Source organism: Tachypleus tridentatus, chromosome 11 (assembly GCF_004210375.1).
Source record: "Tachypleus tridentatus isolate NWPU-2018 chromosome 11, ASM421037v1, whole genome shotgun sequence".
In the NCBI taxonomy this organism is placed as follows: domain Eukaryota; kingdom Metazoa; phylum Arthropoda; class Merostomata; order Xiphosura; family Limulidae; genus Tachypleus; species Tachypleus tridentatus.
The window spans coordinates 90,351,404-90,495,582 of record NC_134835.1 but is presented as its reverse complement, the minus strand read 5'-3'; the positions used below and the strand labels follow the sequence as shown (position 1 = coordinate 90,495,582).

Sequence of the window (144,179 nt, the reverse complement as noted above, 5' to 3'; positions counted from 1 at the left end):
ACATTGGAGAATTATTTTTTCAAATGACTTCTTTAAAAGGTAGAAAGAATTGAAAGTGCAATATATTTTTATATCATAACAATTATGTTACTTTTTAAACATGATATTTCACATTTAGAAGAAGTAAATGTTAGTGTAGTAATATTTATAAGATACCACTGAGTAGTGTATTTAGTTTTCAAAAACAAAAGTTTTATAACCATTAGAATATTTGTTTGTAAATATAGCTGTACTTTCAAAAAACTATAGTAAGTTCAGTTGGAAACATGTTTCTTTAATTTAAAAATTGATATACATAATGACAGTCTAAGACCTAGAATAACAGAATCACCATTCATCAACTCAGCCAAATGGATAATTTTATTAAAGAGGTTGTTTTTTAGTGTTAATATAACTTAAACTGAACAACTGTTCTTTGGTAGTTTATCACAGTAATTTGAAGAGAAAGAAACTAAATGAGAGTTGTGTATAAAGCCAGTAAAGTAGAACTTAAGGAGGTATAAAAAATTTGTGATAATGAAGAACAATTATTTTCATAGAAAAATTAAGTGGAGGTATTCAAAATATGTATTGTCTGTAGTGAGTTTGTCATTTGTAGAGTTACAACAAAAGTCCTAGGCCTGTGTTTGGTCATACTTTGTAAGTGGCACATTTTTAGCTATCATACTGATAAAAAAATAATTGTTTTTTGTTTCACTGTTTCAGAAATAATTTATTGGTTAACTTTTCTGAGATTCAGTTTGAAATATTTGGAAAACTAAATAGAAAGCTATGTTCTCCATAGACTCATAGTAATTGATAAAAATGGTTGATATTGAAACAATATTTGGAGACTAGTTGGAGATCTGGAAGAAGTGAAACATATGATGTATATTAAAAAATAATTAAAATGCAACATTTTTGCTGAATACAAAATTTGTTTACTGAAGCCATCAATGGCTTCCACTTGGAAAACACACCACATGTTTGATGTATTCTTGTCATTATCAGAAGTAATGTACAAGACTAAGGTTATGACATTGATGCAGTTACATTCTGCATTATTTTTCTTACCTACTGTAGGTTATTTCCTGTATTTCTACAATAATTAGTTGAATTTTCATATTTGTTTAATACTATTTATTCCTTTTTTAATGTTACTGTTTCTAGCTATTCTTGGATATCATATAAGTCATATTGTGAGATTGAGCTGGAATTATAAATTTATGCAATAAAATTTTATGAACTGTTGTTTTTGCTTGTTCTGCTATAGGTGAATATTCAGTGTTATTTCTTTGGTAACCTTAATGTTCTTTTAATATGTATTTTAATTTTCTTTTAGTTTGACTGTAATAAATACTACTACATTCACTTTCTATTTCATGTATACTCAGTCCTATCTTTTATCTCTATTTTATCTTTGCTTTTCCTAAATATTTGTTTAATTTGAAGGTGAGATAACGTGTGTTTCTTAAATTCATTAAATAATTACCTATTTGTATTGAAATATAAGGTAAACTTCAAGTTTAGTTTTTAGCTGTTTCTTGAACATATTTTATTGACATATTATGGTAATAAATATCTTTTAATTATGTATAATAAAATGTTATATTTTAATTATTTTATTTTAAATTACACAAGTTCCAGTCATTGGTTCTAATGTACTATCTTTTGCGTTTTATTATAAAACTGAACATAGTATGATAAACAATTAATAACCAAATTTGTATGGTATTTATTTGAAGTATTGAATTGATAGTTTGAAAATGCAATAAAGAATTAATTAAAAAATATGCCTTCAGAATTCTATTTGTGGTTAGAACTTCGAGAGATGAAACCAATTCTACTGTCAATTATCTAATCTTAAAACTTTTGTCAGTCCACGTTTTTTTTTTATAACAGGCTTTCACGAATTTCATGAGACAGCCAATAAATGATTACAGTTGTTTTGCAATGGCGTTTGTTCATAAACGTTTGCTCAGAAATAAATTCCGAGATATTTTGAGTAGAAAGGAAAGAATTATAAGATGTAACAATTCTTGTGGTGATCGAAGTCAGGGACGTTTATAATTATTGTTTAATTAAACGCGTCTGTGAAGGAAAATTATGTGGCATTTAGCTACTAAGATGACTAGAATTAACGTTTTAATCTTCAAAAAGGTTAAATTACTTCAGTTTCTTAACTTCGTGTATTTCAGAAATACATTAGATTTGTAGGTAAGATGTTGAGATCTTTTTTTTTTAATCTAATTTGGAAGAAATAAATAAAGTATATATATATATATATATATATATATATATATTGGTTTTTATTCAAAACTAAACTTCAAACTCAAATACGTTGAGTAGTTTTAGGATAAGTAGATTGCGGTAGAAATGAATCTCCCTTGACCTGCATCGTGGAATTCAGAAGTGGATTAAGTTTCGATCTTTGTGCTGAGGCCTTTACTTTGCTGTTGTGATTTCATAAATACTCTTGTAAGTCCATGCATGCAGAATTTTTTATTCGATGTTTGAACTGGACGACTTGGCGTCTGAACCTTTGTTTATAAGATTCCATTCTAAGAACAAATTGCAGGTGTCATGAGTAATTAATTATACAGTTTGCTTTATTTGGATGCAAACCTATGTCTACCGTCACGTTTCGTTGTTCTACGACATTAGTTTTAAAATAAGACAATATTAGTATCTCTGAGCCAGGAAAATATTCTTAATGGAGTTAGTGGTTGAGGCATTTGTCAAGCAATCTGAAGATCGTTTGATCAAAATCTGTTGCTGATCATGCTTGCCCTTCCAGCTGTGGTGTCATAATGGTACGACCAATCTCTATATTCGTTGGTAAAGAATAGCACAAGAGATGGTGATGAGTGGTCTTTATTAGCTTCCTTCCCTCTAGGACAGCTAGCGCAAATAGCCTTCGGATACCTTTGCGCGAAACTTAGTTAATGTGGGTAATTAAAGACATCTTCGAAATTTCACGTCAGTTTGGGACCATTTTCAGTTGAATTGAACCAATATAATTTAATGTTAAAAGTCGCGTATTTAATGCTATTGTGTGACTTACTCAAAGTTGCCATGCCTACAGTGCGAAGGTACTGTGACGGTATAGTGTTAATTGTTGGAGGTTTAAAGTGACCGTGACGTCTCGAAGCGGTTACACCTACTGACCCATTGTGTTTACATATAGATAACACAGGTACGCTTAACGTTTAAAGCCATTTGTTCTACGCCTGGTAAACCGTGTGATTTTAAAGAGTTGAATCTATTTTGGTAGTGTCCTCCTTTGAACGAGTGCCTGTGACTTGACAGTAGATAATCAAAATTAGCTAATCGCTTTACTTTAAATAATTATTGCCAGATGGGCATTGTACTTTGGAATAGGTGCTTAGTTTAGTGATATCGACAGTTTAAAGAACGTGATTTCATTCATCAACATTACGACTACGGTGGTTAGAGCACTCTATTCGCAATCTGGGTCGTGGGTTCGAATCCTGTTCTCGAATATGCTCGCTTTTTCAGCTGTGACGATGAATCCCACTATCGTTGCCATGTAGTAGCCCAAGAGTCAATTAGTTGCCTTCTTTCTAGTCTATCACTTTAAAATTAGGAATAGTTAGCGGAAATAATTTTGCTTGAAATTCGAAACAAACAACGATATTCATTGACCTTTTAATTTTTAAAAATAAATGCCATTTTCTTACAAAATGTTTTATATGAATAGTTATATAATAAAAACTACCGGGACAATTAGTAGCAACTATTTTTCTAAATTATGAATTATCGTCAACTTGTTATTAAACGACGCGCTATAAAAACCTTTGTTTCCCTAGAAGTTGTATCTAATGCATGAAATTTGTGCCCCTGTTCTTGAATGATTTTATTAAAGATAAGACTAAAATTAAAAGTAATTTTATTCACAAGCTAGTCTGCATGAAGTATCTCTGACACATTGTACTGCTGTTGAAGTGTCAACAGAGTCTTAGGGGAAAAAAAAAGCCAAATGACTATACAATTTTCAGGTTAACTTTTATGGGAAATGTGCTGTCATACATCTTTTAGAAGAAGGTCCCTCGAGCCATTAATGTTATGAATTCTAAACTTGTTAAGACATGAGAAATTGAGGATGTGTTGTTACTTTGTTCTGATTACATGGTCTTCGGAATGACAGTTTACCTCGTTTGGCAAGATAGATGTACCAAAGGTGGATTTCTCCTTACTTTAGGAAAAGCATAGTTTATAACAATTAAAATAAACATTGTTCCCTTGCTTACCATAGAAGCGTACTTGTTTGTTCACAATAAATCTAGTGAAAGTAGATTGTAGTGTATTTGTAAAATAAAATGTACAATAAATCAATCGTTTAGACTTATGGAATATTTCCAAACTTTCCATTTTTGTATGGTTCCTGAGGATTAAGAATTGCCTAGTCGCAAAAGGGTTAATAATTATGTTATTTTTATGGTCCATGAGGTTTTTAAATCGGCTTTGTACTAGTTAATGGTAAGTTTAGTATTGGTAAATGTTTATAATGGATCATTCAGATGAACATCTTAACACACTAATAATCGTTCCCCGCTGGTACAGCGATAAGTATATGGATTTACAACGCTAAAATAAGAGGTTCGATTTCCCTTGGTGGACTCAGCAGATAACCTGATGTGGCTTTGCTATAAGAAAACACACACATGCTTATAAGCATTCACAAGTAAATTTTATACTTCACACAATATCTTTATTGGAACAAGGCTTCAGACAATAAATTTACAAATAGATCCGAATTTGAAATCCGAAAGGAATTTATATTATCTAAAATGTTACGGCAACTTAAAAATCTGGATTATAAAACACGTTTGTATTAAACATTTTAGTTTTATGGACATTGGAACCAAAGCTTTGTTTTTGAAATATTATATAGTAAACATTGAATATGTATCAGTAAAAGAAAGGTTAACAATAACGTGAAAAGTGTTGGCATCACGACTAGTGTTTACTACATTCTTGGAAACAGATATGGAATTATCAAATACATGTTCTGTAAAATGTAGATAGGGCACTAAATTCATCTGTCTTTAATAAATCATTATTAATAACAATTTTGACATATAATGTAAAATTACTCGTTCTTGAAACGTATTGAAGGTAGAGCATTAATAGAAACGCTTGTCATTTCTTTACATTTAATGAAATACCAAGCAGTGACGAATCCAGGCCTTTCCACGGAGGTGGGGAGTGAAATGAAATTCTACAAAATGAAAGATACTATAATCTAATTACAAATTTACAATGAAATCTTTATTGGTTATGATATTTAAATATAATTTTATAAATTTGCAAAAAGAAAAAATACGTTCATACAATTCACAAATGCCTCTTGGTTTTGTTTTTCTCCATGCATACAAGTCGATAACCCTTGACAACAAGGTGTCTGAAAGTGTATTAGGCCCTTGATGATAACCTTTATGCAGTTTTGAGGTATGTGTCGTCCTATCTGGTTTCTCAGCTGTTACGTGTGAACGATTTCAAATAGCCCGACACAGTGTTAAATGTTAATTTAGAAGTTAATTAAATGTCGAGATATATCAAATTTATATTTGCCAACAAGACTGATACACACAGTTTTTTCTTAATATAAATATATTTTTATATACGTACAATAATGCAATTTATAATAACAGTTATTACAAATAATGATTTACATACGAAAGTTTTACAAACAGTATTGAGTCTTCTCTCTAGTCTGGAACTGAATGTTTTCTTGACACCTCTTGATGAGCGAATTAATTTCGAGTGAGTTAGTTACAATTTAATTCACGGGGATCTAGCTGGCTCTTCATAAGTGAATTTTTCACAGTTGAAGTTATACAATGTCTTCATAGAAACAGTAACGCCCGAAATTAATCCGTTGAAATTAAATGATTTGTAATGTTCGAAATCTACAAACGATTTAATAAGCGTTTATCACAGTTATAGCTTTCGAGGTTTATAGTGTACCAGGTGTAGTAAACCAACAATATAAACTATCTTAGCGCGTCGGTTTGTAAACTTTAAGGCGAGGTTCTAGAAATTTTAGTTGACCAAACAATACGCTAGAGCTTTCATAAAACATATATTGTTGATTCTTACGATCGAGAATCTTCTACAAATTTAGGAAATAGATGGGAATTTCGCACATTTAATAGTATAAATTGCATGCATTTCTAAATATACGTTTATCTTACTCAAACGTCAATATTAAAATAAATACATAATAGTAAATCCATTACACAGCTTATTTAAAATGCAGTCCACACCGCTGCAAGAACGCTCAACTCCAGCAATAGAAACCGGCACCACCGTCAAACTTTTAAGATTCTCGTAATCAATGTTTGTTTTCATAAATAATGTACATTTTAAACTTGGGTCTTCTTGTTTCCTTGTAAAGTACTTGAAGAAGTTCAAGCCAGTCCATACAATATCAGCATTCAGTCCATCAAAGCAGCTACATCCTCTGTATAGAACAGAGAATAAGAGAAGAGTTTAGATGGACTATGCACTGCTTGTTCTATTAACTTTCATTGTTCTTCTAATTGCATCTCTAGTTGCTAGGCATGATGATGTTTGTTAATGTTTGGAGGCTGCTGCTGGTGACATGTTATGTTACTGATTACCCAGAGGCTCATATAAGTGTTAGGGTTACGAAGTGTTATGACAACCCGATGTCATAAATGAATAAAATATGAGTAACTACTTGGAAAAAAAAATTCCAGATGAAAGTTTTCCCACAGAACTTGATACGAACTGTAAAGATCGCAAGTAGGAAGATATCCTTTCACCCATTCATTTATCTATGTTGTCAAAAATGTATCATGTAATGTAGTAAAGGGTCTCTAAAATTCTTTATTGTAATTATTTGTTTATTTTAATTTTCTATTTAGAATGACTTTCTCATGCTGTGAGCAGTAATGAACGCGCAATTGCATAGTGAAAAACTAATGATTCTATAATGACGTCTGGACAACCACGGCCGATGTAATATTGCGGTGGAACGGTATGTATCACGACTACATTTTGATATTATTTGGTGTTTTGGTAGGTACTGTTTGCCACCTGAAAATTTATATTTTTCTTTAAATAACAGAAATACCTGCCCTCTCAGTTCCTGCGGAAAGCTATTAGACCTGCAGTCTTTTCTGCAATTGTCTGACAGTTCTACAACGATGTACTAAAACTTGACGATAATGTTCACCATCCATAAGAAAAAGGATTTTATTGAAATTTTAGTTTAAAAATGAACTGTCATCACAGCATTGCATCACAGAGTATATTTTATTAAAATATGTCTTTGTAGACGCACTTATCAATGAAAGTACCTTGCTTTTCTGTTGCAACACTCATGAGATTTTTTAACTTTGGTTTTTGATTGTTTTATATTTTAAACTTATTTTCGTTTATAATTTTTATTGTTTAAAAATAAAACATATCATTTGTGTTTATTTCAATTATTGTATTTATTGCTCAGCTATAAAAATACTGTCTAGATGTAAAAATATTACCCAGTTATGATTGGTGACGATCAGTGTGGTAGTTTCTGAGTTCCATGTTTTGGATGTATAAATCGCAAGCTTTATTATAATAAGATTGCAGATTTAACTTTGTATTAATCGAGATGTAACGTGATGATGGAAATTATGGTACCTATGTTTTAATTTAACTTCAGTTTAACTGGAGACCCAGTACAAATAAAGTAATTTTTCTTTACAATTTGTGAAAACCTGTATGTATTGAGTATTCATGACTCAAGAGTTTCAACATTCAGTATAAGTTTATCGTAAGAAAGTAGTTTTATCGTTGTGTCTTATTCAGTCCTGTGAAAGCTGTGTATGTGATCTCAATCTGTTGGATTCAGGTGGAGAACAAGTAAGGCATTTAGCTTATAGTATAAGTAACATCTCATGCTAGACATTGTTACACGTCACTTGTTTAGAAATATTAATGCTTTATGGCACAGAAAAGGAAGTTACAGGTTCGCGATTGAGGTTACTTTACTCATGAAATGAATTTGTGATTACGAGAAACCCACTTGAAGTAAAAATGTATTTTCAAGGCAGCTGGTATGGGTTTTAAAACTTTAATTGAAATACATTAGAGAATAACGTATTTAAATTATAATAATGTATCCACATTATACTTTCGTTATGTTCCTATCTTATTGACCTATTGGAAAAGAAGGTAACGCTCATCATATTTACAGTTACTTATACTATATAAACTAAAGGAACACCTATATATGCAAAAACGGCTCGTTTGGGTTGAGAAAATATTTTACATATAAGAGCGAACAACGTTTCGACCTTCTTTTCGACGATGACCAAAGAAGGTCGAAACGTTGTTCGCTCTTCTATGTAAAATATTTTATCAACCCAAACGAGCCGTTTTTGCATACATATTTCTCTACAAGTGGGTTTTCTCGACATCACTGATTAAAGGAACACCTGCATGAAGGTCACCTGACTTTTACTATACAGGTTTTAAACATCCATTCCAGACAAGCTGTTATGTATGTTAATACCATGTATTCTTTTGTATTCAACCGGAAAAATATGTTTTTCTTTGTGATACTGTGCATAGGAGTTGTGGACAATGAAACTATTATGTCTTCCCAACTATCACCGGTGATAATGTTCTTTATTTTTCTGTTTTTAATAACAGTATTATGTTGATAACGTATATACATATATATATATATACATACATACTTAAAATTAAGGTTATACAAATGTATTACAAACATGAGAATTTGAAACACAATAGAAATTGTGTTTTGCCTATTAACATGTTTGTTCAATTATATGCATTATGTTATATGTTAAATGTTCAAAATTGTGAATGTTTTCACGATGTCTGTATGTTAAGTACACCACGTTCATTAGTAATAACCGTTTTACATGTAACCTCGACCATTAGGTGTCCTTGGCACACGTGGGGTATGAGGAATGAACCTAGTGTTCTCTCTCGTTTTCCCACATATGTTACACACAGTAAAACTGGGCGTAATTCACAGTTAGAGACGTAATCGTATAACTTTGTAACTCAGTTCTATTAGTTTCATCTATTGCCCCCAAAACAAATGAAAGATGGTGTCAAAGTAATTGTATCTTCTGTGTTGAGATTTCTTATCGTCATTAGTTTTTTGTTTTGTTTTTTATTAGTTTTTCATTCTGAATCTTCATATTCTCCCAGGTTTCTTCACATTTACCCTCAACCACTAACACGCAAATACATTCACCTTTAGTCTTGGTATTCATCCGCCATATTTGTTAACGTATTTTCTTCATTCAACTGTATGATGTCAGTTGTAAATATAACAAAGTGATTCTATTTATTTTATCAAAGAGAATTGTTCATGTATTACTCAATGTTCGAGTATCTGAATTATTCTGGTTTGTTTTGTCTAAAATATGTAAATATCCACACCTTAGAATATCACAAATGTTACAGTTTTTCAGGAAGGTGAATAATACTAGTTATATTGTATTAGAGAGCCGAGTTTTATTCTGTAAAAATATGATATGGGGCACGCTCAAAACTTTTTACCTATGTAATTCTCATATTACATCAGCTATCAAATTTAGCCAAAGAGAATTTTATTTAATAAAATTAGAAAACTATAGACTTATTGATTAACTTACTCCATTCCAAGATTTGCCGAGATAATTCCATGTTTTAAAAGTATTTTCTCGAGTTAATTCGAGCAAATCATTTTCGTCATACATTTCTAAAAACATCAAAATGAGAATTCTTTGATAGATTGAAGACGAAAGGCGGAAGACTTTCGAAACGTCGTCCTCTACACTTGTGTCTCCACAGCAGGCAGTTGCCGTCCATTCTACAAATTTTCAACAAAGTGAGAAGGAAGGTATCTCTAATATAGGTACTCGGTAGTGATGAAATAGGTTTCAAAGTCATTGTCTAATCATCAATCCCATAACGGTAGATATCGTATTCTAAAAATGAATAAACCACTAACAGTAGGCTTAACCGTTTCTTTATAGAACCATTCACTAAAAATAATTTTAATATTGTTTCGCCAAACAAAATCCTTGAAAATCTGTCACTGTTTTCAGTGGCGCATTTAGGCAGGGAATCGAAAAATCTCAGCTCAAGGGCCTATAGTCTTAATGGGGGCCCATTGATAATTTTATTCTACTTAAAATTAAAGGGGATGTAGGTCTTACAAAAATTATTAGCCCCTGGGCTCACACAACCTTAAATTCGCCACTGCCTGTTTTTAGAAATTGGTGAAAATAGGCCACTGAGGCAATAGTATTCCAGTCTTGTTATCATTCGTCTTTGGAAGGATAGAGGAATCAAATACACAACCAACGAGCTGTAATTTTGGTCAGAAAAATATTAGAGCAAAAAAAAAATAATTAAAGTCCAATTTCTTAGAAAAGAACGCTGTTTCAACAAAAAGTAGAGATACACTGCGTTTTAAAACTCTTCATCGGATGACTTGTCTGAAAAACAAATCGATGAATAGAATCGAAATTTAAAATTCCACCAGTGGTTCAGCGGTAAGTCAGTAAGCTTAGAACGTCAGTAAGCTTAAAACTAAGGTTCAGATACATACGGTTAGCACAGTACATATAGCCTATTGTGTAACTTTGACCTTAACAACAAGCAAACCGAAATTTCATTACTGGTGGTGGTCAAAGCACAAATAGCCCGTTGTGTAGCTTGGTACTTAACTAAAAACAACAACAAACGAAATTTAAACAAAAACTTCTGGGTCTGGCATGATCAGGTGGTTAAGGCACTCGACTCTTAATCCTAGGGTCGCGGGTTCGAATCTCTGTCACACCAAACATGCTTGCCCTTTCAGCCGTGGAGACGTTATAACGCGACGGTCAACCCCACTCCCTATTCGTTGGTAAAAGAGTAGCCCAACAGTTCGCGGTGGATGGTGATGACTAGCTTCCTTCTCTCTAGTCTTACACTGCTAAATTAGTGATGGCTAGCACAGATCGCCCTCGTACAGCTTTGCGCGAAATTGAAAAAAAAACTTCTAAACGAAGAAGAATTTTTATTGTACGTATTGTCAGTTAATCTTATCGTCCATGAATGGGACATGGTCTTGTGGTAAGTGAACACGGACAGCGAATCTAAATATATCTGGCTCATGTGCCGACGCAGCAAAAACGCGCTCCGTCCGATGCATTCGTCAAATCCTACTATTCAGTATAATAAAATAGTTGACAGTGGGTGGTGTTGACTAGCTGTTTTCCCTCTAATCTTACACTACTAAATTAGGGACGGATAGAGTAAATAGCCCTCGTGTAGCTTTGCGAGAAATTCAAAACAAACAGCTTTAATATTCACAAAGGCTTTAGTGTACAGAAATAAAAATCTCAAATTCTTTGTTTCTTAAATTAGAAATATGACTAAAATAAGCTTTGCCATTGTAACTAATTTTAAAACCGTTTATACGTCAATATGAAACGTTAATTCAATCTGTTTAACGTCAATAGACGTATAAACAGTAAATTTTATTTAGATAGTATTTACACGACGTTGTTCCTACTTTTAATCTTATTTATTGAATAAGGAAAAAAAATGAACATATAATTAAATTTCACAATGCGCAACAGAAACAAAGCTTTGAGGAACAATGAAATAACCGAGCAACATTTGAGGGAGGTGTTACTTTGATTTTCTCCGGTAAGGGTTTGACTCTGTGCTATATAGTAATTTCCAATAAGTGTTTTGATTGTACGGTTTATAATAGTCTCGATGATATTTAGAAATGTTCGAATGACGAGGTTATATTGAAATATCTTGTCTGTAATTTTACGACTATTTCTAACTATATCGGAAGATAGGGGGCAACAGAGTTCTTATATAATAATTAGCTAATATGCCATTAACTTAATCTTATACAGGCTTGACCTATCTGTACCCGTTCTCCAATATTTAGGGCATTTAACTCAGGGGTTTATGTTTTGGTTTTCAAAACAAAGCTACAGATGTTACCAATTTGACGTGCGCTGCTAATATGTTTAAATCAAGTTTCATACAGTAATCAGAACTATTACAGTGCACAAGAAGACCTCGTTGTTCCTCAACACAAATCGTGAGAAAGAAATTACAGGTGGATTTAATTTTTACTTAAAACTTTCTGAATTATATAGTATTAATTTGCCACATTACTAATGATTTTATTATATTAAGTCCCTAACAGTCACTACTGTTCTGAATGGAGCTAAAACGAAGTGTTATGAATACAAAAAAAACACGTAAAATTTCGATAATGAACACACGAGTAGATTTTCTATCGTGTTTGTTAAATTTTTTATTTTTTAACTAAAGTAATTGGCCTGGTGGTTAGAGCGCTCGACTTGTAATCCGTGGGTCATGGGATCGAAATCCGTCATCGAACGTTCTTTTATCAGTCATGAAGGCGTTATAATGTGAAAGTCAATAATTTTGTTTCATTGTTTAAGAGTAGACCAGGGTTGTTGGTGGGTGACGTTGATAAATTGCCTTCCTGCTAGCTTATTACTTAAAATCAGGAATGACAAAGCACAGAAAGCTTAGATTTACACGAAATTCAACAAGACAAACAAGCAAAATATAATTGCTTTCCGGTGACTTGGAGGAGGTTCTGTTGGCTTATAACTTTAAAAATCAGGATTTGATACCCGTAGTGAGAAGAGCACAGATAGTCGATTGTGTATCTTTGTGCTTAAAAACAAACATGTGAGAATGGTGAATGTAAACATGCGTTATATATTTAAAGCAAGCTTCTTTCAAACTGATTTATTTACTTTGCTTTAGGATCAGTGGTACGCCACTGTGTGTACCACCTGCTGAACGAATACTTGCAACACTATTGACTGACTTCTAACGTTGCAAGTACTGTTAAGGCCTTGGTTTTCTGTGGAATTTCATTTCGTTGAATAACTCAGAACACTACAGTTTATTTTTACATTTGAGTTTTGGAAACTGCATTTTGGAACCTGACCTGCCTACTGCCTTTACATCTTTCATATATATTAAAAACAAAATTTAATAATTGCTTTTAAGCTATACATTATCAAGTGTTTTATATTTTCGCGAAGTATTTTTATTTTAACAGAACGAGGCTTGATTACTTTTTTTCGTAAATTTATACTCTCATGTCTTCTAAATATATTAATTATTAGAAATCAAGAAAACCTGGTTGATAAGGTTTTCGAGTCATAGGTTTACGTATTACTCATTGACTCAGCAGGAATATGGACTTTTTAATGTTATATTCGGTTTCAGTCTGGGAATAAACAGTTTTTTTAAGTACGTTTTTGCTAAACGATATAATAGATACACTGCTGGCAAAAATCTTAAGACCTATGAACATAAAGAAAAAATATGCATTTTGCGTTATTAGACTCAACCACTTATTTGAGTAGAGCTTCGAAAGATGAAAATTAGAAAAGGAAAAATTAAACTAAAAAAACTTTTTTAGCATTTAATAGGGAAAATGTGAACACTATGAAATTAGCCTAAATACTAGCTGGTCAAAAGTTTAAGATCATACTGAAACGAAGCGTTAATCCGTAAACACGTAACAAAATTTAGTCATTTGTGTTCAAGCATTAGCGTTGTTAATATCTCCCACTGACATCCCCTGTGTTACATTGGATAAAAACATGGCAAAGGCTAAAAAGTTGACAGAGTTTTAACGTGGCAGAATTGTCGAGCTGCAAAAGCAAGATCTCTCTCAACGTGCCATCGTTGGTGAGATTGGGTGTAGTAAAACTGCTGTTACAAATTTCTTAAGACTCTGAGGGATACGAAACAAAAATTTGATGTGGTCGGCCCAAGAATATTTCGCCGGCGTTGAGCAGGATGATTCGACGGGTTGTCCGGCAAAACACCAGCCGATCGTCCAACCAGATTAAGGCCCTTACGGACGCAGAATGCAGCTCAAGAACAATAAGACAGTATCTACGAGAGAAAGGCTTTAAAAACCGTAAACGTCTTCAAAGGTCATGCCCTGGGCCCGGCATGGCCAAGCGTGTTAAGGCGTGCGACTCGTAATCTGAGGATCGCGGGTTCGCATCCCGGTCGCGCCAAACATGCTCGCCCTTTCAGCCGTGGGGGCGTTATAATGTGACGGTCAATCCCACTATTCGTTGGTAAAAGAGTAGCCCAAGAGTTGGCGGTGGGTGGTGATGACTAGCTGTCTTCCCTCTAGTCTTACACTGCTAAATTAGGGACGACTAGCACAGTAACTCGAGTAGCTTTGTGCGAAATTAAAAAAACACAGGTCATGCCCTCCTTCCACACCACGAAACAGCTCGGTTAAACTTTGCTGAGAAGCACCAAACATGGGACGTAGAAAAGTAGAAGAAGGTTTTGTTCTCTGATGAGACAAAATTTAACCTGGATGGTTCAGATGGCATCCAATGTTACTGGCACGATAAGGATATCCCACCGGAGACATTTTTTATACGACACAGTGAAGGAGATTTCATTGTGATCTGGGTGCTTTCTCCTTCCATGGAACAATGAAGCTTCTGGTTATACAGGGGCGTCAAACAGCAGCTGGCTACATTGGCATGTTGGAGAGAGCATCCTTATTGACTGAAGGTCCTCGCTTGTGTGGAAATGACTGGATCTTTCAGCAGGACAATGCTGCAATCCACAATGCCCGCAGGACAGAGGACTTTTTCATGGCGAATAACGTGATTCTTTTGGATCATCCAGCGTGTTCACCTGAAATGAACCCAATTGAAAATGTTTGGGGGTGGATGGCAAGGGAAGTGTATAGAAATGGACGTCAGTTCCAAACAGTGCATGATCTTCGTGAAGCCATCTTCACCACTTGGAATAACATTCCAGCCAGTCTTCTCCAAACACTTATATCGACCATGCCAAAGCGAATGTTTGCAGTTATTTGCAATGACGGCCGTGCAACTCACTACTGAGATCTCTTGTTGGGCATTTCCTACCCTCTTTAGGACTTCTTTTTGGTATGGTCTTGAACTTTTGACCAGCTAGTATTTAGGCTAATTTCATAGTGTTCACATTTTCCCTATTAAATGCTAATTTTTTTTTAAATTTTAATTTTCCCTTTTCTTATTTTCATCTTTCGAAGCTCTACTCAAATAAGTGGTTGAGTCTAACAATGCAAAATGCATATTTTTTCTTTATGTTCATTGGCCTTTTGGCCAGCAGTGTATCTGATTTGGTCACTCTTTGTTTGCTCGGACGTTTGGGCGTCCGATCAATACCACTATTCGTTGGTAAAAGGTGGCGGGAAGGTAGTGATGACTAAATTTTTTCCTTCTAGTCTTTCACTGCTAAATTAGGGATGTCTTTGCACGAAATTGGAAACAAATATTCCTTGTTGATATATTTTAATTTACCATCAACTAATGAATTAATTTGTTTGTTTATTTAAGAATTTCGCTTAAAACCACACTATAACTATATGTACCATCCATCTCTAATTTTAAACTGTTAGACAAGAGGGAAGATACCAGCACTCGCTGCCAACGGTGGGATTTCACTATTTCTCTCACAGCTTACCCAATGTCTGAATGCACGAGCATGAATTTGTAACGTTTAGTCAATGTCCATTTTTTTATCATTGTATTATAGTTTTTCATAAAATATTTATTACATGTTGGAAATTGAATGTTATGTTGGGTTAGCTTCACTGTGGTGCTACCGTGGTGAATGAAGTTGCACTCTAGGCACCAAAATTAACTCAACGCTTGGGACGTTTGTAGCACAGAAATATAATTTTTCACTTCAGAAAGAGTCGCTCATTGTTTCTGAACACAATTTTCAGTTGAACCATCAAATGTCGAATTATGATAAATTTAGATTCTTTGTTTAATGTCCTGAAAGTTTGGTTGTTTTTTGAATTTCGCGCAAAGCTACTCGAGGGCTATCTGTGTTAGACGTCCCTAATGTAGCAGTGTAAGAATAGAGGAAAGTCATCACCACCCACCGCCAACTCTTGGGCTACTCTTTTACCAACGAATAGTTGGATTGATTGTCACATTATAATGCCCCCACAGCTGAAAGAGTGAGCATGTTTGGTGTGATGGGGATTCGAACCCCCGCCCCTCAGATTACGATTCGAGTGCCTTAACCACCTGGCCATGCTGGGCCCCTGAAAGTATGAAAGTTCAGTATAATTTGGGAACGATATCGTTACTATTTACATATAGCATTAATTTAGTGTTTATTGACACGATACGTATACTGATTATATGAGTGTTAATTCCTTCCAGGAATCTGCAGATTACTGCATTAAAAGATTATACTCGTAAAAATTAATATTAATATTTAACGTATACATTTCATCTCAGTTTAAAACTTTGCTTGTTGCTTGTTATATATAATTATCAAGCACAACACACAAGAACTAACATAAGATTTTCGATTTATTCAGACGATACAAAATTGGTTTTCACTGTACAATCCTAACACGTAGGCTTACGGAATGTACGAAGAAAACGACAATATTCTTTTTTCCCATAGTGACGAAGACAATTTTAAATTAATTCCATTTTCTGCAGTGAATTTAATACTATTGTGAATTCTTTAATAAAATTCATTTGCTTAAAACAGAAAAGGTATTACTAACATAATGTATAAAGCGAATTAATCTCGCCATTGTTTTTCAATAACACACATACATACACTAAACCACTTAAAAACGGTTAGCGAAATTAAGAGTCACTGAGGAAATAATTGTAATTCTGTTTACTTGATTATGAATCAGCTTATTAAAATGAACTAAAACGATATCAACTTTAATTAGTTTCTTAAAAATAACTTTTCTAAAGTATTGATACATGAATAACCTTAAAAGATAAATTCTGAATAACAATAATTATTTCTTGATATAGGATTTATATCAGGATTTAACTATCCAGTATTCAAATCAACACAGAAACCATTTCATTATAATTAAAGTTGCTAATGGATTGTGGACTGTACAAATGCAAAGGTTAAAAATTGAATGTCAATCGAGACCGTCTGAAATTTGTGATCAAGGTATCCAAGAGTGCGAAACAGATGTAACACGTCATGTTTATACCGCCGGGTCAGTACGAAACAAACATAACATCATTTTTATATGCAAAAACGGCTCGTTTGGGTTGAGAAAATATTTTACATATAAGAGCGAACAACGTTTCGACCTTCTTCGGTCATCGTCAGGTTCACAAAGAAAGAGGTAACTGACCGGAAGCTGACCACATGTTTGAAAGGGGTTGTGTAACTGTGTGTCGAAATGTAGAGGGCGGTATTAGATGTTTGAATATATAATTTTATTATATTAATATAGGTATAAAGGCGTTCCTTTATATTGGTTTATTTTGGGTTTAAGTTGTTGTATAAGTAAGGCTTCTTTAATTTTGCGTTTGTTTATGTTTGTTTCTTTATTTAGTATTTGAGTGTTTTCCATGGTTATGTTGTGTTTATTTGACTTGCAGTGTTCGAAAACGTGTGAAGGTGACTTTTTATGTTCTTTGAATCTGGTTTTCATTTTTCTACTTGTTTCTCCAATATAGAAGTCGTGGCAATTATCACATTGTATTTTATAAATAATGTTGGTGTGGTGTTTGTCAGTGTAGTTTTTACATAGTATAGACCTCAGTTGTGTGCCGGGTTTTTGAATAAAAGTTAATACCAAATTTATTCAAAAATAAAAAAAATAAATAAAGTTTTTGAATAAATTTGGTATTAACTTTTATTCAAAAACCCGGCACACAACTGAGGTCTATACTATGTAAAAACTACACTGACAAACACCACACCAACATTATTTATAAAATACAATGTGATAATTGCCACGACTTCTATATTGGAGAAACAAGTAGAAAAATGGAAACCAGATTCAAAGAACATAAAAAGTCACCTTCACACGTTTTCGAACACTGCAAGTCAAATAAACACAACATAACCATGGAAAACACTCAAATACTAAATAAAGAAACAAACATAAACAAACGCAAAATTAAAGAAGCCTTACTTATACAACAACTTAAACCCAAAATAAACCAATATAAAGGAACGCCTTTATACCTATATTAATATAATAAAATTATATATTCAAACATCTAATACCGCCCTCTACATTTCGACACACAGTTACACAACCCCTTTCAAACATGTTGTCAGCTTCCGGTCAGTTACCTCTTTCTTTGTGAACCTGACGATGACCGAAGAAGGTCGAAACGTTGTTCGCTCTTCTATGTAAAATATTTTCTCAACCCAAACGAGCCCTTTTTGCATATAAATTTCTCAACAAGTGGGTTTCTCGACATCACTGAAACATAACATCATTTTCATTCACCCGTATAAGGGTATTTTTTATATCGATTTTTGGCAAATGACTTAGGAAATCGACATTTATTAGAACTACAAGTGTTTTTTTTATATGCAATGCCGTATTTAGGTAAGGACTAGAGGGGGATCAGTTCTAGGGTCCTAGGCTGCTAATCACGAAAATCGCATCCAAATTTGCTCATCACGTACCGTTTCATCGAAATCTTCAGTTTTGTCATGTTTTTTCTTATATTTGTGTCGAAAAATTTTCGTTTCTGTAAGAGACCTATGAACAGTGTTTTGTGCAGTCTGGGCATGTCCAGGCATGAAATCAGGCCAGGTTGGAAGCTGTTCTGTGGAAGTATGCAGCCCGGGCATGCCTGGGCAGGCCGGAGCCAGTTTGGCACTGTATCAGCAGGCTATAAAAGTGGCTTGCATACACAGATGCTGTTCATTGGATTAATATAGACCTTATAGTGTGTACGTATTGTTTCAGAATATAGTATTGCCTCAGTAGCACTGTAACAAGTAAGTTAGATGTTATAGACGTTTTACAGGACGATTGGTGTCGGTCAATATGTCTCGTCAATGTCGTAACAGCCGCGATACATTCTGATATATTTGTGGCGAATATACGCTTGTTCATCAGAGACGCTTAATGACTGCTCTTGTGAAGAAAGCATATCATCTATACTTCGGATTAAAATTGGTGATCAAGACCAGGAATGGGCGCCTCACATTTGTTGTGCGACATGTGCTGTCTGTCTGAGAGCTAGGCTTAGAGGCACTCGAAAGACAATGCCGTTTGCTGTCCCGATGATATGGCGAGAACAGAAAGACCATGTGACGGACTGTTACTTCTGTTTGACTAATGTGTCTGGTTTTTCTGCCAAAAACAAGAAGTCAATTGAATACCCTAATCTGCCTTCAGAAATGAGACCCGTGCCACATGACGACAGTCTTCCAATTCCGAAACCACCAGAGGAATGGACCTTAGACGAACCAGATGAAGAAACTGCAATGCAGGGAACTGACAGTGACATTGATCCGGATTTTGAGCCGTGTTCCTCAGGCGATCCACATCTCATAACATAGTCAGAATTAAACGATCTGGTCAGAGATTTGGGTCTGTCAAAAGCAAAAGCCGAATTGCTGGGTTCGAAACTGCAGGAATGGTGTTTGCTGTCACCAGGTGCGAAAATTTCTGTTTTTCGAAGCCGCCAAGATGATATAACCAAATTCTTTTCCACAAGTTGACAGTCTCTGTTTCTGTGTTGACATCGAAGGATTTTTCTCTGCTTTGGGTTGTGACCATGACCCGCAAGAGTGGTATCTCTTTATTGATTCATCAATGTTAAACCTCAAAGCTGTTCTGTTAAACAATGACAACGTTCATCCTTCAATACCTGTTGGCTATGCAGCACACATGAAAGAAACCTACGAGAACATGGAAATGTTACTGAAGCACATCCAGTAGAGCAAGTACAACTGGAATATCTGTGGAGATTTGAAAGTCGTTGCTCTGTTACTGGGACTGCAGCTCGGCTATACAAAGTACTGTTGTTTCATCTGTGAATTGGACAGTCGTGCCAAAGAGTCACATTATTATAGACAGAGCTGGTCACTCCGTAAAACGTTAGTTCCAGGACAGAAAAATGTGGCGCATGAACCACTTGTCGACCCGGCAAAGATTTTTTTGCCTCCTCTTCACATAAAATTGGGACTTATGAAGAATTTCGTGAAAGCAATGAACAAAGAAGGCGAAGGTTTTCGTTATTTAAAACAGATGTTCCCAAGAATAACTGAGGCCAAGATCAAAGAGGGCATTTTTGTTGGCCCTCAGATCAGACATGTATGAGTGACAAGCGGTTCTAAGATCTGTTAGTTGGGCCGGAAAAGATTGCCTGGAAAGCCTTCAAAGACGTTGTTGACAATTTTCTTGGCAATTACAGAGCCCCACATTACATTCAGCTGATAGACAAACTTCTTAAAGCATACAAAACAATGAAGTGCAACATGTCACTTAAGATTCATTTCCTCCACTCACACTTGGACTTCTTCCCCGCAAATCTCGGTGCTGTCAGTGACGAATACGGTGAAAGATTTCACCATGCCATTGCTACAATGGAAAAACGATATCAGGGCAACTGGAATCCGTCAATGCTTGCTCACTACTGTTGGACACTGCAACGTGATGCACCGGATATTGAATACAAACGAAAATCAGGAGCAAAACACTTTTAATTATGTTAACTTAGTAGCGTATTATATATGCAAAAACGGCTCGTTTTTGCATATATATTTCTCTACAAGTGGGTTTTCTCGACATCACTAATTAGTAGCGTATTAGAAACATAAACGCAATTAAATACGTTATTGCCCGTAAAGAGTTAACTGTCTATTTCTCAGAATTCCTACGTGATGAAGCAAAACCAAAACTGTATTTGTGCATACCAACCAAGTACCTGTCATAATCAGCAAAAACTTTTCAGGAAGTAAAACTTTTTAAAAAAATTGTTGTGCAGTGCTATCTTTGTTCTAGCCAGCTGTTCAAAATTAGATACGGCTTTACTTGAACTCTTAAGTGAAAGTTTTCTTGCGATATGTGGACGTAGAAAAATCACTATTAGGGTCAAGATTTACAAAGATGTCTGAAAAGGGGAGACTATAGTTTTTCTCAGTTTCTGAAAGTATATTAATGTTGACGTGACAACATAGATTAATGATCTTTGAGCAAACTCTTACAAAAATATCAGCAACATACTTCATATAGTTAATCCGTTAAGCCATGGCTGCTCTTGGTGACAAAAAGACGTTAGCTAAGGACGGGCCGAGGAGATGACCCCATATCTATCCGGTCAGAAAGTCAATAACTGAATAAATAATAAGTATTGATGATAGAGAGTTCGTGGTGTTGATTAAGTGGTTAAGAATTAAAACCATTTACTACCTGCAAGTAACTTCTGAAAGAAGTAGAAAAGTAATGTTGATAGTGTTATTAACGAGAATGTTGGTAAAAAAATTAAGTTATGCCAAAGTTAACCATAAATTACTCTTCGGGGATGTGAGGTGAGATGATTTCAAGAATATGTTGTTAAATGTAAAGATGCTGGAGTAATTGGGCTAGAATTACTAGCCGAAATACGTAGAGAAAGAAGGTATAGGTCTAGTCGGTAGGTATGAATTGTGTACTGTAGGGAGGCCATTGGACTGAGAGCCACAGGAGAAAAGTTTATCAAAAGTAGTTTGGAAGATTGTGTTTGACATTTTCTTTAGGTTTCTAAGGACGATTGAGCTTTTTCTTCTCGCTTAAGGATGAAACTGAACACATATGTGTTAAGTGTCCTAAATTTGGTGGAATTCAAAAAGACAAAGTTCATCCTGTTAATGTTATATTTTCTATCCAGGGAGACAACTCACGAGTACGAGCAACAATAATATTAGCATTATTTCCAAATTCCTTTGAAGCAGAGAGTTCTTAGGAGTAGAGAGCAGATATAGGTTTGTAGGATTTATAGTTGTAGAATGTTGATAAGACTGAGATTCGTAAAGATTGGAGACTCAAGATTAGGATAGTTGTAAATAGAAAAATTCTTAAGCGTCTTATAAGCTTGTTCAAAAGAGACAAAATACTCAGCATGAGTGTTCGGTCGGAGGTAAACAGACTTCCGACATGTCTCAATAAGGGAAACAGAACTGTGATGAAAAAAGATTTTATAAATTTCAAAATCAATAGAAACACCTGAGATACTGAGCCTTCTTTCTTAGTTTGTTGTTCTGGATATATTTATGTAGTCCAGTCTCCTTATTATCAAATCGTGTAATGAGAAAGGATAGATGAAAAGAGTCCAGATAGGATATTCTGTGTTGTAACTCAGACACAAGGGAGTCTATTCTATTGGCAAAAGAGTCGTTTATGGAGAATGTTTAAGTATAATTTCTTGGTGAAATAGACGTTATCAGTAGCAGAAGTAGGTGGGGGCTTCTTTGGAGGTGACGGTTTGTAACTTTAAATGGCAGACATTTGGGAATGATCTTGTGGATGATATATTTACTAAAGTTGCATACGATTTAATTGATTAAAACGTTGCCCCTGTGAATCCTATTTACGTGTGTACTTAATCGATATAGAGGAGAAGCTATTTTAAATCACGGATCAAAGCTGAAAATGTACTGTGATTTGAACTAATTGGTAGCTGTCTCGTATATCAAACGTAAGCACAATAGAATTTATTAATGTTAAGACAAATATTGTGAGACCTAATTTATGAGGAAGATCATAAATGTTTAAAAATATTTCATAACTTCAAGAAAGTTATTGCTTTAAAGTTTCTAAGTTATGCAACTTTGATTTTGTTTCTGTAAATGTCTGAGTAAAACTGTTTAGCTGTATAAGACAGCTTAAATAATTTGTCATTGTTTAAAAAAGTCCTGAACCAACAATTTTTGAGTGTTTTTTTTGTCTTGTTTTTAACTGAAAATCAGTATCCTGGACATAATTACTCATTTTCACTCAAAGAGGCAGCGAGATTAATCTCAAACTCACGTATCTTGATAAGCTTTCTGCAGTGCCTCCCTCTACTAAATGTGTTATTTTGTTTCTCACGGTACCTTTCAGCAAAACAGAGCTACAAACGTCCATTAAAGCCGCGTTAAAGGTTTTGATAGATGTGTGGTCGAATGTGATTTTTTTTTGTGATTGTTGTTTCTTTGGCCATCTTTCTCATAAAAACAGAGATCCATTTCTAAATGTTTATAAAATTTTAGCTAAGGAACCTTATTAAACACGAACTCATCTCATTATCTGCTTAAGGCACCATAAGATATGCCTAGATTTACCACGATGTTTCTTATGTTGTTGTCTGAAAGTTCTCTTTCATAACCATGACCCCCGTAGCACAGCGGTGCGTTTGAGGACTCATAACGGGTTTCGATATCCATGGTGGGTAGAGCACAGATAGCTCATTTTGCAGTTTTAGGCTTAATTATAAAAACAAACAAACGATTCATAACCAAAGTCTTCATCTTGCGAATGAGGATAGTGTTTTTGAATGGCTGATTGCGTGGTATCAGAACTTATTGCTGTCCTAAATGCTTTATTGTACAAGTTTTCCAGCTTCCATGTACATATAGACGTCTCCATTCTTTGGAATATTGTTTCGTACATGTGGATATTCCTGTTTGGAAAGGATGGTATTTCGCAGCGAACCAAAAATGAAGATACGTGCTAAACATACTGGCCGTAGCGCATGACTCGAATATACAGCAACACCAAAGAGCAACTAACCATGGTTTGAGGTACCTTGTGCGGCGTTACATGAGAAGTTAAATATACTTTAAAGTTATCCTTAAAATCTATATTCTAATAAATGTAGTAAGTATGTTACTGATATATTTAGGTAATTGTATTAATTAAATTGTATATCGTTTAATTAATTTTACGTTAATCTCCTTGATGTTAGATCGAAGTGTGAAAACATGTTACAGACAATTGCGTTGTTTTTAATGTAAATAAATACAGTCGTTGCGCAGATGTTCTGTTCACCTAACATGCACTTTAGATAATAAGTTGTTTTTATTTTGCTTTTAGACTAGAATTCATGAAATGGTCTGATCGAGTGAAAGGTAAGGTGTGCTTGAGGCTCGTTCCAAGAACGTAAACATTCGCACACGTCTATCTATTGCGGCTTGAACAATAGCTTGCTATTTTACCACTTTGGTTGCTAACATGGGGACATTATTTAACCAACATTTAATATTCCATGGTATAAGCATACCATCTAAGTATTTAAATATTTCACAAACACTTAGATGAATTATAATTCACTTACTCTCTGAAAAGGTGCCAAAACAATAATAAGATAATGGTATAATATCAGAATTGAAACGTTAAGACACAGAAGAATTGCATCTCATAAATAGTTTTACAAATTCCTATTATTGGCTTCGTAATGTGTAGTATATCTAACTAGACTTTGTTAATTTTATGTATTGACACGTGAAATTCAACTCTATATCAGTGAATATTTTGTTGAACTTTAAAACAATAGGCATATTCTTATTAGTGAGTAAAATATGATACAGTGTGATTATAAAGTCTTTTTATCGTGTTGAGAAGAAAATAGCTCAGACATCACAGCGCGGAATGAATTGAAATTTACAGGTATACCAGTTACGGCATACAGGACGCAAAGAAGAATTGTCGCCAAGGGGTCCAACACTGCTATAATATTTCTATATTATTCTTGGTTGGGAACAGAACTTCGCTAAGATGGTTCCTCCTACGGGTTCTTGCTTCTTTTCCAGCTATGCGTGAAATTCAATGGCGTTTGCAAATTCCGCTTTTACACGAGCTCTCGAGAAAGCCCATCGCCACCAGGTGGAGAACTTTTTCTGATGTTTGTTAATACTCCTAGCTGCTTAATCAACTACATCGTAATGATAAACTGTGATCAGGTATCAAAAGAGTATGCAAATGTGATAGATACAGGCTAATGGCAGAGACGTAGCTAGCAATGGCACACTGAGCCCGTGCCACGATTCCAGTTGACAGAGTCTCGAATTCTCAGTTCGTGTATTGAAAATTCAAAAAAGAAAATCACGATCGATATCATACTGAAACGCCGAAAATTCCCACGCTTGGGTGCCCGATCCCCAAATTTTTAGAGCACCGAGAGACACCTCTAGCAGACAGTGATCGAAACAAAACAAAATGTGGATGCATTCAAGCTGTTGTTTTCATTTATCAAAAGTATAGCTATACAGTTTACATTCTTTTATTGCTTGCCATTCATACTACCTCTTGCTATCGTGGTAATTCGTGGCTAAACAAAGCATACTAATATCTGCAAGGATTACCAGATTTTCACAATCAATAAATATTCAAGAGCTTAGTATGTGGAAGGATTACAAAATTTCCAGGACATGTGAATATTCGAGGGCCTAGTGTGTTGAAGAATAGGTACAGTAATTCGCTTTAGCTAGCGTAGCTGGAACAAAGGAGACACGATATTAAAGTTAAAACTTAACTCAAAAATGAAAATAGAAGAAAACTCGATTTAGTCAGTATCGTTGCATTGTGACTCAAAGTGAAAATGTAATAATAAAAGAAAACATGAAAATGTATTTGAATTAAAAATAAATAAAAGACAAATGGGCAGAATTGAAATTGGACAAAATACTGTAGTAGAAATGAGGTTGAAGTATAAATCATCATGATACTGGAAGAAACAATATTTGTTTGTTTGTTTGTTTGGAATTTCGCGCAAAGCTACTCGAGAACTATCTGCACTAGTCGTCCCTAATTTAGCAGTGTAAGACAAGAGGGAAGACAGCTAGTCATTACCACCCACCGCCAACTCTTGGGCTACTCTTTTACCAACGAATAGTGGGATTGACCATAACTTTATAACGCCCCCACGGCTGAAAGGGCGAGCATGTTTGGTGCGACCGGGATGCGAACCCTCGACCCTCAGATTACGAGTCGAACGCCTTAACACGCTTGGCCATGCCGGGCCAAAGAAACAATGAAAAACGAAGATAGGGTTTGTGTTGACCAATAACAATACTCTTATATTGCCCGCTACCAGTGGCACAGTGGTATGTGTGTTTCGATACTCATGACGAGCTTTGTGCTTAACATCAAACAAACAAATAAGTATTCTTATATTGCATCCCACGGCTCTAATGAATTGAAAATGTGTGTGTTTTCTTATAGCAAAGCCACAACGAGCTATCTGCTGAGTCCACCGAGGGAAATCGAATCCCTGACTTTAGCGTTGTAAATCCGTAGATTTACCGCTCTACCATTGGGGAACTGATCGGAAAGAGATTTTGTGAACCATAAAGAATGGATTCACAGTTCTAGCACGCATACCACCAGGCCACGCGAAGACATTACAAAGTTCCCTTTATACGATGTTGAATGAATCGTATTAGGTGAAAATTCCTGTTGAATCTTGCTATTGGGTAAAAGTTACTGTTGAATCTTGTCATTGGATAAATGTTACTGTTGATTTTTGCTATTAGGTAAATGTTACTGTTGAATTTTGCTATTAGGTAAAAGTTACTGTTGATTGTTGCTATTAGGTAAAAGTTACTGTTGAATCTCATTATTAGGTAAAAGTACTGTTGAATCTTGTTATTAGGTAAAAGTTACTGTTGAATCTTGTTATTAGGTAAATGTTACTGTTGAATCTTGCTACTTCGATCAGACTATACTACTAAAGCTTAGTCTATTTCTCTACAAGAGATATACCCAGTAAATCCACGTAAAACTGTGAACAATTTTTAATATTTAAATAAAGTTTTTATACCTAAGAAGCAACTCTACATTTGTAGCCAAGCTCGATTTCGCTTCATTTTCTGAATGTATTTATTTGACGAATGTTTCGCGACCTGAATATTGTTTTAACGTAATTTTATTAATTTGTCTGTGTTGGCGAACGCTCCTAGGAACATCATGATATAACCTAAAACCTTCATTATCTACGATCTTATGCCTAATTAGAGAATTAATCTCTGTAGAAAATATGGATTACGACAGTTAAGTTCAGATACGTTTCGAACTAAGATTAGTTTGGAAAGTTAGGTTAAAAACCGCTGAAGTTTTGTCATTTTCCATGTTTTTATCAACATCCGCACTACCCGTCAGAAATTCGGTGTGCATTATATACATAATTCACAAAACTCAAAATTCCGTATAGTTAGAGAGTAAAATAATGTGAAAGTGTTTATAAATATGTAGTTTTATTGTGTAACACCACTACATTGTTCAACACACAATAGGGATCTGTTACTTACATCAGCTAGATATGTCAGCAATCTAGCTCACTTCTCAGATCATTAATGCGCATGACTGTTGCGCCAATATTTACTTGCCAAGAAGTACCTAGTACTGGAAATGTTGCTGTCAGATAGTGGCGCCGCCGAGCGTTTGTCCGTCGACAATTGGCCTCTAACACTAGCACGCAACTAAACTGGCTTCGGCAGGTTTGGGCTAGCGCCGGTGAATATATACGAGTTGAAAAAGACAGTTTTCTAATAGACAAAATTACAGTTTTTCTCTGTTTAGATTTTCTACAATTGTTTCGTAAAGAACACAGGAATAACTATCGTTGGATCTCTCTCCGTACCGATGAAGTATTACTTTAAAACATTGATATATTGTACATTGTTATCTGAAAAAAAGAGAGAGAGAGAGAGAAATGTCAGCATTGTAGTGTATGACGATTGCATGTTTTAAAAAATTCATTTGTTCGATAGAAAGGTGATTTTTTTAATGTGAGCTCAAAAAGTTGGCAGTTTTTCCTGTAGGAAAACGTTCTAAACGACAGGAGTAGAAACAACCCATTTTACGCGTCTACAAATTCTATTCTTTCGAGGAACTTGTCTATGCCTGAAGACACTGATGTAGTTATGTCAAAATTCAAGGTATTGTAGCTCATAAGCTGTGGATGCAGTTAGAAAAAGGTAAGGTATTTTATCATGTTCCTCAAGAACTACGAATTCCTGTTAATATTATCTTCAATTTTGCAAATATACTCAAAAATCATTTGATTTTAATGTCCTCTAATTTTCATATAAATATGAAGGCGTCTTTGATTCGGTGACTATTTCTCCACATTTGAAATCACCGAACAAACTGTCGACAGCAAGCTGTACAACAAAATCTGTTATACAGAGTATCAGTACCATTTTCACTGTCAGTTCTCAGGTGACTGGTAAACGTGCATCACGAACTGAAAAGTTTCCTCTTTCGTATAAAAGCACAGAATTTACTTAAACACCATAATAATTTACCCACTGAATGTTTTTCTCATTTCTATTTCTAAAAAATATTAATTTTAAGTTTATAATTAATAAAAATGTCAATGGATCATGTTCATGTTTTGTTACTGAAACGCTTTTTACGTTTCAATTATTAGACCCACGCTAAAATCTTCAGTACTTCTCTATTTTCTTATAATACGCTTGTAATTAAACTTCGTTTTATTTTGTATTTATCACAGGTAAACTAAGTACATTTTATTTTTATATTACCTTGATTTCAAGCAATTTATGATCATAGGATGATAGTACTTACCTTTTTTGTATGGTATAAAAAAGATTATTTACATGTCCGGCTAACTGCATTAACTTCGTCATCATTAAACCTTGTTACAGAATGTGGGGAGACTAAAAATAGTTTTCAGAACTGACAATAAACCTTTGTAGAAAATCGCGACGTAAACATGACAGGTCGCCATAATGAAATTTATACTTTATTATGCTTTTCACCATCTTCTGGGATCCGGCATGACCAGGTGGTTAAAGTGCTTGACTCATAATCTGAGCGTCGCGGGCTGATGAGAGAAAACGCTATTCAAAACAATTTTGTTTTCCTTTTAGTGTGAGAGAGATTGTTTTCTAGTTTTCTTAATAAGCAAAATATTTAATTATTTTATCGGAAAGGTTTATGGTTATCTAGTGCTTTAGCTTTTTACTTGGGTTTCTCTCGTATACAGTGGCTACGTTCAGTTACATTTAACACTCAGGTTTTCCTCACCTTACAGTGATTTAGAATGGGTTAGATTTAATACTTTTTTCTACCTTAAAGTGATATACAAACATTAAGATTGAATACTTTATATAAATTATGTTTGCTAAAGAACTAAGTAGTGCTTAAAATTATTTCGCCATGAAAGAGCAGCTAGCCGTGTGTTTTAAAAAAATACATACCATAAACACTTCGTATGTATAGTTGAAAAAAAAGATCGCTAGATTTAGATTTCATAAATTCAGTAGAACATTAAACTTAATTTGATGGTAATTACAACGTGAAACGTTCTCTGCCATTTCCGTTATTTTTTAAGCGCATGTAGTTTTTTGTTTTTTTTGTAAACGCAATTAAGTTGTTAACGGTAAGTACCCATTTTCATCTCTAAATGATGACAGATAAGAATCCATCTTCCCTTCTAACTGATGAAAGGTAACAGTTCATTGTCTTTTCAAGGTAGAAGCGAAAAACATTAATTTTAAAATAATTTCCCAATGTTTCACTTACTTTGTCTGTGCGTTTAATTAATTTGCCTTTCTTAAAATTTACAGGACGATTTTAGTCGTTTGAGGCAAGAAGGACTTCTTTATGGAAAAAAAATGAAATTATATCCAGTATTAACTTCTCGCTATCGTCTCTCAGAAGATAGCCTGATGTGGCTTTGCTATAAGAAAACACACATACGATATCTTCTGGATCATTACCGGATTTCACTTTCTAGCGTCATCATCATATACAAACCCCCAAATCTTGTCAAATTAAAATGAATATCAAATAACACCATGACAATAGAATACATGAAACATCCGTCTTATATTAACTTTTGTTTTAGATAAGAAAGCTGTTTTTGTTTTATACAATATGGTTACCTATTGAGTTTCAAAATAAATAGCTGGTGTCGAACTGTTTTAAATAATCAAAGACCTCATAGCTATGTATAACATCAGTATCGTAGTAAGATCCAGAGATACTTTTATATAATTTTAGAATTCATCAGTAAAGCTGGCAAAACAGACGGAGTTGAATTTCTATCCGTCTCAATGTGAGGGTAAATATATTTTAATCGTTTATTAGTTCACTAATTATTGGTTGTTTATGGTATAAAACACTTCCATTACCAATGATTGCCAGTCATGTTTACACATCTACATTTACCTCCACAAAGCAAGAATCAACAGACAAGTTAAATGTATTGTATAGCACTAAACCACACATTCAATACAAACATGTATTCTATCGACTGTGAGAAATCGAACCTCAGGGTTTAATGGTATAAGGAGGCAAACTTACTGTTGACCTATCTGGGGATCAAACAAAGGTAATAACTCGAAATTACTAAAATATTTAGGCATTCACTAATCTTGTGAGACTATTTCAATACAAACAAGTGTAAGGTACATTACACGAACAATCGGCAGACATAGATATATAGAAATATTGGATGTGATACAAAATTTTCGTAGTTCTGTAACAATACCACTAGTCCGTTTCATATAACATTATGAAAAATATATATCAACAAGTAACTGGAAAAGTCAAACTGCTTTTATTGATGTATAAATAATTAAACACTTAACGAATTCATCAACTACGTACTACTAATAATTAAACACAGTCAAAAAATTTGCACACACATGTGATTGTCGCTATGGTTTGGTGGTTTTTTGTTTTGAATTTCGCGCAAAGCTACACGAGGGCTATCTGCGCTAGCCGTCCCTAATTGAGCAGTGTAAGACTAGAGGGAAGGCAACTAGTCATCACCACCCACCGCCAACTCTTTTACCAACAAATAGTGGAATTGATTGTTACGTTATAACGCCCCCACGGCTGAAAGGGCGAGCAGGTTTGGTGCGACCGGGATTTTAACCCGCGACCCTCGGATTACGAGTCGAACGCCTTAACCCGCTTGGCCATGCCGGGCCGTTTGTCTTTCTGAGAAAGAACATGTTTAATAATTAAGTAAATGATTAACTAATATTTCATCTACAAAACCGTGGCATATTTTACCAACAAGCAGATTTCACTTAACCTCCTCTAGGTGGATTAACGGTACACATGAGGACTTATAACACTAGAACTTGGAGTTCGATCCTTTCGTTAGTCACAGTACATACAGTCCATTGTACGGCTTTGCACTTGACAACAAATGCAGCTTGAAACAAATTAATTTTAGATATGTTAACAAAGCTTTATTCAACTCTATAAAACATTTTAAACTTTATCTGTCTACTTCGTTTTCGGCGTCATAAAAAATATTTTTTTAAAATGTGGTTTAAAATAATTATGCAAACGACATGCCACCTTACTGTTTTAAAATACTTTAGGACTGTTATAAATTTTTGCCCAGAATAAAACTTTTAATCAATATTCAAATTAATTTCATATTACCGCTTTATGATGATTAACAAAACCGATATAAATATTTACAAATGTGAAAATAATAGTTTTGTGTTCAATGATCATTATTAATACATGGTACTTCTTGGTGAGAAGATGAACATTCTTTGTGCATAATATAATTGCAGAAACTCCTTCAGAAAATGTAATTATCCAGAACAAAATATTGTTTTTCATTTTTGGTTACAAATTAAAGCTAATGAGCTACTTCAATAAATCACCTTAATATTTTGATGTTATAATCTTTATGATGTAGTTTAGACATTGCTTAATGGGTAGAATTAATAATTTACTAAAGGTTTTGAATGTACCATGAAGGTGGTAACGCTGCCTATGTAGGGATGATTTGTTTTGAATTTCGTGCAAAGCTACACGGGGCCTATCTGCGCTAGACGTCCCTAACGTAGAAGTGTAAGAATAGAGAGAAGATAGCGAGTCATCACAACCCATCGCCAACTTTTGGGCTACTCTTTTACTAAAGAATAGTGGGACTGACCGTCACATTATAACGTACCATGGTTGAAAGAGTGAGAATGTTTGGTGTGACGGGGATTCGAACCCATGGATGATGAGTCGAGTACCTTAACCATCTGACCATGCCGGGCCATGTAGGGATGGATTGAAGTGTTCATCAAAATGGTATTTTAAATATCTTCTGAATGGATTATCAGAACTAGGAATTTTTGTAAATATTAGAGCTAACGTTTGAATTTTTGTTCTTTTTCTTCTGTCTTTTGTTTGCTACCAACAAAAACCAAAACAGTTGTGTCAACCAATATCACTGAGGTGACTTAAGTTGAAACGGAGTATCCGAATGTTGTCAATAAACTAAGAGTAATTTTTTTAAAAAATCACAATTCTAGTGTAAACTATATTATCATTAACCCCTCTGAACTAGCTTTCTTACAGAAATGTGATGTTACTTTAAAAATTTAAATACAGGATGAAACGAGAATTTCCACCCAATAAGGATTGATATTAGTCATCCCTACGTTTACTTCCTGTTTTTGAAAAGACATTTCTTTACTTACTTACATTAACATACAATCTACAAGTCACGTTTGGTCGGTCGATTCTCAAACAAATCTTTTCGGTAAGCTCTATGTCGTTGCCTTATTGTTTGCTTGTATGCTTTAGAGCGAAATCACAATAGACTTTCTGCTGTGTCCACCGCGGGCTAGCGAGTCCTGGATTTTAGCGTTGTTACATTCGTAAAATTACCGTTGTCCCACCGAGAGATTTTTTTTTTTCTGAATAGAGATTTGAACTCATTACAATCAAATTCTGCAATCTGAATTATTCACCAGTTTGGCAAAACTGGCACTTATTCAATCCTGGTTGTTCCAGTCTCACGTGACATAAATTGAAACATTCATTTTCTATGTAAAATAAAGAGGATACCACAACACTAATAACTGGGATTAATTACAATGACGATTCTTGTTGTTCTTTGCTTTGTGTGACGTATTATTGTGTGATTCATGTATTTCTAGATATCATGGACTCAACAAAATTATGGGGACCTATAAACACTTTGACATTAATAAAATGATTGTTTATTGTTAAGCACAAAACTACACAGTGAACTATCTGTACTATGCCCACTGAGGGTACTGAACCCCGGTTTTTAGCTTTACAAATCTTCAGACTTGGTGCTGAGCCACTGAGGGAGGAGACACAAATCAACTGATCCATTAAAGTAAAATGTTTCATATAGGGTTGAATGAACACATACGTGTGCATTTACGAGAAAATAGTTAAGAAAGCCTATCTCTGGTTGTATTTGTTCATGTTATTAAGAGTTTCTATGATCTATACATATATTTAGTTGAATGATTGTCATGCTACGATGCCAGTAATTAACGAATTTAAGAAAATATATGTATAAACACTAATTTTAATTTCTGTGAGATCAACGAGTGATTACTTTGATCATTTTATGTTATTATCTTCGAAAATGAATTTTGTTTGTTTATATTTTCAAAACGCAAACAGATTAAATACAAGTCCTTGCCAAACTACCTTTAATGTGCTACTAGAGTGTATAATTACATGACAGTGAAGTTATGAGGGTATTAACGTTTTTCTCAATTTCTAGAAATTTAATTTTCTAGTCGGATTTAAACCTCAAACTTTACCCTTAATTACTATTCCATACTTATTGTTTCATACGCTCAGTATTTGATGCAAGATTTGATAAATAAACCTCTGATAACGTGGGTATTGGTGGAATAAAGCAATATTTTTATTTGTTTGGAATCAACACAATAAGGTATCTGTGCTCTGCCCAACACGAGTATCGAAACCCGGTTTATAGAGGTGTGAATCCCTCAAACATACCACTGTGCCACTGAAAGGTCTCCCGCTAGTACAGCGGTATGTCTACGGATTTACAATGCTAAAATCAGGGGTTTGATTCTTCTCGGTGGACTCAGCGGATAGCTTGATGTGGCTTTGCTATAAGAAAACACACACACGCCACTGAAGGACAAGAACAAGAAAGAGATGTGTATAATAATATATTATAATAGGTATCATGTTACAAATAAAAAAGTTATTAAAATTTCAAAAAATATAATTCATTATACAACCGAAAAGAAAATCATACTGTGCTGCAGATGACTACAAAGTTGTTACACTATCTACACCCCGTCACACCAAACGTACTGCCCTTTCAGCTGTGCGGGCGTTGTATTGTGACGGTCAATCCCACTATTCGTTGGTAAAAGAGTAGCCCAAGAGTTGGTGGTGGGTAGTGATGACTGCCTTCCATCTATTCTTACACTGCTAAATTAAGGACGGCTAGCACAGATAGCCCTCGTGTAGCTTTGCGCGAAATTAAAAAACAAACAAACAGACACTATCTACATGACGTAATTGTAAGTTGCACCAATCGCCGTTATTGTACAAGTTTCGCATGTTGTAGTTGTTTTCTTAGAAGTAGTATTGGTTCACCAGTAATGGAGAATATAATATAATAAATAGAAAGTTTAATGCTTTCAGTTCGAATTTTAAGACTTGACCTATCATGAAATAATCAAAATACTTAATAATTGCGTCTTTTATATTTCCTTCATTTCTTCAGTTATTTTTTTTCTATAAAATACTTTATTCTAAAGGTTTTCGCACAAGTTTCTGTATAATTTTCCAATTGGTTGGGTAATAAACGTTAAATTACTTTAGATGCAAAACAGTATTTTATTGCCTAAGTTGTTTTACCAGTTTTTTCTAACATAAGGGCTCGTGCTTTTGAATCAACCAGAATGGTTCACTCTGAAGGCTCATAACACTAAAAATCGGGTTTCAGTACCTGTTATTGGGACACTACAAAAAAAACCTGTCTTGTAGCTTTGTGCTTAACAACAAACAAACGAAAGCTTCTTAGTTGATGAAATAATTCGAAATATAGGCCTAACAGCAAGAATACTTTCCTTCCACAAAATTATCTATAAGTCATGATATATGAAAGATATATTTTAAGACAAGATGTACAATTACCATTATGTTCGGTTTTCTAAAACGTAACATATACAGTGCAGCTAACTGTTAAAACCAGTATTTGCGTGACTGCTTTCTTACTGTAAGCTTTCAATATTCTGTCACATGTGATTAAGTAATTGTCAACTACGTTGTTACTATTTTCTGTCAATATTGATAAAATACAAGTATTAACGTATTTACATTCACTGGTATTTGGTATTATAATTTAACAAATGCTCATCGCAGATCGAAAAAAAAAATTAGTTATACGTCAGCATAAAGTCTAATCGATAAAGCTAATTCTGGTTGCGTGTAGTCCAAAACAATCCATTGGTAACAGCAAATGATCACCACAAGAACTCATGAATAAATTTAGCATTAGTGTTCCTACTCAAACTTGGTATTTTAGTTACCCTAGCAACGCCATTTTCTATAATCTTACGACACATTTGTTTCGATCGTTTACACAATGAAATTCGTTATTTTTGTTCGCTGCGGAATGTCGCCGTCTTTCGTAATTTAAATAAGCTAGATGACATCTTAAAATGAAGTCCACTAGGTGACAGAGAACATTTGAAACTCTTCCAGAATGTTGTGTCTATAATACGACTACCATCTCGGTAATGTCTTGAAGAACGAAGTTTGTGAGTGATCTGCATCTGATTAACCTATATTATAAACACACACACACACAAAACCTGGACTTAGGGTTATGTATTATAATATATTTTGGACAAGACTCCGATTTATTATATTACGTATTAAGGTTTTCGAATAGCTGGAAATTTTATTTGAATTTAGAAGTTAATTAAATGCCAATATGTGTTAAATTTATGATATTTGCGAACGAGATTGATACATATTTTTCTTTCTTAACATAAATACATTTTAATATATACTCTTCAAAAAAAGAAACGCAAAAGGGATATTTTTGTTATTTTAAAGAGAAATATATGTAATAACGTTACAAGCTCAGAGTATGTGATGTTACACGTGTTAAGGCACTGATTGTCAGACAAAAAGGCCAATAAAAGTTGTGCACTGTAAAAATGGAGGAAAACATCGGATTATTCGCCAAAACTCATGCATGTCCAATAAATTTGTTTGAGAGATCTGCATGTTCTGCAAGTGCAACATGTGCAAAATCCCTATAAAAGTGACGGGTTCTCGGTTTCCATAGCTCAGTGTTAAGCCACCGACACGCAATACAGTTACGCCAAGACTGACTGAAGCACAGCGCAACAACGCCATTGGTCGCTTGGAAGCAGGCGAATCTCGATCAGATGTTGCCAGAGCTGTGAATGTCCACCCAAGCACCATCGCAAGGCTATGGAATCGTCACCAACAACATGGATCAACTCGTGACTGTCCACGATCTGGCAGACCTCGTGTGACCACGCCCGCACAAGATCGCAACATCCGGTTACGTCACCTTCGGGATAGGACCACCACTGCGACGTCTACTGCTTCAACCATACCAGGGCTGCGTAGGATTTCCGATCAGACCGTACGCAACCGTCTACGAGATTCTTAGGCCCCATGGTGAACGTCAACGACGTTTTTCAACATGACAACGCCCGTCCTTACACAGCCCGACTCACCACTGTCTTCTTGAGACACCACAACATCAACGTTCTTCCCTGGCCCTCCAGATCACCAGATTTAAACCCCATCGAACATCTTTGGGACGAGTTGGACCGACGTCTGCGACGGCGACAACCTCAACCGCAGACTCTACCTCACCTTGCAGCAGCTTTGCAGGCTGAGTGGACAGCCATTCCACAGGATGTGATTCGTCATCTCATCGCTTCCATGGGCAGGAGATGCCAAGCAGTTATTGATGCTCACGGGGGCATACTGGTTATTGACGTTGAGTGACTTAAACTTCACCTAGTGAGCGTGGACTTCGCCTTTGCAAACTTTGGATGTTCAGCAGTGAATGTGCAAAGTTTCACACGTCATACAGAACAACCCGGAATAAACTTGTTAACAATTTGTCTCATATTTTGCCTTTTGCATTTCTTTTTTTGAAGAGTATATAAACATCAATACAATTTATAATAACGGTTATTACAAATAATGACTTATATACAAAAATTTTAGAAACTCACAAACAATCTAGTCTGGAAGCGAATATTTTATCGACAGCCCAAGTTTGCGAGATGCAAGTTACTTTTATGTTGACACACAGATACACTTCACTTGACGGGAATGCCAGCAAGTTCTATTCTTCACATCTGAGTTTTTTCTGCTTGAAGTTATGCGATGGTTTCGCAGAAATTCTAACGTCCGACGTTAATTGACCGAAGTTTGTAATGTTCGAAATCTATGAACGTTCCTGGTCCAGTTCCATAGTTTTTCCGATTAATAAGCGTTACTCACAATTATAGCTTCTGAGGCTTATAGTATACTGACTGTAGCTGGCCGACAATATTCTGTCACTGTCTCCTGACGTCTAGTGATGGCTTACTTTTATATACTCATTAGGCGAGATTCTCGAAAGTTCAGTAATGTTCAAAGATACGCTAGTGTTTTTGTAAAACATATATTGTTGATACTTATGCTCTAGCATCTTCTACAAAGTTAGAGAACAGGCGGAACTTGCGCAATGCATATCCAATAATATACATGACATATATAAAAGAAATGTATAACAGTTAATCCATTACAAGACAACCACATAATCTGGTGTTCTTACATTTCTATATGTAAAACCTGGAAAATATAGATATGCAAAACTTAAACAACCCATCTTTCAACTTAAAAAAACGACCAGTTTAGAAAAAAAAGATCTTTCTATAAAAGACAAAAGTGAAAGGTATTTCTCTGTAATCAAAATGTCTTTGTGATTATTGTAATTATTTAATACATACTAAAACTTGGTGCTTTCTACGTTTTTTATAACTGTTAATTGCAGAGCCGGATAAAGGGCAAAGGAAAAGGCCCTAAGCACAGCCCAACAATGGTCCCCCCCTCGGGCCCTCCACTGCTTAACTGAGAAGACATTAAGATTCAACAAGTGCTGAAAGTGAAATACAAGTTTGAAAATTTATAACCCTTCTTCAGTTTTCTTCCAGGCCAGACCCCACAACTATATTAAATTAAAGCTTTTTCATTTATTTAACAAATTGAGTATAGATCAAAATCAAGCAAGGACTGAGGCCTTTCATTTAGAAATGATGAGAGAAGTCACTTCTTTGATTAATGATAATTAAAAAAATTATTCTTACTGTATATTTGTTTTCACTCTGAGTTAACAATTCTCATTTTGATGTTAACAAAAATGAAAAATTTACTCAAAACGCTTTTATTAAAAAAATTCTTACTTTGATGTTAACAATTTCTCACTTTGAACTTAAAACCCTGTAAGCAAATTATTTACTTATACCTTAATATTTATTTAAATTTAGAAAGTTTTCTTCTAGATTTTTTTAATTGTAAAGTCTTTGATCAAATACACAAAACTAATTTGGCGTAACAAATCTGCTTCTATCTTTAGCAGAGACAAGGCATCCAGCCTGTCTTGTCGCATAGTTGTTTTGTTGGAATTCTTAATATGCTTGAGTTGAGAAAATGAACGCTCACCTGTGCAATTTTTGACCATGTTAAAATATACGCAATGCAATGTTTACGGATGGAAACGCACACTCAATTTTGTCTTCTGAAATTATTTTATAAAGTTCAGCATGACTGAATCTGATTTTTACAGTTTTTGTTGCACTGAACTCATGGCGCACATATGAATGAAACTGCTGAAGCTTGGCAGAGAAATTAGTGTTCAAGGCCTCTGGGTAAGCATCAATTAGCTTTGGGGAACACTGAGAGTACCTTTCAGTTACAGCAGGTGAAGTGGTGTCATCTAGTACATCACTTAGGAAAGAAAATTAGTTTGCTATTTCTTTGTACACCTCTCCTCTTCTTCTCATCTGTGTTTCTAGTTTGTCAACAATTGTGTAGAAGATGGTGATACGAAATTTATCTCTTGCATTCAGATCTACTTCTTGTGCATCTCCGTCATTGAGTACCTTCTTTCTGACACATTTGCGAGTTTGAGCTGCATTGTAATCAACGTCTGGTAGTATTGCCTTTGCAACTGCTTCAAATATTTCAAAGTCATCCCTTAAAGAGCGTAGTTGGCCAGTTAATGTGTTTTTAATTTCACATCCTCATTTTGCAGAACTTGACTTGCTTTATGAAACTTTAAAAAATCTCGTCTCACATGATCAACATAAATCAAATTATAGCTCTTGCATCTTATTTGCAATATTGTCTGTTTCTTTTCCAGTGTCTCCGTTTTTGACTAGATATTCTAAAGCTTACAAAATCTTAAAGAAAGATTTCAAAACTGCTGTTATTGCCATAGCATGTGTCTCCTATCTGGTATCAGAGAGAGCAGTCAACAGCACTTCGATCTACCAGATTTGGTGAATGGGTTATAAAGAGCACATATGTGGCAAACTTATTTTCTTCTAAAATCTTTTGCTGCATCCCCTTATAACGACCAGACATGTTAGCAGAATTGTCGTAAGACTGACTCCTACATTTTGAAAAAAAGAAGTTTGGAAACTTCACGTAAGTACTGAAATACCTGGTTTGCCATTTCCTCACCGGTATGGCTTTTCAGTTTTAGAATGGTTAAAAGCGTTCAAGAGGCTTCCCATCTTTTAAGTATCGAAGTACAACACTTAACTGACCTATATGTGATAGATCTGGCGTCGAGCCAACTGGCAAGCTAAAAGAACTAGAAGAATTTACTTCACCAACAATGAACGCATGGACTTTTTGAGCTATTGGTTCAATGAGTTCTTCACAGATGTACAAGTAAGAAGGATTTCCTTTTCCAGAATTTCCATATTTCGAAATGTGCTCTGCTAAAAATGGTTAAAATTGACTTAAGAGCTCAAGCAGCCCTAAAAAATTCGCATTCTGCAGTGAACCAAATTTTTCATCTGTTCCTCAAAAAGCTAAGTCACGTTCAGCTAACGTACGAATAGCAGCTATTATATGCTCCAAGACATGTTACCAGTAATTGCACTCTTCTTTAATTTGCTTTTCAAACTCTTGTCGCAAGATTTAACCTTGTCTGCGAGTGAAGTATGTCAGCACAGAGTCTCGGTGAGCAGTGCTTCTTTCATGATGATCAATTACAATAGTATTTCACCAGTCACTGAACTCTTCTCTTTCAACAAAACGCGAGGACAATTTAAGGACAAAACGTTTACAAGCAAAGCAGTAAACTGACCCTGTTGATGGTGAATACAATAACCACTTCCTCTTGTATTACTCACTATTGGCTTTTACCCTCAAAAACGTTTTTGCGAACATTATCGCGTTGGTTTGCCACGATTGAAAGTCTGGCAAGATTTGCCAAATGGCCCATTGGCGTGTTGACAGTCAATGGGTAAACAAGCAATCCAATAAGCCACATTATCAGCAGAGAAATCAAGCCACAACCGTGGATCTTTTGCTTTAGTTTCTTCATCTTTTATAGACTAAACATTTTATCGTAGTTCAGTAGATTTTCAGCAATTATTTCAACTTCAGACTGTCATAAGAGCAACTTGCATCAATATTAACACTAGATATGTTAGGAGAATTTACAGGCAAAAGGAAATCAGTTGTGAGACTTGTGCCAGTTGAACCAGGCTGTGACACCTCAACGTCATCATGATGTTCTGATCTAGAAGTGAACAAAATGATACTTGTAGGTGTAGAGCTTGGTTCAACTTCAATCTTGTCAGAGTCAGATGCAGTCCAAGTGACTTGTGATGCGGAGATGGGTTTTGATTTGGAATATCATGTGTGTAAGTTGGGTGAAAAAATTAGTCAGCTTTCCAGTTTTGGATAGTAAATCCAGAGCCTTTTGTTGGTTCTTTTTTGCTAATTTTCTCTTCTGTGCAACACTTAATTGAACACGATTCATCTTGCAGTCTGAAAAATACAAAAATAAAAATAATAAAAACACAAAAGAATATGGATCATATATAGTTATAATGATTAGAAAAACGCTGAAATTTATAAAGGAAAATGTTGGTAAGACAGTCAAACATACTAAACTCTAGGTCTGCATTCAACAAAGATTGTAAAAAAGTTATCTTTGGACCTAGGTCCATCAGCACAAAAACAAGAATTCATAAATACCTTTACTGATTTGCTGCGTTCTGATTGGTTGAAAACCATTGGAGATTGGCTTCAATCCATCTTAGGAGAATTAGTTTTCAATCATTGCAAAAGTTTCATTTAGGTTGTTGCATGGAAGAAACAATGTCAATGGTAATATGCAAATCCATTGTGAGTCAAAACGTATCCCCAAACAATTTGTGACCAACAACACATACTGTAGTAGCCTATATACACTCTGATCATTCTGTACTGGTACACATACGTAACATATAATTAGTTGTAAACTGTACTGCATACTGAAATACTAAATACTGGGTTAGGCCTAGGCTAGAGTACTTTAATTCTAATCAAATACTCTATCTGAAGAATGAGTTGTAACCTCAACTCTGAGCTTAGTTTTGACCTAGGGACTTTAGATGAGCCAACAAACAATACATCAACAAAATAGGCATGTGTCTGAAACTTTATCTGCATGCCTCGATGTGAAGGCAAATTCAAACGACGGTCTTAAATTATGAATAGTCCACTTCATTATTCCAGGCTACAATTGCGTTTCCAGTGTAATTACACGAAACTAGTAACAGTATTTAGGCCTAACGTTATTGTCACTCAGTTCACAGATAACAACAACACTAACGTTAGGCCTAATGCTAATACATTGCAACTGAGACCACTAACGTTAAGCCTAGTACTTAGCAGCACTAACCTTGCTCGCGTGAACTTGTTCAATTTATCAGACATTCTTAAATTGATATTGTTGATTTGTCGGTTTTTGACACTATCTTTGTATGACCACGGTGTCACAGTACTGTACTAGAAGTATACTGTATACACAACAACGTTAAGAATCTTGTTGTCGTTCATGTCGAAGTCTTACGCAATTTTACCTGAAAAGTCGAATTATTGCCTTTAGACTGCTCCGATCAGTCGATTATTTTTCCAGCTTTGCAGAATTGTAAGAGAACACATACTGATTTGAATTTATAGTCGCAAAATAGCTGAATTACACCTAAGAGTCTGTCGTCGTTATCTCTATGTTTCTGTCTCGGATTGTTCGTTCGTCTCATAAAAAATATCACCAGACGGTCGGGACGGGTCGGAGCATTATGACCCCAGGATAGGACCAAGAAAGAATTAAGGAGAATTTAATTGTGATCTCGATTTTTGGGTCTACAAAATGTCATATTTGACAAACGTTTGTTGGCTATTTATGAATGAGGATAAAAACAAGGCTGCCCTGTCTTAAATCACATTTAATACCGGGCACCTTTGTATTTATCCCCTAAGTAAATCTGAGCTTCAGATCTGTTTATATCATTGCATAATCACAAGAGAATACATACATGCCCAAATACTCTTATAGATTACATGTAATCTATGAGCAGTGACATTGCTACAGTGACATTCCTTTCTAAATTTTATCATGGTATGATAAATTTCGAAACATGTACTCACACACAAAGGAGGTTTCATTTTTTACAGCAAGTTGTTTGAAGCCAAACAAATTACTGCTCAGAAAAGCTTCAGTGAGAAATACACTTACACAAATATTACAAAACAATATGAATAACGCAATACTAACGCAAATAAAACTAAAACAAACGAGACAATAACCCAAAAATAACGTACGCAAACAGAAGCTGAAGAAAACGTAAAACTAGTTAGTTACGTTTCTGTACACATTTGTCACTATTTCGTTTGACTTATGTTTCTGTGGTATCATGCTTTTATTTTTCTGTAGATGTGACTGAATAAAGCAGTAAAAGATAAAATAAATCAGTTCCACTGCCTATAATTTCTTATAAACAGCCACAAGAGAAGGAATGATTGAGAAAAATATTTCATTTCACGGTCAGACATCATAACATACGATCATATTTTACCTGAAGTTTTATCAACATTTTTTACTGCTCTTTACAGTAATCTTTCGTAAATCAATGACTTCTCGCTTCAGATTCAGAGTTTAGTAGTTTCTCGAAACGTTATTCACTCACCCAGCCAAAGAAAATGTTTTTGTTAAGAATGCAGAGTAAAGTCAAACACGGCACATGAGGATAATTAAAAAAAATGAACTGAAGTTGAGTGTGGCAGTGAAAGAGTTACGGGCATGATAGTTAGGGAAAAAACTCTGTGGTACCCCCCTCTCTTCCCTTGGTGCCCTACGTTCGTGCCTATTTTGCTTAATGGTTAATCCAAGGTTGGTTAGCTGTTATTTTTAAGACTTAAACCTTACTGCTTGCTACCTATCATTGATATTTAATTGTTGTTTCTTGTAAGACTTTTCAAACATTAAGATTCATTCACTGATTTGGCCTGGCATGGCCATAAGGTTAAGGCACTTGACTCGTAATCTGAGGGTCGCGGCTTCGAATCCTCGTCGCACCAAACATGCTCCCCCTTTCAGCCGTGGGGACGTAATAATGATACTGTCAATCCCATTATTGTTTGATAAAAGAGTAGCCCAAGAGTTGGCGGTGGGTGGTGATGACTAGCTGCCTTCCCTCTAGTCTTACACCGCTAAATTACGAACGGCTAGCGCAGATAGCCCTCGTGTAGCTTTACGCGAAATTCAAAACAAAGCAAACCATTCATTGATTCATCTGACCGTATATGTTATACTCCTGACGCCCTCTTTAACCAGTAGTCACTAATCCTACATTACACACACAGAGACACAGTTACACAACTAGAAAAGTTACTCGGTTTATAATTATTTTTTCAGTCAGTTAATTTTATTTAATCAACGTTTTTACAATAATCATGCTCTTTAATACAGAAAGGAAGGCAACTCTCTGATTTCAATCACCTACTAAATGTCTAAATAATCATATAAACATATTGAAGAGGAAGAAAGCAATGATTATATACTCACGAATGAAAAAAATCTATTCTACTATTTCCTTTGATATAAGTACAACAGTGTTATAGTTCTAGTGAATATAGTCTATTCATTTCTCTGTCTTTTAACAACCCCCGATTGTCCGCAGTGTTTCATATACATGGATTTTAACGATCTACATCAGTTAAACAAAAATATATTTATTATATAAAAAACAGATAATCAAATTAAAGTAAGAGCGTTTGTAAAAATGTGATTTGTCGTGTTTTTCATTTCGACGTTTTTTTAAAACGAGAAACTCCCATTACTATTATCAGTGTTTATATGTATAATTAAATGTACAAACAAAAAACTTCCAAATTAAGCTATTTACAAGGCTTAAAGACAAGCAGAAGATTTTATAAAATGTTAGTTTATTGTGCACATTTAGGATATTATTACGTAAATACGAACGCACCAAAGCTGTTTTCATGAGAAATTAAAGCGACTTTTATACAAACAACTAAGTGAAAACACATTAACACAACCTGTTAATACACGCGAGCTGCTCGTTAATTTTAATTACATTGCACAACAAAACCTCCTAGAAAAGGATATACTCTGGAACACAAGCTTGGTATTATATTGTTGTATTATATTGTTATCATTTTAGGATTTTGTTCACTAGAAGGATTTTTAAAATGATGTAATGGAAGTCTCATGAAAATTTGTAGTATGTAGAAAACTACTACAGTATAAAAGTACTAAACTGGGAGAATTAAATTTAAGTAATAAATTAAGTATTAATTAAGTAGTTTTACTGAATTAGACAGTGAGAGTTGATAAATCTATTCGTCGGTGGTTCAGTTAGTAAATTAGCCAACGTGTTTGTTTTGATTGATTAAAAAGCAAATGTTTGGAAGATAATAGGCGTACATTGGTTTCGGAATTTCTGTTCAACCATTGGCTGAGTTAAGCTAACCAGTGAATGAAGCTTGCATCAAACGTTATTAAAGATGCAAACCGATTCTCTTTCAATAAATAAACTGGACATCGTATTAATTTGATCAAGAAGTCCAAAAGAGTCAGCCCAACAATGGAACACGTTACAACAATACGAATATACAATTTTCTACAATCGTTTTCATTCCACAAATGAAAATTGTTTGATCTTTAGTAATGTACTCCTGTCAACTTATTTAATAGAGCCTACAACTGATTTGATACAATATTGTCTACCTTAATCTTGAGCCAGAACATAAAATTTAAATCATGATGAGAAAATAAGAAGTAGGTAATCCCTGTTCCTCTATAAGAAGGGTAAAATCACAAAAGATTATACGTGTTTCAAAGGAGAAACAGGGAGTTAAAGTCGTATAAGTATTGTAAATCCAAGTCAGCCAGTACAATAAAATGTAATAATATTACAGAAATGTAACGTAATTACATGCTCGAGAAACACCCAATATTATTATCAATGATTATATAGTTAAAACTGTTAAATCTACAAACAGAAACGTTCTACCCGAAACTTTGTTCTCAATGAAAAAAAAGTTACATTTTAGAACAGTCATCTATTCTTTGGTGTAAGGGGCTGTAATAAGATATTCTACGAAAACAAACCCATGTCTGAAAGTGGCTCTTCCAATTTAGTGACAGGTATTCAAACAGCTTCACTGATATAGCATTAACGACAACCTGTATCTAAGGGAACTTTACACTTGCGAGGGAAATACAGTAACGCCAAATTTTCTGGTAAATATTCTCTATTTGTAAGACATAAAATAACATTTGGTGTTACTAACAAGGTATTTGGCTTTCTCAGAAATTCTACGTATATATATTATATATACAATGACATTCATTGTATTTTTGTTTTTTTTGCAAGAATACAGCATTACACTTATCGTTACTGGTTGGTTCTTCAATTATAAATTGTTTACCGATCTTATAATCGATGGGACTGTAAAATTAATTTTGGAGTATGTAGTGCTTTGAATTTTGGTGCTGCTGTTTTTGTTGGTTTTAAACACAGTAGCAGTTAAAGCCAAATAGACAGTAAAGCTAAGTCTATAGCCTGAGACATAATTTGTCAAGCCTATATTCATTTGTTGTGTTCAGAAGATTTTAATGCTGTTTACTTAAACAGTCGTCCTCCGCTAGTACAGCGGTCAGTCTACGGATTTACAACGTTAAAATCAGGGGGTCGATTCCTCTAGACGGGCTCAGCAGATAGCTCGATGTGGGTTTGTTATAAGAAAAACACACACACTCAGTTTTATTTTCGTATGTGTTTTCTATAGATTTGTACTTCATTTTCTTCAACCCAAACATAAATTAATTTTATCTTGTCTTTCAGCTTTGACGTATTTGAACAATACACGCATCTAATATATTTACGTTTACAGAAACCAGTTTTTTCGTCATCTCTCTCTTTTATTATCATCACAAAGAGGCTAACCAGTTCCAAACTCTCATAAAATGTCATTACAGTTATCTTCCAGTTGATTGCAAGTATTAATTAATAATAAACCAAGCCAAGCATAATTTCCGAGAAAGACCAATTAATCTTCACGTACCAGTTCAAAACTGAGAACGTGTATCTGTTTTTCATTAGAAGTGGGATATACCGTCAAAGACGCTGCCCTACTTTGAGTAGCTAAATTTTGAAAAAAAAGAGATAAACATAAGAATAAGGTTGGAGCACTTCCACCAATCAAGATGTTTCATGAATTGTTTAGTGACTTACAGTACGTAAATCTTCTTGCCCACTTTTCATGTTTTTTTTTTTTACTTAAATGCTTGTCATATCTGCCTTTGAAAGTTTACACTTGTATTACCACTGCAGTACCTGTATTATTGCCAGTAATAACGGTATTCTAAGCCTGAGGAATTAAAAAGATTACAGGTATTACCGCACCATATGTACGGTGACCTGTTCTTGTTTATTTATTTGTTGTTTAATACTAAGTAACTTATACACTTCATTCTGGGTCATGTAGAGGGGCTTGGATTACTGTCTATTATTGAAATACTTCCTCTAGGCTTAGGTTTAGGCCTGTGAGCAACGTAACCTTCGGCCTAGAAGATGTAGGGTAAATTTTTGAGACTTATTTTGGGGGAAAAATAGCATCTTCGAAGCTGAGAAATATGGCACTTAAACACTTTGTGTTTATTATGACATACGCTGTGATAATAGTGCTTAATAAACTGCAGAGTCTCCTTCGTTTCTGTGATATAAGGAAGAAAAGAAAATCATGATATGGGTATATAAACTATTGTGTGTGATTTTAAGATGTTTATTTAATCAAATACAATGTACGTTTCTCGGTGACATAATACGAGGTTTTAGATACCTTGTCTTAGTTTTTGGAGTCTCCTTTCCTTAATGCGATTGAAGATGAAACGTTCAAAACATGGTTGGTAAGACAAGTTATACAAGTTTGCTTATATTAAAACTAATTACAAAAGCAACGCTGGTTAACATATACAAGTTTATTTATTAATATTAGAACCCCTTATAACACAATAATCACTCCCACACTGGTCATAGAAGTACCTTTCTCCCCTAATTTTAGGTATTACCCAAACATAGTAACATAATTCTTATTTCAATATCTTTTTCACCTGACAGTTTACTACATAACTATAAACAAAATTGCTAGCTAAGGCTGTACTCGGCACCTTACTTCGATCCAATTTCCGCAGCCAAAACACAGTTGCGAGTTTCTTTAATTTAATCCTATATTTACAAAACACGTCTTACACAAAAAAACGTGTCGAATCAAGAATGTATAATATATATCCTTGGAGAATCAGGGTAATCCGGTTAATTCTGCTTTTACGTGCCTATAAAAAAAAAAAGGAACAAAATGTCTACCTATTTATCATCACATTGTTGAAAACCTACATAACTAACAATAATACATACACGTATACTGTCTTCCCGGCAAGACTATTTTTAGAAACCTGCAGATGCCGTTCTCCATGGAACGTAATGGCGCCTTTATAGTCGTGGAACTGGCGTTGTTCCACAAAATTACTGGTGTACTATTACCCCAGCCCGGCATGGCCAAGCGTGTTAAGGCGTGCGACTCGTAATCTGACGGTCGCGGGTTCGCATCCCCGTTGCGCTAAACATGCTCGCCCTCCCAGCCGTGGGGGCGTTATAATGTGACGGTCAATCCCACTATTCGTTGGTAAAAGAGTAACCCAAGAGTTGGCGGTGGGTGGTGATGACTAACTGCTTTCCCTCTAGTCTTACACTGCTAAATTAGGGACGGCTAGCACAGATAGCCCTCGAGTAGCTTTGTGCGAAATTCCAAAACAAACAAACAAACAAACCCCTATAACATGCATACAACATGATGTTGCTACTCGCCAAACCACTATAACTTACAGTCATGTGAAATAATTAGGACACCGTATTAAAGCCTGTGTATTTTTGTAAAATTTTTGGATATATAGATATTTAATCTCAATTTCAACAATACTGAGATATTATAGGAATATAACTGAACAATTAAAACTGAAGAAAAGACTTTTCAAGATCTTCTGTAAATGTAATTCCTTAAACTATTTCCGTTATCACGTTATAGTTTTTTAAAAAGCCTTATTTTATAAGTCAAACGTTGAAGAGAAACAATGTACAGCGGGTGGTTATTAACTGTAGTTTTTCTTGTATTCTTGCCAGAAACCAGAGGAAACATAAAGCGGAATCTTTACAGTTGAGATGACGTCAACTATTAACGTTCTTACGCAGTAACCAGGAGCATATACTTGTGCCATGTTCCCTACGAGCAGGAAAAATCGTTAAAAGTATGCAATTCAGTGAAGAGATAAAATTAATATTGATTGTGTGGCTTAACTGTAACATCTCAACTGAGCTCTGGGTTTTTGGCAAGAACCAAGGAAAGAGAAGATGGAATGTTTTTGTCTTTAATTAAAGCTTTTTTATTTGCATTTCGCGCAAAACTACACGAGGGCTATCTGTGCTAGCCGTCCCTAATTTAGCAGTGTAAGACTAGAGGGAAGGCAGCTAGTCATTACCACCCACCGCCAACTTTTAGGCTACTCTTTTGCCAACGAATAGTGGGTTTGACCTTTATCTTATAACGTTCTCACAGCTGAAAGGGTGAATATGCTTGATGTGACGGAGGAAAACTGCAAGTACATTCACTTAAGCAAAATAAATAAATATACCGTTCTGTGTCCGAAAAGGAACGCTGTGAGTCAAAGAAGAAGGGACAAATGTGTATGATAGTAGTGACATAAAATTTCAAGTTCAAACTTGGATCGAATTATTATCAAGAAAACGGTGAATGTCTTTGAAGTACACAGATATCATACTTACAGTATGTAAGTGGTTTTTAGAATATTTAGTTTGGCCTCTGCAACTACACGGTAATAATATTAGGTTGAGGAATAATTCGTGAGCGTTTTTAAATAATTTCATTCAAGCATTACATGCAAGACTATACAATACTTCAATGCATGAACACATTACACCCAAAACATTTATTATGATACTTTATTTCATGTAATACCTAGGTATACAGTATGCATTGTTTTAAACGAAATTGCAAGAAATTAAATGCGAAAAGCAGATGGTGTCGAAAATGCTCGATTTTGTCCACTTGACATTCCATTTAATGAGCTGAAAATGAAAGCAAAAATTAAAGACATATGAAAATCAAACACACCATCTATTAGAGCAAAAAATTATCTACCAAATGACATGAAATATTTTGCGAAAGCGTTTCATTTATGAATATATTTTTAACTTGAAAAAACGCTCACAAATTATTCCTCAACCCAATACTTAAGTTCAGAAAATTTGCAATGATTATTTCTGTTGTTTTTTTAAAAAAAACACGAGTAAAAGAAGTTTGAACTGTCTCTCAGTTAAGAAATAAAATAATTTACCATTAATTTATGCAAGTGCCACTTCCAACCTGTTTTGAGCAAGTTTGCCTAAAGGACAAATAAATATTAGTGTATTTATTTTATATTAAGGTTAACGATTTTCTTGTAAAAAGAGTAAATTGTTCCGCATTGAGATAGTTTATCCAATAACTGAGAAACACGGTTCTCAACTTGGTTAACCGAAGTACATTTAAAGTAACCCTCGTCCATACGAATACCTTTCACCCCTCTAGCTTCTTTAGTAAATCAACACCACTAGTCTTATTGAAAATGTCATCAAACATCGGACCACTGACACTCTTGTCTCTGTATTTATTTGTAATACGAAAGAATGCATCCATTAATGTTCATCCAGCAATAATCACAATCCAAATGTGGTTCAGTGAATGTTAGCAGGTTGTAGATGCATCGAAAATGAAAACAACTGAGGAGAGATATCTTGAGCAAACCAACCCCGAAAGCTGAAGTGTTGCCAATTTAGCTACACTTTTTATATTTTATCAATATAGTTCACAAGTCATCCATTTTCATTACTTTTTTGTATAGCTATTTAAAGTAGCATTTTCTACATTTTTTTGCATTACCACGACGACTAACTCTGTACCCCTTTTAGGGTTTTAGCGTAACTGGTTGAGAATTTGTTGACTAGAGTGGGTTTTTTAAAATTATATTTTGGATAGCTAGCCTAATAAACGATCCAAGTGTGGTGTCTCTGTAAAAACAAAGACCAGTCTAAGCTTAATCTTATCTTTTTATTTCCATTTGCACAATTAGGCTCCATATTTTTTTTAGATAGATATGCGATTATGCTTTGTTTGTTTTAGAGCAATGCCACATTGGCCTATCTGTGGGATCTACCTCGTGGAATCGAACCCAGATTTTAGCATTGAAAGTCAGTAGAACTTACAGCTGCCCCACCAGGAATTACAGTAATGTTGATTTAAGCTGGTTGAGTTGGGACTATGAATTGCGGTCAACGAAACATGATTTTGTGTTCCTGTGCTTACGTTAACAGTTGAACACTGAATTAATAATACTAACGGGGGACTAATGAATAGTAAGATTGATTGCCTGTTTGAAGTTATTGAAAATATATTTTCTTACACCTTTTAGCATGCTAAGAAGCTGATGAACTCAAGTGAGCTGAGACTGTTTCTAGTTGCCTGGAATTTAGTTTATTTCTTTTTTAAAATAAAAATCAAATAAATTAATCAAACTCAAGTGAACCTGATGGCCTAAAGAGGCATTATTATTATTATTATTATTATTATTATTAACGTGCAATGCTTAAGTTATTAAGGTACATGTATCCACTCATGCACACATAAGAATTTAGGCCTGGCATGGCCAGGTGGTTAATGCGATCGACTCGTAATCTGAGGGTCATGGGTTCGAATCCCAGTCGCACCTAGCTGGTCAAAAGTTTAAGACCACACCAAAACGAAGTCCTAAACAGTGTAGGAAATGCCCAACAAGAGGTCTCAGTAGTGAGTTGCACGGCCGTCATTGCGAATAACTTCAAACATTCGCTTTGGCATGGTCGATATAAGCGTTTGTAGAAGGCTGTCTGGAATGTTATTCCAAGTGGTGAAGATGGCTTCACGAAACTCATGCACTGTTTGGAACTGACGTCCATTTCTATACACTTCCCTTGCCATCCACCCCCAAACATTTTCAATGAGGTTCAGTTCGGGCGAACACGCAGGATGGTCCAAAAGAATTACGTTATTCGCCATGAAAAAGTCCTTTGTCCTGTGGGCATTGTGGATTGCAGCATTGTCCTGCTGAAAGATCCAGTCATTTCCACAGAAGCGAGGGCCTTCAGTCAATAAGGATGCTCTTTTCAACATGTCAATGTAGCCAGCTGCAGTTTGACGCCTTGTATAACCTGAAGCTCCTATGTTCCATGGAAGGAGAAAGTACTCCAGATCATGATGGAACCTCCTCCACTGTGTCGTGTAGAAAATTTCTCCGGTGCCAGTAACGTTGGAAGCCATAAAGACCATCCAGGTTAAATGTTTTCTCATCAGGGAACAAAACCTTCTTCCATTTTTCTACGTCCCATGTTTGGTGCTTCTCAGCAAAGTTTAACCGAGTTGTTTCGTGGTGTGGAAGGCGACATGGCCTTTGAAGACGTTTACGGTTTTTAAGCCTTTTTTTTGTAGATGCCGTCTTATTGTTCTTGAGATGCATTCTGCGTCCGTAAGGGCCTTAATCTGGTTCGACGATCGACTGATGTCTTGCCGGACTACCTCTCGAACCCTTCTGCTCAACGCCGGCGAAATTTTCTTGGGCTGAGTACTTGAAATTCTCGTTCCGTATCCCTCATGGTCTTTTAAGAAATTTGCAACAGCCAGTTTACTTCGCCAAATCTCACCAGCGATGGCACATTGAGAGAGACCTTGTTTTTGAAGCTCGACAATTCTGCCACGTTCAAACTCTGTCAACATCAGTGGGAGATATTAACAGTGCTAATGCTTGAACACAAATGACTAAATTTCGTTACGTGTTTACGGATTAACGTTTCGTTTCAGTATGGTCTTAAACTTTTGACCAGCTAGTATTTAGGCTAATTTCATAGTGTTCACATTTTCCCTATTAAATGCTAAAAAGGTTTTGTATTTTTATTTTCCCTTTTTTTATTTTCATCTTTCGAAGCTCTTCTCAAATAAGTGGTTGAGTCTAACAACGTAAAATGCATACTTTTTCTTTATATTCATTGGCCTTAAGATTTTGACCAGCAGTGTATGTGTTTGTTTGTCTTCAATGTATAGCCTTTAAAGTTTCAGAAAAATCGTGTATAATTTTCAATTCTTGTTTAACTACTTAGAACTCTGCTGGATTATAAAACAGAGGGTTCCTACTGTTGCTAAAACGAGCCAGCATTTTAGAACCGTGAGCACGGTAAAGTGACTTAAGAGTTACAGTTGATGGTGTTGTCTTGCTGTTTTCCAACTAGTCTATCAATTAAAAATTAGGGACGGTTAGAACAGATAGCCCTTGTATATGGTTTGTGCTATTTCCGAAATAAATAAATAAAGACTTAGTCTGTTTTTTATTGTTATTTTTAGTTTACAGATTAACATTTATGGTGAAGTCATACAACTTATTTTATGGTCTTGGAAATATTATAAAACTAATATTCTTAGCTATTTTAGAATATTGCTTCAGAATATTAACTATGATACAACGTAGTTAATATCCCCTGACAGAGTATACAACCAATTATTCTGCATGCTTTCGTTCAGAGCAGAAGAACTAGGAGAGATATTAACTATATAATGACATATTTTGGACCGATCTAAGAGAATTATGTTTATCCTATAAGTTTATCGACAGCAGACAAATATAGAACAGTATTATAGTTCGTATCTACCAAGCTTTATTGATTGAGGGCCGTAGCATGGACAACCACTAATTGGTTTGAGAATAATTTTGATTATGATTAATAAATATCATATATTTTATGACAGAATGACGTTATTGATAAAACTAGAGTTATAGTTTTAACCTTTTGTGTTAACATGAGACTGCTTGGGAACCAATGGTTACTTTGAAATGATTGGTTTACTCCTTTGTTTAATACCAGATGTCACTATTTAACTAGGTGTGATCGTTATGATAATTTTGAGTATTGTATGTATGTAAATATATGTGGGTTTTAGATTACAATGTTCAGGGCTCATTATGATATGAAGTGTATACAAATACATACATTAGTTTATAATGTCTGGTATAGCAATCCATCTTGAAGTGTGTTAGTATTAATGTTGCAATTCTTGTTACAACAGTGAAATAGCATACTTTTGAGCATGCTATCTTAAATGTAATTTTCATAAAATATTCTATAGTAATTCGCAAATTTCTTAAAGATTCTAAATATATATTTAGTATTAGAAATGCTTTAAAACATCAAGCATTAGATGGTAATGTGAGGCACATATCTAATTATCTAATTAATTCAGCTTCAGCGAAAAAATATGTAATTCGTATGGTGCATACATTATATGTAGCACCCTTATCTTACTATCAAAGCGACAAGAAAAGATGTAGATGGGCTAAGATAAAAAGAAGTTTTCAAGAAGGTGTTTCCTAGGTGTTAGAAACAACTGCGATAAAGAAGGTGAATGAAAAACAAAAATTAGTATATATAGAAATTATTAATGGTAAAGATGACAACTATTCTTAAAGGTAGTTTACATACATCAAATACTAGCGTTTCGATGATATTCACTTTTATTAGGTAAGTTCGTCGCCACTGTGTATTTTAACTGTCATTTAAAAGGTAATTACATTTAATTTTTGGCATGCATTACTTGAAAACAGCGCGTAGAGAGGTGTAACAGAAGTATCTGTAATGATGTTTATTATATTAATTAATTCATGTGAATTTATATAAAATATATTCAACCATTCATACACAGGGAATTGGTATTCTTTTACTTTAAAATTTTAAAATAAAATTACAGAGCTTTGTTTAACGGAAACATTTGAATGAAATAGTGGGCAATATAAATTTAGTCCCAACGGTTATTGCTATTACGCTAGCTGGAATTTAAAAAGAACCTTCTATAGGAAGCATGGAATAATAACATAACATTGCTGGGATCTCGGTAAGATGTGGCTGAGTGTTTAGTGTGTTAGAATATAAGACTACGGTGTCCATGAATCTCGTTCCTTTGAAGCAAAATCGCGATCTGTATTTTGTACTCATTATGATGGGTTGTAAGAGAGACGGTCAGATTTAACTAGTGGATTAGAGCAGTCCAAAAGTTGCTGGTGGGTGGTGTTGACTATCTTCCTTCACTCTAGTCTGTCAGATCACAATCATTAATGGGTAGCTCAAGTAGACCTTGTGTCACTTATGGAAAACATTAGTACATCTATACAATGCTTTAATACTTCAAGAAGTCCTACATAGGTTGAACTGATTACTGAATAGCAAATACACGAGTATTTTTTATTAATACTCGTGTATATTAGAGTTGCTTTCTTTATTTTTAAAAAATATATTGGAGGATTGGCGATTTAGAACGCTAAAATTCGGTGCTCGATCTCCGAGGCGGATAGAGTGCAAGTGCCTCGTCACGTAACTTCTGCGTTGAAACAAACAGTTACCTGGGAAAACCTTATGCACTACGATCGTTGGTAAATGGAAGAAACAATGGTACACTAAAAACAGAAAGTAATCCTAGAATGTGTAGGATGTGACCTTGCAGGAAGACGTAATAAACACGTCTTGCGCAACTAACATCATGGAAAAGTATCACTGGCGTCCTGCGGTTGTTTTGTTCAACCCAGATCGATTATGTCAATATTAATGTTTTCTGTACGATTCTTAGCCCTTGAATGACAGTTGATAAACGTATAATTTTAAACGGAAGAGATGATATAATTTATTTTAATTATTCGCGGGATATTTTATGGTTTGTTTTTCCTTCTTTTGTAAAATAGGGAATTTGATAAGAAAATGATTGAAACATAGAAACGCTGTACACATCGTAGGTTACTTAGATTTATTTTGTATACGTATTACAATCATTCGATTGTATTTAAATACGATGAGGCCTGGCGTGGCCAGGTGGTTAAGGCACTCGACTCGTAATCCGAAGGTCGCGGGTTCGAATCCCCGTCACACCAAACATGCTCACTCTTTCAGCTATGGGGGCGTTATAATGTGACGGTCAATCCCACTCTCTATTCGTTGGTAAAAGAGTAGCCCAAGAGTTGGCGGTGGGTGGTGATGACTGGCTGCCTTCACTCTAGTCTTACACTGCCAAATTAGGGACGGCTAGCGCAGATAACCCTCGTGTAGCTTTGTGCGAAATTAAAAACAAACAAACAACAACAATTAAATACGTTGGACAAAAAAGGAACTACAGAACGGTTTGATGATTTTGATTATTACGAAAGTAAAATCCCTTTAGCTTAAATTAATGAATGCATCCTTAGATAGATTTTTAGGTAAAATTATACTGTATGTTTTGTTTCACAGCAAAGTATTGTTCCACTGTCTTTATTTTAACCTGTGTTTTTAATGTATAAGTGGTTTGATCTTTATGAAATATGGTTGTTGTGTGTTTAGTAAATGCTAAAATACACCATTTGTCTTTACCCTTATTATTGGTAGCAATGTCTAAAATTATGATGGTCAGTTTTTTTTAAAGTTTAATATATAGTCATAAAACGTTTACACGTAAATAAATTGCTTATAACTTTGAATGTTGATAGCGTAGTTATCAAGTGCTATTTCAGCATTATGAATACAGACCTCTTGTTCTTAGATTGATAAAAATGTTTTCTTAGCCCATTAAGAATAACAAAGTGTGTTATGGAATCTTCTAAAAATTCGTATTGCTGTAATAAACCATGTTAACAATGAGCGCATTATTAACAAACGTGTTACTATAAGAATATTGATTTCTAAAACCTTATGATGCAGTTGTCATTAGACTAACACACTTCATCAAGAGGGGTGATACACTCTTTGTTTGCCTTTTTTTTTAAAATAAACCTAAGTACTGTAAGGTTTAATAAAAGTTCCCGTGGCGGGACAGATGTACGTCTACGAATTTACAGTGCTAAAATTAATGGCTCGATTCCATTCAGTAGACAAAGCAGATAGCCTGATGTGGTTTTGCTATAAAAAACACAACTACTGGTCATTTCGTTTTTGACAAATAAAAAAAAAACTTTTCAAGAATGAAGTAAATGTAGGGATGGCTAATATATCAGTGCTTCAAAAACAGTGGAAACAAGACCGTAGAGGTAGTATTTGCTACATCTCTACATAATAGCACAAGCACACTGTAGTACAATGTTAACAGACAAAAAGAGCATAAATTAAATTGAATTGTGATTGAACAATATATATAATTATTTAGTGTATATAATTTATTTCATTTTTTTAAAACTTGCTTTGTTTACTTCTTTGCCTATTTTTTAATGCATTGTTTCAATATACATAGGAAGGTTATGCTTATAACCAAATTATTCTGAATGTAATGAGTTTCCACGTGGAATGCTTATTGTTCATCTATTATTGGCTGGTAATTCTTGTTTCACCCTGTACTTAAGCTTTGTAAAAGAATGGCAAATTTCTGTACGAAAGCTAACTTCAAGGGGTTAATGATAATATCGCTTACACTAGAGTTACTACAAGTTATTAATAACTATATTCCACTGTTGTATAGGTTTCTCAGTTATTGTGTAGTAAAAAAAGAGACAGAAGAACAAGAAATTCAAAAAGCGTGAATTTCATAACAACACCTATGTAATGACTGAAATGAGACACTGTATAATATTTTAATGATGTGATGACCTATTGGGGAGATATTTAATGTACTATTAGATAGGTAGTGCTAATCCTTGCTTGAGAATCCTCACAATTTTATAATCGCATATAATTACATTTCTGATTTGCAAAGCTTCAGTCTAGATAAGTTGAAACATAAAATAAATTAATGTCCGTTGTTTTCAGTTGTAAAATCATCAACGAATACATTCTAAAGTTGTTGATAGATAACTAATTAAAAGCAAAATAGTAGACGCGATTTTCATAAGGAATATTTCTTTATAGTGTGAAAGTTTTGATATGCACACATTTTTTTAGTAGGAGTCCACGACTTCATTACATGTTATGGAGCAAGCTGAGGTATTCTAGTGTAAATAGTATTCATGAGACTAGTATGATATTCTTATGTGCCTTGATCGCCATACACTAACCACAGATAACAGGAAGAATGGCAGATATTATGTGAAGTGCAAACTGAATTTCCAACTCTTACTAACAGACGAGTTCACATTTCGTAAGACAACACTGTTTTCCTGATATCAATAGACTACTCTAAATTCAAAAGATTTGAAGGAAAACCTGATCATGAGAGAGTTAATGACTACATTCAGAAAACAATAGCGTCATATCTCCAAAGGTACATGCGCTGTCTACTTGTTTATTTCACCAACAAAAGTAGAAGAGCACATAACCTCAAAAACCCGTGACATTGTTAAAGGCGCTGTCAAAATTACATACCATGTTGATAATACAGCTCTACCGTGATCTTTTCCAGGATAAAATGTTTAGACAACATCAAAGAAATGTGGTTTAAGACAATAGGTAACTAAAACACCAGCAAGTTATCCACATGCCATAACCAGTTATTTATAACGAAATCTGTCCTTCTATCGGGTGGTCGTGTTTGTGTGAAAATCTTGAAAACGTTTGATTGGCATTATACTATATCTACTTTTTTAAACTGAAATGAAAAGACAACAAATGATTCGCATACCACATCAGGAATATGATATTTGAAACGTAAAACACGTTACGCAGCACCAATAGAAGGACGCTGCTAAAATGGCGTGACATATCACTTACAGAAACATGCTTTTCAAAACATGGGAGCCCGGCATGGCCAGGTGGGTTAAAGCGTGCGACTCGTAATCTGAGGGTCGCGGGTTCGCATCCCCGTCGCACCGAACATGCTCGCCTTTTCAGCCGTGGGGGCGTTATAATGTGACGGTCAATCCCACTATTCGTTGGTAAAAGAGGGACCCAAGATTTGGCGGTGGGTGGTGATGACTAGCTGCTTTCCCTCTAGTCTTACACTGCTTAATTAGGGACGGCTAGCGCAGATAGCCCTCGAGTAGCTTTGCGCGAAATAAAAACAAAACAAAACAAAACATGGGACACATCATTAATCAAAATAAACTCCTCAAAGCACGTGAAACAGTACCATTAAGTTAAAAAAGTGCTAACAGGACATCACAACTTTGTAAACATAGTGATTGTTATTTATACGTTTACATAATTTTATTTTAATACGAGAATTCTTACAAGAGAATTTAACGCTGTCATCTATCGTCTTTCACTATGACTCGTTTCGGTGACTCACTGGTAAGTCTGAAGCCTTACGATGTTAAAACTAGTTTCGATACCCTTGGTGTCCATAGCATAGATAACCATTAAGTTCATTCATATTTATTTGGCCAGGTGATTAAGGCGCTCGACTTGAAATCTAAGGGTCACGAGTTTAACTCTGTCAGTGAATATGGTTGCCCTCTCAGTCTTGAAGGTGCTATAACGGGAGAGTAAATCGTACTATGTGTTGGTAAAAGAGTAATCCAAACACTGGCGGTGGATGGTGTTGCCTTGTTTACTTCCCTCTATTCTATCACTGCTAAATTAGGAACGGCCAGCGCAGATAGCCCTCATATAGCTTTGCACGACATTTTAAACAAACAAAACCAGTTGTATTTATTTATGAAACAAAAAAGACATAGTTTTGTTAGTTTAATTAACAACTCTCTGTTTCCAGTCTTCCTGGAGGTAAATTTAGTTATTTGAAACATACTTTACTACTGATTATTTGCTTCAACTGGAAAAACTGAAATAAATTCTAGTCTAATAAAACAAATTTAGAAACAAAACTCGGTGAATTAGTTTAATAGGCTTAAAATTTCTCATACTGTGATACTTTTACGTAACACAAAATGTAAAAGAATTTATTTAACACCTATTCGGGGTTGTATCTTAATTTTCAAAGAATTTATTAGTTGAAGCTGAGCCCACCGTGGGGAATCGAACCCGCTGATTTTAGCCTTGTAAATCTGTAGACTTACCGCTGTACGAGCGGGGGTCACGTATGTCAGTCTCACGAAGAAACAATGCACTTTAGTCAGAGACGATTCTGAAAAAATAAAATAAAAGGTCAAACCTCCCTTTTTGTTAGAGTGTCAGCACCTATAATCTGTATACGTGTATCGAGTTACTTGATTTCGTATGATTCCAGGTTTTATAATTTTTAAAGAAAAATAATAATTGAGCAGATTGTTTTTTCATGTAATTTTCAATTAGTGTTTATTTACGTAAATTTTAAACAGATTTTACTGATCAATTAACGACCTTGAATAGGACAGTGTCGTTACCTCTGGATACGAGAAGTTTCATCGATTTAGAAAAATAAAGTAAATAACACCTTTAATCGACACAACACATGATTTTCACATTTTTCTACAGCTAGTCCCTTTGAAGGTTGTTTGTTACCTTTGTTTGAAAGTCAGGAAGAAAGACAAAAGCGTAGTTATTTCACTTCTGGAACCCATTAGATAATTAGCAAGTAAGAGAAGTAGAGTATCTCTTAGTAAGAAAATTACCTGAGATGTGTAACCCAAACAGTGAATTTTATATATCCAGTGTTAGATTTATCCTGTATTCGAACCCCCGATGGGACAGCGGTAACTTTAAGGACTTACATCGTGATAATCGATTTCCCACACTAGACACGACAGATATCCCCAAATGGCTTTACTGTAAATAAAAAAAAAGAGCAAGGAAGCAAACAAACAAACGATCTATATTCGAAAGTCTTACATGTGAAATGAAATTATAGTTTAAAATTAAAAGTAGATACACGCACTGAAGCTTATTAGATTAGACCCCCAGTGGCACAACGGTATGTCTCTAGAAATCGGATTTCGATACCCGTGGAGGATAGAGTTCAAATAGCCCATTGTATACCTATGTGTGTATCTACAAACAAACAAATTAAATCATATTACTGACGTGATAAGCAGTACTAGCTTCATTGTGTTATTCTTCATTTATAACCTAGGTGTTTGAAATGAAGACAGAAAATGTATTAAAATTACCACATTTACTATAATACCGAAAATAAATATTCAGTTTTACTTATCTGTAATCACAAACCATAGTAAATTTATCATAAAGTTAATACAGTTTGTCTTTTCTTTAATACATGAGTTTTCTGGTACATTATAATTATTTGTTTTATGTTCAGTAATCCAACTCTATCAGTAAATGGGACACTAGGTAAGAAATAAACTTATCATAGTCAAGACAAAACATTGTTGATCAGTGTTATGGTAAAAATCCTAAGTAATCCTGCTCCTAGCTTAGGGAAAATTACTATTTTAATGTATTTGTGATTAGTAATGTTTATGTTTAGTTTTTTTCGAAAGGGCGCTGGTTGGCCCTGCTTTTGAGCTTCAAATGTTTGATAATCACATTCGCAAATTTTAATACGCTTACTCCCTAGTTAAACGTTTGAACAGAATACATACCACTTAGTAACACGGGAGTTGCTGAGAAATGAATGTTGAGAGATGTGTAATTAAAATAATTCTTTCGGCAATTATGTAAAACATTAGTTTCAACACCTGCAGACTCAGTGTTTTCGAACTTGTTTTTTATTAATTAAACTCTAATAACAAAACACCTGTCATACGTAAATATTTTAATAATATGACGACTAGCAGATTAAACCTACGTAATAACGATTTTTAGCACTTCTTGTTGGGAAATAATTAGGCATACAGACGAGTTTGTTCCCGCGCTTACACGGGTGCGCAAGAGTCAGTGAGCCATGCAACTGTATCACTTTTTTTTACTCAGTCAAATTTTAAATCGTCTCGGAACAAACAAGACTGGAAAATTAAATGAAACATATTTGTATTTATCAAATTATTTATACATTATTGTTAAATGCCAAATATCATACAAAATTATATATGATAACTACAATTTAATCAATTTAGTAATCACCAAAGCTCAATAGACTAAATGAAAACATGCATTATGAACAAGTGGAGAAACAAGTACAAAATCACATTTGAATGTGGTATTAGTTACTTTTTTTAAGTCAACATTGGAGAAAATGTAACGCAAGTAAAGATAGATCTACGGCTTGGTCGTATATATGTGTGAGTGAAATTTCTAAGCTGGTGCACAATGACGAAGTATTAACTTTTTGCTTCAATCAAAATTAAACTGATGTATGTAATTAGTGCATTTATGAAGTACAATCAAACCTGAGTAGGAACAAAGTCTTACAGTTTGAATGTATTATGAAAGAAAATGAAGAATACGATGAAATGTATGACTTGCGACGCAAACACATGAAATCGAAACTCGTTTCAGTTTGCCAGCCATGGCTGGTTGTTAGGGCATTGACTCACAATCTGCTGATCATGGGTTCGAATCTTGCCACCAAAGGTACTTTCCCTTTCAGTCTTGGGGGCGTTGTAATGTTTATACTAACTTCACTATTCGTTCGTAAAAGAGTATCCCAAGATTTGTTGTTGAGTGGCGTTATGTAGCTGCCTTCCCTCTAATTTATTAGTTTTAAATTAGAGACTGTTAGTGCAGATAGCCTTAGAAAAGGTTTGGCAAAATAAAAAAAAAAATCATAACACTCCAATATTAGCTGTACCAAGAGTCTTATTAAGTATGTGGCCGTCGAACTGGATCGCTTTTCAGGTGTGACTGTAAGTTTGATAACCTTTGACCTGTAAGCCTTCCTCAGTTTCAAGTCCAAAATGGTGCGAACAAGTTTCATCACAATGGATTTTTGGATCGGAAAATCTTGTAGAGGAGCGTTGTTCCTGATTAACTTGGGATTGTACTTTCGACTCTAATTGGTTTCCTAAAAGCTTTTCTGCACGAATTATTGTTTCCATGGGGGACATAAAAGTTTCCTTTATTTTCGAAATGTCGTATGATTTGTCGATACGTATCTAATAATCTCGCTGTACGGAGATTTTTTTTTATTTACAAAACATTTTGCGTTTCTCTTCAACTATTGATTGTGTTTTAGAGGCTCAGTTTGCTTTTATAAAGTAACCATGATTCTTGAACATTCCCGGAAAAGGTAGTTAATTAAGATGCGTTTCTATAATCTATAAAATACTTTTTATAAACTGCCCAGTTAATGAAATGATTCATGGCAAAGTTTTACTTCAGTATTTCCTGACTTAACTTCTCAATATACCCATAGATCCATTTTAGTTACTTAATTTAAAATTTAAATCTAGGAGTCTTCATAAAACAAACTATTGCTTTATAATAGATTAAGGTGTATACGAACAAACGTTTCAATAGTTATAAAACATATACAGTGGTACCTCGGTTCTCGAACGACTCCTTTCTCGAACAATTCGGTTTTCAAACATATTGTTTGAGAAAAAAATGTCTCGGTTGTCGAACATAAACTCGGTTCCCGAACCAAGCTGTCGTGGCCCGAACTCCCGAAATAACTCAACTGATGACCCGAACGATCCTTCGACCATTTTCGGCTCACGCCAAGCTTGCCCAAAACATTTTACCCGCACCTGTCGCTCAGTCCACACCCCCTCTAAAATCTGCTGTGAACGTTCTCGTTTTTCTTTTTGTTTTTTGTTGTTTTTCTAAATATTCTGATTAAATAAGCCACCATGGGGTCAAAGAAGGATAATGAAAGTAGCAAACTAAAAAGAAAAGTTGTTAGAGCCACAATAGAGGTGAAAAAAGATCTCATATCGAAGTATGAGAGTGGTGTTCGCGTGTCTGACCTTGCTACACAGCTTGGTGTGGCGAAGTCTACAGTCTGCACCATACTGAAAAATAAAGAGGTCATCAAAGAAGCTGATGTTGCAAAAGGAGTGACAGTGCTTACGAAACAAAGATCACAAACAGTGGAAGAGGTAGAAAAACTGTTGTTGATTTGGGTAAGCGAAAAACAGTTAGCTGGTGATAGCATTTCTGAGACCATCATTTGTGAGAAAGCAAAGAAGTTGCATGCTGACCTTCTGAAAAACACCCCTGGAACGAGTGCTGATACAAGTGATGCCTTTCAAGCTAGTAGGAGGTGGTTTGAAAAATTTAAGAAGAGAAGTGGCATACATAGTGTAGTGAAACATGGGGAGGGTGCCAGTTCTAACAAAGACGTTGCTGATAAATTTGTTAGGGAATTTAAGGACTATGTAGAAGCTGAGGGTTTTATTCGCCAACAAATGTTCAACTGTGATGAGACAGGCCTTTATTGGAAGAAAATGCCAAAGAGGACCTACATTACCAAGGAGGAAAAGTCACTGCTAGGACACAAGCCAATGAAGGACAGTTTAACTCTGTTGTTATTTAGTAATGCAAGTGGGGACTTAAAACTTAAGCCTTTGCTTGTGTACCATTCTGAGTACCCGAGGGTTTTTTAAGAAAAATAATGTCCTGAAAAGTAAACTAAATGTCATGTGGAGGGCTAATAGTAAAGCATGGGTAACCAGACAGTTTTTTATGGAGTGGGTCCATGAAGTGTTTGCCCCAAGTGTAAAGAATTACCTCACGGAAAAACAGTTGCCACTCAAGGCCCTTCTTGTTATGGACAATGCACCTACTTACCCACCAGGCTTGGAGGGCGGGTTGGTGGAGGAGTACAGTTTCATTACGGTGAAGCTCTTGCCCCCTAACATGACTCCTCTCATTCAGCCCATGGACCAGCAGGTCATATCGAACTTTAAGAAACTCTACATCAAAGCATTGTTTCAAAGGTGCTTTGAAGTGACCTCTGACACAGAGTTAACCCTCAGAGAGTTCTAGAAAAATCCCTTTAATATCCTCCATTGCTTGAAGATCATAGACAAAGCCTGGGGGGAAGTGTCTTTGAGGACCATGAACTCAGCCTGGAAGAAATTTTGGCCAGACTCAGCAGCAGATGGAGAATTTGAAGGCTTTGAGGCTGAGCCTGTTGTCGAGGATATTGTCTCACTAGGCAAGTGTATGGGTTTTAATGTGAGTGGTGATGATGGTGGAGGAGTTGGTGGAAGACCACAACATTGATCTCACCACAGAAAAATTCCAAGACCTTCAGAAGAAGCAGCAACAGAAGGCAACTGAGGAAGTGTCTTCAGATGAGGAGGAGGGAAGGGAGGATGTACCTAGTTCACTAATTAAGGAAATGTGTAGAAAATGGAGAGATTTACAAAGTTTTGTGGAAAAATTTCACTCTGACAAAGCCGTAGCAAACCGCAGTATAAACCTTTTCAATGACAATGCCATGTCTTACTTCAGAAACATTTTAAAATGCAGGCAGAAACAAACCTCATTAAACAAGTATTTAGTGAGAAATAGGTTCAGTGAGTCTCAAGTAGGTTGTAGCAGTGCAAAGAGACAGAAAAGAGAAAAAAACCCAGAAGGAGAGTTACCTGACGTTTTTATGGAAGGTGACTCTCCTTCCAAACAATAATAACCCTCCTACTCTCCACGTTCCTCACCACCTTTCACTTACGCCATCAGCTCTCCTCAGCACAGGTAAAGTGCAGTTAAATTTTCATTTATTGTTTTTTTTATTGTGTTTATAGTTTTTGTGGTTGACTTGTAAGTATTATTATACATGTATAAATAAGCAATATTTTTACTTAAAATGCTTCATAATGCGTAATTTTTGGAGGTTTGTAACGGATTAATTTAATTTACAGTATTTCTTATGGGAAAAATTGATTCGGTTTTCGAACAAATCTGTTTTCGAACAGTCTTCTGGAACGGATTAAGTTCGAGAACTGAGGTACTACTGTATTAGCAACTATAAAAATTGCTGTTTATTTTTACAAGAGAAATGTGAAGTACATATATACCTGACATCCATCATCTAAATAATAAATATATTTTACGATAAAACACTTACTTGTTCTCTCAATACAAAGCTAAGTTATATAATGGACCAATTGTATTCAGTCCACAGCAGGGAATCGAACTTCGAATTTCATTATTACAAACCCGTGAACATCCCGCTAACCAGCTGGAAGACTTGACTTCTGTTTCTTATATATGTAATGTTTTACGTTATAAGCAAGTTGTGTTTAAACATATTACATACACATACAGTAGTTATTTACTCACATTTTGTTTCACTGGCATAAACATATATTATGTATATAATACGTTAAATAAACTCTGTTTTAACTTTGAAAAAGTGTGGTGTTAATCACATGTGAGCTCGGAATTTCGTATCAACGTGATAAAAAGATAATCTCCTTTGAAACTTTCCAAATTGTACAAGGTTTACATTTCATACATAATGTAGTATTAAAATAGGCGTCGTTTTTCTAATAGATAAAACACTTACTTGTTCTCTCAATACAAAGCTAAGTTATATAATGGACTAATTGTATTCAGTCCACAGCAGGGAATCGAACTTCGAACATGGAACAGGAAGTATTTTGTATTTATAAACGTTGTAGTGAACCAGTTAAGCTGAATTGTTAATGGCTACATATTTGGCATTCAGTGATATATTCTGAGTTGACGGTTTCTTTCATAGAATAAAGAGAAAAGTAATATTTCTTACTGTTCAAGTTTCTGAAAATATGTTTTAGTAATTTGTTGATAACGAATTAAGCTTGAACTAGTTTTACAAATAGAGTGGATATATGTAATTTGAGATTGTAAATATTTCCGAAAGATACACTCTCAGATCACACCATTATAGATAGAAAATCAGATAGATCTACTAACTACACTAAAGACTTTAGATGTCAGTACAATATAGCAATTCATTTGTCAAAAGGACTACTGAATACACACAAGATGCCAGGTGTTAGTGTAATATAGCAATTCATTTGTCAAAAGGACTACTGAATACACACAAGATGCCAGGTGTTAGTGTAATATAGCAATTCATTTGTCAAAAGGACTACTGAATACACACAAGATGTTAGGTGTCAGTGTAATATAGCAACTGTTTTAATGAAGTATCTACTATAATCTCCCTAGATTTTAATTGTAAATAAAATAAAACTATACATTTTACTGCTCGCGAAAGAGAATATGAAATAGGGAATGTAATTATTGTGGACAAACTGTTTATTCATACTACGATAAGTGTCGAGGTCATGCTGATCAAAATTCCACTCTAAGGTTAACATATTTGTGATTATTACGTTCTCAATACGTAGTTACATGAGCTATACGAGTCAAGAGTTTTCAACCAGCGTAAAAAAAGAATGATATATTATTTTATGTACAGAAGCTTGAGTTATTTTATCAGATTGTCTAGCTGGACTAAGCAGTACCCTGAATCTCATTCTAGAATGACAAGAGTAAAACGTGAATATTCATTGTAAGGATAGCCAAACTGTCACAATTTCAAATGTTGTCAAATAATCTTCGTACGCAAAACGATGTATATTATTATACACGAGCACGTGTGTTTTTCTTATAGCAAAGCCACATCGGGATATTTGCTGAGTCCATCGAGAGGAATCAAACCCCTGATTTTAACGTTATAAATCCATAGACTTACCGCTGTACCAGCGGGGGAAGGCCCGGCATGGCCAAGCGTGTTAAGACGTGCGACTCGTAATCTGAGGGTCGCGGGTTTGCATCCCGGTCGCGCCAAACATGCTCGCCCTTTCAGCCGTGGGGGCGTTATAATGTTACGGTCAATCCCACTATTCGTTGGTAAAAGAGTAGCCCAAGAGTTGGCGGTGGTTGATGATGACTAGCTGCCTTCCCTCTAGTCTTACACTGCTAAATTAGCTTTGCGCGAAATTCAAAAACAAACAATCAAAGTATAGATTCTTTTCATTTCATTTTATTAAAAGAGCGGTTTTAGAACCGTTTTTTGTTCATGGAAAGAAACATAAAGCTTACCTACTTAAGGCAACAGGTAAATGATTTTGAATTGGATAAAAATATCTATATTTGTTGAATTTTGCGCAAAGTTATTCGATGGATATCTGCGGGAACCAATCCTAATTTTGAAGTGAATGAGCTGAAGGAAGGTAACTACTTAACAACAACAACCGCCAACTCTCAGGCTACTCTAATCCAATAATAGCACTAACGTTCAATGATAACAATCCCAAGCCTAAAAAGGGTCAGTTATATTCAATGATGGGATTTTAATTTAAATACGAGAAAAATAAGGTTGGAACGGATAACACGAAGGTTATTTTTATTTGTTTTATAATGTTCAGCTCTTTGATTTCAGTTTTGATGATAAATAATAAATTTTCACCAGATGTTTTTTGTGTTTAGCTGGTTCGTTTGACTACTTAGAATGGTTAGTTAAGAACAACATGCCATTACTAAATAAATTACTAACTGAGCTCTGTGTATTTTGAAAATTATATTAATTTTCTCTTAAACATCAAGTTGATTTTGTTGATTAACTCAAGTGAGTAATTACGTATGCGGGTTTCTGTTTAAATATAGTCACGGTTTTGATCGATGAAGTTACAGAACATGCTCCAGGGAATGGACAGTGTATGGATTTAAGTAAGTTCAAGACTTTGCAAACTAGGGCTGCTTAGTCAACAAAACAGTTTGTTAAACCAGTAAGATAGGTTATTAAAATGTTCTGAATATTCTTTCTTGGAAAATATTAATGACTTAATAAAAACAGTTTATTGAGCTTAGACACACAAAAATCGTTTTAGTTATTTTAGCGACCTACATAAAAATATGTTTTTATAATTAAAAACACATATTTCTAGAATTCGCAGAAAGAAAGTGATGTGGTAAATAAAACATAGAAGATAATTTTTGGTGAATAAAGGATAAAAGCGTAAACATTACAGCCGAAAATCTAATCATTAAGCCAGGTGCCTGCTAATGCACGAGCGTATTTCGAAAGTGTGGAGTTGATAAAAAACAGTTTTTTCACGAATAAGAGGTGATGATAGTATAAACAGTTATTTTTCATCAGTTAAAAAGTGATTTGAAGTCAGTGCATGAGGGATTAAGCTTAGAACTGTAAAAACATCTCTTAAAATTGGCCTCCCTCAGAGCCACAGCAGTACGTCTGTGGGCTTACAATACTAGAAACCAAGTTTTGATACCTGTGATGGGCAGAAAAGAGATAGCCATTGTGTATCTTTGTGCTTAACTAAGAATAAAATATATAAAACCTATTGAATTCCTAAGCAAAAGACTGACTATTCAAAGTATTGATTACGATATATATATATATTAATAATGCGCTAAAAACATCGCTAGCGTTTTTGGTATAACAATTCAAAATGTTTAACTGTATCTCAGAACGGCAGGTATGGGTATTAACACTTTTATTGATAAGCAGAGAACAACGTTTCGACCTTCCTAGATCATCTTCAGGTTAACAAAGAGAGTTTACAAGTGACCGTTGCCGTACACATATATTAGGGACGAGAGCATAAACGGGTACGGGATTGTAGGGGGCGTTGCAGTTGGATGTTAGAGAAACTAATGAGCATCACCTTCCGCTACATGGGGTTTTACGGGTTTTTTGAATTGAGTAACAGGATTAACTGTTACTTTTATAACAGCCTTAGAGGTGAAAATGAGAAACGTGTTAAGAAGGGTTAGTAGAAGCCTACACACCGACAGTAAAATATAAATGTAAACTTTTAGTAGGGAGACATTGACTTTGACTAAGTTAAAACGTGCATTGTCCTTCAGTTATTTATAAGGTCATTTAATTGATTTTGTATTAAGACCTTCTAAGTGTTGTCACTTTGTAATTGGCTTATAAACTTTCTTAAAATTAATATCGCACACTTAAAAAGAATGCTTTGTCAAAATGTTAATATTTTCAATCATAAAATCGTCTCATGTGACTTATTGATTAAACGGTCTTATCAAGACCTATTTAGGTTCAAAAACAACCTTTATAATTTAAAATTCTCACCACATGTACCCACCACGTATGTAGCTGTTCGCAACCAAATATTGGGGTTGAGTGTCACGGGTATAAAAGAGGGTCTGTCCAATGAAATGTAGAGATTTTACATGAATAGATTTTTTTTTCATATTATTAACTAAAAACATCTTCTGACTTTTTTTTCCCGAATGAAGATTACAGACTCGAAATTTAATGATGAACAGGTGAAGAATCAAACAGCATTCACTTATTTTTTAACTTTATTTAAGAAAGGAATGTTTTACTACAAGAACGTACCATCGAGAACTTGGTGTCGTATTTACTCCTTCTAAATGTGTCGTAAATGAGATGAAGTTTTTTGGCACACAGTAAGGGTAATGTTACATTATCCTTTCTCAAGCATTTCTTATAATAGAGTCAGAAACTGGCCTCCGAATTTATCATCTTCAGACTTCTTTTTGTGAGGTCATTTTAAAGGACAGAGACCCACAGACCACGGACATTGAAGCATTTGAAAGATAACATAAAGACAAAAAATGATTGCCTTACGAGTGAAACTTTGACCTACGCAATGGAAGGTGTCATCCCTAGTTCATTTTGAATACCTACTGGATATTATTGTTCATAATTAATGGTTGCAAGAAATTTTAGTGAGCTACAGTTTTATGGATAATAAACACAAATTATACCAGCATACTTTGTTGTCGATGATTACAATTTAAATGCCTACCCTTGTTCTGGCGGATTCTGTACTTGCAAAACTAAACGGCTCAAACCTTGGATCTTCAGAGCATTAGCTCAAAACGCTAATCATTAGTTCACATTCAATGCGATTTTTCATAAAAAGACAACAATAAAAACAGTGGATTGCCGTATTGCATAAAAAATAACTTATGGCATATATTGAAAACAGGCACGTAATGACTAACTCTAAAATAGCAACAAAGAAACACGCATGCATGCAAAACAATCTTTAAAATACGTACAAAATAATTTACTAAATTTTGTTAAATTTTCGTGCCTGAAGATTAAATTGAAATAAAATTCTGAAAATATTTTTCAGTCATGAGTAGTCAGTGTATTCACATTTAGATACTATTAATAATTTAGTTACATCTCGTTTCTTTATGATAACCGAGGTAGAGAGGTTGGTTCATCTGATTGATAAAGATCGATATAACGAATCGTACTTGAATGCAAGTTACTCGTACAAGTATTTCTACCTGCTGCACTCCAGTGCAATAGTTCCCACCCAACTGGTACGCGTGTATCTCTGGAATGCTTCAAAAAACATTAAGAAGAAGATAAACTTCTACCTACCGCTTAACACTTCCGTATTGTTGACTTACCCTTCAATTATTTTTATTGATTCATCTTTTTGTTGATTTAAAGCTCTTTTTAAGTTTCTAAACAAACTTTACGCATCAGGGATACACTGATGGCTTAAACGTTTGATTGAAATCATCGCTTTAGTGAACAGTGAAGCTCTGGCGTCCTCCCTTCTATCCTCTCTCTCCGAAATGAGAAGTATTTATATTGTTTGTTTATCACTGAGTTTCATTATTTTATGTTATTTTAGCGCGAGGATAATGGTCTAATACTTTTTTTAATTTTTATATAAACTTCCATAAATACAAGCTGTAGAAAGAGTGCATAATATTGCATAATAAGTTGCAGTCAAGTTTGGACGGTACGAAAATCCATTCTCTATGTTTAGTCATCAGACGATTTTTTGTTTTAATTGTATAATATTTAAAAAAAACGTTTCGTTACTTTGCTTCTTCTGGATTCGTTCACCTGGTAAGTCAGCGTTAAGTCTACCGATTTATAACACTAGATCCAACGTTCAGTTCCCGGCTGTAAACCGAGCGTAGATAGCCCACAACAAATTATCTTCTAGATTCATATACTATATTTTTCAGTTTTCTTAACCTAATTTTAAAAGATCCTTGCTGATTTGTGTAATTAAAAGGAGAAAGACATACTGTGTTATCTGTGTGTTTTTCTTCTGTTCAACAACTACAATTGTGCACCGTTTTTTTAGGCCGATCATCTTGAAATTCACAGGGCATACGACTTGGTCCATTACGCCTAACAGTCTTTTTGTTTGTTTGTTTTTTAATTTCGTACAAAGCTACTCGAGGGCTATCTGTGCTAGCCGTCTCTAATTTAGCAGTGTAAGACTAGAGATTCGTTGGCTACTCTTTTACCAACGAATAGTGGGATTGACCGTCATATTATAACGCCCCCACGGCTGAAAGGGCGAGCATGTTTGGCGCGACGGGGATGGGAACCCGGGACCCTCAGATTACGAGTCGCACGCCTTAATACGCTTGTCCATGCCGGGCCGACAGTCTTTTTAAACAGAAGTCCAGAGATACAGCTTATGAGTGAAGTTTTTTATTTTTCTAACGCTATAACAAGTATATCTAGACCTTTATTTAAAGTGTACATTGGATTTCCTTTTCTTACAATAAGTATCTTAAAATGTTTTCATTCAGGTGTTTATTTTGATTTTAAGGATCAAAGATCGAACATTACAAAAACACATATTTTTGACCTACAATTCTATTATATTTCCATCACGCCAAATGAAACTTGCGTTTCAACAACTTCTACAAATTAAAGCATATAGATTTGGAATTTGTTTTTTCCTTTTGGATTTACTGAAATAAAGGGAAAGTATAATAACTAGAATTTTTTTTCGTGTTTAATGAAATAAAGGGAAAGTATAATAACTAGAATTTTTTTGCGTGTTATTTCTTTATATTTCAAACAATACAGATACATTTTTACAATAAGACGTCATACAACAGATGAAGTAGAAACATGTGAAATCTGTGATTGCACGCGATTTTACAAGGGACAAAGTTGAAAATAATTTATAAAGTTAAGGCTTTAGGTTTGCCATTATTTTATATCTTCACCGACCTAGTTGAGACTTTGTACAACGACACCTTGTTACAGTCCAAACAGACTGAAGTTGACAGATTTAGGATTTCTCCCTTTCTTGCCCGGCATGGCCGGATGGTTAAGGCACTTGAATCGTAATCTGAAGACCATGGGTTCGAATCCCCGTATTACCAAACATACACGCCCTTTCAGCCGTTGGAGCGTTATAATGTGACGGTCAGTCCCACTATCCGTTAATAAAAAAGTATCCCAAGAGTTGACGGTGGGTGGTGACGACGAGCTGCTTTCCTTCTAGTCTTAATTAGGGAAGCAAAATTAGGGACGGCTAGCGCAGATAGCCCTCGTGTAGCTTTGCGCGAAATTCAAAACCAAAGCAAAATTCTCCCTTTCTTGCAATTTTCAAAGGTTGAAAACAGTTCGCAATGTATACAGTTTGGAGTTTTGAAACTGGAAACACTGTTTATATATGAAAACATCAAAATTATTTGTTACGACTGTTGTTTTAAATCACAGAATACAAAATTGCACAGTACGTCGAAGAAAGAATGGGTTTATTGTTGAAAACCTATATCTATGAAGTTTTTGTCAGTGTGAATAAATCTATTTACACAAAGACTATCCTATGTGTCATAAGGTGACAATTTAATATTCTATGGCATCTCTTTCTCACAAAGAAGTCTCAAGTTGTTGTTGTATTAATTGTTTATTCCTCTTGCCACTCGGCTGAGAGTTTATAACGTTAAAAATCGATTTTAGTACTCGCTGTGGGCAATGTACAGATAGTTCTCTGTGTAGTTTTGTACTTAACGAGAAAACCTACTATACGTATGATGTACTTATGTTATAGCTTATTCCTTTCTCTTCCCTGTCTTTTAAACCATATTATCTGGAAATCTACTACTGTATTCTGAGGATATTATCGAATAAAGTGAATAGAAGGAGACATATACTCTTCAAAACAAGAAACGCAAAAGGGATATTTTTGTTATTTTAAAGAGAAATATATGTAATAACGTTACAAGCTCAGAGTATGTGATGTTACACGTGATAAGGCACTGATTATCAGATAAAAAGGCAATAAAAGTTGTGCACTTTGAAAACGGAGGAAAACATCGGATTTTTCGCCAAAACGCATGCGTGTCCAATAAATTTGTTTGAGAGATCTGCATGTTCTGCAAGTGCAACGTGTGCAAAATCCCTATGACGGGTTCTCGGTTTTCATAGCTCAGTGTTAAGCCACCGACACGCAATACAGTTACGCCAAGACTGACTGAAGCACAACGCAACAACGCCATTGGTCGCTTGGAAGTAGGCGAATCTCGATCAGATGTTGCCAGAGCTGTGAATGTCCACCCAAGCACCATCACAAGGGTATGGAATCGTCACCAACAACATGGATCAACTCGTGACTGTCCACGATCTGGCAGACTCGTGTGACCACGCCCGCACAAGATCGCAACATCCGGTTACGTCACCTTCGGGATAGGACCACCACTGCGACGTCTACTGCCTCAACCATACCAGGGCTGCGTAGGATTTCAGATCAGACCGTACGCAACCGTCGACGAGATTCTTAGGCCCCATGTGCAACCCATCATGGTGAACGTCAACGACGTTTTTCAACATGACAACGCCCGTCCTCACACAGCCCGACTCACCACTGTCTTCTTGAGACACCACAACATCAACGTTCTTCCCTTGCCCTCCAGATCACCAGATTTAAACCCCATCGAACATCTTTGGGACGAGTTGGACCGACGTCTGCGACGGCGATAACCTCAACCGCAGACTCTACCTCACCTTGCAGCAGCTTTGCAGGCTGAGTGGACAGCCATTCCACAGGATGTGATTAGTCATCTCATCGCTTCCATTGGCAGGAGATGCCAAGCAGTTATTGATGCTCACGGGGGGCATACTCGTTATTGACGTTGAGTGACGTTAAACTTCGTCTAGTGAGCGTGGACTTCGCCTTTGCAGACTTTGGATGTTCAGCAATGAATGTGCAAAGTTTCACACATGTCATACAGAACTACCCGGAATAAACTTGTTAACAATTTGTCTCATATTTTGCCTTTTGCGTTTCTTTTTTTGAAGAGTATATTTAATTAACTTACAAACGTTCTCTTCTTTTTGTTTTACGTTTGTGACATCTACAATTTTAGCATCTATTATGTTCCAAGATGCATATCAGTTAGCAGAAACGTACAATATATTGCTAACTAGCAAAAGTTGATGCTTTTAATGTAGAGTTTGTCTAGTAATTATGTGCTGAACTGTGGATTCAAGGATCCATGGTTCATGTCTCATTGCGATAAAACCTTGCTTCTCTCCCCCATTGGAGTGATGGGTACATTATGAGATCAGCGGTCATATTTCATTATTTGATTAGAGTAGTTTAAGAGCTGGCAGTAGGTGCAGCTGACTGGCTGTCTTACCTCTAGCATATTAGCTTATAACTAGGGTATGGCTAATGCGGATAGTCATTGTGTAGAGAATATTCGAAATAAACAAATATGAGTGAGACATTCCATGGTTTTTATAGTCTAAAGCTGAATTACTAATATATCCAGATCCAGCGTAAAGAAAAGCGCACAATCATTATATTTTATCAGAAGGTTAAAAACGTTACATTTTATATTTTATCAGGAAGTTAAAAGTCTTGGTTTTATATTTATTAGGAAGTTAAAAATGTGATACAATACATTTTAGGACCGGCATGGTCAGGTGGTTAAGGCGCTTTACTCGTAATCCGAGGGTTGCGGGTTCGAATTCCTGTCACACCAAACATGCTTGCACTTTCAACCGTGGGGGCGTTATAACGTGACGGTCAATCCCACTATTCGTTGGTAAAAGAGTAGTACAAGAGTTGGCGGTGGGTGGTAATGAGTTGGCTATGGGTGATGATAAAAAGAACAAACAAAGCTAGCGCAGATAGCTCTCGAGTGGCTTTGCGCGAAATTCAAACCAGACCAATACATTTTATTTGTAGGTTAAAAGCCTTGTATACTACACTACATTATGGGGATAAAAGCCTTAAATACCCGAATTAAATGAGTAAGTATATAAATATATTAGAGGGATAAGACTAAGCACACTTTAAAAATAATCCATTGTTACCACTTTACAATTAGAATAAAGAAAAAAAACATTCGTGTATTTTAGTATTTTACCCATTCATATGTTAAAATATTAAACATTTGGTATTCCGACAATGCGAGTTCATGGTTATTAAATAATGTTGTATTTTAATTAAAACTTTTATTTGAATAGTTTATATAATACGTTTTATGGTAGTAATTCATTTTCAGTCGGCCTGGCATGGCCAAGCGCGTAAGGCGTGCGACTCGTAATCCGAGGGTCGCGGGTTCTCGCCCGCATCGCGCCGCGCTAAACATGCTCGCCCTCCCAGCCGTGGGGGCGTATAATGTAATGGTCAATCCCACTATTCGTTGGTAAAGGAGTAGCCCAAGAGTTGGCGGTGGGTGGTGATGACTAGCTGCCTTTCCTCTAGTCTTACACTGCTAAATTAGGGACGGCTCGCACAGATAGCCCTCGAGTAGCTTTGTGCGAAATTCAAAAACAAACAAACAAACAATCATCTTCAGTCGTTTAACCCCCCATTACACATTGTAATACACAGATAACAAATTTGTCTTTAGTGTTAAATGGACTTACAAATGTTTCATTTCTGTAGTCGAATGTTTTTCCTTCCAGATAACAGTCTAAATAAACCATAGAATTATTTTTGCAATACAGAATTAAAGTAAGCAACGAAGAATTAGATTGATATATCTTAGTGTATTCTGGTGTATACCAGTAAGTAAGATACTTTAATTGTACGCTTAACTTTTATTCATAAGTTTTTATTACTCATAAACCGATATATAATTATAATTGTAAACCCTATTTATTTTAAATACAACCGTATTTTGTTAACTACTAGTATTTTATATAGAATTACGCTTATTTGAAGCGTTAGCAATGTTTATATGATAATAACCTCTTAGAAAAAAACGAATTCACAGTTTATAAATAAATTATAAATTTGTGTTTGTGTGCATATAAATTAGATGAGGACTTTTTTCTGTTTCATGCATCGTGTTCAAATATAAAAACATTTTTAATGTTGATATTAGAAATATAAATTAAAATTTGGAGGAATAAGGAGAAATATTTATATTTTGCTAGGTTATGTCAGTTTGATGTAAGGTTAGACTAAATTATCAAGTTAGACTAATTAGTTAATAATTAGATGTTTATTTAACTAAAATAAATTTAGTTTTAAAAAAATCTTAAAAATGTAAAAAAATACCATTTTGAAAATCAATTCTCAAAATTGTAATTCATATTTGTGAAATTTTATTGGTTAATAAAGACTACATTAATTCTTTTTTTTCTATTTGAACATACTGCATAAAACAGAAAAGATCCATTAGCTCTAATTGAAATACATAATTTATTTACTTGTGCTCGGATATTGTTAATTTATATTAATGTATGTCAAGACTTAGTCATTATTGACACTTTCTTAACGTAGAAATGCAGTAACACGAAATTAATCATGGTAAATATGTCCTATGACATTAGTACACAGCATTAGAACAATGACATAAATGTAATTAACTTCACTCTCAATAGTATTCAAGCAGGAAGTTTACAAAACTCACCATTTCTTTTGAATTAATTAGTTGGATTTAAACTCAAACATTAAAGAAGCTTCTAGCTATCTTTCAGTACTCCTAAATATGTTTCGTCAGTATTCTGAAACTAAGAATAATACGTTATCTGTAAAAAATAGGAGCAGATAGTTATTTATTTCAATAAATTAATTTGGGAATATATAAAAATATGATTAAAGTAAAGATTTTGAAAAACATAGATAATTTTCAGGGAAAGCTGTGTGTGTGTGTGTTTTATGTGTTTTTTTCTTATAGCAAAGCCACAAAGGGTTATCTGCTCAGCCCACCGAGAGAAATCGAACCCCTGATTTTAGCGTTGTAAATCCGGAGACATGCCTCTGCACTAGCGGGGGGCAGGGAAAGCTATAGTTCCGTAGTTCACGAAACAATAATTGAAGTCTGATAGATATGTTAAAAATGTTATCATTCTTTTACAACATTCTTCCAAAAGAATAGCCCGAGTGTTGGACTAGCTGCCTTCCCCCTAGTCTTAAACTATTAAATTAAGGACGGCTAGCGCAGATAGCCCTCGTATAGCTTTGCGCGAAATTCAAAAACAAACAAACAAACATAAATTTCGAATCGAAGTTCATGACGCATAACATTAAAATTCAGCTCAGATATTTTTTCGATTTATAATTAATATACTGTATAACATCTACAAGTTTTTTCCTGATATTTCACTTTATGGACTTGCAGAATATATTTTGAAACCTTAATCGATATGTTGTTATTCATATGGGTCAGTTTGTTGGGTAACAATAGTTAAATTTGTTAGCGTTATAAATCTTCAGGCTTACCAGTGAGCCACTATGGATAAAACAGCAGTGTAAAAAAGATTGAGATAATAATCTTAGCAATATGGAAAATCACTAGACTATGATGAAAGATAAAATGGTTTAGCGACTTTATTATTTATAATTCAGGATGTATCTTTAATCATAAATAATGGTAAACAATGAGAGCATATGTTTTAGAACTGAAAACTGATTTTCTGAAAACTTTCAGTTTTCTTTCTACGTCGTTCAGAAAGCTACAACAGTTTATTTGTGAATCTGCTAGAATGCGTGTAATCACTGTTTTAATTTCAGTCCATGTCCGATTATTTTTAAAATAGAGTCACAGCCTTGATATAATTTCATACAATAAGAGCACTTTTTCTTCAGAAGAATTAACTTAAATAGTTAACATGGCAATTTATTTTTTGACGCTTACGAAGTATTTACATAATACTTTCTTTAACGTGCAACTGAAACTACGTTGCATGGCTATTGTCAAAATGCACGGTAGTCAGACAAAACAATCAGACGTGACGACATATATTGTGATGACTTGTTGAGGCTCTAAAATCGTTTTAATGTAATATACTCAATCTTCTGTAAATGTAATACAGATAAAAAGTTAATACTCATCTAAACGATGAGTATTCTAACGTATTAATGACTACTCAACTTATTATGGTAGATCATATCCATCATTATCAATTATTCACATCAACAGTGACATTAATTACATCATAATATAATGTGCCGTCACTTATCTTGTAACAAACATATTGTGCACGTAAGGTTCATACTTGTGCAGCCACATTTCCCAGTTTTATAGGTCAGCTTACGAGCAGTCTGTAAAATAGATTTGCGATCAACTGCCACTCTCAGAGAAATATTAAATGTCTGCATAATTTTGTTGTTTTTTGATCACGACGTTAAAAGTATTACTGGGCATCTACTTAAGAAGGGTCAGGATAAAAAGTCATCCGAGTAAGATATTGCAGGTTGCATCACTTTGGATTCTACTTGAGTGACTCATCTGTGGTAGGAAGTGCCTTTAATGCAAGAAAATTTTGTTTGAATATTTTAACTACGTTGGTCAAAGAGAATAGGGGAATTTGACTGTCACTCTTATAACTTATCTATGGTTCCAAAGTGGGGAACGCGATATTTTTTAATTTGGTCGTAATAGGACGTAAGTCATGGAATCTTAGCTTTACAGTCTGGCACATTAAACAGTGGGTCATGCAATATAAATAATCACTTCATTATTCCAGAATATTCAACATTTCATTGTTCACATGTAATAAAACCTTCAATATTATCCTCCAGAATACTATCCATCATCTAATCTCATGATCTGATAAAGCTTTTGCGAGGGCGAATGGTGTATAATTACAAGAGGGATCCTCAATAGCCGATGCACTTAAATTTGTTTAGGCAGGATTAGAGTAAATTAATATATAATACCTTTATTTCCACTTTCATTTCTCCCCGCTAGTACAGCGGTATATCTCCGGATTTACAACGCTAAAATCAGGGGTTCGATTCCCCTTGGTGGGCTCAGCAGATGTGGCTTTGCTGTAAGAAAAAACCACACACACACCCCTTTCATGAGTGAAATTTTTATGCACTAGGGACAATTTTATCCAATTTTATTACTCATCAGGTTCTCTATCAGCCTACCCTCAAATAGAAATTAATTTATGTCCAATTACAGTAAATTAATATAGGAGACCTTGCGCATACTTAAATACATCAGTCAACGAGGCTTGACCTTCTGAGTCCAAAACTGCAATTAGACCAAGACATGACGAAGATACGAGTTAAACGTTTGTACTTGAAAAGAGGAAAAAGAAAACCCAGAGTTATTATATGAACCGCTATGCCGAACTAGAAATTACTTAATTAAAAACAAATTGTTCAACTAGCATCCATTAAATTTGAGTATACTTAATCTGAAGATTGAAAATCAAAAGCATATTAGTATAGGGTACCACGTTCAGGCCCTTCACAGAGTTTTGACTGTTGAACTCTAACAGTATTCAGGAGGTATTTACAGACCCTATTGTTCATACTGCAAAACTTGACTTTTTAAGTATTTTTATTTTTTACTGGGTCGAGTGGGGGAATAGGTGATCTCTCGGCTCTTACTTTAGTAATCCATTGTTCTATATCTCTATGTTTCATACTTTGGTGAAAAACCTATGTATTTTATGATTTAACTTCTCTTTCATAATCTTTAAAAAGCAACGTGATGCATAATAATAAGCAATTTTATTTACCCTTGTGGATTACACGAACATCGCAGTAACAGTGAAAGTGGTAATGATTGGGGGGAGTTACTAAATCCAAACTAAGCGGAAGAATTTGATTATTTTGTAAAATTAGAAATTGTAAATAGATGGGAAATTCGAGCCATGTTTCCATAATCAAAAATAAAAAAAAATGATATTAGGAGCCAATTGACTTGAAAAGCAATTTATCGCCATACCAAATACAGCGTTGACGTTGAAGCAGAACAATAAGGGCATGCAGTCATTCAGACGGATTTATGAAGAAAAAAAAACAACTAATCCACCTCTCATACTAGTTTTGTAAAGCTAACACATGTACGATTAACTATGTCAAATATTAATAAAGATAATAACTATGTAGTTTGATTTATGTTTTTATTAAGTTAATTTCATTTTACGTTCAAGATAGCGCAAAAGAGGTTGGTTTATAAACTACAAACACTGAAAACAGTTTTTGTTTTAACAGTAAGAGGACAATTTGTTTACCATAATTTGTTAACTTTTATTTCTCTATATCATGTGCTATAACGTGATTTTTAATCCTGGTAACATGTTAGTAGAGCTATTTCTGAAACTAAACACAAGACAATCCCTAGTTCTGTGTTTTAACTAGAGGGTTGCGAGTTTGAATCCCCGTTACACCAAACATGTTCGCTCTTTCAGTGTGGAGGTGCTAAAATGTGACGGTCAATTCTGCTAATCGTTGGTAAAAGAGTGACCCAAGAGTTGGCGGTGGGTGGTGATATGACTAGCTGCCTTCCCTCTAGTCTTACACTGCTAAATTAGGAAGGGCTAACGCAGATAACCCTCGTGTAGCTATGCGCGAAATTCAAACCAAACCAAACTAGTTCTGTGATAATTTGATATCAGTAGAACGTTATGAAATTAAACTGCCATTTGAAACTCATCAATAATCTCGAATGTTGAACAAACAAAGAAATATGAGCATACTTGTAAGATTGCCAGTCTAGCATGCAGCAAAGACTATCAATCATAGGACAACACGTGAAACCCATATGTTCAGGTATTTTGTCTACATATATCTATTTTAGGCAAAAGCAAGGAAAGTTTCTTAGAAAAGTACATGTTTCAGGAATATAAATGTCAGTTTAGACCTGTCTAAAGAAAAGTCATAAATGTAAGTTACTAAGTTACTACGTCATCAACACGCATAATCTCGCCTAATTTACGAATCGTCTTGATATCAATGGAAATTGTGCTAAGTCAGTTTGTTTAATTGTTTGTTAAAGGGCCCGGCATGGCCAAGCGTGTTAAGGCGTGCGATTCGTAATCTGAGGGTTGCGGGTTCGCATCCCCGTCGCTCCAAACATGCTCGTCCTTTCAGCCGTGGGGGCGTTATAATTTTTGGCGGTGGATGGTGATGACTAGCTGCCCTCCCTCTAGTCTTACACTACTAAATTAGGGATGGCTAGCACAGATAGCCCTCGAGTAGCTTTGTGCAAAATTAAAAAACAAATAATGTTTATTAAATTTCGCGCAATACTATTTATGTTTAGAATGAGCCAGTGATATATGTTATGTTGTGTTTTAGCTTTAACATACAAGCTAAATCAGTTTGTTTAATTGTTTGTTAAATTTCGCGCAGTGCTAGCTGTTTACGCTAGTCGTGCCTAATTTTGAAGTGATACAGTAGAGGAAAGTTAGCTGGACAACATCACCCACCACCAACTCTTCTTTACCAGCGAACAATGGGATTAACCTCAAACCTCATGACTGAAAGGACGATCATGTTCGGTGATGGGATTCAAACCTCCGACCAGCATATTGCGAATCAAGTTCTCTAACAACCAGACCATACGAAATCAGAGTCGCATATATTGAAAGCCGAATGCTCTCCTAAAGAAATAAAACGCTATCTCTTTGCTACGATATATTACATCAGTAGGTAGCTATAATTTCCTATTATATTAGAGAAACATAAGCGATAAAGCCTATTACTTTCTGTTGAAAGTAAGTTAAAGGTCTATTCTAGCTAAATACTTTATGTTCGAGTGTGTCTACGTTCTTAAAAATGAAGAAAGGAGAAGCAGTTGTAACTAAGTTTAAAAAACCTTGGCTAACCCACTAATTGCCAAATAATGATTATATCTTTCGATGATAATAATTGCGACACTACTTTAATGATAATTTAAAAGTGTTATTGTTGCTCGAAAGCCAGTCTTGAAATTGGAAACTTCAAGGCTCGAGCTCGCAATGTGCTGCTGAACAAACTCAGAAGTTAATTACTAAAGAGTAACCATGTTGGTGGCTGGTGCTGCAAACTGACTGCTTTTCTTCGGTTCAACAGTTCTAAATTAGATGTTTGAACTGGTCGAATAGTCTCTGTATTTCAAAAGAAATAACAGTAATCAACATAGCCACCAGATGGAGTATTATCAATGATGAAGGAGGTGAACCAAAGCTTTGCTCTCATAATTAACCCACTATACAAACATAAACTAAGATATAAAAATTTCTATAATTTTTTCCTTACCGTAAAATAGACATTTCATCAGTTGTTTATGACACTGACTGAAGACAACCTTAATATATATATATTCCAAAATGTGCACCTGCAATAATACAACTTAGCCACTACGATTAACATTTATCCAGTTTTCACTAACAAGCAAGACAAATTAGTACCCTGAGAATCGCAATGTTACGGGGCCACATTAGGAATAGTGCATATATATTTATAATGCACGGAGCTTTGTAGCTTATGTTAACACTAATTACTTTTATCACTACAAACTCTAGTGTGTGGATGAAGTACACTTTCACTCTAATCCAAACAGGCTTTCTTTTTATGGGCAGAGTATCAATTTTTGCTTCATTCTGACTAGAAAAACAAGAGCAGTCAAGGAGATTATATACCCGAGTTCCGTCTTTCTTTTAGAGATTACATTTGTTTACATCGGATAATATCAATTTTCATCTTCGAAAACTCAGAAAATCCTTCTCAGATCCAGAATGGTTAACGACCCTCATCATTTTTTTGTAGTGTGATAAAGAGTCTCAGCCTCAATGTGCTTATGAAAATTGGGATATACTTAATCACACTTTTCAGTTATTAACCACAAAACTGCGAAAATGCCCTACATCTCCATTATAAAAACATACTTCAAGGTGGTCCAGAATCTGAACTTGTATCCGGACCAAATCTGAGAAGGACTGTCTTACATTGATTTCCCATCTTGGTTCGTTTATTACTTTTCGAGATACACTTGCGAAAACACAGACAGTCACATACTGACTTAGTTACAATATCTCACTCCTCACTTTATCAGTAAAAATGATAAACTTTGACGTGAATGTTTAACATTTAATAATAGGATTTGACCGTTTCAAATTCTCATTTTGTTAACCTGAAGATGATCCAGGAAGGTCGAAACGTTGTTCTTTGCTTATCAATAAAAGTGTTAATGTCCATATCAGCCGTTCTGAGATACATTTCTGTTAACCAATGGTTAGAATAAGCCAGTGATGTATGTTGTGTTTAAAGTTGCATGTGTTATCGGTTATATACATGCTTGGACTTAGGTACGTATGATATTTCACATCATTCTCTTTGCTACTGTACCTTAGGCTGGCCACCCTAAATATGTATGTAATTCGCATTTAAAAGAGAATGCTAAAGGTTAACTCTGCATTCATAATGTTTCTTCTATGTAAGTATTGTTATCAAACGTAAACATAACAACCAGGCTAGATTTATGAAGACATTTTATTTCTTGGGTTTAGTTTCCTGTGGTTGTTAAGGGGAAAGCCACATAACGGACTATCTGTATCTCTTTCTAGTCACCATGATTATCAAAACCGGATTTTTAGCAGCGTAAGCCCACAAAGTCACAACTGAGACTCTTAGGTTTAGAGCGAGATTATAAGGAAAACAGGGTTTGTTTATATCTCAAATCTTGCTTGTTTAAGATACATTACTAACTCAAATATATTAATTTTCAGGTAAGCAAGGAACTAGAGAAAAGCAGTATGCATTGATACTCAAATAATAATCTTTGTTGTCCCTCGTTGTTACAGAACGTAGATAAAGAACGTGCAAGAGAAAGAGAAATCACTTTTTGGTCAAAAAACATGAGTATGTGTGTGTCTTTTTGTCACAGCAAAGCCAGATTGGGCTATCTGCTGAGTCCACCAACCAAACAGATGAAAAGTGGTAAACTTTAACCCTATAATTTTTTTAACATACTAAAGTTGTTTATTCGCACAGAACTACACAAGGAACATCTGCGGTAGTCATCCTTAATATTGAACTATTAGGTTAAAGTAGCCACTGTCGCATGCGAGATTTGTGGCCAAAATGGAGGGGGAGGAGTCTGACTTAAAGTTTCGTGAACATCGTATATATACTGTACCCCACAGGAAGAACAAATTGTCTGAGGGAGGTAATGATCCCACTTGCTCCCCCAAAATACCGCCTAGGCCCACCGCGAAATCTTGGGCTACTCTAGTCGAATACAGTATACCCTCACCTGTTCGCGGTTCCCCATTCGCGGCCCCGCATATTCGCGGGTTAGGCTCTTAACCCTATCGCATCGTATGCCGGTATACCGGGCTAGCGTCATAACGTCATAAAAACGAATGCTCGGTAAACCGGGTTTTTGTAGGTCATAGAGACTAAAAGCGCTTTTCGAGGGTACGTCTGTATTTACTCTCTCAAGCAGTTTTATCGATTTACGTCTTTATCGAACAATTATTACTGAATTGTACTGTACTGTATTATTATTATCTGAACTGTGCGTACTGTATTTATCTGTCTAAGTTTGCCTTTAAATTTGTTCCACTTTCTGTCAATTCTAATACATGTGTTGTACGCATAGAAAATGACTTTACGGTACAGTAATATACAGTATGGGTAACTATACTATGCGGTGTTACTGTCCTCCTGTACTTACGTTTCTTTTTGATTAAAATATTGTTGCAGTACAAAATTAAAATGTGTTTTCATTATCATTACTACATTAGTGAAATACATGACTGCATGCAATATTACTACATTATTACTGTATTAATGAGTAAGAGTGTCTTTAGAAAGTGTCTGGGAAGCATTTAGTGCCGTATATAATCTCATACATAGAAGTTTTAAAACTGTATCCAATATTCGGGTAAAGAACGTAACCCCCGCGAATAGCGAGGGAATACTGTACTGGGATTTGAAAGTTACCTTTAAAACGCTCCTACAGTGCGGAACGTAATTTTGTAGGAATGAGTCACGATCCGTGTACACCTCTGATTCACAATGGAACGCTAATTACTTAACCAGAACCAACTGGCTGATGGGATTAACGATGAAGAAATTAATTATAATTTTGATTTTGTAATATAAGTTTTATATTTTCATGCATTCCGTTCTTTGTTTGAATAGACTTAACTTTGGTATTTCACAAATACATATAACCAAATAGTCTTCCTTTATTAAACTTCCAAAGGTAACCGACTATCTACGATATTTTGCGTTACCTCAGGTAGAGTGAAAATTGTGGGACGAGAAAGCTAACGGGATTTTCATTTAGTCTGTGAGAGCCATTCAACTCGTATAAACTTTGTTTTATCGCTATAATGGACAACATAACGAACGACCTGTGTGTAACCTTCGTCCCCAGGCACGGTAATGTAAAAAAAAAAACAAAAAAAAAACGCCAAAGTAGACATTGGAAATTTATCTGAAGCAACGACAAAAACAAGAACGAAATATCGATCATCAGAAAACTCTAAGAAGACAGGTTCATGAAAAACTCAAGTCTCAAGAAAGTTGCTTAATTACATGTTTCGTTCAAGCGCTTTAAAAAAATAAAACACTTGAGAAATATCTATCGCAATGGTCATAACACGCTTTTATTTTATGTGGATCATTAAAAAACTATTATATTATTTCTGTTTTTTTGTTTTGCACTAGTTATTCAGATGTAATTAAATAGAAAAGATATGCAATTTACAAGTATAATAAAAAAATAATAACAGAATGAGCAGCTACTGTTTATTAATGATTTGTTCCAACAATCATTATTGTGTTTTTGTGAACCCCACCAAAGACATCTTGTTTTTATTCTCATTATTGGAGTTTGTGGACTACTGTGAAAATATATTTTCTACTGTCATTATTAGAGTTTGTGAATTACAAGTGATACTTTGTGCTTGCTGTCATTATTAAAGTTTGTGAACTATAATGGAGTTATCTCCTTGTTGTTCTTATCAGAGTTATAAAATACAACGGCGATATTTTCTTTCTGCTCTCATTATTACAGTTTGTGATATACAAAGGAGATAACTCCTTATTATTGTTATTATTAGTTTGTGAACTACAACGGAGATACTTTGTTCCTACTGTCATTATTATACGGAGTTTATCAACTACAACGGAGATACTTTGTTCCTACTGTCATTATTATTCGGAGTTTATGAACTACAACGGAGATACTTTGTTCCTACTGTCATTATTATACGGAGTTTACGAACTAGAGTGGAAACGTGTTTGGCACGTTTGCAGTACTAGTAAGGGCGCGGCTACTTATTCAAGCTGACGAACTTTATATTTTTCTGAAAAACCATCAGTTTTTTATACGATGTTTGTTTTTAAATTTCGTGCCAGTACAATTATTATTTAGTGTATAATCTTATTCTTATCTCTGATATTTATTCTTGACGACGAAATAACGAATACAATGGTGAAGGAAATTTATTTTTCTGAGATTCACTCCTGTGGGTTAAAAATTATATAGAAACCAAATTATAAAAAGTCTTCTTTATATTATTAATAAACAGGGGAACGGGCTTCAGTTGTGGCTATACGTAGAAAGTAGTAAAGTTTGTATCTACAAATAATCAATCAGAGTACAAAAACACAAAGAAATGCCACGCATTGGATAAAATTCATGCGTGTAAACACGTATTGCATGTTATATGTTGTTTGTGTGTTTGTTCATTTTTTTTTGTTTTTGAATTTCGCACAAAGGTACACGAGGGCTATCTGCGCTGCCGCACCTAATTTAGCAGTGTAAGACTAGAGGGAAGGCAGTTAGTCATTACCACCCACCGCCAACTTTTGGGATACTCTTTTACCAACGACTAGTGAGATTGACCGTCACATTATAGAGCGCCCCCACTGCTGAGAGGGTGAGCATGTTTGGCGTGACTGGGATTTGAATCCGTGACCCTAAGATTATGAGTCAAGCGCCTTAATGCCTCGGCATGGGATTAACAATGTTCGTTGTTGTGCTTCCCAAATGACGTATTAGAGTTTCTTTGTATTGACTATTGAGTTCGTTAAGGTAAGCTTCAGGGAAAGTTATCCACCAAGCTTTACTTTTTATCATTAGGACAAACAGTTGGTGAAGATGGATTAAGGAGAAAAAAAATCGATAAATAACTATTAATTAACGTTGTGTAATAAGAAACGCAGTAAAAACTGTTTTTTTTCCTACTCTGTAAATAGACAGTAAGTTTGGTTTAACCATCAAACGGTGTGTTCCACGTGTTGTTTTATACTAGGCAATTTTGTGTTTGTGCTTTTAAAACACTCAACGTAAACAATTTAACAAACAAAACTAGGATGAATCATGAATTTTTCACATAAAAGTCATAAGGAACCCAAGAAGTAATTAGTAGGATTTACTACAATGTTACTGGTATGTTTGTTTTTAATTTTATATGTAACTTAGGTTGTTTATTAAAAACTGTCATCAAGATGTAGACCCACAGTCTAGTGTTCACATAGTTTAGAAAAAAGAAAAATCTCCACAGTGTTTATAAGGTTAAAATAACTGGTTACTGATTTTATAAAAAATAATAAATTATTCTATTTTATGTATAGATAAGAGCAACGTTTCGAAGGGTAATGAAATATGATTAAAGCTGAGAGGTTAAATGCCAAGCTAATGACTGCTTGATTAATTTCTATTTCAATAGCCTCGTGTCAGAATTATGGGTTAGATGTTTTGAATATGCAAAATGTTAGAACTTTCTTATAAGTACAAGAGATACTGGTGTACTCTCACCTTCTAATTGATTTTTGTAATAGAAATAATATAATTAATTGTTACGCTATATTATAATAGATGGAAATATGGATTTCATTTCTAATGTGCTCTGAATTTTACGCAAAGCTATACTAGCTATCTGAGCTAGTCATCTCTAATTTAGCAGTAGAAGGCAGGTAGTCATCACCACCCACCGCCAACTCTCGGGCTACTCTTTCACTAGCAAATAGTGGAATTGATCGTACATAATAATACCCCCAACCACTGAAAGGGTGAGCATATAGGCCATGTCGGGCCTATTTGATTTTAAATTATTAATCATTTATTTACATACAATACCAAATGATTATTTTGCATACATTTCAATCTTTTAGTTACCAACATAGGCTCAATCGGCATTTTTCAAGTACATTTTTTTGAGCTATTTATATATCAACTTCTTGGTAAATCAATGACTTTGTTGGTTATAAGGTTCTTACAAATATACAGGTGACAAAAAACAAACAAACAAACTTCAGTATTGGAACTAATGCCACCAGTTACTTCTCAGGTATTACATGCATTTTACTTACAAAATTAGCAAATTAACGCAGTTTGTTGTATTGGTTGATTTTTATTCAGGAAACAAGCAAAAATGTAAAACAAATCAAAATATGGACCCCATAGGTAACGAACAGTATACAAACAAGACAGTAACGTGAATTTTAAACGTAATAATCGAGTTTAGCCAAATGTATGAATGGCATTTGTTTGTAAAAGAAAAATATATTAAGCCTAGTTCTTCCTTATGACCAAATGAACGCTTAAAATAAAATAATTTTATTAAACTAAATAAATCTCTCGAAATAAAATTTTCAGTGAAATGCACAATTAGAATGTACTCTGAAGGCCCCAATTTTTCTACAATGAACACAGTACTGTAGATAGCCCTACATGGCTTTACTCTAAACCACAAACCAAACTGTCCTGAAACAGACTATAAGAAATATATTTTTTCTTCTTATATCTCTCTAGCTTTGTAAAGAATTTCTGTATTTCAAATTAACATGAATTACTTCGGTGTCATCCTACATCTTAAGAATCATTTGCGAGGTCCCGGAACGATTATTACTTTCAAATCTCTTTTAAGATAATAAAAACATTTTAGGTATTAGATGTCCTTATGCCTCTCATGGGAAATGGGAACCGTTCGGAATGTCTAGCGTGTAGTTTTCCTTACTACTACAGAAACAGCAGAATAGGTTATGAAAACCATACGAAAATAAATATTTTTCTGTCGTTTGAAACGAGTTTTGGCTATCTGCGTTCAGTCCACCGCAGGAAATCAAACCCACATTTTAGCGTTCTTAGTCTGTAAATTTAACGTTGACCCATAAGAGAACTTAAAGAAATTTATTTAAAATAACCAACTATATATACGTGTATAAATAATTATGGAAATACATATACAACAACCATGTATGCTGTACGCTTGGGACTATTATATTGTTAAAAGATAAATCCTCACCTGAGGAGTCATATTTCTGAGGAAATGGTATATTGGGACTGAATAATCCTGGATTTCTCAGTAGTCAGGATACCATCAGTTTTATGTAGGTTACCGACACCGTTGGCTGAAACGCAACCCCAGACTTTTACCGATCCCCCTACGTTTCGTTGTATATGTTGTACATTCGTTGTACGTTCACTGTGATGCCATTCTCCTTTACATCGTCAAATAAATTTTGTTTATTGTTCTGAACAGTTCCATCTTGTATTCATCTATAAAGAACACACGTTTCCAGGTTTTCACATTTCGCTGTTTATGGTTTCCAGTTTTGTTCATTCCATTGTGTTTTGTCATGATGTCCACTTCATTGGTTTTGTTATCTTTTCTCAGCAGTGGCTCTTAAACAGCTAGGTATACACTGAATTAAGAACACTTCGTACTGTGTATCTTACTGTTCCGGAAGTAATGTTCACACTTGTTTTTACAACAGGATGATTTGTAGGGTCTGTCCTTGAGATAATTGTAGAGTTTTACTTTCCTATCTCTATCACTATAAACTATCAATACTAGGATGTACTCTGGTGTGTTTCATCTACACATGGTAATGGGACACGTTCTCGTAGTGTTTGCTTTTATACCTTTTTTTTATTCACCATTTATATAATTATTTCTAGTAGTGTATAAATAAATACAATAAACACATATATATACTCAGCATTTATACAAGATGCTTTAGGTTAATATTTCTTAAATACTTTATTGAGCTTTGTAATTTAAACTGTGTAAAGGTTAGAGCTAAAAATGCTAAGGAAGCTTTTGATGGTTATTTTTAGTCCCTCCAGTACGAAAAGGTTAACGTACGCATTTACTGACAGCAAGACTTTTATTAACCTCTCTACTGGTATATTATTAAAGATATTCTCTGGCATCTGCTGATGGTATTTCGTTTGAAGGAAAATGGAGATATAATATTTTCTTGCAGACTCTGCTAATGTTGTTTATAAAACCAGATGGAGATTTTCTCATTATTCTTTATCGATGTCTTTTGTATCATGTGACGTCCTTTCCATGACACACAAACTTCACACCACAGTTTTTCTTTAGTTTTCCCGCTAATAAGCTCCTTATTGAAGTGACAATACATAACAAGAATACAGAAACTAAGTCTATTTTTCTATATCCTGACTTCTTGTATGTTAAATGATACAGGAAAAACATCTTACTGGTATTATTCGTTGAGTAGCATAGTCCTTCTTTAACTTTAAAGAAACATGGAGAAGTCCTTGAAGTTATCTAAACGAATAGTTATTTATTATTAGCTTTATAATTGGGACTGTACGAAGAAAAAACAGTAATATAACTTGAGAATATATTTAAGAAGTGAACGTTTCAAAAGATTGCCACGAAAATCAGTAGAAAATTTAAAATAAAATAAAACATTTAATTATACATTTATCTTATCTGTTAAGTGACAAAGCTATTCGTTCCTCTACTATTGTAACCATTTATTAATATTATCTAAATTTAAAACATATCTTAGAAATATTAACAACTATACCACTAGAATAATTTATTTATTCAACCATACAACGTTTAGCAATCCGTCCAAACACTATGTGAACAATTATCACAAAGATTTCAAACAGTATGTGTTACTTATCAATAATGCCGTCACAATTAATTATTATACTGCGTATCATCAATTATAAGGTATTAACAAACCAGTTATCGTAATTCTCGTATGCTACCACTATATTAACGTGTCGGCATCACTGCTACTAGTACTGAATCATTGAATGCCATGTTCTGACTGTTATAAATTTTGCTGTCATTCATTAGTTGCATATGAACATTTATTTCGAATGTCCTTGGTTTGTTCCTGCGTTATGAGTTTCTAAACAGCATATGATATTATTTTGTTTGTATGTTTTTTGAATTTCGCACAAAGCTAGTCGAGGTATAGTTACAAAATTACAAGTAACTAGAGCAGAAAATACAGGTATAGTTACCAAATTACGTGTAATTATAGAGCGGAAAATACAGGTCTAATTATCAAATTACGAGTAGTTGGAGCAGAACATATAGGTACAGTTACCTAACAATGAGGAACTCTAGAGCAGAAGATACTGGTATAGTTACCAAATTACGAGTAACTAGATAAGAAAATACAAGTATACTTGCCTAACAATGTGGAACTCTAGAGCAAGAAGATAGAGGTATTATTTTCAAGTAAAATATGATCTATACAACAACCATTTGTACATGTAGTTTTCACTGAAATGTTTTGAAATGCATCAGTTTAAACGTCTAACACGTTCCAGTAAAATGTAACAAAATAGTAGAATTATAAGAACGAAACAAACCGACATTTTCCTCAAAAGTCATATTCATACATATTTTTGTAGGAGCTTTCTTTATTATCATTATTTGTTTAGTGAATAAAATGCGCTGAAAGAAGAAGGAAATAGCCTTATACGACGATAATAGATGTCTTTTATTGTTATGAACGGCCTTTGTTGACGCCTCATACTGTCGAAACTTTATTTTAAGGAGACTTATTTAATGAACTCAGTGTTTCTGACATCTTAGAAGTTATTGATCGTGTCGCACCTTTAAAGTACACGTAGTTGTTGACGTTAACAGAAACATCCGTCCTCCTCAAAGTATCCGCATCATCAACTGTACAAATTAAGTAACACACACACAAAAATGACCAGCGGCTATCCATGCATGCTACTTCGATACTTTCGTACAAGTCATTATTTTTCTTTTCTCAGGGCGTTGTCATTCGCTCATAGATCAGGATTGCTAAGATACACGAGTCAGCTGCGCGCAAATTCGAAGCTTTGGCTTGCTTATTGGATGAAAATAATTGAGACACTATGTAACCTTGTATTATATAATTTCTGTGGAAAATAAGTGCGCCGAATTCGTTTACTAATATAATTTGTTGATATATTTAGAAGAGCTGCAAGAAAGATAGTTTTAAATTTAATACTCAGTGTAAACATTTTGGTAAGGCTTAGTTCGAGAACCAGATGCTTAGTTCACACCCTTGAGCATTATTACAACTTTGAATTAATTTAAAAACATGTGTAACAAACTTGCTGATAGGATAAAAAAATTTTAAAAAATGTAGTACTGTCTGAATAACGATACGTCATCAGATAAAAAAAATGTAAAATATTTGTAGTATTATGTGAATCACAATATGTCATCAGGATAAATAAATATAAAATATTTGTAGTATTATGTGAATCACAATATGCCATCAGGATAAATAAATATAAAATATTTGTAGTATTGTGTGAATCACAATACATCATCAGGATAAAGAAATATAACTTTCACTGCTTACCTATGGTTGGCTCAGGGACGTAAAATGTTTGCGATTTTGCGATCAGTGAAAGCATTATTAACAATGACAAAAGTATATAAAAGAGGTCGTAATTTTTTCCTTAACTAATTAAAAGTTACTAATTATTAGAGGTAAAATTCCTTTAAGGAATAAGATTGAACTTGTTTTAACTGTAAACCATTAGTTGACGGTTTAAAGTGTTTACTTTAATAGAGAACAGAGTACTTCTATTATTTAAATTGTGTTACATACAGGAAAGACATTAGTGGCCACTTGACAACATAGCAAGATGAGATTCGAAACGAGAGTAGTTGATTTGTTATAGAGCAGGTATAGGTACAAACTTACGAGTAACTAGAGCAGAAAATACAAATATAGTTGCCAAATTACGTGTAACTATAAAGCAGTGACCATAAGACCCTGTATGATGCATCTCCATCATTATAACCAGTGGGATCCAAACTCATGACTTTCAGGTAAGTAGTTATTTTATTAGTCCTAGCAGAGTAGTTAATGTATGGTGATTCATGGTCCGAAATGAAGTTGATTGTGTTGTGCCTTTCTTAGCCCAAGGAGAGTGGTTGGTTTATGATTCCCTTAACCGAAGAGAATGGTCAACTTTTAATTTCACTAGCCCAAGGAAAATGGGTAACTTCTGATTTCATGATCCGAAGAGAGATTGTTTGACTTTTGGTTTCATTTACTTGAGGAGAGTTGTTAACCTGTACTATTAGTACCTAAAGGAGAATAGTTGATGTGTGATTTGATTAACACAAGGAAAGTGGTTGACTTTCGAAATTATTACCCAAAGAAGGTTGTTGACTTGTAACTTTATCAGTACAAAGAGAATGGTTGATAAGTGATTTCTTTAGCTCAAGGAGAGTTGCTGATTTGTGATTTTTGTGACACAAGTAGAATGATTAACTTATGGTTTTATTAGTCCAAGAAGAGAGGGAATGCTTTTACAATTAATTAATGTGTTAACTTTTCAATCTTTGTGACTGCATTTTTCCAAAGACTATACAACTGAAAAGGGCTCACTGGAAGTACGGAGAGAGATTCTGACTGTCCGGAAAAGATGGACAAAGAAATGAACAAGTTGGACAGTTAAGAGCTTCTCGAATTTTGTATAATATCTATTGTAAATGTGACTCAAAACATCACTAAATACGAGTAAATTCAGTTTCATACTACTAAGTGTCACTGTCCGAGGCCACAATCGAATAACCTTAATGGTTTAATATAGCATACTTATTTGAAACAAACATTAAGAAAAGTTATCAAAATTTGAACATTTTTTACGAATATGTCACTTTTATTAATATACGGTTTAGTGACCATAAGGCATAATAATGCGAACATTTAGTTAGTCACAGAGAGAAAGTTTTGTATTTGTCGAAGGTAGTCTCAATAATAAAACATCGATGAACTTTTTCAGGTTAGTTCAGAGCTTAGTACGTGTGTTGCAATGCAGATACAAATATCCCACTTTTTTATAGTTTACATAATACAAAAACTAATATATTGCTTTGGAAGTCCTGGTGAATTCAGAACCAGGTTAAATCCGGTTTGAGTGTCATGTTTTAATTGAACTCTTAGGTTTTACAGTATGTAAAAAGTCGACTCAAAAGATTATCTGATGTTTACTGGGGTGTTTGGTGTTGTATCCAACATGCTTAACATGATGTTATTTTATGACCTCAAACTAAAACAGTGGATTCCTGTAATTCATGGTCAATGAACTGAAAGTTGGTGGTAAAATTCTGTGTTTTTGGGTAGCAGTGCACAAGAAGTAGCTAGCATTATATTTCCTTTCTTTACTTTCTTACTCAAAGATTCAGTTAAATCCAGTTTCATTTACTTGCTCAAAGACAGTGTTTTTCTTACAAATACTGTGATTCATTGTATATTTTTATGTAACAACAATTAGTTTTTTTATTCATGCTAGAGCCGATCACAGCTCAGTTGTATTTCGTTAAGGTCTCTATTGTTACTAAACAGTTTATTTTTGTTTGTCTTCACATAGTTTTCGTTTTGCATTTACTAGTGACAAATTACTGCCCTTATCGTTCTACTGATTACTGTGGTTTTCTTCAACAATTTGATTCTGTATAATTATTAATACAGTCAGCCATTTTATGTCTTTTTCTGAGACTGACTGTAGCATTTTATATATTCTTATAATTATGAAGATAAAAACATTCTAACATAAACTTGCGGTTTACACAGTTTATATTACATCTATAATTAACTCAGTTAATAGACGTTTTAGTGTTCTTAACTTTCAACAACTTGACGTTCTAATAAATATTTATAAATTGGTACTTTAATCAACAGCACAGACGTATTTGTTTATATACATATTTCTTCATACAAGGGTAGCTTGGAACTCCATTACAAAATATTATACGTTATAGCTACTACCTAAAAGTAACGGAAAATAGTTTAAACGTTTGGAAGTCATGTAATACATGTATATTTTCACATTAGTAAGGTTGTTACACACAAACAAGACCATACTGAAACGAAGCGTTAACCGGTAAACACGTAACGAAATTTAGTCATTTGGAAAAAAAGCATGGCAAAGGCTAAAAAGTTGACAGAGTTTGAACGTGGCGAAATTGTCGAGCTGCAAAAACAAGGTCTCTCTTAACGTGCCATCGCTGGCGAGATTAAGCGTAGTAAAACTGTTGTTGCAAATTTTTAAAAAAAACCCTGACGGATACGAACGAGAATTTCGAGTGGTCGGCCCAAGAAAACTTCGCCAACGTTGAGCAGGAGGATTCGACGGGTTGTTCGGCGAGACACCAGCCAATCGTCGAACCAGATTAAGGCCCTTACGGACGCATAATGCAGCTCAAGAACAATAAGACGGCATCTACGAGAAAAAGGCTTAAAAACCGTAAACGTCTTTAAAGATCACGCCTCCTTCCACACCACGAAAGAGCTCGCATAAACTTTGCTGAGAAGCACCAAACATAGGACGTAGAAAAATGGTAAAAGGTTTTGTTCTCTGATGAGATAAAATTTAAACTTAATGGTCCAGATGACTTCCAACATTACTGGAACGATAAGGATATCCCACCGGAGACATTTTCTACACGACACAGTAAAGGAGGTTCCATCATGATCTGGGGTTTTTTCTCCTTCCATGGAACAATAGAGCTTCAGATTATACAGGGGCGTCAAACAGCAGCTGGCTACATTGGCATGTTGGAGAGAGCATTCTTATTGACTGAAGGCCCTCGCTTATATGGAAATGACTGGATCTTTCAGCAGGACAACGCTGCAATCCATAATGCCCGCAGAACAAAGGACTTTTTCGTGGCGAATAACGTGATTCTTTTGGACCATCCAGCGTGTTCGCCCGAACTGAAACCCATTGACAATGTTTATGGGTGGATGGCAAGGGAAGCTTATAGAAATGGACGTCAATTCTAAACAGTGCATGATCTTCGTGAAGCCATCTTCACCACTTGGAATAACATTCCAGACAGCCTTCTACAAACGCTTATATCGATCATGCCAAAGCGAATGTTTGAAGTTATTCGCAATGATCAACTCACAACTGAGACTTCTTGTTGGGCATTTCCTAACCTTTTTTAGACTTCTTTTTGGTATGGTCTTAAACTTTTGACCAGCTAGTATTTAGGCTAATTTCATAGTGTTCACATTTTCCCTATTAAATGTTAAAAAAGTTTTTGATTTTTATTTTCCCTTTTCTTATTTTCATCTTTCGAAGCTCTACTCAAATAAGTGGTTGAATCTAACAAAATAAAATGCACATTTTTTTTTATGTTCATTGGCCTTAACATTTTGGCCAGCAGTGTATGTCTTTTGTGTGTTTGTATGTGAATATAACTCACGTTTGTCAATTCTTTAAGTACACTTCGTAAAATTATCTGACATTTTTTTATATAGCTTCAAGTTGATATTATTAAACACAGAAATGGCATAAATTTCACAGAAGTGTATATATTTCATCTATGTAATAAGCACTAAACTATTCCTCAGGACCAGAGATGTTCCTGATGATGCTGATAATAAACGACTGATAAATTCAGATACGTAGCCATGCATTACATAGAGTTTGTTCTTTTCGTAGATACTATCATCTAGGAAGTTTTAAGGATTGAAGGAAAAGAGACAGAGACTGGTTTTTCGAGTATAAATATAAATTGTAGCATTGACACCATAGAGAATATCATATATATATATATAATAGAAGGAAGTGTTTAATATGTAATTATTTATGTCCAATTGTCATACTTGTCGTTTCATCAAAAGACCATCATTTCGTTTTTGAGATTTAACCTATTATTAACTAGGTTATTTTACTGCCGTATATTTGTACGACATTATTATCTGTTAGTGGTGTCAGAGGTATCTGACGAAAACACACTGTTAAAGCTATTTAAAATGTTGAAACCCAGACAAACTCATTGAAAAATGAAAACTGCTTCCGTGCGATCACACCTTTTGTGAGATGATATGTGAATATTACCAGATAACTGACATGTACTCCAGCAGTGAGGACAAGGTTTCTTTAAAGTGAAGTGTGGCGTATAAAGATTACTTTTAGAACAGCATAGCCACTAAAAATTGTCAGTCCACTTCTTATGGACGTAATATTAACTCCAGGACAACAATTGAAGGGATAAGACCCTATATGATATACCTCCATCATTATAACCAGTGGGATCCAAACTCATGACTTTCAGGTAAGTTGGATCAAGCAGGTCCTAACTGACTAGTTTCTCTTGGAATGTACTCCTATTCCATGAACTGTAACTAGTGATACATGTTTTAAATGAAATTAATTTGTTAAAAAAACACTTCCACGATTGATGACGTTATTAACATGTGGACGTTTCGAAATATACATATTCCATCATTATCTGTTTATTCATTTCTTTGTTTTGAATTTAGCACAAAGCTACACAATGACTATCTGCACTGGCCATCCCTAATTCAGCAGTGTAAGACTTGAGGGAAAGCAGCTAGTCATCACCACCCATCTCTTACTCTTGGGCTATTCCTTTACCAATGAATAGTGGAATTGTCCGTTACATTGTAACGCCCCCACGGCTGAAAGGACGAGCATGTTTTGTGTAACTGGAATTCGAACCTGCAACCCTAAGAATGCAAATCGATTGCTCTAACCATTTGGCCATGTCGGGCCGACCATCGTCATCTACCTGTAACACATTAAAATGTTGGCGGCTTGTATGTAACATGAAACATTGTTATATTTGTGGAAAACAGTGTACGAAAATTATTTGTGTATTGGTACAGATTTTGAGTATTTATTTGAATTATAATAATTATATGATTTTATACCTGTGTTGTGTAAAATAAAATGCGATTTTGTACATGAATTCTCGCTTTCATAATATTATACAATTCAATATTAGTACCTGAGACTTATTTAAATCAAGAATGTTCAGGACGTAATGAATATTTTTTATTTAATAAATAGCACTACACATTACTCTTTTGAAGCCCTTGAGTAGTTGCAATGAGTTGACCCAACACTGTAACTAGTCGTATTACTTGCTTCCTTAAGCTGATTAACCGATGTTTTGGGTTAATGGACACAGCTTATTCATTCACCTTATTGTTGTATATCCTTATCGTCTATTTTAAGACTTTAATAGTTTAGAGCTAACTCAGGATGAAAGTGTTATGTCATGTGTTTCCATTATAAATTAACGACGAATGTCTTATACTCCGTGTTTTAATTACAACACAAATTTGCTTAATTCAGTACAAATCACGGAAGTTTTTAAGCTAGGTTAACATGATCCTATTATATTCAGAAAATACGTGGCAAATTACTCAAAAAATCGATTTTTTTATATAAATTAAAACAACTTTTCGTATATACGAGTCATTGAATTAACTAACATATAAGTCAAGCGGTATTATCTTTTTTTTTGTATACCTTGTTAATTAATAATTCTTTATAGGCACAAAGAAAAACCACATAAATATACTCTGTTTTAATATGTTTTTATGATACTATTTTAACAGATTATTATTTTTAAATATTTATTTTCACGAACACATCATGACACTTAAGAGTATATATACAGAGTCGAAGTTGTGTGGCTTCTGACAGATTATTACATAACATGATTCGTCAGGGTATACATGCAGAATGGTACTTTTGTGACTTCTGGCATATTATTGCACATCTTGATTCGTTGAAGGTATACACGCAGAGTGGTAATTTTGTGGCTTCTAATATGTTATTTCACATCTTGATTCGTCAGGGTATATATGCAAGATGGTACTTTTGTGATTTCTGACATGTTTTTGCACAATGTGATTCGTTAAGATATACATGCAAAGTGGTAAGTTTCAGGCTTCTAACACATTTAATGCACATCGTGATACGTCAGGGCATAGATGCAGAATGGTAATTTTGTAACTTCTAAAGATTTATTACTCAGCATAATTCTTGAGCATACATACAGAGTGGTAGTTCTGTGGCTTTTGGAAAATTATTGTGGAAGTCAAGCTGAAGTTAGCTGAATTAGATTTTTTCGCCGCCTTGTCTTTTATTGAGGGTTGATTAAAAGTCGAATAGCCTAGATGGATTAAGTTTATTTAATTTGCAGTACAAGTTCTTAATATAAGCACTTTTGCTTATAAACTTTAAATAGAAAAAGAAAATATTTAACAGTGGACTAACATTAGTACACGTAAGAATTACTTGAGTTCTAAAACCAAGTATCTTAAAGTTTTTAATTTAGCTCACCAAGTGAGACTGTGGTATATCTTTGACATGCACAGATGGTAAGAATAGAAAGCTTGACTGTCTGGAAAGGTCTGACTTTAGACAACAAGCGATTGTCAGGTTAAAAAAAAAAGCGATTACGTGTTTCAGTTATGTTTTGGTTTCTGATGTACATATATACATATGTGATGAAGTATTAAGTATTTAACCATTCTATCATACCTTGTATAAAGCTAAAGGATGGTTTGTATAGTCATGAACATTCATAATGAAACCACTTACCGAACTACAAACTCATTAACTGTTTGCACACAGTTAAACAAAAACATAGGCCCAGCATGGCCAGGTTATTGAGGCACTCGACTCGTAATCCGAGGGTCGCGGATTCGAATCCCCGTCGCACTAAACATGCTCGCCCTTTCAGCCGTCGGGGAGTTATAATGTGACGGTCAATCCCAATATTCGTTGGTAAAAGAGTAGCCCAACGGTGGATGGTGATGACTAGCTGCCTTCCCTCTAGCCTTACACTGCTAAATTAGGGACGACTAGCGCAGATACCCCTTGAGTAGCTTTGCGCGAAATTCAAAAAGAAACAAAAACATAATATACTTTATTCAACTGAATAAAAAGTTTAATTTATTACATTTCAGATTTTAAATTTCTCATAGAAATTAACTTCTGCTTGATGATTTCCTAAGATATGCTCGCCGTAAAATTTTTGCGCGATGTTAATTTTTTTACTAGCGCCTTGAAATGAAAGATTTTAAAATTTATTTAGAGAAATAAGTTTTATAGTATTAGGCTGCTTTAAAGGCGAGTATATCACGACTCAGTGAACCTGGAAAAATCGTACTTTAAGTATAAAACTTCATAATATTTGCATTAAAGTAGCAACATAAGGGCACAAACAAAATTACAGAAAGAAACAATATTTAATTTGATAAATGTATTTAATTTTTATCATCTATACAAATATCTGAAACGTATACGTAAAGGAATACTTCAATGTTATCTCTGTTTCTAAGCAAAATTTGTAAACAATTGAAATGTTCTATGTCTCAACTAACCAGCGTTTCGTTCTGTAGAAGATATGACTAGCACTAAATAGTTTGTTATTGCTCTTTAAAAAAAGAGAGAAAGAGAAAAATGAACAATACGAATTCATAAAAATATTTTATAGATTATTAGAACTTTAATTATAAATCGTAGTAGCATTTGAATTAGATTTTTTTGCCGCCTTGTCTTTTCTTGAGGATTGATTAAAAATCAAATAGCCTTGATAGATTAAGTTTATTTAATTTACAAGTACAATTTCTTAATATACAACACCTTATTTCGTGCCTCAATAAATTATGCTAACATTTGTAGGTGGCTTCTTCCTGGAATGAACATTAATATAATCACGTAGAGTTTGTTTTTAAAAAAAATCATAGAAAACTAAACAAACAATGTTGCCCTAAACTCAAAATTTTATTAACAATTTCAAACATATCCCAGAATATTGATGTTGAATATGATTTTGTCAATGTGGACAATTGTGAAAGTGCTAGAAACAAAACCAAAGGCCTAAGTTTAACTTCTATGGATTTTTTTTCAATCCACGGATTTGAGATTATGTATTTTACTTTTATCACTAAATTAATAATCAGGGAATTTAAGCAACTGGTAGTCCTATTTTTCTTAAAGTTATACATATGTAGCTGGTAAATAAAAAAATGTAGAAATTTATAGATATTTTGTAGAAGTAGAAAAGTACAAACGAGTGACTGATATTTTTAACTGTTAAATATAGAAATGAATAGCTTTGTTTCTTCACAATAGATTTGGTGGTTAAATACTGATAAACGATATGTTTAGTGTAAAAAAGATTAAACACGGTTCTTCTGTTTGTGAGTTTGAAAGGTATCACCTTCATATATACAGTAGAGTTATGGCGTAAATTATCCTCGCCATTATTCAAGCCCGTTCTTACCTGTGAAAACAAAATTACATGACTAAATTCAGCTAATGTTTAACTGTATGAGTCATTGTTTGGAACAGATTCCCTTTATAAAAATGTTCCTACTTATACAGAACTTCTTACTGTCAATTGATATGCGTTCAAACAACATCTCGGACCCAGCAGAACGTCAGGTCAGTTAATACTACATGTATAAGCATCTCAACTGAAGTATACACGCAAATACGGCCCTCTTGTGGCACAACGGTATATTTTCGGAGTTACAATGCTAGAAACTGGGTTTCGATATTCGTAGTGGGCAGAGCACAGATATCCCATTGCGTAGCTTTGTGCTTAATTACAAAGAAACATACAGACGTGATTTTAAACTGTAATCTCCCTCACGCAGCAGGTAAGCTCTGATGGTCCATCAGTTGTAAGACAATTTCTACAATATCACAGGGCAACAACAACAACAAATAATGTTGAAAATTACTGAACACCTCTAATTTTCGAGTTATGATAAATGTATTCAAAATATTCTTATATGCTGTGAAAATAACTTTTTCTTTAATAGTTTTTAGTCAGTGCAAATTGCATATATGAATGTTCAAAAATGATACATAATAGCGATACCAGTTTAAAAAGAGCAGTGAGTATAATAATATTATATACTGAAAATACATTCATGCTATGTTCAAAGCTTTCATCATGGTATTATTTTTATTTTTTGTTATAAAATATATACTTGGCTTGTTGAACCTTTTGTGTTTGTTCTCAGTTTCACGCTGTTAAAAGCAACAGTAATAACTCATCATCGCAGAATTCCATAGTCTTTAATATCACTGTTTTATTTTAGATATAACTTGATGGAACGCTCACTATGTTCATCGCTCACTCCTCGTTTAGAAGACTAAATGTAAGTGTAAGAAGTAAATATTTGGTTAAATCTTAGACCTCATTTTCTTGTAGTTATTAAGCATATCATTAATCATCACAGCATAATTTTCATGTCTATGATTTCCTAAGAAATTTTCGATAAATAGTTTTAATGATCTCCAGGCAGCAAATTCTTTTTGATTTCAGCATTTCAAATAATGTTCTAAAAAATAAAAGGATTTATATTTACAGAACTAGAGTTTAAAAGATTTAAAAAACGAAGTTTTGAAGAATTTAATTGTATTGCATGTATGATACAAGAAAGAATATCGGGCTTTATTTTGACTGAGGCGAAATGGCCAACAGTGAGTGAGAAGGGAATTTTTGAATATTCTAGCAAATTGAGCATATGAGGGTTTTGTAATTCTTGAGTCGAGTAGACAGGCATGCAAATGAAACAAAAGTGGTGCAATTTGCTATCGTTATATTGGGAACAAATAGCATATATGACACGATATATTTGACATTTTACACCAACAATGCAGTCAATGTTTGAAGCTATCAAAAATGTATGCTTTTTGTACATTAAATTGTCAAAGTAAACCTAACTTTACAGCATATATGTATTATACAGAGCCGACTGCGTAATTCACATAGTGCTGATAAAATGCTGAGATATTACAATAACTCAAAATATAGAGGGTGTGGGGAAATTCTGACTACATTATTGAAATTAGGAACATCAGATTACCCTGAATCATCTGAGTTTTCTTTAGTAGCAAACTTTTCTGTTTTCCAATGTTATCAAACAGCAAAATGTTAATGATCCTTCTTGTGTTTGTGTCATAAATACATAGTAGCTTTCCATTGAATGATACTTTTACTTGTTATTAACCGTCTGTTGCAGATTATAAGGCCTTATTCAGGTGAAAAAGGCCTCGTTTTAAAAACCGAGATGTTCCTTTACTGTAGAAACAGGCAGAAGCAGTTAGTCCTTTGAAGTCAAAGCTCTAAAATCATCGTTTGCTTAAAACCACTTCACTTGCTGTACATTTGATTTACGTCGTAATTAGCGAATTTCTAGTTTTTCTACCCATGATTGTTTTGTTTTGGATTTCACTGAAACCAACACGAGGACTATCCACTCTACCCGTCCTTAACTTAACAGTGAAAGACTAGAGAGAAGGCAGCTAGACATCACCACCCACAGCCAGTTTCTGAGCTATTATTTTACCACGAATAGTAAGATTGATCGTAACATTATAATGCCCCACGGCTGAAATATCGAGCATGTTTGTTGAGACGGGTGATTCAAACCTGCAACTTCCAGATTGTGAATCATCTACATACTGCAGCATCTTTGTCGAAGCCATTTTGTGAACTTTCTCCAAGGTCAAAACAGATACATAATTTCTAATGTAACATGTACTTAGGTTATTTAAATATAAGAAAATGTGATATTTCTAATGTTTCCTGCACAAGCAATGATTCATATAGATTACATAGAATAATAATACATGGTTTATAAACAATCGCATGTAATATTCATTAGTTAAATAGCAATGTTTACTTACATTGTCTAGTGTTAGTATAATATCAAAAATGTTTGCAAAGATATACACTTTACTCATCATAAAATATGCTTTACTTTACTTTATTATTCTCTGCTACATTCAAACACATGGAGGTTAATACCTGCTTTCTAAGTCTCTACTGCTCTATGGTCTTGCAAATTAATTATAATTACGTAAATCATAAACAAAAAACTATTTTGGAATACTCATTGAAATTTACTGCCAAATAAACCTTTAGGAAGGAAGTGAGAGGCGATGTCATGGCGCTGTATGCTTTTATTCCTTAAAAAAAAACCTTCATTGTAACTCAGCATTAAATATGAATGCTTAAAATGCCAAAATCGGGGTTCGATACCTGTGGGGGATATCATAGATAATCTACTGACTCACTTTATGCTTAGCAAACAAATCGTTAGAAAAGCTGGAGAATAAATGGACTGAATACAATTCTGTTTATTAACTTTTCAGTGTTATTCGAAAAGGATTACAATATACACCTGATAACTTCTAAAAAAAACATCAGAAATGATTACAATATACAGCTCATAACCTCTAAACAAAACATAGAAAATGATTACAATATACACCTGATAACCTCTAAACAAAACATCAAAAATGATTACAATATACAGCTCATTACCTCTAAACAAAACATAGAAAATGATTACAATATACAGCTCATAACCTCTAAATAAAAAAAATTATTACAATATATACCTCACAATCTCTAAACAAAACATAGAAAATGATTACAATATACAGCTCATAACCTCTAAATAAAAAAAATTATTACAATATATACCTCACAATCTCTAAACAAAACATAGAAAATTATTACAATATACACCTGATAATTTCTAAACAAAACCTTTAAATATATGGGGAACTATATGTAGTTTGTTTGTTTTCCGAACTTTAACTGATCATGTCTTGAGTGTGCATTTTTTTATAATTTGTTAAACTTTTCTACTGCTTTTAATTTGAATGGCTTTATTGTAATTCCATCTGTGTATAACTTCGGGTGGTTTATTACAGGATTTGAAATTAAATGTTCCTAGAGTGGGCCAATGGTAAGTTTGAGGACTTACAACGCCAAAATCTGATGTTCGATTACTTGCGGTGTACAGAGCGCATGTAACTTAGTTTATTGATAAGCATTAATAATCAATCGAAACCGAAATTGGGCAAACGTTAATAACATACCTAACACACACAAACTTCTAGTTAATTCTTCCTGCCATCCCATACAAAAAGTAATTCTACATAAAACACTAGAGAGTTATTACGATCTTGAATTTGTTTCTTATATCGAATTACAAAATTTACTCTTACTTCGCCCGTCTTTCAGAAACTAACTTACTTTTACTATTGTTATTGTCACATACAATCAGCACGGCATGGCGTGGTGAACAGGGCGCTTAAGTCGCACTGTAGAATCCGACCTCAAATCCAGTCACCGAACTGCTAGTCTTATCACCCGTGGGAGCGTTATAATGTTTAATCAATCCAACTTTTCGTTGATAAAGAGCAGTTCAAGAGTTGACGACAGGTGCTTTTGATTAGCTGCCTTTCCTTTATCGCTTTTAATTAGGGACGTTTAGCGTAAGTAACCTTCTACCCAACAAAAACCAAAGCTATGACAAACAGATGGACCCCGCAAGGCCAGGTAGTTAAAGCACTCGACTCGTAATCCGAGGATCGCGGGTTCGAATCCTCGTCACACCAAACATGTTCGCCTTTTCAGCTGTGGGGGTGTTATAACGTGACGGTCATTCTTATTATCATTGGTAAAAGAGTAACCCAAGAGTTGGCAGGGGGTGGTGATGACTAGCCGCCTTCCCTTTAGTCTTACACTGCTAAATTAGGGACGGCTAGCGTAGACAGCCCTCGTGTAGCTCTGCGCGAAAGTCAAAACAAACAATAACAAACACATCAGCTCTCACCACGCAACAAACGTAAGAGCAAACATTAGTCAACTTTTAACACGTAACAAAACTATAACAAAAGTATTTTTCTCATGGTTTATATACAATAAAATGAAAGTCATTATGAACCATGAGATGCGGTGTCAACAAAGCATTTTTATCGTATTTTCATGCAACGTAACGAAAGTAATTTATGATATAGAGAAGTTATGAATCTTATTCCTACTTCGTCAGTATAGGACTTTTATTGTTTAATATGAGACGTTATTATACTTAAAGATATGTACAGAGCTCTTAATTAAAGTTATGTTTATATCTAAGTTTTCTTTAAAATTAAATGGACCGGCCAAGAGTGTCCACATTATAAATTCTAGGGTTAAGAGTTTGCATCCTGTTGCTACAGAAATACTATCTGCACTTTGGGCTGTGATAGCGTTATAAGTGTAACGGTCAAACCCAAATATTCATTCAAGCAAGAGATAGGTAAAGAGTTCGCATTGGACATAGTTTGCTAGCTACCTTCTATCTTTGGTACCAGTTCAAAATTAGAGACGACATGGAGCTGATAATGTGTGAGTAGTCTTGCATGAAAAATTATAAAATAAGCAGACAAACTTTAAAATAATCAAGGTGTGTGGTAAGCGTTTCGATACGGACAGTTAACAAAGCGTAGTTTTTTTTCAAAATTTCTAATACTATAGTTTTGTAAGCAAGTGGTATGAAATCTGTATGTATAGCTTGTAGCTAGTGCTGTCAACTTGGAGGTAAATATGACACCGTTTCATTGTCGTATTACACAGCTATTCCCCCATGAAACCTTTAAAATGTATAATCCTGTAATATGTGTGATATTTGTTCGTTGATGGGCCTCTTAAGAGCAGTGGATTATTACATTTGTACGTGTTTTGTTATGCGATAGCAATGTTCTTTACAAAGTGATACTTTAAGACAAAGATATATTTATTGCTTTATATGTTTGGATGTTCACTTTCCATAAGAGCCATAAACACAGTGATAAGAGTTATTTGAAACGTTAATGTCTCCCATCGACACATATTATGTTACACCTGTACAACGATTTATCTTAATAAGTTAAAATTTAGGAAACTTGTGTAAGTTTTAAGCACTCAAACGATCAATGTTGTATAATACACAATTAAAATTATATTTAAAAACCAATCGACGGTCGAAAATACACTATATGTTTAGTCGTCGTTTACGTCATCCTCAGAAGCGTGAAAAACATACCACACATAGAAAAACAAATAGAAAAACGATGCTCGTGCGACTATTAGTTTACACAATAATATTTTTATTTGTAAACTAGTATTCACATGAACATTTATTTCTTTAAAATATGTAATCCAGTATTCATATAACCCTGGCTTTTTGTATTTATATATCGCCTGATGATGACGTGAACGACGACGAAACATATAGAGTCTTTTCTGACCATTTATCGGTTTCTTTTAATAAAAATTTGATCGTGTATTGTATAATGTTGATCGTTTGAGTATTTTAACATGCTTTCATGCTTGAGAACGTAACAGAATGGTTTTGGACATATATATATTCAATCACACTTCACAGCGTTTGATAAAGAAACTAAATTATTTTTATATGTAAATCGAGCCTTTATATTTCTAGTATTCTTTATATGAAAGAGTCCATAATGAAACGTACTGAATTCCTTCTTGGCCTGGCATAACCTGTTTGTTAGGACACTCGACTCGCAATCTGCGGCATACGAGTTCGATTCCCGTCAATCAACATAGGGGCATTTTCATGTGACGGTCAATTTCGCTATTCGCCGCTATTTTGATTTGAACTAAGCACAAAGCTACATAATTGGCTATTTGTGAGCTGCTTATAACGGGTTTCTTGTGTTGTATCTCTACAGACATGCCGCTGTGCCACTAGGGGCCCTACTATTCGTTGGAAAAAAATAACTTCAAGAGGGGTTCCTTACACAGCTAAATTAGGGAAGACTGGTTCAGATAGTTCTCGAGTAGCTTTGCGCGAAATTCCATAAGCAAACAAATGTTTCTGCTTTGTAGTAAATAAAATTAAATAAAACAAATAATTTAGAAGATATTTACTAATTGAAACAAAGGACTATGAAGTGTTAAGTGAACAGCATTATCATCGCAATACTTAAACATAAAAAACAAAATATTAGGTTTGTTTGTTTTTTTAAATTTCGCACAAAACTACTCGAGGGCTATCTGTGCTAGCCGTTCCTAATTTAGCAGTGTAAGACTAGAGGGAAGGCAGCTAGTCATCACCACCCACCGCCAACTCTTGGGCTACACTTTTACTAACGAATAGCGGGATTGACTGTCACATTATAACGCCCCCACGACCGAAATGGCGTGCATGTTTAGTGTGACGGGGATTCAAACCCACGATTCTTAGATTGCGAGTCGAGCGCTCTAACTGAGCTAATTAATTCCGTGGCTCTAATGAGAAGTCTTACTCTCAGCAAGTTGTGCACTGAATAAATATTTTGACACAGAGGACGAATTTTTGGAAAGTCCAATTGGGCCTTATTTTTTGCACATAGAACCAATGTAGACGTTTCTATGGCTGAAGGCTGAGAGAGTTCCTTTTATGTTGAAAGAAGAAACGGTCAACAAAAGACTGAATTAAAACAGTGTATTCGAATTTCGTGTTTTCCGTTTTGTAGAGTATGAAGCCTTAGAATATACGTAAATCCTATTACCCTAGTTTGTAAAATGCTGTCATTAGAGATTAGGAACCTGTTTGCATGTACGTAATTTCCTGAGTTGCTTTTTTAAACAGTTTATTCTAAACATCGGAAGATCAGTTATGAAAACTAGCTTTGTTTAGGAGACAAACAATACAACGAAATGTTGCATGAAAATTCGCCCAATAAAAATTACTACATAACATTTGTATTTACACGTGATACAAAGGTCTCCGTAATACAAAGAAGTTATTCGTGGTGCTTGTAGTTACTGTAATACAATTGTCTGCTCACACTGCAAATGTATTTACAGTTACATTAGCGAAATATATGCTAACAAGCAGTGTGAGCCCGGCATGGGCAAGCGTATTAAGGCGTGCGACTCCTAATCCGAGGGGCGCGGGTTCGAATCCCAATCGCACCAAACATGCTCGCCCTTTCAGCCGTGGGGGCGTTATAATGTGACGGTCAATCTCACTATTCGTTAGCGGTGGGTGGTGATGACTAGCTGCCTTCCCTCTAGTATTACACTGCTAAATTAGGGACGGCTAGCGCAGATAGCCCTCGAGTAGCTTTGCGCGAAATTCAAACAAACAAGCAGTGTGTAAATACACTGTGGCGTGCGATTGCTTCTAGGTTTAAAATAAGCGGTGGGTTACTCTGTGTAATGTCAATATAAAACAAAATTATCCTGTTTAGGATGTTGCAAAGTGAGTTTTTTTTATTCTTATGAATATGGAAAATTCGTTATCATGCTTCAGTTTGTTTATCAATTAACTTGACAGCAATATATGAAAATACCTTTGGATTATAATTTAAGAAAAAAGTTTGTACATTTCAGTTTAAAACTTTAAGTTATGAGAAATGAAAATATACGAAGACAAATATCAGGTCAGTAGAAAGATTAAAGCTTTGTTTGTATCGGATTTTCGTGCAAAAATGCATAAGAGATATCAGAGAAAAATATCCCTAATTTTCAAGTGCTAGAGTAGAAGGAAAACAGCTAATCAACGGCACCCAGCACCAACTCTTAAACTCCTCTAATAAAGGTCTAAAGTTGGCCGTCATTTTTATAACGCATCCACAGTCCCAAAATATGGAGCGCGATTTCTCTTTTGTTTTGGGACGATAACGGAAACTTGTATTCAAAAATCAGTACGCCAACCATTACGAACCCAGCAAGGATTATATAAGTTTTTCCAAACTTGTTTTCTTTCATGCGAAAAGTATACCTCCGTTGGTTATCTTGTATAATAATCCACCAAAACATTTAATGAGAACGTTGTATTTCTTGTATTTGTGCTTGAAGAGAGCTTCTAAACACTAGCGTTGCTTCTCGATAGTCAGCAGCTTGGACAAATTATCTGACGACGTGTTCTTCCCGTTAGACACTTTGTCTAGGACAAAATGACGTCGGATAAGAGGTTGGTGTTTTGGAAAACTGATAGAGTCATCCATTCTTAGCTTAATGTTTTTATTCACAGTCGTTCAGTACTTCAAGCCCTCGAACAAATGGGTCACATTGCTAGAAATGTGGTGGTTTTCTTTAGATATTGACAGAAAATATTTTGACTTGCCCCTAGTGTGAAAACAAAATGTTAAATCTATTGTGAGTAATTAAATATCAGATAATCAGCTATCTGGTGATTTCTCAAACTTAAATGAAAAATGCAAGTGCTTAACGTAAAGAAGTTTCTTTTAAAGACATTATAAATATATACGTTTCTGAAACATAGTGTAGAAATGTTCGTCACATAAAATATTATACTTGCAACCCTTGCAGCAGTATCCATAATCTTTATGGAAATACAAAACAGAACGAAAGCACAAGAAAAGTGGTAAAAATGGTATTAGGTAATCGATGTAGTAAGCTGCTTGGTCTGATTTGATTCTTAATGAAATAAACGCAGGCATATTTATATAATATGTACCTCATGGAGTTTTGCATCGTGTCCATTTCTTAAAATTCTTTATTTTCGAATACAATTTAAAATTTGATAATATGACTAGTACTACTCCTTTAAATGTTTATGAGAAATATCTTCTCAATGAGAAAAATATACATTGTACTTTTTACAGTTTGCCTTGAAAGTTATACAGATTTCATATATATATGTATGTTTGGATCACGTTAAATTTTGGACCCTTGTCAGGGATTACGTAACTTATATTTTATCTGGAAATTTTTATAAAATAATATAATTTACATTTACAAATCTCCATGCAGAGAATGGATCATCTGTAAATCTTATCTTATTCGTCACAAAATATTCACACTTTGAACATTTTTCACCACAGAAATGTGTATATTTCCATAGTGCTTCTCAGATACCCCCCCCCCGAAATTTATTTGCAACATATTAAAACAATCTATATTTAAGTTCTATTATGGCAACGGCTGCTCTTCACCCAAAATTATTTACAATAGACTTGGTTAGTAAGTATCAATGTTATTCTGTATGAAAACAACATTAGATCTGATTTTCCAAATCATGGTCAGTTTATGTTCTTTTGAATAGCTTTTGCATCTATCAATCCGCATATTAATTACCCTGCAGACTCTCTTTTCATTTGTTATAAATTTAACCCTGACGAATGAAGAGTCATTGGACCTCTTGTTTTGTGCTACATGTTTGGACTACATTCCACCACATTTGTTGTTACGGTAACAGTTTATGTGCTGGACTAAAAGTGATGATTTGGATGCCATACTTTTATTATTTGAAACTCGCGGGCTTATAGCGTTAAAGTTCAAGAGTCGATACCTACGATGGGTATAGTGCATGTAGCTCATTGTGTAACTTTGCACTTAAACAAGACAAGATACTAGTATGGATTAAACTCTATCAGAGCTGCTGTCACAATAAAAAAGTGTGCGTCCTGAGCTAGAAGTAACGTAAGGATGTCATAGCTTTTGTGTTTTGTCTTATAAGTTTTAAGTTTAAATTATAAGTTCGGATTACACTTTTGTCACTACATTCACAAAACACATCCTGAGCCAAAAGTAACGTTTAGGGTTCCTATATTTCTCGTATTATAAGTCATGATTTTTTAGCTGAAATTCTTCAAATTTGTTGCCATAATAGCAAACTATTTTCTTGGCTAGAAAGTTATGTTTTGGGTGTCTTGCGTTTCTTGTTTTGGGATATAATTTATAAGAATCTTTTAGATTCATTAAAATATTGTCAAAATCAAATAAGAACAGTGTTGAGATTTTTACTTCTGAAATCATAGAAAAAAAAATGTTTAGAAATTTAAATCAGGTTTGGTGGAACACTGTGATCAGACAGTGAATAAAGCGTTAACAAACAAGAATATAGAATAAGCAACAGTATTTTTGAACAAGTTGTGAAACGTTGAATGATCTTAAAACTGAAGTAACAGATAAGATTCAATACAACTACTACTCTATGTGTCCAAATTTCATAAATAAGATATATTTAAGATTTTTGTTTTGTTTTTTAATTTCTCGCTATCTGCGCTCGCCATCCCTAATTTAGCAGCGTAAGACTAAAGGGAAGGAAGCTAGTCATCACCACCCGCCACCAACTCTTGGGCTACTCTTTTACCAATGAATAGTGGGATTGACTGTAACATTATAACATCCCCACGGCTGAAAGGGTGAGAATGTTTGATGCGACGATGATTCGAAAACGCGACCTTCAGTCGAGCGCATTAACCACCTGGCCATGCCGGGCCTCATTTAAGGCATGTAATCAATATCTGTCCATCTTCCACTGATTTTCCTATAAAAATATATTGGAAACATTATATATAATCATGAACATAATTACATAAGAACGGGCTGTAAATAACACTGATAATGTTGAAAGATTTAAAACTGCATTAAGATTAATAGACATTAAAAGGCATCAAACAGGTTGGCGATAAATACATAACGTTTATACTTAAATTGAAGACTATACATAATTTACACCTGCATTTTTGAAACTTAAAAATTTTTAAACAAATTATATATCATCCTAGTTTATAATAGCTTTGATGAAAATAAACTTAAAGAAAAATAACTTTTATTTTGATCTAATTTTATTTTTAAACGTAACCTCTTAACCTTCAGAGTTTTATATTTTTATTTTCATATAGCTTCTATTATTCGTTATGGTAGGGTTTGGTAAACATAAAGATAGCATTTAAAATTGTATTAAATCGTATAATAAATCTGAAAAAGAAACAGATAATCCTGGCTCATATAAAGTAAGTAATAATTAAGTAAATAATATACGTTTTGTTAGTGACAAATTAAACATGCACTATTACTCTATTAATAAGTTTAATTCATACTATGTAGGAACAGGAAAATAATTCAACCTGAAAATTTATATAAATATCTGAAGTTGACAGCAAGGCAGTTACTGTGTTTAGTGCTAACCACATCTGAAAAACATAATTAATATAGTAAAGTAATTTAAAAACAGCGATGATGACGTAGTTAACCTTATTGTTATTTTATTAAAAGGAGAAAAAATTAACTGTTGAAATATTGACTGACGTTTAAATTTTAAACAGACCCAGTGGAGATTTTCCTTTCCACTGAAAGATACTACCTAATAATATCGTGATAGATCAACCAGTAATATGTGATTTAAACATTCTGATATATGCCGTCCGCCGCTGGAGTAGCAGTAAGTCTATGAACTTGGAATGTTAAAATTCACGGGTTCAATTCCCCTCGGTGGAAACAGCAAATAACCTGATGTAGGTTTGCTCTAAAAAAACAACCCATGCACTAATGTGTGTGTTTCTTATAGCGAAGCCTTATCAGCCTATCTACTCTACCCGTAGAGGGGAATCGAACCCCTGATTTTAGGGTTGTAACTGCAAAGACTTACCGCTGTCCCAGCGGGGTACTGCACTATTGTACGGCAAAATGTGAGATAATTTTACGAGGGAATTAAACATGTAGGACAATAAACTATTCTTCACTATTATTATAACAAATACATTAATTCACTCACTTATTTGCATTAACCACATATATATATTTAGATTGAAATCTGTGTATTTCTCCAGAAACATTTCGTTTAAAAATACTAAGTTTAAAACTTAAAAAAACACGAAAGTATGAAGTAGAGAAACGTTTTTATGGATCACAGAATAAAACAAATATATATAAAAAACAATCACTTCTTTTAATAGACTTTTTTTATTCTTTCTGATTGATTTGTGATATTTAGTTAGTTAGAGTGTAACTCCAACAGTTCTGGTCCCATGGCAACAAACTACTTCAGAACACAAACATAACCAAAATCAGTTTGTGGGCTCGACAATGTATAGCAATTATAGTTATGCTCCAGTTTGTTGGACAGAAACCTCTGACATTGAATAACTGCTGCTTATTTTGTACGATAATTTATCGAGAAATTTAATTAGGGCCTTCTTTTGACAAAGGCTTCCACATACTAGTATTCTGCCTGTGTAATTAGTAGTTCGGACAATTTATGAGAAAAACATTATATTTGCTTTTCGTGTTAAACTTTGTCTCTGATGTTGTGTTCCTTCTGAACATGAGTTAGCCATCCGTTCTTGTAATAGTGTATCCACTTGATCACGTTTCTAGATGTGTGATAGTTGTTTTCCGAGTGCTAATTCTGATGAAAGAATAAATCATTCTGAAGTTTGTAGATTAGGTAGCGAACAAACAAAACCAGTATTCAAGCAAACAATACTTTGTGAATTCGTCTGTCTTTTTAAAAATAGACATATCATTACATAAGTTAATTATAAAGATTATATACGTATATATAAATATACTCATTGACTACAAACCGTGCTTTATCTGTTTATATATTATGTACTAACGACACTTATCTGGAAATTTACTAAGGGTTTTATAATTATTCACTCTCTGTTGTTTCATAGCAAACACTAATATTTTCTCTTAAGCTAGATATTCTTAATAAGTATTATATCTCCATCTATTTGACTGTCTATCTACCCCTTAAATGATATATTATTTTTTGTTTTATTTTTACAAGAAAATTAATTCCATATTTTAATGCTAGAATTAGTTGTAAGGATTACAAAGACCCCCTTGACTTTCTAAACATATTTTTCGAAATCACTTTTGCACCAAGTTGTTTATGGGTTTATGACTGCATTTCCGGTTGGACCAACGGTATGTTTATAGACCAACAACACTAAAATTCAAGTTTCGATTATCCTCAATGGGCGGAGCACGTATGGCCCATTGTATAAGTTTGTGCTGAAAACAAATATAATGGGTCTGCTTGTTACAAGATTCCTATTAGTATAAATGTCATACATAAAATGTTAATAAAACTTTTGTCAGTATTATAGTTAATACCACTGTTTACTGCTGGAGACTTAGGTGTAATTTATGTAAGAAAGTAGTAATTTCATTCGACTTTAAATGCGTGTCTAACCAGGCAAAAACATAAATAATCCAGTATAATGTAATATAATATGCAAATGTTATAAACACAAGCAAGTAATTTTCAAATGTGTTTTAGTTTTTCTATTGTTATTGGTTAATTCCATTCTATTTTCTGCTAAAGTATTTAATTATGAACTAATTTCTGGGTTTGTGAGACAATCTTTTCTTTTTTATGTGAAAAAAATTGAACTATTTTTTTAAGGGAAACTTAGAACGTCAAATGTTTTCAAATAATAGACTTAACCTTTCCCAGGGGCATGGCGGTATGTCTACGAAATTACATCGCTAAAAACCGGGTTTCGATACCAGTGGTGGACAGAGCACAGATAGCTCATGGTATAGCTTTGTGCTAAACTACAAATAAACAAATAAACTCAAAGGGTTGTGTATAGCTTGACTTACTGATTAGTTTGACAACTATCCCAATTCCAGTATTGCGGTTGAAATATTAAAAGAAATGCAAAGTCAACCTATGATTCAAACAAACGATTGTATAAACCTCGATCTTCGTACGTCATAATGACATCACCTGTGACTTTAACATGTAAAGAAAGAAAACTTCTAGTTGCAAGTGATGTCGAGAAAACCCACTTGTAGAGAAAAATATTTTCTCAACCCAAACGAGCAGTTTTTTTACATATATATTCTTTTAGTTGCAAGGTTTGTGCATCCAAGAACACGTGCTGAGCGAGGTTTGTTTATTTTAAAGTAAAGTCACAGTGGGTTGGCTATCTGCTGTGTTAACAGCAGGGAATTGAACCTCAGATTTTAGCGTTGAACTGCCATAAACTTATCGCTGCTCCACCTGGGAACCCCGAGTGAACTTAAAAATAAAAAAAAATAATAAAGGATGTTATAAGAACTAACTATGAAGTCACCATATCTCTTCCTCAGTGGCTTAATACGGCAATAACGTACATTCGATTTTTATTGGATTATTTTGAATAGGCTTGCAATGGGCAATAAACTAGACAATACCTTCTCTCCCCTTACCTTGATCATAATTACCTTAAGGCTGATTGGAGGCGTTATCACCGATCCAAATCCCCCGAGGTAGGTACTACAATACATTACAAGTTACTTATGAATACACTGTGTATATATCTTTCTTATTTACCTTTTAAGAGCCCTTTTGTTCCGCTAAAATAGATTTTGATCAGTATTTTCAGAGCTCATTCACATCTACTACAAACAGAATCAATGATTATGTGACACTCTTTATTTGATTGGCCAAAGGTGTTTTGTAATACCTCGAAAAATTTTTTTTGAAGTCTTCGTAAATTGACAAAAGTTGTAAAGGTGTGAGATAGCAATTTTTCATGTAAATATGTGACGTCACAATCTTTTATCACTTTTTAATACTTATATTTAACAAAACTGCGTAGCTTGTTAGGTAAACTGTTAAAGAGTTAATGTCCTTAATATTTATGACGGGGAAAAGCTTACAACTGTTGATTAGCATATTCCGGGAAATTGCATAAGTGTTTGATTTTTTATTCTTAGAACAAGAATATTATTAGTGTGATATTATAACTAAAGATGTTAAAACTGAAAGCACTGATTGCACGCGCGAAGTTCTGAAAGAATGAGACGGAACAAATATACTTCCACATATCGAGATTTATGATATCAAATAAACACTAATTAATTTAAGAACTGCATTATATTAATATTATTTAATGTAAGAACTGCATTATGTTGACATTATTTAATCTAAGAACTGCATTGGATTATTATTACATATAAAATTAATTTCCTTAATATTTTCCTTGTTTGTAAGTGTTGTTAGGTATATTGTTTTCATTGTTACACATGTCTTACTCTTTAGGAAGTGTTACACTTATTCCCTATCGGTATGGTGTCTAATCTCTATTATTTGTTATTTCGAGGCAGTTTTTTCAACAGCTCCGATAAAACTGTCCTGGATTATCTTTTAGACCATAGCAAGTATGACGTCAGAGTGCGACCACAAGGTAAGACAAACTTTTTTCTATAGAAATTTAATTTATTATGAAAGGTTTGATCATTTTGTTTTGAAATTAAGCATAAAGCTACATAATGGGCTGTCTATGCTTTTTATCGAAACTCGGTTTCTAGCAGTGCGAGTCTGCAGATATATTGCTGTACCGCTGGGGAGCTATTATGAAAGGAAATCAATTGCACGTTTTTTTCAGGTTCTTTTACCGCCTGCCTTCATTGTTTAAACTGAAACTTTTAGAGATTTAATTTGCTTTTATACTGTAGCCACCTATTAGAATTTCCAATATTTACTCTTTTATTTCTACGTCATTAACTGAATTATAACAAAATGAAGCACACATGACCCAGTTTGCTTCTAAATCAGTGGTAGTTAACGCTTGTTTGTTTTGAATTTCGCGCAAAGATACGAGAGAGCCATCTGCGCTAGCCGTCCCTAATTTAGCAATGAAAAACTAGAGTAAAGGCAGCTAGTTATCAACACTCACCGCCAACCCTTTAGATACTCAAGCTTTTACCAATTCATAGTAGGAGTGATCGTAATATAATAATGCCTCCACAGATAAAAGGACAAGCATATTTGGTGTTACAGATATTCGAACCAGTGACCTTCAGACTGGGAGTCTAGAGCTTTAACCACCTGGCCATGGTGGGTAAGCTAACACTCCTACTTGATTCTGTCAAGTTTCAAGACAGGAATATAGAAGGTTTAATACGAATAAAACTGATTTGGGCCTCGCTATATGCATACAGTCCATGTCGCCATGTACAGTATTCCTTTGTCTGACGACTATGGATATCGACATTTCCGTTGAAAATTACTGTGAATGACATATTCTTCCCAAAACGGTAAATTTGTCTGGCTTTACTCCTTTATCTTCCCTACGTGCGCTAAACGTTGTCAAGATGTCGTTCTAATAGATTCCATTCCACTACGACTTTGTATCGGTTTTGGTTGTCACGAAACTTGTCGATTTTCATATTAAAAATAATTTAAATATAACTTACTCAACTGTGTAAGTTATCTAATTTAATTCTATGGGTGGCTCTAAGACGTGATGGTACCAAATGAATGTGGTTACATATGTTGTTAAATAAATGAAAATCATCCATAGTAGTGAAATTGCGAAAATTAATACAGTGTTATAATTTGTATTTTCAAAAGTTTTGTGGTAACGATAATATCAGTCAACATAAAAATATATCTTATTCATGAAAATGTTCCTGCTTTTAATAGGAATAGTTGAATGACTAATTAATACATCACTGAGATATTTATAGAAACATAATTCTGTCAAGTAAGCCAATGATTGTAGTTCACTGAGTTGTGGATAACAATAATAATAAAGTCAAGTTATGTAATAAGTGCCTTTTGAGTAATATCTCATTAATATCTGAATAGGTTTAGAAAGAGTATATGGTTTAAAACGTGTACGTTTTTAAAAAAAAAACGTTTGGTAAGAGTTTTCATTGATTGAAAGGTGTTTTAAACTGTCTTATAGATTATAATTTAATATCACTTAACCTCACTTTATGTAAATATTTAAAATAACGTTGATTTTGACATTGAAGAAAAATAACTAAGTTACTGAGGTACATAAAAAAGGTAGATTAATTTAACCATTACAAGAAAGCTAATTACTTGTTGTTTCATTCTTTATTATTAAGTGTTCTAAACAATATATTTCTCGGAGAATTGAAGTTAAAAGTCATGATTGGCTACACTCTGAAGAACAGCGTATACAGAAGCAGGACAACATTTCAATTTTCTTAATTTATCAAAACACCTCAAATTGATAGTTGTGGAAAAGATTCAGTCCTACATGGCTGTAATGGTACATTCGTAAACTGCAAGTCATAACTTAATTTGGTTATATTAATTTTTTTAGTGCAGAATATCAATGTAATATTTACGAAAACGTTGTTTAAGCAGATCTTTGACAAATGAAAAAAGAGACATCGTGACAACCACATAGACTTATATGTGGTTATAAAATATAACCACATATTTTATATGTGTTATAAATATATTTTCGCAATTGCTATAGTGTGAATGAACGTCTTTTCTGAGAGAGCGAAAAAACGATTATAATTATATTTGTCGTAACATATTAGCATTGGACCTATTATATTTTTTACACTACATTCTTTATTCAATATCATAGGGTTCTGTTGTAACAATTGGCCTACATAAATAGTCTTCCAACTGTTACCGTGTTTGTTGTGTTCCAGCTGTCCTGATGAATTCCGTACTGAACATGTCGTCAGCGATAGACATGACGATCATAATATGTTTGTTTGTTTTTAAATTTCACGCAAAGCTACGCATAGGCTATCTGCGCTAGCTGTCCTTAATTTAGCAGTGTAAAACTAGAGGGAAGCAGCTACTCATCACCACCCACCGCCAACTCTTGGGCTATTCTTTTACCAACGAATAGTGGAATTGACTGTAACATTATAACGCTCCCACGGCTGAAAGGGCGAACGTGTTTAGTGCGACGGGAATTCGAACCCGCGACCCTCAGAGTAGGAGTCGAACGCCTTAACCCTTAATTTTTGGTACTTTACGATATCTCTGTTAAGACTATATCATTTCTATTAGGTTACCTGCATTATTTTATAAAATAATATGGAGATCATAATGGGAATTCGCATAGATCTGATGTTAGTATACGTAATCTAATCTATACAACAAACTCCACTCAGAAGGTGGTTAGGGCGCTTGACACGCAACCTGTAGGTCACGGGCTCGGACCCACGTCCTACTAAACATGCTCGACGTTTGTTTAGCCGTAGAGGCGTTATAACCTGGAATGGCCAGGTGGGTAGGGCGCCCGACTCGTAATCTAAGAGTCGCAAGTTCGAATCCCCGTCACACCAAACATGCTCTCCCTTTCAGCAGTTGGGGCGTTATTATGTGCCAGTCAATCCCACAGTTCGTTGATAAAATAGCAGCTCCAGAGTTGGCAGTGAGTGGTGATGACTAGCGGCCTTTTTTCTTGTCTTTCGCTGTTAAATTAAAGACAGCTAGAATAGATAGCTCTTGCGTAGCTTTGATATTAAAAACAAACAAACATAAAAACCATGGAGAAAATCGCAAAGTTGAAAAGGTTATATTCCTTTTGTTTTCTTGCAAATGTACCAAGAACACTAAATGTAACATTAAGTACTACCGTACTTAATAATAGGGATCGTGGTGAAACAAAATGGTGGTCACAGTATTAGTGGTATTAGTAAAGAAAAAACGTAAAAAGGAACCCCAAACAGTATGCTCACTTTATTCACGAAATTCTAATTTATGGCTAAAATGGAGCTCACAACAATGTAACAAGGATTTCTTTTGATGTATTAACAGTTTTATTTAGAAAGAAATTATAGCCACATAGAGAATAAAACTGGAATATTCATATATGAAAAATTAATATGTAAGTTAATCTTCGAATTATCCTCAGGAATTGTTTTCAAGTTTTTTTTTATAAATACTCTGTACTTTCCTCACTTAATCAAGCTACGATAATTCGAACGTTTTCTACAACTAAGTTTTCTCTTATCAAGAATAAATTAAGAAATAATTTTAAGTATTTGGTACATGTTCTTTAGTAACGCAATTAGTTATTACGCGCCCCAAGCGGAGAGCCGTGTATCTGACATCCAGTTATTCGAATCACATTACTTATTATTAATAATAAATAGTGCTTCACAATTTGAGCCTGGTGAATTGTAAAAATGACGGTCCGCTCACACTATTAGCTGTGACATATACCAATGGATTTTTTTTCCTTTTGCCTTCCCTGTAGTGTATCAATACATAATTAGGGAGAGCTAGACCTCCTGTAGGTTTGTGCGAGATACAACAAACAAATCATCAGTAAAGTTAAAAAAAACATGCCTAACTAAATTCATTTTAAACATGAAAAAGAAAAACACATTCTAAAGCAAACCATTGTAAAAGAAGTTATGAAACTAAAATTTATTTTAAAAAATAAAATGTAACAACATTTAACGAAAAATCTCTCTCGTAAAATAAAAGAATGTAAAATAGTTTTATCCAACTTCAAAAACTCGAAATTAAAATTTTATTATTTCCAGGAGAAGAAATATTCAAATATATATCTTTATCCATGTTGCATGATCATTCGCCATAATACATCTATAATTTTTAATCATTACATTTTTCTATGTAAGTTTATTTGATTTGATGCTCCAACTATTGAACTCATTGTACATATCTTATTATTATTATATTTCTACATTATCAGAGTGAGCCACTATAGCATCTCATAGTGTCGTTGAAGATTAAAAGAAAATTGTTGTTGTTGTTGTTGTTTTGAATTAAGCACAAAGCTACACAATGGGCTATCTGTGCTGTGCCCACCACGGGTATCGAAACCCGGAGATTAAAAGAAAAACTTGGTTTCTTAAACTGCTGTAATTACATTTAATAGTCATTGCGGGTTTTTTAAATTGCATATTTCAATTACAGGAAACACTTGTAAATTATTTATCTTTTCACTGCACTGTCCTGACGAGTTTTAGATATATACTTACATGATCAGAATAATATTCATTTTGCAAATATGAGAAAACTGTTTTTCGCCGTTAAGTGCTTTCAAAACTCGATTGGGGCTGGACATGTATGTGATTATTTTCTTTGAAGAGAGATATTTATACAGGAAATTAATAATCAATGTAGAAACCAAAGACACAATATGCTGTAGACCAGTTTACAATTACTGCAGCAGAAGCAGAGGAAACTCTCAAATTAGAGGGTTTAAAAGAGCAAACTAAGAAACCTCAAACCAATCAAAACCAATCCTTTCATCCACAAAGTGAAGGATATGGGTAAAAAAAAAGACTCTTCCGATTGTTAAGGTTATTAGAATGAAACTGAGCATAATTCTATAACAGTAATAATAAAAAATTGAAGTTTACAAAAGCTCATGAGCCAAAAATTACGAATTTTCTGCCATACTCCTAAATCAACGGCTGATTTCTTAACAAAAATGATAAAGTGGAGTCACAGAAATCCTCGCTCAAATACCTATCAAGTCTCCTGATGCAGTTCCAATAAACTTTTGTGTCTTTGGTCCAAGTAATTGAATCCTTAGATGTTTCTTTGACCTAAGACAGTAAATTGTAGCTGTAAAATAGCGGGGAGAGTATAATAATAGGTCGCGGGTTCGAATCCCCCATCACACCAAACATGATCGCCCTTTCAGCCGTAGGGGTGTTATAATGGTACGACCAATCCCACTATTCGTTGATAGCTCAAAGGTTGGCGGTGGGTAGTGATGACTAGCTGCCTTCCCTCTAGTCTTACACTGCTAAATTAGGGACGGCTAGCGCAGATAGTCCGCGAGTAGCTTTGCGCGAAATTTCAAAAAACAAACAAAACATTCTAACAGTGGAAGCCCGCAGTTTATTTACTTAAAATGTATGGTAAAATATAATTGTAATAAATCTCAAATGTGTGTTTCTTATTCGTTGTTAAGCTCAAAGCTAGACACTGCTAAATTAGGGACGGCTAGTGCAGGTAGTCCTCGTGCGGCTTTGCGCGAAATTCCAAAATAAACAAACAAGTATAATAATGAATCTGTTCTTCGGAGAAAGAAACTAGTCTCTTAAAAACAACGCTGTTATTGAGAAAAAATAGACAGAGCATGATAGCAAGGGAAAAAGCAGCCTTCAGCACTGATATGTTAATCACTGTTTTCAAAACATATAAATTATTTCCGTACTTTTGTATTCATTCATGACTTATATAAATTATATAATTCATATTAATTGTGCTTAACCTCTGTTGCATTTATTCACTTGAATAAAGATACTTACAAAGGTATAGCATGCAACTAATTATGTAGTTAAGAACTGGTACTTTTATATATCAATTAATACAACAAAAAATCCTTCTTTTGTCATGCAGAAGAAACGATTGTGAACGTCACAGTGACTCTTCTAACTTTATCATCACCAGACGAGTCCAGCTTGGTAAGTAATATCATGTATGACTAATCAGGTGGCGCTATATTTTCAGATCAAATGGCATTAAACATTTTTAGCAGAGTTATTTTACGTTTCCTCTGAAAATAATTTCAAGTTTTCTGAGAAACATTTGAGAAGAGGGAAATTGTATAAAACAAAGTGTCTAAATTCAGATGCAAACACTTGTCGAATGATTATTTTTTAAACATAAAATTATGAAATTATTACCTTTGCAGGCAATTACATCAACGATGACACACATTAAGCCTCATTTATTTACATTCCAAAAAATAGTTTAAAAATACAAAAGTTTTGTTATTTTTAAATATTTTTACGAGCCAAACTTTCGAAATAAAGATGTTATTATTAAAAAACTATGTTTTTATTACTGGTCTTTTTTATGCTATTCTAATTTTGTATAGTTTATCACTCTCTATGTATAAGCTATTCGTGTTGTAATGTTAAAAGGTGTAGTGTAGAACTGGTCCTCCACGTCGATGGTAAATGATGAAATTCTGCGTTTAATTTCCCTTGGTGGATAGAACACTGTTTAGTCCATGATATAGCTTTGTGCTAACAAAACATAAGTGGAGAAATAAATATAAGAATTTGTTATTACTACCATTTAAATATCCAGCGATATCAGAAAACATAATTTGTGTGAAGAGAAACTTCATTGTTTTCTCATTGATCTTTTATCACTTTATTAGGTTTATATAAATGCTTTGATACCTCCCACCAGAATTCACAATCTGGAAAATGAAACTTAGGAGGAAATGTAATAAAACAATACGAAACAATTTTGTCGAATGTAGTTATGATAATACACAAATGACTGTAAACTGAGTTTGGTTTGGTTATTATCAAACGCAAATCTACACAATGGTCTTTTTGTGCTCTCTTTACCATGGATATCGAAGCTCGATGTTTAGCAAACTTATTGCTTAGCCACTGTGGGGCTCTAAACTAAGGAAAAGGATGTCTTAGAAAATAGCTTGTAATAACATGATACCTAATCAGTGAGAAAACTCAAAACGAAACTATTAATTAAATTAAAAAATTAAAGTACAGAAGTTGAAATCAAATGATAAGTCAGGATAAAAAGGCATTTTTACACATTATAATATTTTTTCAAAACTGCTTAGGACTAATAATTAAAACAGTTCGACTTATCACATCTGCGTAAAAAAGGCCTGTTGTTATTCATTATTCTTCAAAGCTTATAATCTTTGCTTTTTTTCCAGCGATATGAAGTTGAGTTTCTGTTGCATCAAGTTTGGGAAGACCCACGACTCAAGTATAATAATGGAGGTCGGCACAAAATTTTGAATGCACTAACGCATGCTGAGAAAATATGGATACCTGAAACGTATTTCATCAAACATGGCGACTTCAAGTATCCCTTGGTTCCCGTCCACATTACTCTTCGTGTCACTCCAGAGGGCATTATACAGTACACTCAAAGGTATTGGTTAAACTATTTAACTTTGGAGCTTATTACTCGGGATCCTACTGGCTGAAGTTATTAACTTATTATATTGATGTAAAAAACAGATTATTCATTAAAACGTAGAATATATTTTTATTTCGATTTTACATCAATAACACTATGTAACACAAATTTTGTTCCTGGATAGTATGTGTTATTTCTTAATTGCTTATGTTGTAAAAGTACAGAAAATGGCCATTATTCCCTTCAAACTTTGCTTTTGTGGCCTGGACAATGAAATTTAGAAAGTACTTTATTTTCTTAAAAACGGACAAATTTGCACATTTTCATTTACATAAGGTCTGAATAAAACAACATGTGAATCAAGATTTATACTAAAATTGTACAAAAATGTTTAGAAGTGAGTAGTTTTCGAGATTTGCCCCTGTAATGTAAATCACTTTCACGTACCAGCCCCCAAAATATAGTCTCCCATCATGTTTTCGTTATACGCTCCTTGGTAGCAGCGTTCAAAGTCCAGTATATATCTTGGTGGAAGCGCTCGTCTTGCTCCTCTTAGTATGCTCTCACGTTCTTCTTGAATTTATGGACTTTCCAAGGATATGGACTTTCAGGGACATCCTGCAGCCAATTTTGCCGTAGTTCTTCACCAGAGTCTCAACCAGTTCCACATAATTTTCAGCCTTGTGATTACCCAAGAGGCTCCGAACCACTGCGACAAAACTGCCCCACGCTGTTTTTTCCTTCCTACTGAGTTTCTTGGGGAATTCGCTGCACAAATTCTTTATTTGTGGTCCAACGAAGACACCAGCTTTGATGTTTGCTTCAAACAACTTAGGGAAGAAGTCTCTAAGGTATTTGAAGACTGCAGGTTCCTTATCAAGAGATCCTGATACATGATAGTAGATGCGTTCTTGCAAGCCCAACGTTTGGAAGCGTCCACCACGCAGAAGTAGCAATTGCTTGAGTGGTCAGTGGGTTCACGCCAAATTCTTGGAATAGCAAACTCCACGGCTCTCTTTTCCTCTCTGTACCATCCTGAAAAACAGCAAAATAAAATTGTTACTATGAAGAATAAATGTATTTCATCCACAACTAATATTAAGAGATTCATGCAAAATAATTTATATGTGATATTTCTCTATACTTTTGGAAATTGAAAAAATATATATTTAAATTTTAAAAGGTCTAAAATTTGTATAATATAAAATCTTACTACTCAAGCAAGCAAACACTATCCGTCTTACCTTCTAGAGTTTTTTTTTTTTTTTTTTGCAATGCTCGCAGGCATGCCGAAATATGCCTTGTTGGCTTCACACATTTTAGCAGATGCTGTCACAGAGTACTTTTTCGCTCTTGTCTTGATAAATTGGTCACATACATGGCAGGATGCGTCTGGAGAATGCTTGCAGCTTCTTGATGCCATCTCTGATAAAATCAGATAGGTCTTTTTGTTCACTTAGGCAGCTAGAACTAAACTGCAGTGGTAAGTTGTGAGCCCTGTATATATACTACTATGGAAAATTCTAAAAGGTTCTTGAAAGTTCTCGTAAGTTTTACATCATTCTAGAAAATTCTTGTAAGTTCTACAACATTCTAGAAAGTTCTTGAAAATTCTTGTAAGTTCTTGAAAATTCTTTATCAGCTATTCAACACTGAATCTACGTGATATGTTCTAGAAAATGCGTAAATTTGAAAATTTCATTACTCAGGTCACAAAAGCAAAGTTTGAAGAAAAAATAGGTTTTTCCATTTACTTTTGGCATAAGCTATTGGGAAATAACACTTTCTACCCAGGAACAAGAAAAAGTAAAGATTTTGTTACATAGTGTTATTTATAGTAAATGCGGGGTCGCTGAATATTTATTGGCTGAAGTTATTAACCTATTATGAAGATGTAAAAGCAAATTATTAATTAAAAATTATTTTTATTTCAGTGTTTTTATTGTTTTAATCAAATCAGTTAAGATTTAATAAATCATTATATATGTATGTATTACTTGCAGTAAGTGCTCAGTGGTTGAAGATTTCTAAATGATTTGGAAATAAACGATTCAAAATATATCGAAACAGTTCTGAATTAGTTTAGGGAATTTCTCAAACTGTCAACATTAATACGAACAAACAGAATCTTGTGATGAGTATTTTTATTGGTTTTGTACTAAAATAAAGAACATGTCTGTATTTTGATTTTCATGTTGAAATATTCTATTTAAGAAAACATATGACTGTATTTTGAGGCTCGTGTTGGAATGAATATTTAAATTTGCCTTTGAAAAGTTTTAAACTATCTTCAGGTTACTTCTGTAATAATAATGGTATTATTTGTTTAAATCTATCATTCTGTGATTGTATTTTGAAGCTTTATGTCTACAAAACTTATACTTCGCTCAGAATAAAAGAGTAAAATGAAAAATATTACAAGAAGAATGTCAACTGTTTTGGGATGTTATAGCATAAACATGTATGTATATTAGCGTGTAACATATTCAAACGCGAAGAATTTATTCGTGTGCGTATATTTTATACCTTATTCGAATTCAAAGGTTTTTTCTTCTTCTGTAGAAGAGAAATGGTTTTGAACTGTCAAGGAAACTTGAGAATTTTTCCATTCGACAATCCAAAGTGTCCTTTTGCTTATGAAAGTGGTAAGGATGTTTTCTTACTTTGCTAGTATATTAAACAGGATTCACATAACTATGTTGTCGCAATGAATTGATCACGAAGCATTTCGTTGACCGTGTAATAAAACTGAAAATTTAATCAAAGAATATTTTCTAATTCTCTCGCGTTTTGTATCAAAAAATGTGAACTTCATGTTTAAAACTTTTGTTAGAAGGAAGTTAATTTCACAATTAAAACTCTCACATTGTTTTTCCGTGTAACACATGTACAGAAATAGTAAGCTTAGAATGTACACTCCTGTGAAACTCTGCTCAGTTTGCTACGAATAGTTAAATCGACCTGTGAGTTTCCGATTCATATGTTATCTCAAGTACATTTAAGAAGCAAATACCAGATTACTGAAGATAATTCGACTACATTTCAAAAGTGTGTACCAGGCAAATAACACAGTTCGACTGCAACTGCTAAGTATAGACCATGCTACTAGCACAGATTGCCTAAACTTGAGCAGTATAAACAAACTAATATTAGAATTTGCTACAACTGATCGACAAGCCTACTAAACACAGTCTGACTACATTTTAGAAATGTAGACAGATTATGTTAATTAAACATTTCAGCGCTACACTTGAAAGTATCATCGGCCAGGGCTATAATACAGTTAGACTTTAAGTTAAAAATATAGACCAGGGTATAATAAAATACTCAGGATACACTTGAAAAGTACAGACTAAGTTAATAACACAGTTAGGGTACACATGAGAAATATAGACCAGACTAATGACATAGATGATACTTGACAAATATAAACTAGGATAATGACACAGATAAACTACACTTGTAAATACAGACAAGACTAAAAACATAGATAAAGTACACTTGTGAAGTATAGACCAGACTAATAATACAATTAGGTTATACTTGAAAAATATATACCAGGATAATGACATAGATAAAGTACACTTGTGAAGTATAGACCAGGCTAATAACACAGGATAACGTAGGAAGTATCGACTCTTGGTCAACTAACACGTTTTGGTGTGACACAATACTAAGGTACTGTAACGTTTTAACAACGTTATTTTAATCGAAACATTTGTAATATTGTACATTAAATATTGCTATGTTTAATTTTTTAAGACTATGTATATTGAAAGTTTGGGTAATTTATATTAACCTTAATTTTTAAATACGTATAAACATTGAAAAATCAATAGACACTTTTAAATCTGATGTTTGGAATATGAAACTTTTCTTTGTCGATAAAGTGTCTAATGAAAAGTCCGAAGTGAAGTTGCAGTGGTCCAATACTGAACAGAACATAATCAATGCAACGTCTCTCAGGAAACATAACGCTTACTTGGTGAAAAACGACACAGGAGACTGCGACCGCAGGTACACATGGCGAGGTAAATATTTTAAGGAATGGCTCTTAAGTATGTAACAAATTAATGCAACACTTCAACTTGTGTTTCCTAATTAAACACACACAGAACGTCTATCATCAACGTTAATTTGTTGAAGACTTATTTCTCGTCATAAAGGCACATGCGTACATTTTGTTATCAACTCACGACCTATCTAACCTTTGTGTTTCCTGATTAAAGACGCATATACATATTATTACGAGTTAATCAGTTTAAAACCTTAGAATTCTGATAGAACTATTAACCTTTAGAGTTAGTTAGCTTGCTGCGTTATCTTCAAGGTTGAAGGTTACAGTCAGTGCAGTGGAGGCTGGAATTAAGAAAGATAAAGAAACTATGTTAACCACTGACCTGTGTTTTTGGTTGAAACACGCTATGTATTCATTTTAATATAAACAGATTCGATACCAACGAGTGAATAAGTGCTTGCGTTTGTTGTCAAATGTTTTGGTTTTATTTGTCCTATATCGTTATGATACTTAGTTAATCTGGTGTGCTATTTCTGTGAGATCATAGAAATTAATATATTGTAGATATATATATATATCTGATCTAACATTGTATTCGGTAACTTAGATTTTTTGTCTTGTTTATATTCTGTACCTTCTTTTGTCAAGAACTTTCGTCCACCTAACGAGATTAAAATCATAAAAAACTTTGAACCTTTACGCACATGATTAGAAGCCCCTTGGGTAATCTCTTTAAATGGACGTATGCAAGTTACAAAAATGTAGGTGAAAATTAAATCTATCTCAAAGTAAATGAATGTTCAACATTTATATATAAAACTTAATTTTTGTTTTACACTGATCTTTGGAATAAAATATGAAAAAAGCAAATTTTTGAGGTTAAAATCTGTTCAAAAACGATGTCATCACAACCAATAAAGCACTAAGCGACTTTATATTCTTTTTCAAAAATAAAAATAAGGTGATTAGTCAAAATATTGACATTTTAAAACTGTTTTAACTGCTAGAAAATATTCTAAAACACATAATGGATTTAAACGTTTCCAAAATTCACTGAAACCAGCATCTTTGGCGCATTGTGAAGACTCTTTAAATATCCTTTCGTTTAACCATTAGTTTTGAGATATTTAAATATTTACATATAATTAGGATAAACATTTAAAACGCGTATTCTCTTTGAAGATCCTTTTTCATGCTGCACCTACTGGTTCAGATTTCAATATGACTAATGACAACAAAGAAAACTCTTACTTGATATCAACATTTTGTTGGTGTTTCTGTATAACGAGACTGGTTGGACAAATAAACTAATTTATCTTTAGTGTTCGCAAAGTAATAATCAAAGCTGACACGAACAAATGAACCTAATCATTTACTGCCAAAGAAAATTAAAGAAATCGATTTGAAATTTCTGTTTCTAACGAAAAAACTGCTATAACACTCTGCTATTATCGCTGTTGTTGTCTACTGATTCTTTTAACATTTACTGAGCATACCCTGTTAAATTCTAGTGTCATCTATGTAGGTCACTGTACATCTCTGACTTTGTATGTTTATTCAACAGGCTTTATTAGATAATGATAAAATACTTTATTGTTTCTTAATATATCAATAAATACGGTAGTATTTAATAGTAGGCATCATGATGAAACAAAATGTTGGTCATTAAAATCGTTCCTTTAAAATAAATGTTAAAATGTTTAAATACTAACAATAACTATTTCACAGTATTAAAGTTATTCTACTTATAAAGCAACCTAAATCACTGTATACGTGCTAATGAAGGGAATTAACATTTCACTATTCTAACTAATTTCCATGAAAGTAAGTAAGCGACTTTTCCAGGCAAACGTACAGAAAAAATAACGAACCTTATCACTCTCATTCTTTCACAGAATTATTCCGTCTGAGGTGATCTTAATAATTTCTTTCTTGTTCCGAAAAGGACAATAGAAACAGACGACGCGCTACTTCGATCTTATGATTAGATTTGAGGATGAACTGGTAGAGATCTTGATGATTAATAAAATTAAATCGGATACACGTGTCTAATGCCTGTTATTGTTTAGAGTCATTGCAACTTTTTCTTTTTTCACAGTTATTTTTTAAATTAAAAAAAAAGGTTTTATACAAGAAGCGAGAACTTAAGTTGTTATGAGTTTCTGAAAACCTCCAAATGTTCTTTATATCTATAGGAATAGTACTTTCAACAAGATTGTTGTATACACATGAAAGCACAGAAAATCAACAATATTTTTCAAAAAAGTTAGATTTTTTTACTAAAATCATTGTTTAATTATTTCACGATTTTATGTGAATTACCTAAATGTTATAAGCTATTATCCACCGTCAACGTTCTCCTATTTCGTGTTTATATTAATTTCAATATTTTTATCCGAGTTTATTTCTCTCAATTGTTATGAATACATCCATCTGTGTATTCTCATGCATGGGGTTTCTGACTCAACCTCACCAAGAAAAATGACATTTTTTGTGTGTGTTTTTTTCTTATTTCTTTGCCTTGAACTTTTTATCTACAACTTCCTTGTTGGTAGAAGACAGAAAACATCACATTATTACTAACGGACTACCATGAAAGGGTATTTAATTTGCAGGTAAATGGTTACATGTATACGAGAGTTGTTTCTTCCAACTGATGCATTTGTACTTTTTTAGCTCATATTTGGTTGTGATTGTCAAAGTTTAGCTGTAAACAGATAATTTGAACATGCTTAACAGGATATCTTGATCAGAAAATATCATCTTTTTTCAGATGAGTACAGCTGTTTAAAAGTGTTACTGGTCTTCACCCGAGACAAATCTTTCTACTTCAGCACCGTGTTCGTTCCGGGAATTATTTTGGTATCCAGTTCATTCATTAGCTTTTGGCTAGACATTAACGCTGTGCCCGCTCGCGTTATGATCGGTGTGACCACTATGTTGAACTTTTGTACCACCACTAACAGTTTCCGGTCAACTTTACCTGTCGTGTCCAGCATTACGGCCATGAATATGTGGGACGGTGTCTGTATGTTCTTCATCTACGCTTCCATGCTGGAGTTCATAGTGGTCAACTATCTGTATAGGAAACGAGGCCACAGCCACCCTACAAATCGTTCTGCGTCTGCTGCTAACCAACCCGTGACAGAATCCTCACGAAGCAGTTCAGCAGTGACCCAAGTAGGTCGCAAATTCGGAAAATATGGGGTGGTACGACCTTTGCTGAATTAGTCGTTTCGTGCTCGTGTAGCATGGCATCAAGTACAACTGATTTGTAAATGTCGTGAATGCATACGATTTTTTTCCCTTATGTTTGTTTAAAAATAAATAAGTAGAGCTCAAACTTTTGCTTACCTTGTTTATAACACATTTTATGCTGTTATAACTTTTGCTTACCTTATTTATGATAAATTTTATGCTGTTATAACTTTCGCTTACCTTGTTTATGATACATTTTATGCTGTTATAACTTTCGCTTATCTTGTTTATAATACATTTTATGCTGTTATAACTTTTGCTTACCTTGCTTATGATACATTTTATGCTGTTGTAACTTTCGCTTACCTTGTTTATAATATATTTTATGCTGTTATAACTTTCGCTTATCTTGTTATGATACATTATATGCTGTTATAACTTTCGCTTACCTTTTTATGATACATTTCATGCTGTTATAACTTTCGCTTATCTTGTTTATGATACATTTTATACTGTTAATTTTTTCGTTTTCTTTAGTAATTCACGTTTTCTACTTAGCATCTTTTTTCGGTTACTTCTTTATCTTATAAATTTCCTGTTTAGTTTTCTTCTTCTAATATATACGTTTTCAGTTGTCCTTTTCTTTTATCTTTTGCTAATAACAAAGACATTAAAAATGATAGAGTTCAAAGGCATGAGAAAAACTCTAACAATTTACGTTTAACGTTCTTCTGATATGTTTGTCGAACTTATGAACAAATGATTTGGTTAGTATAAACACAAAGTAACACTTCAGTAGGTATAAAGTGAGAGAATGTTTTTATACCATACATTATTCTAAAGACCTATGTTATTTTGGGAATATCTAGAGTTTTATTTTTCACAACTGGTATTTGGACTTTGCTCATTAACACCCTGGTTTCACTACAGTATACATGCTTCATTCATTTTTTCTATGAACATAGAATATAAAGGGGAAAGAAATTATTGGAACATTCGAAAAGCTAATGGTTATACGCCAACATTTCTGATTTTAAAAGGCTAATTAAATTAATTAATACTTTTTTATGTTTGCGCTGTCATTATTATCCATGTAAACAGTGTTTGTCGAATGTTCTTTAATGTGTTTAACGCTTCGAGTTAGTCACTTGATGAAAGACTTTTTAAAAAAGCCTGGACACTATCTGAATACAAAAACAAAAAAAACCTTATAAGCCCAAGCGCTTTCGAAGACTAGATATTTCTTCATTAAGGGCAAACTAAAGAAGAAAGGACTGTCTTACCGGTTTTAGGGTTTGTTATTCTTGTCTTTAATTAATATTTTATACCTACATGTTTACCTAACACTATGAATAAACGTTAATTATATATTTTGATAATAGCTGTATTTAGATATATAGATATTTATATATTTTTTAGCTATTTCAAATTCCAGGGAAGTTTCTTTTCTTATTTAAATTTCAACACCATTTTTGACCATTATATTCAGTTCTCCAGTGTAACAGCGGTAAGTCTAGAGACTTACAACTCTAAAATCCGGGTTTTGATTCCCTGCGGTGGACACAGCAGATGATCCAATATGGCTTTGCTATAACACAACTAAACCATTACATTTATTATCATATTTATGCTTTTTTCTTAACATTAAAATAGTTTAATGAATTAACATGTATTTATGTTACGTCCATCTGACTTCAATTGAAAAATGTTTTCAATGTATTGAGCAAAACAGTGTTAAGGCAGATAAATAACATGCCATGTTTTACAAGTTATTACTCATATACAACAGAATGGCCTTAAAAAGGTGTACAGAAAATGATTATAATGCAGTGTTTTGGCATAACTTTTTGCTGGGCCACTTCCTATAGATAACAGTAAATTAATTGTTATCTTAAAGCCAAATCATACCAAACTAAGTTGTGGAACTGCTCTGTAATTTCCCTGAAAATATCATGCTACACCTTCTAGCTTTGAAATTTCTGCATTAACACCATTGTTCGATGATGTAAAAATCAGAGACTCTCAGAATGTTTATTTCCATATCAACAATGAATAAATTTACCACATGTAACCAACATATCTCATGTCCTGTATGAATCTCTGGATGGAAGTATGTAAATATTTTTCTTCAAGATACTTCCTAGATGTTTCAGTTTGTTTATTGGAAAAGGTAGGCGCGAACTCTGCCCCTTGTACTATTTCGAAATGTACCGCATGGAGTTTATGTCCGAAGATAATACTGCCCAGTCCATTTCCACGATAATTTCTTTTTAAGATTAGCAGTGGCGATATTTATCATTCAGTACCAGCATTTTTAAGATCATATCAGGTCTGACGGCACCAATGAAAAGTGTGGCGAAGAACTGTCATCATCTTCTTCTCATACCTCACACCATTCTTCAGTGACGTACTGATCGGTATGATCCAGTCAGAGAAACGGTCTCAACAATTGTACTCAGCTATGGTGAATTAGTGTAGTTCTTTCAGGTTTTCCACTCTCAGCGAGCTCTCACAACCCTCCAAGGTTGAATCACGCTATGCTTGAGTCTCAAAATGGAGTTCTGATATTGTTTTCCTTTTCTCTATATTGATCCACAGGTTCTGGTGGGAGAAGTAGGCGTAAAGCTGTTTCCAAGTATTTTCACTTGACTGGAAGTGAGTCCAAGAACTTACAGCAGTTTCTTGTTCTAGGTAAGCAGTGGTAATACATGTAGAGTAGGTATAAATATTAATATAACTCAAAATGAAATCGAGTCCAACGTTACAAATGAAAAAGCTAAAGATAGTTTTCATGACCTCATCTCCATGAAGCACTACTTTCACAGCAGCTGATTTCATCTTCATGAAGCACTGCATTCAGAGTAGATGATTTCATCTCCGTGAAGTACTGCATTCAGAGCAGATGCCTTCATTTCCATGAAACAGTGCATTCAAAGCAGATGATTTCATCTCCATGAAGCACTACATTCAGAGCAGATGACTTCATCTCCATGAAGCACTACATTCAGAGTAGATGATTTCATCTCCATGAAGCACAGCATTCAGAGCAGATGCCTTCATTTCCATGAAACAGTGCATTCAAAACAGTTGATTTCATTTCCATGAAGCACTACATTCAGAGCAGATGACTTCATCTCCATGAAGCACTACATTCAGAGCAGATGATTTCATCTCCACGAAGTACTACATTCAGAGCAAACTCCTTAATAAAATACAAATAAATACGTTTTTGGACTCCCTTCCAGTCAAGTGAATATACTTGGAAACAGCTTTACGCCTGCTTCTCTTACCAGAACCTGTGGATCAATATGGAGAATAGGAGAAAAAAATATCAGAACTCCATTTTGAGACTGAAGCATAGCATGATTTAACCTTGGAGGGTTGTGAGAGCTCGCTCAGAGTGGACAAAGTTACTGTTAGGGTGGTATGAACAGTTTGAAGGTTAACTTAATGTCATGATGTTTCTTTAAACATTCTCAAACAACAAGTATTGACGTGTGAGGGTATTACTGTGAAACAGTTTCTTATGTATGAAGGATGATTTTAACTGAAAGAAATAGTGTCGTTCTTCTAACACTTACATTGAATCGTGTTATCTTTAGGTAAAAAATACAAAAAAAATATTTTGTTTTTTGCTAATGAAGTGTATAATAGAATCATATTAACAAATTAAATATCTTGTTTTATTATGTAATTTAAACTTTGTTAAATTAGTTTGGTTTATTTGGAATTTCCTACAAATTTACTCGAGGGCCATTTGCTCTAATCTTCCCTGTATTAGCAGTGTAACATTAGAGGGAAGGTAGTTAGTCAACATCATCTATCGCCAACTCTTGGGCTATTCTTTCTCCAACAAACAGTGAGATTAATTATCACTTTATAACGCTGCCATAGCTAAAAAGGTAAGCAACTTAGGTGACAAGATTTCGAAATCGTGACCCGCAAATTGCGAATCGAACGCCATAACCACTAAGCCATACCCTTTAATTAGTTAAAAACATAATTATTGAAAGCTATCATGTGCCCCTCGGTGGACTCGGCAGATAGCTCAATGTGGCTTTGCTATAGGAAAATATACAGATACACACGCTAGCATGGACTGATGAATTGAATAGTTCGACACATAAATGGATGAATAACAGGTGTATTTTATAGAGCAATTTCTTACCTTAAGGGAGACAATAAACTGCTGTTTCGTCAATATTTTTGAGAAACACAGTTTAGAGTCTTGCAAAATTTACGTCAATAACAATATTTGTTAATTTATAATTTTATTCATCCAGGATATGCACGTTATTAAAATCTGTCGTTCCTTTCTCTTTTTTTAACGTGAGGTTAAATAAACTCCCTGAGTGGTACAGTGGTATATCTGCGTACTCACACCGTTAGAAACCTGGTTTCGATACCCACGGTGGGTAGAGTACAGACAGCTCCTAGTGAAGCTTTTTGTTTAATATGAAAAGCAAACAAACAGATCAAATAAAACCAATTTCCACATATGGATTTTTTTTGTATAAAACTTTGACAGAAAATATTTTAAAGAATTCCTAAATTCTGGTAAATAAATACAAGTAATATACTGAGTTGGGTAGATTCTCGTTATTAGTGTGCTGCACTATGGATCACAACATTCAAGGTTCGATCCAAGATATGTTGCAATAAATGTTCCGCGTTATAATAATAATAGTAAATAGCACTATTCAGTTAAAATTTGTCAAATAGGCGGCGGGCGTTGCTGATTGCTCTGATTAGCACTTAGAAATGGTTGTGCCCGAACCTTAACATCGTTGAACTAATCTATTAGTCTATACAAAAAAGGTGTTGTTCAATTCGAATGTTCTAAATATAATTATTTTTTTTCTTCACACATATTCAACTACTTGTTAGACAGAATCGCTATTGTTTCACAGTATCAAACCCACCAAACTAAATACTCCTTGAATTCCCTCTAGGTTACGAGACTGTTCGTCAGTTTTACTATTAATAATTTTAAAAAAAAATTCAAACACAAAGAGCACTCACGTTATTGTAACAGGGAATTTCCATTTTGACGTATGAAAATAATAAGTACAACAACAACAGTCTCAAACCGTGCACTTTTCTTGGGTTCTTTGTAACCTTGGTAATTAAATATTACTTGTATTCGTTTTTGTTTCCTATGTTACTAGAAAAAGTTGCTAGGTAATTTATAGATTTATGTTAATAACCTTTGTTAGATAACAGCGCTTTGAAATATGAAGTAATATTTGTTTTCTACTACTGACTGTAGTCCTATATAGTTAAAAAGAATTTTCTACTATTATCATAAACCTAAAATAATTACTTACCTCTGTCTTCATTCAGGCCGCCATCTCAAGGCTGTATCTTTCCAGTTGGGACCTGGAATGGCCAAGTGTGTTAAGGCACTCGACTCGTAATCCGAGGGTCGGGGGTTCAAATCCCAGTCGCACCAAAGATGCTTGCCCTTTCAGCCGTGGTGGTGTTATAAACTGACGGTCAATCCCACTATTCGTTGGTAAAAGAGTAGCCAAAGAGTTGGCGGTGGGTGGTGATGACTAGCTGCCTTACCTCTAGCCTTATATTGCTAAATTAGGGACGGGTAGCGCAGATAGCTCTCGAGTAGCTTTGCGCGAAATTCAAAAACAAACAAAAACAATATTATATAATATTATAACAAGTTGATGAATAATTTTGTTTTTGTATCTGAACTTATAATCAACAGAGATCTAAAGTACATCTGCTTCATTTATCCGTTATTTTGTAAACAGGGTTGCGCTCATAAAGTTGGTCAGGAGGACACTAACCACGAAAGTAACAATACCCGACAAGAGGTTCCTGCGTTCGATGATAACCGATATCAAGGAGCAAAAGTCAGAGCTGTTGCTTCTGTGTTTGGTTGGCTTCGTCGGCCACTCGTTCTAGAACCTGACATGGGAACTCGGCCGAAACTCGCCAAGAAAATTGACAACGTTTCCAAAGTGGTCTTCCCAGTTCTATTCTTCTGCTTCGCGTTTGGGTTTTCTTAACATATGCTGTGATTGAACCGATGCAAGATGAAAACTGGGTCCTCACAGAGTAACAAAACAATAATAATCCTGACATAAGACATACAATTCTCTCTTCTAAAATACGAGACGTTCCGTTTTGTCTAGGACTTGACAATGAGGTTATCAACGACTGTGGAAAGATAGGATGGTATAATAATAGTCAAGATCTGTTACTGTATCTGTTCCCAGTATCAAGGTTGGATCGTAACATTGGTACTAATTATAAATTTTTAAGTCCAAGCTTGAAGTTGTGACTCTTTACTAAATCTTCTGTAGAATAAAGAAAATATGAAAATTTCTGCTTCAGAAGGTGCCTATACGTTACAAACAGAATTTGTATCTATTAGAATACGGTTAACGTGTACAATAAACTTTAGTTGTTTCGTCTATTTATTATTCATAATTCGTTATTTAATTGAAACTAGACACATTTGTGATGTAATTCACAAGATAATTATGATTTTTAATATGTAAGTCTGTTATAGTAATTATTTCATATGAAAAAAATTAATGTTATTTATTATCTTAGGCTTAAAGCTTTCAAAACAAAGTTCTTAATTTTCAAGAGATTTGGCGAATCTGAATATCTACCTTTAATACTGTTTACCAATGATACTTCATTTATGGCATTAGACTATTAAAATAGTTCCTTTCACACACACTGCTTTATAATTAATCGAGCAAAATATACCTTCTCTTGACTTTGGTTAAAATTATTGTCCAGTAGTCTAATACTTAGGGTCTAAAGATTTCAGAATTGTGAAATGTCTCATCAGTTACTTTGAGTATTTTCTTCACTTAATACGTATAAAGGTGGATAGCAATAGTGTCTTTCTGCTCAGATAGTAATACATCTAACATGAGAGTATAATTGTAATTTTATACAGTGAACAGCAATGCTTGAATTTCTTAAAATTATTATCTGAACAGTAAATTGTACTTGATATGGTACGTCAAATATGAATACTATGGTTCAGTGGTTATAAAGAAGTAGTGATGAAATACGTATAAAACACGCGATCTTCGGTAACGTGTGTATTTGGTTTGCTCTGATCATAATTTCTAATGTTACGCATCGAGTTTTTTCAGAATTTGGTTTATTACAATAAATACAGATAATATTTCTAAATGAGGTTTAATTATCAAATTTATGTCACTCGCCCGTTTGTTTGTTGCATTTTACGCAAAGCTGTTCAAAACCTACCTGCGCTAGCCGTCCCTAATTTAAGAGTGATAAATTAGAAAGAAGGGAGGTAATCAACACGCCTATTGCCAAATTTTGAGTTACTCTATGAAATATTAGGATTCGCTGTCTCATTATAACTCCCAAACAGCTGAAAGAGCGAGCAGGTTTCGAATTTGAGATCCGCAGGTTGCGAATCGAGCGCCCTAACCACCAGTTTATGTCAGGCTTACTCACCCGACACTCAACAATGAGTTGTTTTTTTTTTACTCACCATTCTTGTAAGCTAACCCTTACCCTAAGTTTATGTAAACGCTATTGCAAAGATTAAATACTATAAAAGTTGTTCTAAAAATTCGAACCCATTGGTATAATTTTTAGTTTTTCAGATCGCAAAACAAATTGTCAAGATATTATTTCTCCTAGTTTAATAAGCACTTTGTTTGCTTCTACTGTCTATAACTTTCAAGCTGCTAGAAAATTTTCCGCTTCTGTTACTGGATGTAAAATGTTTGGAGACATTTCTAAACATTTCAAAACGTTTAAATTCTAGAGGTTTCACTGTTTTTATGAAGTTGTACAAAATAAAGAGACTATTAATGACTCTTTCAAGTGCACTAACAACGTTTTATCCTTTTATGAAAATTTCAAGGACGTAGTTCCTTAATATATATATTTTATTACACTATAGTTGCTAATGTATGAGCTTAAAAACCTTATAAAACACATTTTTTAGTATTAATTACAAAAAAGGAAGTGATATTCTCATGTACCTTTAAGATAAACTTCTTCGTATGCAGGTAAATATTTCCAATAGTTAGGTTTTAGAATAAGTACCATTAAGAAAGATGATTTTAAAGCAAATGTAGCTATCGATTCTCTTAAGACAGAATTTTAAAACCCTGGCTTATCGTTGACCAACAGCTACATGTGAACCGAACGAAGAGGAATCATGATAAGCTGGACTTATAAATACACTACTTCTAATATATTACACACTGTTTGTATTATTCGAACCAGAAAGAAAAGGGAACAGTTGAATTCTGATGATCGAAGACTCGAACCTGGTCAGTTTAGAATATTGTAGGATACAAATATTTGAAACTTTTACATTATTTTAGAATTTTTTAAAGTAGATCCATCAAAGGAACTTTTGGCAATCTTTCTATGGGTAGAATATTAGACGTTTTTAATATTTGGCTTTTTTAGACTTTCTAATATTCTTTATAAGCCCAATTATACTTCCCTCGTGCATATTGACGTGCTTAATCACTTTACTCTTATAATTGCACGTGCATACTTTTTTCAGGTCTGTGATACATATATCTGTGTGTGTTTTTTTTTAATTCTAATTTGTTGAATTTAGCTATTAAATGACGTTATCTTCCAGAAAGTTTAGATTGTATCAAATAACGATGCTATGTAATGAACATGCTAGGTAATTAATAACGGCTTGGAGATACAGGGTTGTTGTTAAGTTACTTCGTAGACACTAAACTTATTTTCAGTGTCTGATGAACTATCATCATGTAGGAAATTAGTCTTGAATTTTACAGTCAGAGTTGGATTAATATCTCCACATTTAAACAACAGCAACTCGCAAATGACTTTGTGTTTTTATTTGTTTTTCTCGTCATTGTGTGTGTGTATATATATTATATATCTGTGTGTGTGTATTATAAATATTGGGTTGAGGAATAATTCGTGAGCGTTTTTTTCAAGTTAAAAAATATATTCATAAATGAAACGCTTTCGCAAAATATTTCATGTCATTTGGTAGATAATGTTTTGCTCTAATAGATGGTGTGTTTGATTTTCATGTCTTTAATTTTTGCTTTCATTTTCAGCTCATTAAATGGAATGTCAAGTGGACGAAATCGAGCATTTTCGACACCATCTGCTTTTCGCATTTAATTTCTTGCAATTTCGTTTAAAACAATGCATACTATATACCTAGGTATTACATGAAATAAAGTATCATAATAAATGTTTTGGGTGTAATGTGTTCATGCATTGAAGTATTGTATAGTCTTGCATGTAATGCTTGAATGAAATTATTTAAAAAACGATCACGAATTATTCCTCAACCTAATACTATTACATTTGGAACAATATTATATCTGAATCGAATTCTTTTAAACTAAATATGAAAAAATTACTATAAAAATGATTTTCTTTTGCATTACTTTCTGATATTTAAACAAACTAAATAGCATTTCTTGTGTATGTTAACTTTTAATATAAAAGTAAATATTTCTGTGAACTAGGCAGTGTAAATATAGAAGTTTTTATGAACACACTATTACAAAAACGGGCCAATTTCAACTAGATAGCTTCGTTTTAATCCTAAATATACTGTTGGGTTAATTGCATCTTAAACTACGAAAAACTATAAGCCCAATTATACTTCTATCGTAGATTAACCCTCAGTCCTCAAGGGTGTTCCTTGTTAAATCAGTGCTAAGTTTTTTCTAATACACATTAACCCTCGATTTCAGAAGGCATATCAGTGTTAAATAAATACTAAACAACCAATATATATTAAATCTCAATATCCTATTGCGTTCAACTGTTAAATCAATGCTAAATATACAATACACACCAACCGTTTCACTCTGGGGAGATTTTAAAGTATTATATCGTTACTAAACGTCAAGTACTCTGTACATAAGTGCCAATCTGTTTCTTATGTATTATATATGCTAGTTAAATAGTAATTCAACTTTAATCTCAAGGACTTTTTATATTTTCTTCTCAATATAAACGCCGAACGTCCAGCACGTCAACTATGTCCTGGACATGCATTATCCCTAAAACCTCAGATGCCAAAAAATACAGCTAAACCCAGATTTATTAAAATGCAACATGTTTTCTGTAAGACGAACAAGAACTAGATCCAAATGTACACCACACATACACAGAAAAAATCTATCTGTTAATGATTTTGTTGGTGCACACACATCTCTCACGAGCCCGAATTGTTCGCAAGAGATGTAGAAACACTATTGTCACAGTTATTTGAAGCGTCTAAAGAAATCTTTAGCTTAGACAGATTTATTTCCAATAATTAATTTCGACTAAATACTTTGTTGTCAACTGCAACTAACACTTTTATTTTCATATAGCTTCCTTAAAAGTAAGCTGAGGTTCGTTGCAGGTCATAATGTATCTTTTTTTTCTCACAGCTATGTAATCATTGCTTCAAAATTTCAAACACTTAGCAAAACTGTAACAAATTTATATGCAAAAACGGCTCGTTTGGGTTGAGAAAATATTTTACATAGAAGAGCGAACAACGTTTCGACCTTCTTCGGTCATCGTCAGGTTCACGTGAACCTGAGCCGTTTTTGCATATAAATTTCTCAACAAGTGGGTTTCTCGACATCACTGAAAACTGTAACAACTTTTTCTTTTCCTCTTTGATATACCTTTCACTTTATTAGAGTATTATTGTAATGTTAAATCCTTAATATGTTTGTTAAATATTTGACAGATTGAGTTTGTTTGTGCTCTACATTTGTTTAAAACCAAAAATAGTTTTTTGTAAGCTAACTCATAGCTCGTGTTTTGAACTCAAACTTGTGAACTGCAGTGCTATATACATTATAATAACTTCATAACGTAGTAATTCTGTAACAGGCTCAAGTGTATTCGTCGGCAACTTTCCGCTAACTATAAACTTTTAAATTCACATTTTTGAAAGAATTTCCAATAGTGTATTGGAATAGTAAAATGTTTCCTGTGGAAAATTCCTTTCTGATTTGGAGACGATGATTTGGGCTTTATGTAGCTCCTGATGAATCAACACGAAACACCGAAACGTATTCTCAAGACGGCTGGTATGGTTATTAAAACTTTAATTAAAATAAAGTAGAGAACAACGTTTCGATCTTTTTAGGTCATCTTTATTAAAAGTGTTAATACCCACACCAGCCATCTTGAGAATACATTTTTACTTCAGGTGGGTTTCTCAACATCACGAAACACCGAAACGTTGTCTCCATACTAGGCAAAAAGCTGAAGTAGTAGTCCACAGAAAACTTTTCAATTATATTCATATTTCAATATGAATTTTTTTGTAAAAACTAAGTGGAAGATTTGTCTGTAACAGCAATGAAACAGAATGTACTTGAACATATGATAACTTCTGATTTTCTTTATATATTGATTAGAGTAGTAGTAGTTCGAGACATATACTGTATGCTACAGCAATTTCTCAAACGCCATTTCACGACAAATGCCATACTTATAGTTGATTATTCTTGTAAGAATTAAAGCATCTCTAAATTTATTATTCTACAAGTATGTTGCTGTATAAAACGCAGTCTACTTCGACTATTTTCTTAATAGTGTGATAACTTTAAGATCACAACTTAAACTATCAAAGCTTTGATAGAAAAACTGTACAACATGAAATAATTTATCTACATATGAAAATTGTATATTAGTGACAAAATCCAGTAGTTAGGCAATGAAAAAAGAGGTTTTTATTTTATATGTTGTTAACTAAGCACAAGGCTACACAGTGCTATATGTTCTGCCTGCAAGGGGTATCGAAACCCAGTTTCTAGCGTTATAATCCTGCAGACTCACCGCCGTGACGGGGTGGGTGAGAAAATAAGGCAGCATAGAACGAAAGAAACGAACTTTGTTACTACTGGAGTGCCATCAGAGTTTTACTTGTTTTTTATTCATTTACAATAATAATGAATGATAACTAATATATTCATAATATATTAAGGTTTGAGATGTTACGAGGTTTAGTGTTAATCGTCACTTCTTCTCATGAATTAATCTATTTCAGTTTATATGAATCTGGTTATTTATCTATAACGTTCAGTGTGTGTGTATTTAACTTGTCTTTGTTATTTTCCGAAACATACAGTGGCACTCATACTTATTACAAGTTAACAAAATGGGTTTTAAGGATTGTAAAACTCAATTAAAGTGATAACAGTCCTTACTTGAAAGAAACTCGCGGCCTGGCATGGCCAAGCGCGTAAGGCGTGCGACTCGTAATCCGAGGGTCGCGGGTTCGCGCCCGCGTCGCGCTAAACATGCTCGCCCTCCCAGCCGTGGGGGTGTATAATGTGACGGTCAATCCCACTATTCGTTGGTAAAAGAGTAGCCCAAGAGTTGGCGGTGGGTGGTGATGACTAGCTGCTTTCCCTCTAGTCTTACACTGCTAAATTAGGGACGGCTAGCACAGATAGCCCTCGAGTAGCTTTGTGCGAAATTCCAAAAACAAACAAACAAGAAACTCGCGTCTCCGTCTGTACATGAGCGGACTGTTTATAATAAAGTTTTATCATCATTATCTTACAACTTGTGCTGAAATACTGAACTGATTAAATGACAAGTAGTTTTCAATTTTATTATTTTTCACATTTTGTATCGTTGAATCACTAAAGCCACATCTTCGTAAATCATAGGTGACATCAAGAAATAACTGAGTATCTTCATTGACACAATCTTAGTTTTAAACATGAAATATGACCTTTATTTGGAAGAAGGGTCCAAATGAACTCAACTTTTCTATAGTCCCGTACATGGGTATTAATTACAGTGATTGCATATTCGTTTATGCATAATTAAAAGTTGGACGTCCCACTTCAGACAACGTCCACGTGCTACACCCTCAGTCATCTCCAATACAAAACCAATCA

The 144,179-nt window shown here is 34.1% G+C and overlaps 1 protein-coding gene and 1 long non-coding RNA gene across 11 annotated transcripts in view; both read left to right on the top strand.

Moving 5' to 3' along the window:
• The window catches only part of LOC143232745 (uncharacterized), an 11,366-nt gene extending 9,592 nt beyond the window's left edge, over positions 1–1,774 (top strand). For all 4 annotated transcript variants that reach the window (XR_013017713.1, XR_013017712.1, XR_013017715.1 and 1 more), the window contains exon 4: positions 1–1,774. This exon is cut by the window's left edge and continues 313 nt beyond it. This is a non-coding gene — a long non-coding RNA (uncharacterized LOC143232745).
• A 25,410-nt stretch (positions 1,775–27,184) lies between these two features.
• LOC143232742 (glutamate-gated chloride channel-like) lies at positions 27,185–137,719 on the top strand. Of its 7 annotated transcripts, XM_076468539.1 has the most exons (11): positions 27,185–27,756; positions 102,015–102,074; positions 115,604–115,708; positions 116,549–116,628; positions 122,556–122,620; positions 123,859–124,079; positions 126,630–126,712; positions 127,958–128,098; positions 130,859–131,265; positions 133,882–133,974; positions 137,052–137,149. In XM_076468539.1, coding segments are annotated over exons 2-10 (1,155 nt in total). In that variant the 5' UTR covers positions 27,185–27,756; positions 102,015–102,072; the 3' UTR covers positions 133,933–133,974; positions 137,052–137,149. The 7 variants fall into 7 exon arrangements, with proteins under 7 accessions (XP_076324654.1, XP_076324650.1, XP_076324648.1 ...); XM_076468535.1 differs by lacking the exon at positions 133,882–133,974 and having other exon boundaries at positions 137,052–137,719; XM_076468533.1 differs by lacking the exon at positions 133,882–133,974 and having other exon boundaries at positions 130,859–131,295; positions 137,052–137,719.
• Positions 137,720–144,179: the final 6,460 nt, after the last annotated feature.

Excerpts from the sequence above, each read along its gene's own strand:
- LOC143232742 (XM_076468533.1), top strand. Across the intron at positions 115,709-116,548 it reads ACCGATCCAAATCCCCCGAG|TTTTTTCAACAGCTCCGATA; the intron begins GTAGGTACTACA and ends ATTTCGAGGCAG. Across the intron at positions 131,296-137,051 it reads AATTCGGAAAATATGGGGTG|GGTTGCGCTCATAAAGTTGG; the intron begins GTACGACCTTTG and ends TTTTGTAAACAG.